Raw genomic sequence first — 133,431 nt, forward strand, 5'->3', positions numbered from 1 at the left:
ATGGGCCTGGGGAAATGTTACCACTCTCAAATTCATAGTCAGAGCTATGGATGCAAGGGCTGACCATCCAGGAAATCAAAATGATAGTTTTAACCATGTTTTGTATTCTTGTTGCAATACGGTGTTTGTTTACATGGAATAAAACAAGCTTATATTTTGGTTTCTGATGGGGTAGGCCCTAATATAGTTGAAGCTCATGAGGCATACATTCTTCGAGAATCAATGGGTCACAGGAGGCTGGTGGCACCTTAATTGGGGAGGACAGACTTTTGGTAATGGCCGAAGCGGAATGAGTGTTTTCCATGTGTCTGATGCCATTCCATTCGCTCTGTTCCGGCCATTATTATGAGCCATCCTCCCCTCAGCAGCCTCCTGTGCAATGGATATATATCATTAATTTAACATTTAAAAAAATGATGTAGCAATTAAGGATTCTAGCTTTAAGCCTAAATATACTGTTACGTTTTAGGTGAATGAATATCATTCATCTGTGTGTTGCATTGTGCATTGGGTTGCAGTCTGCTACACATATTCAATATGGATATTCCTGTTTCATATGTGGCATTATTTTAAACCAAATGACAAACCTTTAAAAAACAAAGGGGCCCAATAGAGAAAAATCACAAACAAGCAACACTTTCAGCTGTAGGCCTATTGATCAAAATAGTTTCATGTCTAATTTTAGTTGGCTACCTTTTTTTTCCAAAGGTTTAGGTTACTGAGTGTTGTATCTATATCAACTTCTATTTACAAATAATAACTTGAATCTACTGTAAAAACAAACAGACATGGTAAAAGTAAATCATTGGCAATACACTGGGCCTCACTCTCAACATGCATTCATAAAGTCGCTCGTGACATCTCGAGCTGTCTATTGAGGAATACGAATTTAGAACAAGGTAGTCTACCAAGTCACGTAGGTCTATCTCTGAATGCATAGACTAGCCTTTACAAAAACAGTCAGTCCTGTTAAGGGCATTTGAGATCAAACAATTACATTTCAGATAAGTAAAATGGAATAACATAGCTTGAGAAGTCATTGGCTTTGTGATGCGCTTCAAACACTCAGCGCTTTTCCCACTTGATGATGGAGGGCTATCTTTTACCATGGCCAAACAAGTATTTACCATCACGTGTAGCCTACATAGCAACCAGTTAAGAGTACTGTTCCTTATTGTATCAATGAAGTTCAATTGATCACGAATGTTTGGTTAAAAATATGATCATTTCAACCAATCTATAAATCCTCGTGGGTTTCGTGATTGTAAGCCACTGGGGTATTTTGTCAGCAAGAGGAGAAATATAAAGCATTACCAAATATTACATTCAGATGTCATATACTCACCAATTGTTTTTAGTCCTGTCAGTTTCCCCTACTCAAGTAGACGACACGATGTTGACAATGTATTGGAAATATCTGATAATCATAGCCAGGAGAAACGCCCCCTCCAACTCTCTCTCTCCCGCTCTCTAGATACTCCATCCCAATGCCTCTCCTTTTTTCAAAAAAAAAGAAGAAGATCCGGGAGGCAGAAGCCACACGCTTACACCATTTTCCCTTCGTTATCTCTTGCATTTCTCTCTCTCTCTCGCTCACTCTGTCTCTCTCTCTCTCGCTCACTCTGTCTCTCTTTCTCTCTCTCTCTCTCTCTCTCTCTCTCTCTCTCTCGCTCACTCTGTCTCTCTCTCTCTCTCTCTGATTCTATCTCGCTTCGAACCTCCCATTGTTGAGATTCAAACGTGGTCAAAGGGGCGCGGCGGAGGCGACTCGAGATTGGGAGAGAAATACATTTACGCTCACACATCATCACGATGCATAGCCTACGGATCAAGATAATGAGGGTTATAAGTACCAAAAAGAGCGGGTGATGACTTCTGTGATTGTGTCATAATAGCCTAATAATAATAATAATCCAGTGAAGTCTAATGCCTACCATTTTATTGTAATCAGCCAACTGCCTTCATTGTATTAATAACCACATTAAACAATGGTGCTAAAAATGCAGGACAATTATTCTAATGTAACCTTCAGAAAAGTTGTCGAATTATGAAACTGCACACCAGGGACACTAATTACACCAGTGCCATGCTGCTAAGAGACCTCCCTCTTTGAGCCGTTTTGCCCTAAACATGACCGTGGAATGCGTTAATTACCTGTAATTTAAAATTACAGATGGTCCTGAATTTAGATTCAGGGCAGACTGATCGACATTTCTGATCGACATTAAATTCATGCCCCACCTCGCCCTTGCACTACAACATGGTTATAAAACAGGGATCATCATTTTTTCCTTGAGCGTATGGTCGGGGCGCCTGAACATAGTTATACATAATTTATGCACTGGAAATTGACCGCAAGAATCAAAAACGGATAAAACAGTATTTGACAAAAAAATATATATATATTTCAAAACTTGATTACCTTGGGTGGGATACAATCACAAATGCCTTTCTATTTATGCGTTGGAATACTTGGGAAAATACTTCCTAATTTAAAATCACTTTGAGCTGATTTCCTGGTGATTTTACAATCTAAGTAAGAAATAAAAATAAAAATGTTGTTTGCTCAGAAAACATGGGGTTCAAATCAAATGAAGGCTGCCGGAACATTGTCACCTAGATGCTGGGTACACTATACTTTAAAACATATACATCAAATTATAGGACTAATAAAGAATATTTAAATATATCTTAATAAAGACCAAATGTAAAAAAATGTTATTCAACTTTTATTTAACTAGGCAAGCCAGTTAGGAACAAATTCTTATTTACAATGACGGCCTATCCCGGACAAACCCAGAAGACGCTGGGCCAATTGTGCACTGCCTTATGGGACTCCCAATAATTTTTTAATAAAGGATAACATACAAAACATATGAGGCTATGATGGGTATATCATTGCAATTAGTGCATATGTCTTGCTAGTGCATGCAGAGTCCCATGCAGTGGTCACTCCATGTTGCCTGAGGAACACAGTAGGCTATGTGGTGAGTGACAGTGATATCTCAGAAATGGGTTGTATCCACTCTAATCTAATCTCACGGGATTTCCAGGTGTGGCATTTAACCACAGACAGCTTCAATTCTATGATCTCTGCTTACCAAATCTCCCCAAACCATCCTCATCCTCTGGGGGATAACACAGGTCTGCACCATGGATAGCCTGCTCTCTATGCATCTGGCTATTTCACAGCTCCCCATTGGCCTGTAGATCTGCCATTAAAAAAATATAGCAATGGATTTAGTCTGTCAATCAATTGATATTGTGTATTTTGTCACAATTTATTAGAGATACAAATGAGTATTTCTGAAGTGAAACTGTCAGAGGCTCAAATAAATCTGCCTATACAATGGAAGGCAAAAAATATTTTTTTTTTCCTTTTTTGTGAAGAGAATTTCCACTTCTCTTATCTGCTACCCAAGAGACTAAATATGCATAGGCAATGGCATTGTGGTGTGTGCAGTTCCAAATGGCCTGGCGAGCACAGCGGAGTACTGAACAGGAGTCCTGTATGCCTCTAACCGCCCGCCCGTCCTGTTGTGTTCTGTCTGACTCTCCCCCTCTCCCCTCTCTTTCCTCCTTTGCAGTCTCCTCAGATCCCTGTTGGAATGAGCACATTTCTCATTCCTTCTATCCTTCTCTCCCGCTCCCTCGCTCCCTCCAGATTGCTGCTTTATTAAACAGACTCTCCCTATCTTTCATTTGTCAATCTGCTTCCCATTCCCTCCTCTCTCCTTCACTCTATTTTTCTCTTTCACTCACGCACGCGCACGTCCCTGCACACACACACAGAGCTGGATACATCAGTACAGCACATCAGTCATTGCTCCATGTAGTTTCTGCTCTTGCTCTTTCCTCCATATTCTAGTTCAGGGAGAGAAGAGAGAGAAAGAGAGAAAGAGAAAGAGAGCAACGAGCAGCAGCCCCACAGAGAGCTCCACGCTGTTCTCTGTCTCCTCCTCTCCACTCCTCTCCTCCTCTCTTCCCTGTGCTCCGTCTCTCCCAGAACCGGCCAGGGCAGCTATATTTAGAGCCAGGTTAACTGCTCCTGTCAAAGGTCTGATTTGTATTCCTTGCATGTCTGTCTGACTCAGGACTGGGAGCAACACAAACAAAAGAGCTAGTTTGAATATGCACTGAGCCACTGGCTTAGAAATCAAAGCCCCTTTTGCCTCATTGCCAGTGGCGCCACCTGCTCTGGGGGGAACTCAAAGTCAAGCCCATTCACTCTGAACACAATCAGCAGAGAGGACTGAACTCAAAGCAACACTTCAGTTTGCTCTATCACATAGTCAAATGTAGGATGGTTAGATTGAAGAGGGATAAGGCAGCCTATTGGCCGTTTACCATTCCCCTGAAATGTCTTCAGAGGGCCCATACAGGAACATCTTACTTGGAGTATTTCCTGACATTTACCCTCAGCTGAAATGACAGAGGAAATTGTATTGAAAGACATACACACACACACACACAGGTGCAAAGATGTGTAATGTTCAGTTGAGAATGAGGTGTGATGCTTGCTGTTGCTCACCTCCTCCTCTCTTCCTCTCATTGGCTCTGACTACAACTGTGGAGCAGGCTCCCCACAGGAGCCTCCCCACTACTCCCAGCCAGACTTGAGCTCCAGCCCCTGGGGAGACAGACTCACTCCGCGCCCACTGCAGGCCAGGCTTCCAGCACCACTACTTGGTTCCAGATGCCCAGACTCTAGATGGGAAGTGGATCCCGTAGAGACCCTGACAGTCTGTCTGGCCCGTGATCGGCTAGAGGTACTGCATGAGGTATGGACTCACATTGCAAGTTTATTGCTGTCTCTTGACATGGAAATATCAACCAATCCATGTTAACACCGGTCCAACTGCATTGGATCAGAGATGACTTCAAGGAAGAGAGAAAGGGAGGTAAGGAACTCAGGCCTCTGTCCTGAGTTCACTTCCTGACTGGCTGGCAGCCTGACAAGGGACGTTCCTATGAAGAGCCCCAGCTGGGTCTGTGGTTGGTTGGTTGATGCTTCTGATGCTTCCTCCTGCATTCAGAGTTCAGACAACAGACACTGTTTGTCGTCAGTAAGGCAGAGTCACAAGGGCACCTTTGTTCCCACCTGTCATCCCATCAAACACTGTTGCTTTTCACCAAATACATAAGACTGTATCCTTTTCTCTTTCCTGTTCTGTAACAGTATTGCAGTGATAGTACCAATGTGGTGGGCTTTCACCTTAACAATCTCTAGTCCTTAGTGGATGCATGTTCAGTTTAGGACATAACTAATCACACCCAGAAGATTCCTCTGACAGCATGTGCTCATGGGCCATTACCTTACCTTCCCTCTCCCTCTCTCTCTCTCTCTCTGTGTGTGTGTGTGTGTGTGTGTGTGTGTGTGTGTGTGTGTGTAAGTGATGAGGTCCTGATCCTGCCATCAGTCAGATTAACAGCAGGCAGAGAGAGGCATCTCATTCCCTCAGGTCACCGTCTCTTCCACAGGCTCTGATGGTGGCTCACGCTGATGATGTCATGGTATAGATCAGCAGGGCGTCTGCTGTGGGGTTGGGTGTCAGCGCTGGCTGGGATAGAGGAGGGAGGGAGAGATGGAGGAGTGGGGGGTAGGGACAGCAGAGTGCCTCACTGGCTGAGAGTGACTCAAGCCTTTTAGCCAACTTCCAGAGACACTGGGGAAATGTGAGGAGGATGAATCCACACATTACTTCCAGCTACTGCTCATTCTCATCCATGGGTGGGTCAATATGTGAATTGTAAAACTGTTGTGTTTCCATCACACAGACAGTGAGTGGGGTGAAGTGAGTGCAGCATCATGCCCTCCAGGGTGGTGTGGGACAGAACAGGGACACCGTCTCTAAGGGCTGCTGGGCTCTTGACTGTAGCACCGCCTGCTACAGAAAACGATCCTTCCTTCCTCCTCCTCTTCCTCGCTTTGCAGTTTCAATTCCACTCTCTGTTCCCACTTCTTGGAACCAGCCCATGCAATTGGATTTGGTCTCTGTCCGTCGGTGTGTCTGGCTTGTCTCAACATCCTCTTCACTCACTATGGCTCTCCATTCTCCCCTGCCCTGCCTTTTATCGCTCTCGTAACTGGCCACATGACTGTGCAACAACAACAGCAGAGATCCGTATGTACTTGTGCTGATGCTGTGTACTGAGCCGCGGTACGCCTGCTGCTGCCTCTAGGAGCCTTTGTGAGATGTTTGATGCGTGCTCTGGTGTTACACTGGCTGTTTGTGTTTAGATAGCTAGGAATCGGTTGGGGTGGGGTGGAGAGATAGACAGTTCATTGTTTACATTCATCGATTGCCAGGGAGCCTCTCTCTCTCGCTCTCTCTACCCGTCATTTCCACCAAAACCACTTTATCAGTACACCCAGTACCCTGCTCCCTAAGCAGCTGCAGGCCAGGGGTTTGGTTAGATCAGGGTAATGGGTGTAGAAACAGGCTAATAACATTACTGACACTGTAGGACGAGGGGGGGGGGGGGGGGGGGGGGGGTCAGAGTGGGCTGATGGGAGGAAGGGGTAGGGAGGGAAGCTCGGAAGGGGGGGGGGGTCAGAGTGGGCTGATTGGAGGAAGGGGTAGGGAGGGAAGCTCGGAAGGGGGGGGTCAGAGTGGGCTGATTGGAGGAAGGGGTAGGGAGGGAAGCTCGGAAGGGGGGGGGGGGTCAGAGTGGGCTGATGGGAGAAACGGGTGGAGAGGGATGCTGGGAAGGAGGAGGGGCAGGTGCATCACTAATAGCTTTATAAAAAGGTTACAGCATGTCGCTCCCTCTTTATAATGGGCCCTAGCTGTGCTGGAAATGCAATTTCCGGGAAAGATAATGCGCGAGTGAGAGGGGGGAAGTGTGTACCTTGTGCTTGTGCTTGAGAAGGGGAGGGAGAGAGAGGGGATGGTGAGAGAGAAAGACATATAGAAAACAATAGAGGGAGAGAGAGAGAAAGGCGGGTGGTGAGTAGAGGTGTAGCGAGTGCACTCTGTTTATCACTGCAGTGTAAAGGGTGGCGGTGTAAATGTAGAAATACTTAATGTGAGCATTATCCGTGGACACTACACTGTCATGTATCTGAACAAACATGATTCCTGAGCTTCCTGCATGTCTGATTCAGCCATGTACACTAATTAACCTTGTGCCTCCACTGGATAGGAGTTTAAACATAGCCTGATTACGTGCGCATGCTTTTCCAAGGGTAAATGTAATTGCTAGTCATGTTCCGGAGACAAATTCATTGCACACTGCCTATAAGGATACTCTTCCAATTTCTTTCTCACTCTCTGCATTTTACATGTAGGTACAGAATTGATTACATTTATCATTTCTATTTCATTGTATCGAGAATGGGGAGTGTAAGGCTGTTGATATGTCAAACTGAACAATTATAATCAATATTGACCTTCAGTTGGCGTGTGTGTGTGTGTGTGTAGAGAGAGAGTGAGAGAGCACTGAAGAACAAGTCACAGAACATTGCCTGGGTTTCTCTCATCAATCAGCTTCCCTCCATCTCTTTCTATACCCCTATCACCTAATCTATCAACCACGGAACATCCGGGACGGTCTGTCACTCTCTCTCCTTCCTCTCTGTAGAGTGTTATACACCATCTCTCTCTCTCTCTCTCTTTCCCCATCATGACTCATCCTGCCTGCCTCGCCTTCTTCAGTTAATGATGATGATGACACGTGTGACTTCCTCAATGGAACGACTCAGCTGATCGCACATAACTTCCTATTTGACAAGGGAATCTGCTGCTGCCTCAAGTCACTGCACCTGGTGAGACTTTAGGGTTGAGCAGTATGGTTCTGGGGTTGTATTCGGAATGTGTAACATTAAACGTAATAAATATTAATCTGACCTGTTTTACAACTTCTATGTATGCTAAGGGTCAGGAATTTAGCATTGTTTAGAAATAAGAAAAATCAATAACAGAATATACACATGGAATTACATTCTCAACTGATATTCAGAACATTGTTCACACTTTAGAGCGCTCAATCCAGGTTTAAATCATCCTGAATAAACCCCAGAGGAAGTGCAGATGGAGTCCGGCTGTGAGGGGAACATTTCTCCCCATAGAGTCTTTCAACCTCTCTACATGGAGTCTTTGGTTCTTTATATTAATTCACCCAGGTTTAGAAATTGCAGGTGCAATTCTAAAAGGTCTTGAAGCTTCTGGAATCATTGTGAGTCAAAGGTTTATTTTCTAGGATATCTATATAAACCTAAGTTTGTAGTAAATGAGGTGAGCCTAAGAGCCAATGCTACTGTGTTATTGGAATACCTTAAAATATTGGAACATCACCTACAAGAAACAGGAATGACAACCTCGTAATCAGTGATGCACTCTGATAAGTGCTTACCTTGCATTATTAACACAGGTACGTTGCCCTCTCTGAATAACACAGTGATAGCACCAGTGGAAATATCTGATATAGGTCGCCATCTTGTGGCCTTCTACTGTCACTGCATAGTCAACGGACGTAATCAATAAAGCCTAGTCATTGCTATTACAATTTGTAGTGTCTTTGCGATTACTGTCAAATGCTAGCTTGCACATAATTCATATATTCTACATTTTCTCCCAACATATATTTACCATTTGTGGAATCGTTAGGCTAAGAACATAAAATACAGTGTTTCCTTGTTCAGTAACTTGCATGTCTGCTAGTTTTTAGACATTACTGGGAGTAATTAACATTGTACTGAGGTAATAAGGACATTTTAAAACGTCTTAGGGCTAGGCCCCTTTTTTCTCAATTTCTGCCTGAATGATGTGCCCAAAGTAAACTGCCTGTAGCTCAGGCCCTGAAGCCAGGATATGCATAGAATTTATACAATTGGAAACACTTTGAAGTTTGTAGAAATGCTAAAATAATGTAGGACAATATAACACAATAGATATGGTAGGAGAAAACCCAAAGAAAAACCAACCAGAATTTTTTTTTGAGAGGCCATCCTCTTAGAAATGCAAGAGAATGGTCATATTGTAAAATAGCTCTCTGGATGCAATTCCTATGGCTTTCATGGGATGTCAGCAGTCTATGTTCAAGACTTCAGGCTCATGAATAAGAAATAGCAGTTTTTGTAAGAGGACAGTCTTGGAAATCCGTGTTTTTGCGAGCCATGACGAAGTTGCGCACCTCCTAAAATTGGTTTCCTATTGAACATACTTCTTTCCAAAATAAATATTATAGTTTGATTACATTTTAGGGTGTCTGAGGAGTAAATAGAAATGTATTTTGACTTGTTGAAACAAAGTTTAGGGGTAGATTTTCAGATTCCTTTTCTGCAAGTTGAATGAGTGGATTACTCAAATCGATGGCGCCAAATAAACAGACTTTTTGGGATATAAAAAATGATTTTATCTAACAAAACGACACTACGTGTTATAGCTGGGACCCTTTGGATGACAAATCAGAGGAAGATTTTCAAAAGGTAAGTGAATATTTAATCTTCCCAAACAACTTGTATATTCACAGAGGTTAGAGAGTTATCAACTCAGACTTTGCAGCTCTGCATTGACTAATAATAAAAATTATTTACATGTAATGCGTATCTCTCACTAGCAGGTGGCAGTAACCCTACTATTATGTTCTTCTCAAACCTTTAGAGATTGTTGCTGAGGCAGAAGTGCATATTATGTCCAATAGAGAAAATAAAACGAGAACATTGATTAAAAAGTACAAGACATTCCTGTTGGCTATGATCCACACCCTGGGCCACGTTTGAGCAACAATCAGCATTGTGATTGGTCAAAGGATAAAATCAATGACAGTAAAACAGAATGTGTCCTGCCCTCATAAAAGGCAAGAGCGAACACTCAACATCCTTTTTATTGCAATATCCATTTATTGTTCTCATCAGACAAATCCTTACAAAACAGAAGGTACGTTGTAACAAGATGAAATGAAGTGTTAAAACTCAGAACACTTTTCTTTTGTTACTGCATTATTTATCGTCTTATTATTTTAAAATATAACTAAATCAAACTGCAGATGTATTGTATTGTATGTGCACCAAGGAACACACATTCTGACCAAAAGCATAATCAAGCCATCTGTGTAGTATTTTGTAGCTGCTGTCATTTTTGGCCTAGCAGTTAAGAGCGCTGGGCCAGTAACTGAAAGGTCACTGGTTCGAATCCCAGAGATGACAAGGTGCCCTTGAGCAAGGCACTTAACCACAATTGCTTCTGTAAGTCGCTCTGGATAAAAGCGTCTGCTAAATGACTAAAATGTAAAAGCAACAGACCCCGTCAAGATTGTGATAGTAGTATACAGTGCACTTTGTCCTAATTCACTGACTTTGGTGTATAGGGAATGGGGGACACCTAGTCAGCTGTACTGCTGAATGCATTCACAGGGGGACACCTAGTCAGCTGTACTGCTGAATGCATTCACAGGGGGACACCTAGTCAGCTGTACTGCTGAATGCATTCACAGGGGGACACCTAGTCAGCTGTACTGCTGAATGCATTCACAGGGGGACACCTAGTCAGCTGTACTGCTGAATGCATTCACAGGGGGATACCTAGTCAGCTGTACTGCTGAATGCATTCACAGGGGGACACCTAGTCATCTGTACTGCTGAATGCATTCACAGGGGGACACCTAGTCAGCTGTACTGCCGAATGCATTCACAGGGGGACACCTAGTCAGCTGTACTGCCGAATGCATTCACAGGGGGACACCTAGTCATCTGTACTGCTGAATGCATTCACAGGGGGACACCTAGTCAGCTGTACTGCCGAATGCATTCACAGGGGGACACCTAGTCAGCTGTACTGCCGAATGCATTCACAGGGGGATACCTAGTCAGCTGTACTGCTGAATGCATTCACAGGGGGACACCTAGTCAGCTGTACTGCCGAATGCATTCACAGGGGGACACCTAGTCAGCTGTACTGCCGAATGCATTCACAGGGGGATACCTAGTCAGCTGTACTGCCGAATGCATTCACAGGGGGATACCTAGTCAGCTGTACTGCTGAATGCATTCACAGGGGGACACCTAGTCAGCTGTACTGCCGAATGCATTCACAGGGGGACACCTAGTCATCTGTACTGCTGAATGCATTCAACCCAAACCCTCTGAATCAGAGAGGCACGGGGGGGCTGCCTTAATCGATGTCATCGTTGCCCGAGGAAGAGTGGGTTAACTGCCTTGCTCAGGGGCAGAACCACAGATTTTTACTTTGTCAGCTCGGGGATTCAATTCAGCAACATTTTGGTTACTGGCCCAATATGGGCTGGCAGGTGAACTATTACAAGAGAAACTAAACCATGAGAGGATTCTATTGTTAGCATAAAACCACGAGTCATCTTTGGTTGACTCCAACCTTGGTCCGGGAGGACACCTGGTTTGATGCAGAATGGCTGCCAGTTTGGGACGAGGAGAGGTCCAATCCAGGCCTGATTTAGAGTGGACCAGAACCTTTACATACACTCTTGTCTTCAGTAATAAAGTTGATACAATTAAATGTTCCCATTTCTCCATAACAACTTAATGTAAGGAGAGCAGTGGGGTGTCTGTGTAAAAATCACATTCTCATTACAAAAAATTACTATTTACAAAACCATACAAATAGGTTTAAGTGTAAGAAAGTGGAAAAGAGGGGAGGTATAGCCTAGAGATTAGGAGAGGTAAGTGAGTGTGTGTGTTTGTTTGTTTCGTTGGGTGAGTATGTGTATGTACATCCAAAAGTGTGTGTATTTTGGTAAGTTTGTCAATATTAAATGTATGTTTTCTTATGAGCGTTTTCGTGTGTGTGTGTGATGTCCAGCAGAGGGAAACATTACACAGCACAGTGACGGTATAGTCAGGATACAACACAAAGAAGAGAACCAAACAGTGGTAGAAAACCATATGCCAGTGGGAGGGAGTGGGGAGTGGAGGGTGAGATATGAGCATACTTGAGTAAAAGTAAAGATACCTTAACAGAAAATGACTCAAGTAAAAATGAAAGTCACACAGTAAAATACTACTTGAGTAAGTCTAAAAGTATTTGGTTTTAAATATACTTAAGTATCAAAAGTAAATGTAATTGCTAAAATATACTTAGTTAAACGTAAAAGTATAAATCATTTCAAATTCCTTATATTAAGCAAATCTTTTTAATTTATGGATAGCCAAGGGCACACTACAACACTCACATAATTTACAAACAAAGCATTTGTGTTTCGTGACTCCTCCAGATCAGAGGCAGTAGGGATGACCAGGGATGTTCTCTTGATTAGTGCATGAATTTGACCATTTTCCTGTCCTACTAAGCATAAAAAATGATTTGGGTGTCAGGGAAAGTGGATGGAGTAAAAAGTACATAATTTTCTTCAGGAATGTAGTCAAGTAAAAGTAGGCAAAATATAAATAGTAAAGTACAGTACAGATACCCCAAAAAACTACTTACAGTGGGGCAAAAAACTATTTAGTCAGCCACCAATTGTGAAAGTTCTCCCACTTAAAAAGATGAGAGAGGCCTGTAATTTTCATCATAGGTACACTTCAACTATGACAGACAAAATGAGAAAAAAAATCCAGAAAATCACATTGTAGGATTTTTAATGAATTTATTTGCAAATTATGGTGGAAAATAAGTATTTGGTCACCTACAAACGAGCAAGATTTCTGGCTCTCACAGACCTGTAACTTCTTTAAGAGGCTCCTCTGTCCTCCACTCGTTACCTGTATTAATGGCACCTGTTTGAACTTGTTATCAGTATAAAATACACCTGTCCACAACCTCAAACAGTCACACTCCAAACTCCACTATGGCCAAGACCAAAGAGCTGTCAAAGGACAACAGAAACAAAATTGTAGACCTGCACCAGGCTGGGAAGACTGAATCTGCAATAGGTAAGCAGCTTGGTTTGAAGAAATCAACTGTGGGAGCAATTATTAGGAAATGGAAGACATTCAAGACCACTGATAATCTCCCTCGATCTGGGGCTCCACGCAAGATCACACCCCGTGGGGTCAAAATGATCACAAGAACAGTGACCAAAAATCCCAGAACCACACGGGGGGACCTAGTGAATGACCTGCAGAGAGCTGGGACCAAAGTAACAAAGCCTACCATCAGTAACACACTACGCCGCTAGGGACTCAAATCCTGCAGTGCCAGACGTGTCCCCCTGCTTAAGCCAGTACATGTCCAGGCCCGTCTGAAGTTTGCTAGAGAGCATTTGGATGATCCAGAAGAAGATTGGGAGAATGTCATATGGTCAGATGAAACCAAAATAAAACTTTTTGGTAAAAACTCAACTCGTCGTGTTTGGAGGACAAAGAATGCTGAGTTGCATCCAAAGAACACCATACCTACTGTGAAGCATGGGGGTGGAAACATCATGCTTTGGGGCTGTTCTTCTGCAAAGGGACCAGGACAACTGATCCGTGTAAAGGAAAGAATGAATGGGGCCATGTATCGTGAGATTTTGAGTGAAAACCTCATTCCATCAGCATTGAAGATGAAACGTGGCTAGGTCTTTCAGCATGACAATGATCCCAAACACACCACCCGGGCAACGAAGGAGTGGCTTCGTAAGAAGCATTTCACGGTCCTGGATTGGCCTAGCCAGTCTCCAGATCTCAACCCCATAGAAAATCTTTGGAGGGAGTTGAAAGTCTGTGTTGCCCAGCAACAGCCCCAAATCACTGCTCTAGAGGAGATCTGCATGGAGGAATGGGCCAAAATACCAGCAACAGTGTGTGAAAACCTTGTGAAGACTTACAGAAAACGTTTGACTTCTGTCATTGCCAACAAAGGGTATATAACAAAGTATTGAGATAAACTTTTGTTATTGACCAAATACTTATTTTCCACCATAATTTGCAAATAAATTAATTAAAAGTCCTACAATGTGATTTTCTGGATTTTCTTTTCTTCATTTTGTCTGTCATAGTTGAAGTGTACCTATGATGAAAATTACAGGCCTCTCTCATCTTTTTAAGTGGGAGAACTTGCACAATTGGTGGCTGAATAAATACTTTTTTGCCCCACTGTAAGTAGTACTTTAAAGTATTTTTTACTTAAGTACTTTACACCACTGGATATGAGTGAGGGCTGTGCAAATCAAAATGAAACTGTTTGTGGCAACCACACCATATATACACATCAAATAAATACATCTACGATCAATCTCCTCATAAATAAATCACATTATCACATGAATAGGCAAAGTCCAATAATATCTCTCTACAGCCCAGAGACAGGGAACCTTGGTTTTCCAGTGTGGCGTTCCGTTCCATGCCGGTGTGATCTGTTCCATGCCGATGTGATCCGTTCCATTCCAAGCAAAAGGGGTGTGTAAGTAAACAAGTATTTTAGTGACATCACAATGACAAAGCTTTGGTAACCAAGGTTCCCTGTCCAGATACATTTGAGTGTAAAATAAAATGTTTTGTACTGTACAAAGCTCATGTCCTGTCACTTGTGATGTATTTCAAAATGTGTCTCATCCGGTCTTACCAAATCTGTATCTATTTCACGCTGACTTGCGGCAGCTGCAAACAATCGAAAGCGGAGAAAAATAAACTGTCTGCAGTTTCATCCTGTTTGTTCTTGTATCGTCTTCTCCTCAGTGATATGAACAGAATCCTTTGATCTGGGTAATGTCGTGCAGAGCTGAAGAGAGGTCTGATCTGTGTGTGTTGTCTCTATGCTGTATTTGGATGGTACAGTAATTAAGTACCACAGTTGCTACAGAAGGTGATTGGTCCGTAAACATTTTGAGTTTGTTGACTCTTGCAGATATTTGATGATTGGCTCATTCTAGGATACTGAAAAGGAGCCCTAAAGCCAGCGGAGAGCGTTCATTGAGCGGTTGTTTGGATTCATCTTACAATTGCACAGAGACACAAATGACTGAAGTGTTTCAGGATGACTGGCTGCATTGCCTGTGAGGACACCTCCGACAGACAGTTGAAAACACAAAACAACACAGTTCTCAAATGGATTCTGACAGTTTCCAAGCACGAAGATGATGAAACATCACCTTGTGATGTCAGTGAAATGTGTACTTCACACAATGAAGCACATTCCCAAAAAAAAGTCTGCAAAACAAAAAAGAAGCCTCTGAAAACAACTAAATGAAAGAGGCATACCTGTACCTGACACTGTACTGAATGTTCAGCTGGACAGCTGTTAAGTCTTTGTGAGTCTCACTTTATGAGCTCACCTTTCGGTTCCCCCAGGGGTTTGGGCTTGGACAAGGTTAGGGGGAGGTTCGTAGAGGTCTGAGTATGCTGTGTGTGTTGTGTTTGTGTGCGTGTGTTTTGAAAGTCTAGACCTGCGTGGAGTAGGATCTGTAGAGGGTGGAGTAGCGGCCTGCCGGATGGGCGGCGCAGTGGTGTTCGTGTGAGTGTTCATGTTCGTGTGGCTGGTCTAGACTTCGCTGGAAATGGAGCGAGACGGAATGAGGACATCTGGGGTGGCGGGGAACCGATACGGCTGATGGTCATGTGATCTCTGTGAAAGGAGACCCCCTCGGAGTCTGCAGGGGAGAGAGAGGAGTGAAAAAGAGAGAGGGAGGGACAGAAGAGAAGAGAGGGAGGAAGAAGGAGAGAGAGAGGGAATGAAAGAGACAGAGAAAGATGGGGTGGAAAGAGTGATGAAAAAAAGAAAAACGAGTGAGGAGCAAGAGAAAAAGATCCAAAGTTGGTCAAAATGGGTGGTGAACGTAGGGATTGTAGGGAGGGCAGGAGGAGGAGAGTGCAGGATGCTGGTGACATAGATAGAAGGATAGAGATCAAGTGAGGGATAAGGGAAAAGAGCAAGGTGGGAGACAGGGGAGAGGAGGTCAGGTGAGGGTTAGTGTAGGTGACAGACAAGAGGAGACACAAGCAATCTCAAAGCTGCTCCCTTGAATCACACTTCCAACAGGTTGTCCTTCTCTAGTGCCTTCTGCTCTCCCTTATCTAAAGAGCTCACAGTGCACCTCTCATTCACTTCAAAGTTCTAAGAGGCCTTCAAAGCTTAAACCACTGAGGGATGGTGAATGAATGCTGAGGAAGAGACTACTGCAAATGGCTCCCTCTAAAGACAAGGTTTGGTGTTCTTGTGCTTTGGTTGGGGTTGAGGGTTAAGGGGTGGTGCTGGGGCATGCACTGTGAGGGGACATCTACTTTTGGGATTGGGGGGACGACAGAAGGGGAGAGAAGGGGTGCATGTCTGCCCCCCCCCACTGTGTGTGCAGCCCTGCCGCTCACCCACCCCCACCCCTTACCTGAGTTCCACTTAACTTTTCGAGTGGACTCTCCACACAGGGCAGAGCCACCATGGGCATGCCTAGCACCGACTCAGGGCGCTGGGGTCGCGGGGGAAGGGGAGGGGGCCTCGTCTGCTGGAAGTTGTTGATCACACACGTCACCTGGAGAGAGAAGAGTGAGTGAGTGAGTGAGTGAGTGAGTGAGAGTGAGTGAGTGAGTGAGTGAGTGAGTGAGTGAGTGAGAGTGAGGGGGAAAAACTGAGTTAATAAGAAAATAAAAGGTAATGCCAAAATGATTGGGACAGTGATAATTGTGTTGTTTTTTGACTCTGTACCGCAGAACTTTGGATTTGAAATGATACAATGGCTATGAGTGTAGACTGTCAGCTTTAATTTGGGGGTATTTTCAACAATGAACGATGAACCATTTAGAAATTACAGAACATATTGTATATAGTCCCACCATTTTAGGGGACCAAAAGTATTGGGGCAAATTCACTTATCAAATCAAATTGTATTGGTCAGATGTGCCGAATACAACAGGTGTAGACTTTACAGTGAAATGCTTACTTAAGAGCCCATTCCCAACATTGCAGAGTTAAAAAGTAAGACAAATATTTGCGCAAAAAAACTAAATAGTAAGACAATAAAAACAATAACATGGATACAGTTGAAGTCAGAAGTTTACATACACCTTAGCCAAATACATTTAAACGCAGCTTTTCACAATTCCTGACATTTAATCCTAGTAAATATTCCATATTAGCTCAGTTAGGATCACCAATTTATTTTAAGAATGTGAAATGTCAGAATAATAGTAGAGAACGATTTATTTCAGATTTTATTTCTTTCATCACATTCCCAGTGGGTCAGAAGTTTACATACACTCAATTAGATTTTTGGTAGAATTGCCTTTTAAATTGTTTAATTTGGGTCAAACTTTTCGTGTAGCCTTCCACAAGCTTCCCACAATAAGTTGGGTGAATTTTGGCCCATTCCTCCTGACAGAGCTGGTGTAACTGAGTCAGGTTTGTAGGCCTCCTTGATCGCACACGCTTTTTCTGTTCTTCCCACAAATGTTCTATAGGATTGAGGTCAGGGCTTTGTGATGGCCACTCCAATTTCTTGACTTTGTTGTCCTTAAGCCATTTTGCCACAACTTTGGAAGTATGCTTGTGGTAATTGTCAATTTGAAAGACCCATTTGCGACCAAGCTTGAACTGATGACTTGAGATGTTGCTTCAATGTATCCACATCATTTTCCATCCTCATGATGCCATCTATTTTGTGATGTGCACCAGTCCCTACTGCAGCAAAGCACCCCCACAACATGATGCTGCCACCCCCATGCTTCACGGTTGGGATGGTGTTTTTCGGCTTGCAAGCCGTCTTCTTTTTCCTTCTAACATAATGACGGTCATTAAGGCCAAATTTTTATTTTTGTTTAATCAGACCAGAGGACATTTCTCCAAAAAAATGATCTTGGTCCCCGTGTGCAGTCGCAAACCGTAGTCTGGCTTTTTTATGGCGGTTTTGGAGCAGTGGCTTCTTCCTTGCTGAGTGGCCTTTCAGGTTATGTCGATATAGGACTCATTTTACTGTGGATATAGATACTTTTGTACCGGGTTCCTCCAGCATCTTCAAAAGGTTGTTTGCTGTTGTTCTGGGATTGATTTGCACTTTTCACACCAAAGTACGTTCATCTCTAGGAGACAGAACGCGTCTCCTTCCTGAGCGGTATGATGGCTGCGTGGTCCCATGGTGTTTATACTTGCATACTATTGTAAATACGTGGTACCTTCAGCCGTTTGGAAATTGCTCCCAAGGATGAACCAGACTTGTGGAGGTCTACAATGTTTTTTTTCTGAGGTCTTGGCTGATTTCTTTTGATTTCCCCATGATGTCAAGCAAATAGGTACTGAGTTTGAAGGTAGGCCTTGAAATACATCCACAGGTACACCTCCAAATGACTCAAATTATGTCAATTAGTCCAAATTAGTATAATTTACGAATGGTAAATAATGTATTGTGTCATTTTGGGTGAATTTTGGCCCATTTCCTCCTGACAGAGCTGGTGTAACTGAGTAATTGTAAATAAGAATAGAATATCTTCTAAACACATCTACATTAATGTGGATGCTAACATGATTAAAGATAAAATGAATCACGAATAACCTCTTACCACTACAATAACAGGGAAGGTTAGCAGGGGGGGGGGGTATGAAATTCCAGCCTCTAAATTTCTCACTCCTCAATATTATACTTTTGGGGCTCACTGTAAGTGAAATGAGAGTGACATTTCTCATCCCATGGCGAGAAGTACCAGGATTAACAGCCCCTGTGCTTATGAACTTAAATATCAACGGAAAATGTCAGCAATATACATCACTGTTACATTCTATCACCCTCATCTCCCTGAATAATGACTTCCCTAACCACCATCTTCTCCCTCAGCTCCCTCCATCCTCCCCTCCCCTCCCCTCCCCTCCCCCTCACCAGAAACACAGCGATGGCTCCTCCAGTGAAGAAGCCGGCCAGGACGTCGGCCCAGTGGTTGCGGTACTCTGCCACCTTGACCACTCCCACCAGCATGGCCAGGCATAGCAGGGTCAGGCTGACCGTAGGCTTGGTCAGCCGAGTGCCTTTGGTCCGGAATACCAGCGTCACATACATCTGAGACAGACAGAGGTAGGGGGAGGAGACCAGGAGGACTGTCAAGAATTGTAATACTGTAGGCTGGGTATCAACTCTATACTATAGGGTGGTATACCAAAACATGTGTATCAAACTGTCCAAACTCCTACTCCCCAGACCAGAACCTACCACAGTGTAGACTGCAGAGTAGACACTGAGGGCTGCGTCCTTGGAGGGGAAGGATTTGCGTGCGGATGCCACTACCAGGGGGTTTCCAGTGCAGGCACGGGGCTGGGTGATGTACTGCATGTTGGATGTGCACCCCAGGGCCGTGTAGTTAGGCCGGCAGGCAGACAGGAAGTGAGGCGTCTGGTTTCCTGTCACCACCTGACCCGCGTTGGCAAAGATGGTGGTGGTGAACAGGCCGAAGGAGAACACCCCTGAGGGAGAGAGAGAAAGAGAGAGAACGAGAGAGAGCAATGACAGCCAACTAAAATAGGAGGAGTTTAGTTATCCCCAGCCTCCCTCGGATCCCCTGTTATCAGCTGAGGTGTGAAATTGCAAAAGCCTTCATGATCACCTGAAGTGATGAACGTGCAAATCTGTCTGAAATTCTTCACACCAGTTTTAGCCATCATCATCATCACAAACTGCTGAGACATGTCTCTTCCTGTTTCATTGTTGTGTTACTTGCATTCTCGTGTTTCTTCAAATGTAGCAAGTTCAACCAGGAAGGCTGGTCTGAATGCTTGTTTAACTTCATCAAGCCGCAAAGCATAATTCACTCTGTTTCCTATTATACAGGCATAGTGGGAATGAATAGAAACTTTCATCATCATAGCGTCTAGTTCTTATCCTCTATCTTATTAGTCATGTGCAGAATGTCATTCACCTATTTACCTTTAGCCTATAAGCGCGGCACAATAATGCACATTCTGCAGACTTACTGTTAAACCTATCCCTTTCCTCTCTTTCAACCAATGGGTGTCAATCTTGGGATGTATTTCTATGTCAACTTACCCATGTTCTCTCACTTGCTGTTTTTCAGCAGATGTTTTGGACAACCATCTACCTTCCCACAACCAGCAGCTATAATAACCTTAAGGCCTGTCATTATATTATTATTTATATTATTATTATTATTATTATTATTATCTATATGATCTATATTATGATAAAATATTATCAATTATTATTATTATTATTATCTATATTATTATTTATATCTATATTATTTTCTATATTATTAAGATCTATATTATTATTTTCTATATTATTATTTATATAATTATTATCATCATCATCTATATTATTTACATTACTATTATTATCATCTATATTATGATTAATATTTATCTTCAATATTATTTATATTATTATTTTCTATATTATCTATATTATATCTATAATATTATTTATATTGTTAGTTATTATTATCAATTGTTTATATTATTATTATTTTCTATATTATTATTTTCTATATTATTATCTATATTATTATTTATAGCTATATTATTATTATTTATAACTATATTATTATTATAATAAATATTACACATATTATTATTATTATCTATATTATTATTATTTATATCTATAGTATTATGATTATTATTTATATCTATTAATATTATCTATATTATTATTATGATCATTATTATCTATATTATTATCATCTATATTATTATTAATATTGTAATTATTAATATTATTATCTATTATTATTATTATTTATATCTATAATATTATGATTATTATTTATATTTATTATTATTATCTATATGATTATTATTATTATTATTATTATTATTATTATCATCATCATCTACATTCTTATTTATATCTATATATACCTATATTATTATTATTGTTATCATTATTATCTATATTATTTATACTATTATCATCTATATTATTATTAATATTTTAATTATTCATATTATTATCTGTACTATTATTATTATAATCTATATTATTATTATCTGTACTATTATTATTATTTATACTATTATTATTATTACTGCATTGTTGGGAAAGAGCTCTCACTGTATTGTTTTATACCAGTTATATCCTGTGCACAGTGACACATACAATCAACATCTACATTTTCCTTTAAAAATACATCAAATGTAGGTACCCTTTTGTAGATATTTCCAATTCCAGGTGTGTTTATATCATGTTGTTGGACACACTAATCATTCAAGACTAGTTCAGGCAGGGCTGGGTGGTGTTGGCCTAAACTCTAGAGGCTGTAGTGGTTACCTAGGAAACGGACGATGCGTCGCAGCAGGGGGTTGAAGTAGCAGCAGTCTGCTGTCACTATGGTCTTCTCTTGCGTCCCCTCAGCCTTCAGAAAGAACGCCATCAGCTCCCCTACCAGGATCTGTAGAGAGAGAGAGACAGACACAGAGAGAGAGAGAGAGACAGAGAGAGAGACACACACAGAGAGAGACAGAGAGAGAGAGAGACGAAGAAGAGACAGAGAGAGAGAAAGAGAGAGAGACAGAGAGCGAGAGGGAGGCAGAGAGAGAGACAGACACAGAGAGAGACACAGAGACAGAGAGAGAGAAACAGAGACAGAGAGAGAGAAACAGAGAGAGAGAAACAGACACAGAGAAACAGAGAGAGAGAGACACACACAGAGAGAGACACACAGAGAGAGAGAGAGACACACACAGAGAGAGAGAGAGACACACAGAGAGAGAGAGACACAGAGCGAGAGAGAGAGAGAGACAGAGAGAGAGAGACAGCAAGAGAGAAACAGAGAGAGAGAAACGGAGAGAGAGAGAAACAGAGAGAGAGAGAGAGACCGTGAGAGATCCAGTTAGCTTTATTGAGGGCCCCGAACTGAGCGAGAGAGCACGTCTTGAAAACGACAAGGTATTTGATTTAATTTAGGCTATGCACACATTCTCAGAAAGCCACTTGCCCACACAGACCTCAACTCTCTCACACAACACGTGGCTTAATGTCAGCGCGTGGCTAGTGATCCCCATGTTCACACCCACACAGTTTCATTTGAAACCCTCATCATCAACATCACATTCGCAGGAGTCCAGCCATTCATTTGTGTTACAAAAAACACCCACCATTGGAGTGAGGAACGTGCCAGGCTCGTGACAGCTGCAGAAACCAGATAACTGTAGCTACATTTCACACCCACTGAGTGCATGTTGCTTTATTGAGGGCCCTGAACTGTGAAACTCACTCTTTTATGCATGGTACTCAGACAACATCAACTATTTCCCATTTCCGAAGCGACTCGCCTCAACAAAACATTTGCTTGTTCTTCTGTAGAAAACCATGTGTTTATTACTCCAACAGCAAGGACTTAAGCTAATAGCCACCCTAACACTAAAGCATAACTGAATCCAAGTTATGTTTTCATGAAATATAAATGTAAAATGCACTCGGGATCCACAATACAGCGGAATAGCAGAGAATAACATGTTACCTTCCCTTATTTATAGAAATGAGAGAGAAAGAAAAGTCTCAGGTCTAAGAAAAATTAAGACCGGAGAGTTTGAATGAGCTAACAGCCTCTGAAGCAGAGACTCTGTGTTGCTATGTGCGTGCCCAATAGCACTCCCCCTCCATTAGGGAAACATAGATCATAGCGACTAATGGTTCCATAGCAACATTAAACTAACTCTAATATGAACTATGACATTAAATTGGAAGGAGATGATCAACATAAACTAGAGGTTGCTGAGTGACTGACCGCTGTCTGACAAACATATCCATGCAGGAGTGGGATGGGATGAAGCCCAATAACTCACTTCCCTAACACATGCTAACAGCATGGATCAGTACTCTGAAACACTGATTCTCAGTCTGCTAAAAGCCGTTCAGCAGTAGGGTGGTGATCCTGTTCAGAAGCATATCACATAGTCAATACTGTACAACCATCCCTCTTTCACCACTGTTAATAGCTACATCCTCCAGAATTGGAGCAGATGAAAACACTTTGGAGATACAATCAGTAAAGAGAGGGAGATAGAAGAGCGTGTCGAGATGGAGAGGGAGCGAGTGAAGGGAGAGGGACACAGAAAGAGAGGGAGATAGAAGAGAGAGAGCAAACTGTAGCAATGAATTATTCACGGATGTGCCTGGACCCTGTCTGCATGGTGAATCATGTTGCACATTATTTCAACCGACGTCTTTTAAATTATCCCCCTCCATCATGCTGCTGCGTGTCTCTATTCTTACTGCTCTCTTAAGGAGTCACGGTAACATTGCTGGAGTGTTTGTGTTGTAGACAGGACATTGGCTGCTGTACTTAACTTCCTTGACATTAAAACACAATCACGTAACATTTCTGTTTCCACACAGCACCAGTTGACTGATGTGAAGCAGAAGGGTACTCTACAGTAAGTGTTTGTTCCCAGTGTTATTAGACCCACTCCACCACACCTCTGAGGAGGAAAGGAGAGAGAGAGTGGAAAACACACAGGAGAGTTGGTTTCAATTACATTTCAATCCCAGTCAATTCAGGAAGTCAACCAAATTCTAATTCCAATTCCAAACTTCCCTCATTGAAAAGCATTGAGTTGGAATTGAAATGTGAATTTCAGTATACTTCCTGAATTGACTGGAATTAAACTAAATGTTTAACACCAACCTTGGCAGACAGGCAGTAGCCCCTCAACAGACTAAGAATAGTATCTGACCAATCACGTGTCTGGGCTGTGACATCAGTCTAATATCCGTTGTGTGGAGACACAGAGTGGACAGGAAGAAGAGAAGAGAACATGTCCTGCACTTCACCCTCGTCTGCCGCTGAATCAGAGAAAAGCTCTGACCAGTGGGATGAACTGGGCCCTGACACTGTTGGGGTGTGTGTGTGTGTATGTGTGTGTGTGTGTGTGTGCGTTTTAATGTGTGCATGTGCCTGTGTGTGTAAACATTCCTGCCAGAGTTAGAGCAAGTTGGAGGAGTCAGTTTGTGTTTGTGTGTAAGCAACTGGGTAAATATCTTTACTGTGCATATCAAAATATGTGTCTTCTCCAAAACAAGTTGGGAATCAGTTCTAATCACGTGGGAAAGAGGGGGAAGGAGATATGCAGACAGGGAGAAGAGGCAGAAAGAAGATAAGGAGGAGAAGAGGCAGGGAGATAACAGCCCTAGGTAATCATCTGAGGCTAATTCCAAGAGGCCTGTTAGATCCCAGATAAACACAGACAATAAAACCGAGAGTGACAAGAACAGCAGCAGCCTCCTGACAACAACACAGCACTGGAGCAGAACCATTGTTCCTCATACACACACACACACACACACACACACACACACACACACACACACACACACACACACACACACACACACACACACACACACACACACACACACACACACACACACACACACACACACACACACACACACACACACACACACACACACACACACACACACACACACACACGGCTACGGATGCTCAGCGAACCGACACACACCGCTCTGGTCCAACAGCTGACTCTGTCAAGATGAGTGTGTAGGGAAATGGAAGGCTGATGATTCCAATCCCATAAGCAGATGCATTATGGGACATGGTATATCACCTCTACTGTAATTATTTGTTTGTATCGGTCATCACCTACAGTGGAATCTGACCTGAATCACCTCAACATACACTGGGCTTTAGATAGGTCTACCATGTAGGGTACATGTCACAGCGGATTGAGTTGATTATCCTCTGGTGCTGAGAGAATAAGCTACAGCCTACAACACTATGAATGGTACATAAAGGAAGTGTTAAGGGCCTTGGCGATTTGGAGTTAGATCCCATCTAGTACATACAGTAGTGGCTGGGATTGTATAGTGTATACAGTATCATGTGAATATGAAGAGGATCCAGGCTGTACCACATCTCCACGGAGGGTTGGAACAGCTGGCCAGGCTGGGGATTGTTAAAACCATTTGTTCAACATGAACTGTTACAAGAGGGAACAAGCACTATCGCGGTTGAATGAAATCTGTAAACGCGTGTGCACGCACAAACGCACGCACGCACGCACACACACGCCAATTAACTAATGTGTGAATAACCTTCATGGACATTGATATAGCTCTCTGATTTGAAGGGAAATAACTGTTTTCAACACACTTATTTCAGTGTAAACAGCTAAACATTTACTGTTTCTATGGTTAATTATTCTGGTTGTTTTCGGTTTACTATGTTCTAATGCTGTGATTTCTATAGTCTTTACCAACCATAACCCTTTAGTCTTGTGTTATATCACTCTTCTCTTACCCACTCCTTCCTCCCTCATGTCTTTTTCTATATCAGTCAACCTTTATAGATGTTTCCTCCCAGTCCCCAACAGGGAAAGTAGGTTAGGATTTCTCTCTCCCTTTGTCCTTCCCTTCCATTCTTGAACTCTTTCATTTCATGCTCTCTTTTCCCAAAATCTCCTCTGTTAAATCCCTCTAAATTCCCTGTCGCCAGCCAAACAGCTAAGCCACAGCTGCAGATGAGGAACAGAGTCTGTCTTTAGTGTGAAAAGCACAGAGATGCAGGAAGAGAGGCAAAAGAGAGGAGCAGAAGCTGAAGAGAGTGAGAATGAGTGAGTAAAACAGAATTGGATGATGCTGGTAACTGGTCTCTGGGGTGCTGAGTGAAGCATGTCCCTCTGCCAGGACCACTGAGGTGTCTCTGCTTTCTGCCTGAGCGTAAAGGGATCAGTCATCCGTGCTGTGGAGCTGTGACTGACGAGTTCACTCTAATCACATTGCACAAGCGGGTGTATGTCTTCAGCTGTCACATACAGTACAACTAGATACTGGAACATAATCTGCTTATATTATACACATATGTACATTATACACACATACAGTATTACTTTACATGCAGGTATATGTAGGCTATCCATGGCCAATCAGGTCAGTAAAGAAACCTTCTCAGGAGAACCAGGCTAATGCTACATGGAGCTGATAGCAGCAAAGCTCTGCCATAAACTATACCATAAACTATACCATAAACTATACTATAAACTATACCATAAACTATACCATAAACTATACCATAAACTATACAAGAAACTATACCATAAACTGTACCATAAACTATACCATAAACTATACCATAAACTATACTATAAACTATACCATAAACTATACCATAAACTATACCATAAACTATACAAGAAACTATACCATAAACTGTACCATAAACTATACAAGAAACTATACCATAAACTATACCATAAACTATACCATAAACTATAAACTATACCATAAACTGCACAAGAAACGATACATAAACTATACCATGAACCAAGCTATACAATAAAATATACCATAAACAATACCATAAACTGTACCATAAACTATACAAACTATTCAAACTATACCATGAGCCAAGATATACAATAAAAGATACCATAAACTAAGATATACAATAAAAGATACCATAAACTAAGATATACAATAAAAGATACCATAAACTAAGATATACAATAAAATATACCATAAACTAAGCTATACCACAAACTATATATAAACTATACCATAAACTATACCATAAACGAAGCTATACCATAAACTATACACAAACTATACCATAAACTAAGCTATACCATAAACTAAGCTATACCATAAACTATATATGAACTATAACATAAGCTATACCATAAACTAAGCTATACCATAAACTATATATGAACTATAACATAAGCTATACCATAAACTAAGCTATACCATAAACTAAGCTATACCATAAACTATACACAAGCTACTCCATAAACTATACCGTAAACTAAGCTATACCATAAACTATACCATAAACTAAGCTATACCATACACTATACCATAAACTAAGCTATACCATAAACTATATATGAACTATAACATAAGCTATACCATAAACTAAGCTATACCATAAACTAAGCTATACCATAAACTAAGCTATACCATAAACTATATATGAACTATAACATAAGCTATACCATAAACTAAGCTATACCATAAACTAAGCTATACCATAAACTATACACAAGCTACTCCATAAACTATACCGTAAACTAAGCTATACCATAAACTATACCATAAACTAAGCTATACCATACACTATACCATAAACTAAGCTATACCATAAACTATACCATAAACTAAGCTATACCCTAAACTATAAACTAAGCTATACCATAAACTATATCTAAACTATCAACTATACCATAAACTAAGCTATACCATAAACTATACCATAAACTAAGCTATACCATAGACTATACCATAAACTAAGCTAAACCCTAAACTATAAACTAAGCTATACCATAAACTATATCTAAACTATAAACTATACCATAAACTAAGCTATACCATAAACTATACCATAAACTAAGCTATACCCTAAACTATAAACTAAGCTATACCATAAACTATATCTAAACTATCAACTATACCATAAACTAAGCTATACCATAAACTATACCATAAACTAAGCTATACCATAGACTATACCATAAACTAAGCTATACCCTAAACTATAAACTAAGCTATACCATAAACTATATCTAAACTATAAACTATACCATAAACTATATCTAAACTATAAACTATACCATAAACTAAGCTATACCATAAACTATACCATAAACTAAGCTATAACCTATACTATAACTATACCATAAACTATATATAATACCATGAACTATACATAAACTAAACCATAAACTATACCTATACATAAACTATACACAAACTATACCATAAACTAAGCTATACTATAAACTAAGCTATACCATAAACTAAGCTATACCATAAACTATATATGAACTATAACATAAGCTATACCATAAACTAAGCTATACCATAAACTAAGCTATACCATAAACTAAGCTATACCATAAACTAAGCTATACCATAAACTAAGCTATACCATAAACTAAGCTATACCATAGACTATACCATAAACTAAGCTATACCCTAAACTATAAACTAAGCTATACCATAAACTATATCTAAACTATAAACTATACCATAAACTATATCTAAACTATAAACTATACCATAAACTAAGCTATACCATAAACTATACCATAAACTAAGCTATAACCTATACTATAACTATACCATAAACTATATATAATACCATGAACTATACATAAACTAAACCATAAACTATACCTATACATAAACTATACACAAACTATACCATAAACTAAGCTATACCATAAACTAAGCTATACCATAAACTAAGCTATACCATAAACTAAGCTATACCATAAACTAAGCTATACCATAAACTATACGTAAACTACACAAACTAAGCTATACCATGAACTATACATAAACTAAACCATAAACTATACCTATACATAAACTATACACAAACTATACCATAAAGTAAACATAAGCTATATACAAACTATACCATAAACTATACATAAATTATACCCTAAACTATACCACAAACTATACCCACTCTCAGAGAGTTTTATTTTGCAAATAAAAAGAGCAACAGAGCAAAAGAGAGAGAAACAGTAGAGAAATGAGAAAGCAAGTGAACCAGATCAGAAAAGAGATAGATAGAAGCGATAAAGGGAGGGAGTGAATCGTTTGATGGTGCGATCAGTGTATCGGCTCTGATCGAGCTCAGCAAAGTGATTATCATTGCGGTCAGTCAGAAAATCCTTGTGATTGTGTTGAGGACTGTGAAGCTGCCTGTAAATTGCCCTGCTGCACGGATACCAAACAGCACCACTTCACAGTGGCTAAATTAGACACTGTCATTCTCCTTACAATAATAGGCGACAACCTCTCTTTTTCTTAATGGTGTGTACTATGTACCTTCACTTCAACCCCTCTCTACTAGATCTATTGTGTTTTTCTCGTAGGGAGATAAAGGAAACTCCTACTCTCCCACCATCTCTTTCTGTGCCTCCACAAACAATCTTTCTCTATCCACTCCCAGTATTTCATCATCTAGTACTCTTCTCACCTTTATCAATTTGTCATTTCACCCTTGGCACTACTCCTTTACCCCCTCCCCCTTCCCCTCTGCACCCCTCCCTTACCTCCTCCTCCTCTGCACCCCTCCCTTACCTCCTCCTCCTCCTCTGCACCCCTCCCTTTACCACCTCCTTCTCCGCACCCCTCCCTTACCACCTCCTCCTCTGCACCCCTCCCTTACCTCCTACTCTTCTGCACCCCTCCCTTACCTCCTACTCTTCTGCACCCCTCCCTTACCTCCTACTCTTCTGCACCCCTCCCTTACCACCTCCTCCTCCTCCTCTGCACCCCCCCTTACCTCCTACTCTTCTGCACCCCTCCCTTACCTCCTACTCTTCTGCACCCCTCCCTTACCTCCTCCTCCTCTGCACCCCTCCCTTACCTCCTACTCTTCTGCACCCCTCCCTTACCTCCTACTCTTCTGCACCCCTCCCTTACCTCCTACTCCTCTGCACCCCTCCCTTACCTCCTACTCCTCTGCACCCCTCCCTTACCTTCTCCTCCTCTGCACCCCTCCCTTACCTCCTACTCTTCTGCACCCCTCCCTTACCTCCTACTCTTCTGCACCCCTCCCTTACCTCCTACTCCTCTGCACCCCTCCCTTACCTCCTACTCCTCTGCACCCCTCCCTTACCTTCTCCTCCTCTGCACCCCTCCCTTACCTCCTCCTCCTCTGCACCCCTCCCTTACCACCTCCTCCTCCTCCTCCTCCTCTGCACCCCTCCCTTACCTCCTACTCTTCTGCACCCCTCCCTTACCTCCTACTCTTCTGCACCCCTCCCTTACCTCCTACTCTTCTGCACCCCTCCCTTACCTCCTACTCCTCTGCACCCCTCCCTTACCTCCTACTCCTCTGCACCCCTCCCTTACCTTCTCCTCCTCTGCACCCCTCCCTTACCTCCTACTCTTCTGCACCCCTCCCTTACCTCCTACTCTTCTGCACCCCTCCCTTACCTCCTACTCCTCTGCACCCCTCCCTTACCTCCTACTCCTCTGCACCCCTCCCTTACCTTCTCCTCCTCTGCACCCCTCCCTTAACTCCTACTCTTCTGCACCACTCCCTTACCTCCTACTCTTCTGCACCCCTCCCTTACCTCCTACTCTTCTGCACCACTCCCTTACCTCCTACTCTTCTGCACCCCTCCCTTAACTCCTACTCTTCTGCACCCCTCCCTTACCTCCTACTCCTCTGCACCCCTCCCTTACCTTCTCCTCCTCTGCACCCCTCCCTTAACTCCTACTCTTCTGCACCACTCCCTTACCTCCTACTCTTCTGCACCCCTCCCTTACCTCCTACTCTTCTGCACCCCTCCCTTACCTCCTACTCTTCTGCACCACTCCCTTACCTCCTACTCTTCTGCACCCCTCCCTTAACTCCTACTCTTCTGCACCCCTCCCTTAACTCCTACTCTTCTGCACCCCTCCCTTACCTCCTACTCTTCTGCACCACTCCCTTACCTCCTACTCCTCTGCACCCCTCCCTTAACTCCTACTCTTCTGCACCACTCCCTTACCTTCTACTCTTCTGCACCCCTCCCTTACCTCCTACTCTTCTGCACCCCTCCCTTACCTCCTACTCTTCTGCACCCCTCCCTTACCTCCTACTCTTCTGCACCCCTCCCTTAACTCCTACTCTTCTGCACCCCTCCCTTAACTCCTACTCTTCTGCACCACTCCCTTACCTCCTACTCCTCTGCACCCCTCCCTTACCTTCTCCTCCTCTGCACCCCTCCCTTACCTTCTCCTCCTCTGCACCACTCCCTTACCTCCTACTCTTCTGCACCCCTCCCTTACCTCCTACTCTTCTGCACCCCTCCCTTACCTCCTACTCTTCTGCACCCCTCCCTTACCTTCTCCTCCTCTGCACCCCTCCCTTACCTCCTACTCCTCTGCACCCCTCCCTTACCTCCTACTCTTCTGCACCACTCCCTTACCTCCTACTCTTCTGCACCCCTCCCTTACCTCCTACTCTTCTGCACCACTCCCTTACCTCCTACTCTTCTGCACCCCTCCCTTACCTCCTACTCTTCTGCACCACTCCCTTACCTCCTACTCATCTGCACCCCTCCCTTACCTTCTCCTCCTCTGCACCCCTCCCTTAACTCCTACTCTTCTGCACCACTCCCTTACCTTCTACTCTTCTGCACCCCTCCCTTACCTCCTACTCTTCTGCACCCCTCCCTTACCTCCTACTCTTCTGCACCACTCCCTTACCTCCTACTCTTCTGCACCCCTCCCTTACCTTCTCCTCCTCTGCACCCCTCCTTCACCCTGTCCTTCCCTGAAGCAGTCCACAGCGGCAACAGTGACTCTTTCTAGACACTTATGGTCCTATGGCAGAGAAGAGACAACACGTCCCCCTGGAGCCCACCCTGCCATCTGCATCAGTGTGTGTGTGTGTGTGTGTGTGTGCGCTCATTTGCACTCCAGATGTCCTTCATTTGATCCTTCCTTCCATCTTACCTTCTGGACCCAAATTCTAATTTCAGTATGTATCCCTATGATTAAAAAAGGTAGTCAAAAGTTCTTATAGAATTACTCTTATAGAATTTCCACATTGGTGAGGATATTGGACATTTTATTAACATTTTATTGGATAACACCTTGTTTTTAACCAGGACAGAATAATGTATAACTTACTTTTTCTGACATAATATAGGCACAGCAGATCCCCTTAATCTATGGGACACTTAAATGTGCATTTAGAGGTCATGTAATTCAATACTAATCTTTAAAACAAAAGCAATTTAGGTCAAAATAACTCATATTACCAAAGGAAATAGAGGGACAAACAGTACAGATAGTAATAAAAACTGTACCATAGAGGCACAGAATATGTTAAGAGGAAAAACTTAAATAAATGGAGGAACTTATTCAAGAAAGATCAAGTGTAATATATGACAAAAAATAAAGTGAACTGGATGGAATATGGGAGAAAATACACTACATTATTTTTTCATCTTCAACCTAATTTATTGAAACTTACAAATGACGGAGTCCCCCATGATTCACCAAACAATATTTTGGAAGAGAGAGCAAAGTTGTCATGCCTGCTCCCGCTCTCCCTCTCTGGCACTCAAGGGCGCCAGGCTGCGCACACCTTCATTACGCACACCGGTCACCATCATTACGTGCATCAGCGCTCATTGGACTCACCTGGACTCCTTCACTTTGTTGATTGCCTTCCCTATTTTTGTCTGCACAGCGTCGTCTGGGTTGGGGAGGGTTTGTCCGGCAGGGATATCCTTGTCTCATTGCGCACTAGCGACTCCTGTGTCACGCCTGTTGCAGTGCACGCTGACCAGGTCTCCAGGTGTACGGTGTTTCCTCCGACACATTGGTGCGGCTGGCTTCCGGGTTGGATGTGTATTGTGTCAAGAAGCAGTGTGGCTTGGTTGGGTTGTGTTTCGGAGGACGCATGGCTCTCGACCTTTGCCACTTCCGAGTCCGTATGGGAGTTGCAGTGATGAGACAAGACTGTAACTACTACCAATTGGGGAGAAAAAAGGGGTAAAATAAATAAATAAAAATAATTATGAAGTTGTTGGATGTTATTCTTATTATGAAGTTGTTGGTATTCATAACTGACTTTAAAAAGTATTTTGATAAAGTACGCCTGGAATATTTACATTTTGTTAAATCTCTTATACACTGGGTTCAAGTTATGTATAGTAAGTCTAGGTGTAAAATAGTAAATAATGGCTACTTTTCAGAAAGTATTAAACTGTCAAGAGTAAAACAAGGTTGTACACTATTGGCATATCTATTTATTATGGCCATAGAAATGTTATCTATTCAAATCTGATCCAACAATAATATCAAGGGCTTAGAAATCCAGGGTTTAAAAAGCTACAGGGGGTACCCAGACTTTGAACTACTCCCCTCTGGGCGCAGGTATAGGGCACCCCTCAGCAGGAAAAACACAACTAGACAATGATTTGTGCCAGGTGTGATATCCCTCCTAAATAGCTCGGGCTAATGTTCCTATTGACTCAGTAAGGCCAGCAGGCTAGTCTTTTTCCCCCAAAAAAGGTATTGGTATGTAACGGTTATGAAAGTTGTATTGTCAATTTTGTTTAGTATTTAAACGGCACTTTAAACAGGCACATGACATTGCAACAAAATGTCCCCATGTGGTCAATAAAGTCAGTAAGTATTGTACGGTGATGATTCATGTTCTTTTAAATCCACTATTTGGATCCCTCCACAGCCTCATAGATGATCTAGATCAGTGGTCACAAGCGTTTTCTGAGTCAAGATCACTTTCGCAGTCAAAAGGCAAGCTGAGATCTACTGCTCAGATTATTATTTTACATTAACCCACACAAACAGTTGTAGGAATGATGTTTGGGCAGTAGGCCTAATACAGATCACATAATACTGGCTATATGATTGGCCTGCCAATATTGTTAATTAGACCATATTATATTTCAAAACTCGAGCTTTGATAACAAAATAGATCAGTTGGTTTAGCACGTGTGAGGCACTGTGGAGCATGAATTGAAATAATTTGCTTTTTTATTTTACTGGACTGATGGTACCTGCATCTGACGGTCAACGAGGTCAAATCACGACGTGAGTGATCTTCAGGTCGAAAAGTCGGAGCTCTAGAAAGATGCCGAGTTTCTGACGTGGAATTCCGAGTTGGATGACCGTTCAAAACGATCCTTCCTTTCCTCCGGTGAGACTGACCAGAGAGAGGAGACACTGTCTTCCACTGGATGGCGAACCTCGAGTCGCACCACATCTGCCTCATGCACAAATTCATGTTGTCCCTATGACCAGAGAAAGTTAAATATTCTTTAATATTAAAATCGACACGACAAGCTGCTAATAATAAAATGCAGGGCTATCGATACTTGGCCACTCATTCATTGCAGCTGCAGCCCGAGCGGAAGTACGGAGAAGCACGTTTTGTAATAGTGTTGAATATAAACTTAAACATGAACTCACTCAAAAACTGCAGATCTTTGCTGTATTCGTTGACAGGTCTCTCTATGGTCATGGTTTTAAAGGTTATTAAATCTTACGTAGGTTAGTAGCCTTTAAACTTGGCTGTGGCCAGGGTCATGGAAGCTCTGTAGCCACGGTGATTTGAGCTATCCGATTGGGCAGCGCAGTAGATGCACTTGATTTAGTCACAGATTTGCCGGTCCGCCGGGTAGGCGGAGTTTGTTTCATGGGAACATTTCGCTTTCCCGGTGCGCAGGACTTTTGAATCAAGTGATGAATTGCAATATTTACCTGGAGCCAACTCTGCAAATAGCTGCTGGGTGATTTAAAAGTCATAGTCAGTCGATCAATATAGTAATTCTCTCAGCAAAAATGTTTATCTTTAATGTACTATCTGTAGAAACTATGAGATTAGATAGGTTCAGAACTTTGTGAAACAGCCAGTGGAAAAATATGTGGAAAATAAAACTGTATGGTTTTCAGAGATAGATGGAGGGATAGCTGAAGGATGGGACTAAAAACGAACAAAAGACAACTATTGTAAAATATACTGTGTCTGTAAAATGCATATACAGTGCCTTCCGAAAGTTCAGACCCCTTCACCTTTCCACATTTTGTTACGTACCAGCTTTATTCTAAAATTGATCAAAATGCTTGATACCCCATTATCACAAAGCAAAAGCAGGTTTTTAGACATTTTTGTTAACATATGATTATTATTATTATTTTTAAATCACATAAGTATTCAGACCCTTTACTCAGTACTTTGTTGAAACACCTTTGGCAGTGATTACAGCATCAAGTCTTCTATGGTATGACTCTACAAGCTTGGTACACCTGTATGTGGGGAGTTTCTCCCATTCTTCTCTGCAGATCCTCTCAAGCTCTGTCAGGTTAGATGGGGAGAGTTGCTGCACAGCTATTTTCAGGACTCTCCAGAGATGTTCGATCGGGTTCAAGTCCGGGGTCTAGCTGGGCCACTCAAGGACATTCAGAGACTTGTCCCGAAGCCACTCCTGCATTGTCTTGGCTGTGTGCTTAGGGTCGTTGTCCTGTTGGAAGGTGAACCTTCGCCCCAGTCTGAGATCCTATGCGCTCTGAAGCAGGTTTTCATCAAGGATCACTCTGTACTTTGCTCTGTTCCTCTTTGCCTCGATCCTGACTAGTCTCCTAGTCCCTGCCGTTGAAAAACATCCCCACAGCATGATGCTGCAACCATCATGCTTCACCTGTTGGAAAACTCCAAGCGGGCTGTCATGTGTATTTTACTGCGGAGTGGCTTCCGTCCGGCCACTCTACCATAAAGGCCTAATTGGTGGAGTGCTGCAGAGATGGGAGAACCTTCCAGAAGGATAACCATCTCCACTGAGGGACTATAGAGCTCTGTCAGATTGACCATCAGGTTCTTGGTCACCTCCCTGACCAAGGTCCTTCTCCCCGATTGCTCAGTTTGGCCAGGCGCCAACTCTAGGAAGAGATGGTGGTTCTACATTTCTTCCATTTAAGAATGATGGAGGCCACTGTGTTCTTGGGGACCTTCAATGCTGCAGACATTTTTTGGTATTCTTCCCCGGATCTGTGCTTCGACACAATCCTGTCTCGGCGCTCTACGGACAATACCTTCGACCTCAGGGCTTGGTTTTGGCTCTGACATGAACTGTCAACTGTGTGCCTTTCCAAATCATGCCCAATCAATTGAATTTACCACAGGTGGACTCCAATGAAGTTGTAGAAACATCTCAAGGATGATCAATGCAACCAGGATGCACCTGAGCTCTGAGCTCAATTTCGAGCTGTCTTTTGCGTTCAATACATTTGGAAAATGTTCTAAAAATCTAATTTGTCATTATGGGGTATTGTGTGTAGATTGTTGAGGATATTTAAAATTTAATCCATTTTAGAATAAGGCTATAACGAAACACAATTTGGAAAAACACCAGTCTCAACGTCAACAGCGACGTTGTTGCGGCTACTATTTAATGAAGCTGCCAGTTGAAGACTTGTGAGGTGTCTGTTTCTCAAACTAGACACTCTAATGTACTTGTCCTTTCGCTCAGTTATGCATTGGGGCCTCCCACTCCTCTTTCTATTCTGGTTAGGGCCAGTTTGCGCTGTTCTGTGAAGGGAGTAGTACACAGCATTGTACGAGATCTTCAGTCTCTTGGCAATTTCTCACATGGAATAGCCTTCATTTCTCAGAACAAGAATAGACTGACGAGTTTCAGAAGAAAGTTATTTGTTTCTGGCCATTTTGAGCCTGTAATCAAACCCTCAAATGCTGATGCTTCAGGTACTTAACTAGTCTAAAGAAGGCCAGTTGTATTGCTTCTTTAATCAGAACAACAGATTTCAGCTGTGCTAACATAATTGCAAAAGGGTTTTCTAATGAACAATTAGTCTTTTAAAATGATAAACTTGGATTAGCTACCACAACGTGCCATTGGAACACAGGAGTGATGGTTGCTGATAATGGGCCTCTATACACCTATGTAGATATTCCATAATACAATCAGCGGTTTCCAGCTACAATAGTCATTTACAACATTAACAATGGCTACACTGTATTTCTGATCAATTTGATGTTATTTTAATGGACAAAAAAAAAGTGCTTTTCTTTCAAAAACAAGGACATTTCTAAGTGACCCCAAACTTTTTAACGGTAGTGTATATATTTACAAAAAAATATATATGGGGGATTGGAAATTATGCAGACAATTCCATTGATGAAAGCCACAATCTGTCTGCAATATTAAAGTTGATCTAACCCCCCACCCCACAGCCTCTGAGCAGCAGGGAGACACAGGAGAGAAAACATCTTCTCTGGGTTAAATTGCCATCATCTGCATGGTAATTAGAATGTAAGCTAACGAGCAAAGATTCTCGGTCAGCTCCGAGACGAAAGGTGCTAATTGGGAGGCGAGACATGAAGGGTGAGGAGGGGTGAGGAAGGGTGAGGAGAGCAAAGTCAGCTGATAGGGTATGGGACACCTAAAACGTTTCTGTCTGCCAGTTGGATCATGTGCATGAGATCTCACTTCGACTTGGCCTGATGGAACTGTACTGAACAAGCAGTTCTAGAGCTCACCCATAGAGCTAGCATCTAACCCCATTTCTAAAGGCTAACTGTTAAGAGAAGCTAATCTTAAATGACATCTTACTTACACAATCCCTTATTACTTTGATGTCACTAAAGTAAGAAATAAGAAATGACATGGTAATGGTAACTGGCAACTCTTATCCAGGTTTCCCCAACTGGCAAGCCTGTGCGAATTTGGCCAATTTTCTGAGTAAAAAAAGTATGTTTTTTTAATTAAATGTGTATTATTTATCATTTGTTGTTGGACATATAATACTGTATAAACACTAGGAAATCAGCTCCAAGTGATTTTAATTTCAGAAATCTCTTCCAAGCATTCCCAAGCAGAGGCACGTGATCGTATACAAATGTAAGCAAGGTTTGAAATGATGTTTTAGTCAAATATTAATTCTGTTTGGGCTTCTTGCAGTTAATTTGCAAATTATTTGTTATTATGTTCCGACCCCACGACCATCCACTCAAGAAAAAAACATTGCCCATGGCTGAATTTAGTTGACGATCCCTGTTCTAGTCTATTTTAAACACAGACGGAGGAGTCAAAAGACTCTTGTTTCTCTTCCATTAGGGCTACCTGTCATCCCCATTACCTTTTCCTGATATGAAGAGACTGGATGGGCAGACGTGCTATGGTATGAGCCTATTTGCTAGCAAAACCAAGGACTGCTAGTGTGAATTCCTCAGGTTCCTGTTAGATTCAGCCTCTCCTCAATGAGACACACATAATGGGCACTAAGCACATCGTTTCCATCTGTTCTGTCCTCTCAGATAACTGTTGGAGTAGAAGAGGATGATTTGCCACGGTAGAGTATTGGGATTCACCTCAGATTCAGTATTTGTCTCATAGGCCTACAATACAGTATATGCCACAAAAGTATTCTCTGGTGAGCAGGTTTGGTAGGCCAAGTGGTAGTCCATTAAGACTGAAGTGAGAGGGCCGTCCAGAGGATCCATCTCTTTATCTAGGCAGAGATTTTGATGGGGGGAACTAATAAAGGAATCTTGGGATGATGCGTCAGATCTCACTACATCTCTGCATGACAATGTAGACACACACATACACACACTCATCAACTGCCAGATAGAATCTACTATGAGACATGTTCTCTCAGATCAGCCCGCTCTTCCGCACACGCCACTGGCTTCCAGTCGAAACTCGCATCCCCTACAAGACCATGGTGCTTACCTATGGACTAGCAAGAGGAACTGCCCCTCCCTACCTTCAGGCTATGCTCAAACCCTACACCCCAACACAAGCACTTCTGCCACCTCAGGTTTCTTGGTCCTCCCACCCGCTCAGCCCAGTCCAAGCTCTTCTCTGTCCTGGCACCCCAATGGTGGAACCAGCTTCCCCATGAAGCTAAGACAGCAGAGTCCCTGCCCATCTTTCGAAAACATTCGAAACCCTACCTCTTCAAACATTATCTTAAATAATCATCCTCCTCACCTCGACCCCCCCCCCCCCCAATTTAAAAAATAAATAAATAAACATATCCAGCACTTGACCCCCCCTCCCTTTCTAGCTCTGACTCTACTGATAGCTACGTTATTGAGAAAAATGTTTATTTTTATGCCTGTGATATGTGTCCCACCTATCTATCTTAAGATGAATGCACTAACTGTAAGTTGCTAAATGACTAAAATGTGAAATGTAATTAAGCCTCAGACCTACTTCTAAGATGTCCTACAATGAACCAAACTCAAGTGTGTGTGCACGCGCTTGCTTGCATGTGTGTGACGATCTGCGTGTGGACCAGGGGCCACAGCAACTGCAAATGCAGAAACAGCCTTGGGGTAAAAGCCCACAGTATCCTACTGGATGGAATGTATTAATAAATAAATAAATGCAGCTGTCTTTTTAAAGTTCACTTGTTTTTCTGGAATAATCCAGTTGACGTGCGTGCACACACACACACACACACACACACACACACACACACACACACACACACACACACACACACACACACACACACACACACACGTGTTTTTGAGATAACATTAAATCAAAAGCCAGCTTCAGAATGACGTCACTACAGCTGATTGTGAACTCCATGGGGTCTGGCTCCCTGCAGGGAATCAGCTCTGCTTCTGTGTAAAGCAGAGTTTTCCAACCCTGATCCTCTGGTACCCCCAACAGTACACATTTCTATTGTAACCCTGGACAAGCACACCTGATTCAACTTGTCAACTAATCATCAAGCCCAAGATGAATTGAATGAGATGTGTTTGTCCAAGGGCTACAGCAAAAGGGTGTACTGTTGGAGTTGGAAAACACTGGTGTAGCGGATACTGTCATCCTGAGTGGCGCAGTGGTCTAAGGCACTGCACCTCAGTGCTAGAGGCGTCACTACAGACCCTGGTTCGGTCTCGGGCTGTATCACAACTGGCCGTGATCGGGAATCCCATAGGACGGCGCACAATTGGCCCAGTGTCGTCCGGGTTAGAGGATGGTTTGGCGAGGGTAGGCCGTCATTGTAAAATAAGAATTTGTTCTTAACTGACTTGCCTAGTTTAATAAAAAAATGCCTCAGTGTGATAACACTGGTGTAGAGGATCCTGTCATTACCTCAGTGTGATAACACTGGTGTAGAGGATCCTGTCATTACCTCAGTGTGACAACACTGGTATAGAGGATCCTGTCGTTACCTCAGTGTGATAACACTGGTGTAGAGGATCCTGTCGTTACCTCAGTGTGATAACACTGGTGTAGAGGATCCTGTCGTTACCTCAGTGTGATAACACTGGTGTAGAGGATCCTGTCGTTACCTCAGTGTGACAACACTGGTATAGAGGATCCTGTCATTACCTCAGCGTGATAACACTGGTGTAGAGGATCCTGTCGTTACCTCAGCGTGATAACACTGGTGTAGAGGATCCTGTCATTACCTCAGCGTGATAACACTGGTGTAGAGGATCCTGTCGTTACCTCAGTGTGATAACACTGGTGTAGAGGATCCTGTCGTTACCTCAGTGTGATAACACTGGTGTAGAGGATCCTGTCGTTACCTCAGTGTGATAACACTGGTGTAGAGGATCCTGTCGTTACCTCAGTGTGATAACACTGGTGTAGAGGATCCTGTCGTTACCTCAGTGTGACAACACTGGTATAGAGGATCCTGTCATTACCTCAGCGTGATAACACTGGTGTAGAGGATCCTGTCGTTACCTCAGCGTGATAACACTGGTGTAGAGGATCCTGTCATTACCACAGCGTGATAACACTGGTGTAGAGAATCCTGTCATTACCACAGTGTGATAACACTGGTGTAGAGGATCCTGTCGTTACCTCAGCGTGATAACACTGGTGTAGAGGATCCTGTCATTACCACAGCGTGATAACACTGGTGTAGAGAATCCTGTCATTACCACAGTGTGATAACACTGGTGTAGAGGATCCTGTCATTACCTCAGCGTGATAACACTGGTGTAGAGGATCCTGTCATTACCTCAGTGTGATAACACTGGTGTAGAGGATCCTGTCATTACCTCAGCGTGATAACACTGGTGTAGAGGATCCTGTCGTTACCTCAGCGTGATAACGCTGGTGTAGAGGATCCTGTCGTTACCTCAGCGTGATAACACTGGTGTAGAGGATCCTGTCATTACCTCAGCGTGATAACACTGGTGTAGAGGATCCTGTCGTTACCTCAGCGTGATAACACTGGTGTAGAGGATCCTGTCGTTACCTCAGCGTGATAACACTGGTGTAGAGGATCCTGTCGTTACCTCAGCGTGATATCAACTGCTGCCCATTCATCATCCACCCTCACAATTTTTTTTTACCACCGTTTTTTCTAGATCACTTACAAACCCTTTCTAGTAGAGCCCACTGGATACTGACACTACATCATCACAATGTCATTTCTACAAATACTAGGTCTAACCACTGGACTGGTGACCACCACAGACACTCGGGACAAAGTTCCAACATGGTGTTGTACATAAAACAGCTATGAGATCTGTGACGGTATCAGTGTACTGTAAATGCTGCTGTCACAGCAGAGACCCACAGGGTCATCATACAGTAGTACTTCATACATAATGCAGCATTCTAAGAAAAGGGGTCAATCATCAACAAGCACCAACTGAAAAATCACAGACGAGGCGTGAAAGTGGCCAAACAAAGTTCCCTCTTTGGTCTGTGTGGATACTGTTGGCCTCTAAGCAGGGGACTGGCTCCTAATGCAGAGAGCTGAGACGTCAAAGGATGACTGACTACTTTAATTAGGAAAGAGGGGACCCCTGGGAAGATGAGTGAGGAGGATAGTGCCAACTAGTAGCCCTGGAGGACTGGCTCTGACCCAAATACACTGGCCAACAAGCAAAGGTAAAGGACTGACTGGTGCACTGTACTGTAGCTGTTGGGAAAAGGGATCAAATGCCTCTAGACTAGAGTCAACAACAAAATGACAGAGGTACTATAGGCGGGAGGTGTTATGAATATGCCTGCCCACTGGTTACGTGTTTGGCCCCTGTCAGTTAAGGTTAGGTCAGGTTTTGGCTGTGCTCTGATGCAGTGAAATGAGGCTTGACCCAGGTCAAATCTTGGTTAATGCACTTTAAAGCTGTTGTGGTCTTTTATTGTGTAGATTGAGGTGGTTTTCAGCTAAGGCCGCTATTGTCTGTTGTCTGAAACAAGGAAGCAGGTTTGGCTTGTGTTGTTCAGTGCCAGGTGCTCCATGTTTTACGCCCACTGAATCTCTCACACTGACAGCTCCACAACATTGGTACCCTTCCATCCACATTATTATCTCTTTTCTATCCACCATCTCTGTGGTTCTTTGTCTCTCTTTATTGTCTCTCATCTTCATTCAATTGGCCTTTCTGTCTATTTCAAATGAAACCCACTGACCTTATCACCCTCACAGCCTCTAAAACGTTGCTGTTTCCATGTTCTGTTTTCTCACTCTCTTGCCAATCGTTTCTCCGACTCTGTTTGTTTCCATTACATCTTTACTCAATCTCTATTTACGTCTGTCCATACACAGCTTTCTCCACAAGCCTGAGCTCTCCTCCCTGGCTGACCACACACACACACACACACACACACACACACACACACACACACACACACACACACACACACACACACACACACACACACACACCACACACACACACACACACACACACACACACAACCTTTCTGTGACAGGCTCTGAAATGGAGGGAGGGCGCTCCACATGTGGCTCACCAATCTGTTCATCATGTCTGTCATAAAGCAGAGACACATTGGAGATGCTTTGACTCACCAACATTCAGACAAATTATGAATGGTAATATACAGATCCAGAGCCGAGCCGAGCCCCCCCCCACCCCCCACACACACACACACACACACACAGGATTAACCACATGGTCTTACCGTGAAGCAGGGGATGCCTGTAACCAGTGAGTAGACCAGCAGTGGGGGTATCTTGCTGGTGTCATCCGGGCCGGGGTAGGGCTTGGAGAACGTCTTGTCGTAGCAGAAGAAGCCCTGGATGTGCACGGGGAACGTGTCTGTGTACTCAAAGTAGTACGCCAGGAGAACCGTCCCTGCCATGATCACCAGCTGGAAATAGAACATGATCCCCGCGTTAGGCAAGAAGAGGAGGAGGAGGTGGCGGAGGAGAGGAAGGAGGGAGAGTCAAGTCCCGGTTCCCCTCATCCACGGAGAGAGGCATAGGAGTGATGGGAGCGAGAGAGAGGTCCGGTGAAGAGATCAATAGAGGGAGAGAGCACCTACTGTAAGCCTGACCAGTGCAGCGGGAGACAGAGGAGTGTGTGTGAGAGAGAGAGAGAGAGAGAGAGAGAGAGCGAGAGAGAGAGAGAGAGAGAAGGGAGCATCTACAGGGGAGAGGAGGAAGATGGAATAAAGATAGAATTCTACTGCAACATGAAGAGAGAAAACAAAGAATATCAGAGAGCGAAAGAGAGACTGGGAGTGAGGAGGGTGAAAAGAGTGTGAGATACAGAGGGAACTGCTTGCATTGGTATCGGTGAGTCTGAGTCTACTACGGAGGAGCAGTGGGTGTATTTTTGGATGCTGTGTGTGAAGAGTAGTGTGAATGTGATCATAAGCATCCTCCAAACCAGTTATATGAGCTGACATCCCCTGTGACTGATTGATGTCTGACTCCAGGGTTTTTCTTATATAGGCAGGTCCATGGATATCAGAGATACACTACTGAAATATCAACTCAAATGCAAGTCGTCTTACAGTTAAAAAAAAAAATATGAAAATGGTGTCTACATGTAATATTTTCCCCCATATTGAATAGACCAAAATATACTTTTCCATTACTTTTTGTATCTCATGGAATGTACACTGTACAGTAGTATGGTGGAATGGAGCTGCATCTGACTTAACTCAAATACACAAAACAAATCCTAGCTGTATGGCCTCGTTTATCATGGAAGTGAAGGGATAGTAATAGCCCCTTTCCTGGGTGAGGGGACATGTTGAGGGGACACTCCCTTAGGATATTATCTGTGCTCCATTGCCCTATGACCATAGACACTGCAACACACACACACACACACACACACACACACACACACACACACACACACACACACACACACACACACACACCAGGGTACTCAGATATTTTTTAAATTTGTTCAGAATCCTCTTCACTCTCTCTACCCTCCCTTGAGAGAGAGACATGTTATGCCATGTGCGGTTGTCATGGTGAAGAATGTAACGGTAGAGACGAGTTCACAATATTGTGTAATTTCATTTCCTCTCAACAGGATTTATGATTGCATAAAGTGTGAAAGTATAGTATATTTAGGTTAGCGTGATCTTGTCCTCCTTCAGAATGATTCAAGGGAGAACATTGTAATGAAGACCAGCAGCATCACTGAAAGATACATAAGAACTCAACATAAACTCATATACTTTATAAATGGCGTTATATTAAATTATACTGTTTATTAACTGTATGTTCTATACTAACAATGAGTATGCGGAGTAGGTTTATGTTTAAGTAACACATCTGCAATAGTGTAGCCTATTCCAGATACAACATTATCTTATCAACAATGATACCCAAAGCCCCAGATTTATCACATCCCAAGCCAATGTTATTCTCTCATTGTGTATCTTTATCCCCAACAGCCTGGAGAGAAACAGAGATGTTTTGAAGTAGGAGTGAGTCATATCATTTCCCCGTACCATTATTTTACATATGATCTGGGAGGGATCTGGGTTGGATTTGAATCATTACATTCTGAGAACTGTTCATCTCACAGTAATGCATTTTAAAGACATATGAGATAATGTATGGCATTGTGTTATTAGCAGTACATTGTTCAATAAGACACAGTAACAGTAGTGAGGACATTATGCCCATTCAGGTGGCCTCTTGTCCAAATCCAGTTGTGGGTTTGTTGTTTTTTGTGCCAGTCTCACTTTCATCTGACTCGTTGGACTGGTGATGTTCAGACACATTATGTACACCCTGACACCTCCTCAACCTCCCTCTGCTGCTCTCTCTCTCTCTCTCTCTCTCTGTCTCTCTCTTCCTCCCTCTCTCACACTCAATCACTGTCTACAGTATCTCTCTCTCTCACACACACCAATCTGCTTGTATCTGACTGGTCCAGCTGTGCTGCTGTCAGAGCTCATGTCAACCAATCCCTGGTCAGTCATAATTCGTAACCTGTGATTGGATGGTCACAATGTGAAACATGGCAGTACTGTTTACAATGTGGGCCGGTCCCATTTAATATTAGCCAGTATGAAAAAAATCCCTTAAAAAGGGGTAGAATAGTTAAAAAAATATAGATATTTTTTCCACTTTCTAAGGTCAAAATAAAACTCTGAAATTGTGAAAATGATAATGCACTTACTGTGTAAGAGCTGTTGAAAAAAAATCATGGAATTTCAGCCTGTTCAGTTGGGATGGTGTTGTTTTTATCAGGAAATGATGGTTCCGTTAGCCTGGAGGAAGAATTTGCACACTGCAGAGTGACAGGCACCTCTTCTCCTCTATTCTAAGATCATTAAGTGTTAATTGACGTGGACCTAGCAGAGGACCACCCGCAGAGCGCAGCGCCCAAATAGAAAGCCCTTCCTTTATTCTTAGTCACACACTTCTGGGTCGTGGCCAGAGACTATCTAATGTGATGATGAATGTTAGAACAGTGTGTCCTCTTCATTAAGCATGCTTCAGAAGACTGAATATTTTAAAATCAATACATTTGAAACTATTCTGTTTCCGAGCCTAAGCAAGTGGACATTCGCTCAGGCATCCTGACTGTGGTTATACAGTTATACAACTATGTTCTCCTGATCAGGTGTTTTGTAGGGAGCTATTGTGCTAGCTAGTCCCACTTTAGTGTTGTTCTAGCGCTGTTATGTGTTGTTTGTGGTGGAATCGTTTCAAAATTACCTGCATCCCTCACAGAGAGATACTTTTCTTGCTTGGGATCTTGCATTGTTAGCACTCAAACACAGGGGGACATAATTGTCATTACCTTCAATGACCACAGTTTGAGTAGCAGTCGTGACACCCACACTGCTGAACACAGTTACCCTGTCGTTAACCTTTTCAACAAAGGCTGACCTGTCATGCACATCCTCACAGCACCAGTATTCAAAATGACACAGACAGGAAGCCATTTTGCCTTTTTCGTAAAATACTGTTCCACCTTGCTTAAGTATGAAGTTATGAATTTCACATTGTGTGTATATATTTTCCTTTCAACATGTCCCGTGTCCCTGTCTTTCTTCATCTTCCTCAAATCTTAACCTTTTACTTTCCCCTCTCTCAACCCCCTGATTCACCTCCTAAAATGATCTTTCTCCCCTCAGTCTCCCCTCAGGTTTCACTGTTCTCCACGTCTCCTCCCCTCGTATTTTCCCAGCTGTTCTCTAGCATAGAATGCTTTAACTGTGGTGAATATTTCATAGCTGTACATCTGTGTTCAGGACAGACCAGAAAGACATAAAGTTCTTGAAGACACCATTTAGACTACGCCAATAAACTCAGGGAATACTCCATCACTCTCACCCCAAGCTTCCAGATAAAACATGTATCATAATCCTAACTCCACATCCTAATCCTAATCCTTGGGTGTAATCCCAAATCTTTTCTTTTGTCCATTTCACTAAAAAAAATATTCAAAGGCACTTAAATATTTTGTCTTGCCAATTCACCCTTTGAATGACACACATACACAATCCATGTCTCAAGGCTTAAAACTCCTTCTTTAGCCTGTCTCCTCCCCTTCATCTAAACTGATTTAAAGTGGGTTTAACAAGTGGCATCGATAAGGGATCATAGCTTTCACCTGGATTAACCTGGTCAGTCTACAGTGTGTCATGGAAAGAACACGTGTTCCAAATGTTTTGTACACTCAGTGTATCTCCCTAAAGAGTACATAATATACTATTCCTGACCTGTGTGCCTGCCATTCATGTGTAAGCAGGCCTGTAAACAACCTATGTATGTTATATGATGTTTTATGAATGTTATGGGGGATTACAGATGTAGGATCTTAATTTGAGCCAGTTTTCTGCAGCAGGAAAATAATCCTGCAGCAACAGAAAATGTGAATCATTATGTGGACATTTTTGTAGGGGTTGATACATTTTTTCATTAGAGAAAATCAATTCTGACATTTTTAAGTGGAAATGACACACTTTAGAAGCCTTTTTAAGACTCAAATACACTTTGCAAGTTTGCATTTCCTGCTGGGCAGAAAAATTATCGGTATCAAAAGATTGAGGAAATTAAGATCCTACATCTGTAGAGATGCCGTTTGCTTTTCAAAGTGCTTTTCTCTGCCTCCATGTATGATGCATTCTCACCCTCCATTTTACAGTACATGGTCTAACCTTACTCCATGGCTCCAAGCTCTGCTGACAGACCTCACCCCCCACTGAGAGGACAACTTTACAGAGGGACTCCCATGCTGAGTGGACAAGACTGTGTAGCGTGATGCTCACTACCACTGACCACCATACTCTAACACAGGGTCAGCTGAAATATTTGTACATAGTTTTGTCTCAACGTACAGTATATTTTTCTCAGGAGGAACAGCCATGTCCCTTGGTGCTGCTAAAGCAGTGTGCTCTGAAAGAGCAGTTTTGTGTTTTGCTGGGTGGGGTGGGCGGGTTCAGATGGAGAGCTGGGCACAAGGGCCCACGTCAAACACATGCTGTCCATTAAGAGCCCCCAACAGCCTTCCACTCTACTGCCATCACACACGCTACACTGAACCGCCCAGACATGACAGGAGACATGGGGAGAGAGGAGGGGGAATGCAGGGAACAGGTGCAGGACTAGGGGTGGTGGTGGTAGCAGCAGAAGTCCCCTCTCTCCCCCTCTACAGTCACAAAAATAGCATTCACTAAGGACCAGGTCCAACAGTGAGGGTAGAGGGCACAATAACAGATGATTGTATGATTCACTAAGTGTGTAGATTAAAGAAAATTCCCTTCAACTTGCTTACCTTACCCTATGTGCATACAAGTGTTTGTGTGTGTGTTGGTGTGTGCTGAATCGCATGTTGAGCTGGGAGGCTCCTCTGTAACTGACTGTAAAGTGGGCTGGGAGGGGGGCTCAAATGGACGTTGTGTAACCTTTATAAACACACACCCCTCTCCAGGGTACTGACCAATGCATGTGGAGAAGAGAGATCACTCCTGCCCTCCACACTATAAGACACGATGCAACAACACAGAGACGGTTGTCACTGGCATCCTCAGTCTAAGGAGTTGGTGTTGCCCTCATTACATACAACTTAATATACTCTTATTGTGTGTCAACAACCAAATCTCTCCTAGGTAGATGTTCCCATCCATGCAGCTGACAGCAGGTCAGTGTTAATTATAGCTCAACTACAGACTACAGTAGAGTTGGCAGGACTGTGGTCTAATCCTGATCTCAGGCCTGTGCCAGACAAACAGGTGAGCTGAATGGGAGATGAGTGAGGCTGGAATGGAGATATTTTTCTTCAATCAATCTATACTCTTAATTTTCTTCAATCCTTTCTCTTCATTTCTTTCATAAGATCCATCTCAACATCTATCAGACCCACATGTTGAATAGCTAGCAACATTAGAGATAGTACTTTTTGCTCATTCTGCCAGCCAGCAGCTGATCATGTGACTATTTGACAGAGCAGATACTAGTCAATAGAAACGTGTGAGTGTGAGAGAGTGTGAGTGTGAGAGAGTGTGAGTGTGAGAGAGTGTGAGTGTGTGAGAGAGAGAGACAGACAGAGAGAGAAACAGACAGAGAGAGAAACAGAGACAGAGACAGAGACAGAGAGAAAGAGAGAGACGGAGAGAGAGACAGAGGGAGACAGAAAGAGAAAGAGCATGAAAGCATGAGAGAGCAAAATAACGGAGATGGAGGAGGAAAAATAGATGGACAAGGAGGGATGGGAGATTAAATTAACAGGAAGTATGTCTCACTGTGCATTGTTGGGTCTGTACAGATCCCAGTGGTGGGAGGAAGAAAGGAAAGCAGAGGAAGAGGAGGTGTACAAGGATGGAGGGAGGAAAGAGAGGACGGGATGGCGGGGGAGTGGAAGGGACAGGAAAAGAGAAAGGTTGAGAGGGGGTGAGTGAAGAGAGATGGAGGAGAGTGAAAATGGCATATGAGAGGTACTGTAGCATGGAGAGGTTGGTAGTTTGGCATGCTTTCAGGGCTGTGTGTGTGTGAGAAACGGGAGAGAGAGAGAGATAGAGAGATAGAGGGAGAACGAGTAAGTGCGAGAGAGGAAGAGAGAAAGAGGAAGAGAGAGATGACCGATCTGTGTGAAAGAGTGGAGGAGGGGGAGAGTAGAATGGGTACAAAAGAGAGATGTGAGCTGAGCTTAGATCGTCCTCCAGAAAACATCTCTAGGGCTCCTTCTTGAAATATCTCTTTCTCTCTGTTTCTGCTTTTCAATCTTCACTCCCTCTCCCAACCACTCTTTCTTTTCCATGTAACTTCTCCGCTATGCAACTCTCCTCTGATTTCCCCCTCTTGTCATGAAATCCCTCTCGCCCTATTTTCAGTACAGCTCTTCTTTTGTCCCAGTGATGCCTCTGTCGTACACTATGTGAGGATGGGTGGGGCTGTAAACTGGGTTATAATGGCTGGTAAACAGACCCACAGACCAACACACAGGGGGGCCTGAATCACTGGGTGTAAATATTTAGTCAGATCCATACCCCTTCATAGTGTGGGACCAGGGAGGAGACCCTGTACTCACATTACACTGATTACATTGCAAAAACACATACATTAATGCTACAGCACATATCACAGTTCCTGCTTCTTACGAGTGTAGACACACTCACCTGAAAATGATGTGAATGAAGGCTTATAAAATCTTTACATTGCAGGTCCTTTATAAATATGGAATTACACAGGAATAGCAGTAAAAGCTGCGGTGTTGGGTTCTAAATTGAAATATTGAAATATCCTTAGACATGTAACCATATTAGAACTGGGTGTATGGAAATCTAGAGTGAGAAAGGGGAGTGCAGAAAGTTATCCAGCCAACTGCTTAAGGTGTTTCCACATATTCTATGTTTTGAAACACATTTAATCCCAAATGAGGGATTATAAATGAAACACTAAAAGGATGGGGAACTTTGACAAAGTGATACTAAGAGACCACATTCACAGAAGATTGATTGACAGCTGGCTACAGCGACAACAATCACCCACTTCTCTTTCATATTGTCTGCGATCGCTAAAGATTGGAAAGCTGCCGTGTTCATCCCTCTCTTCAAACGGGGAGACACTCTAGACCCAAACTGTTACAGACCTACATCCATCCTGCCCTGCCTTTCTAAAGTCTTCGAAAGCCAAGTTAACAAAACAGAACACCGACCATATCGAATCCCACTGTACCTTCTTCGCTATGCAATCTGGTTTCCGAGCTTGTCATGGGTGCACCTCAGCCACGCTCAAGGTACTAAACGATATAATAACTGCCATCGATAAAATACATTACTGTGCAGCTGTCTTCATTGACCTGGCCAAGGCTTTCGACTGTCAATCACCTCATTCTTATCGGCATACTCAACAGCCTTGGTTTCTCAAATGACTGCCTTGCCTGGTTCACCAACTACTTCTCAGATACAGTTCAGTGCGTCAAATCGGAGGGCCTGTTGTCCGGACCTCTGGCAGTCTCTATGGGGGTGCCACAGGGTTCAATTCTCGGGCCGACTCTTTTCTCTGTATGTATCAATGATGTCGCTCTTGCTGCTGGTGATTCTCTGATCCACCTCTACGCTGACGACACCATTCTGTATACCTCTGGCCCCTCTGTGGACACTGTGTAACAAACCTCCAAACGAGCTTCAATGCCATACAACACTCCTTCGTGGCCTCCAACTACTCTTAAATGCTAGTAAAACTAAATGCATGCTCTTCAATCGATCATTGCCCACACCCGCCCGCCCGACTAGCATCACTACTCTGGACGGTTCTGACTTAGAATATGTGGACAACTACAAATGCCTAGGTGTCTGGTTAGACTGTAAACTCTCCTTCCAGACTCACATTAAGCGTTTCCAATCCAAAATTACATCTAGAATCGGCTTCCTATTTCGCAACAAAGCCTCCTTCACTCTGCCAAACATACCCTCGTAAAACTGACTATCCTACCGATCCTCGACTTCGGCGATGTTATTTACAAAATAGCCTCCAACACTCTACTCAGCAAATTTGATGTAGTCTATCACAGTGCCATCTGTTTTGTTACCAAAGCCCCATTTACTACCCACCACTGCGACCTGTATGCTCTCGTTGGCTGGCCCTCGCTTCATACCCGTCACCAAACCCACTGGCTCTAGGTCATCTATAAGTCTTTGCTAGATAAAGCCCTGCCTTATCTCAGCTCACTGGTCACCATTGCAGCACCCACCCGTAGCACGCGCTCCAGCAGGTATATTTCACTGGTCATCCCCAAAGCCAACTCCTACTTTGGCCGCCTTTCCTTTCAGTTCTCTGCTGCCAATGACTGGAACGAATTGCAAAAAAATCACTGAAGCTGGAGACTTAGATCTCCCTCACTAACTTTAAGCATCAGCTGTCAGAGCAGCTCACAGATCACTGCACCTGTACATAGCCCATCTGAAAATAGCCCACCCAACTACCTCATCCCCATACTGTTATTTATTTTTGCTTTTTTGCACCCCAGTATCTCTACTTGCACATTCATCTTCTGCACATCTATCACTACAGTGTTTAATTGCTATATTGTAATTATTTTGCCACTATGGCCTATTTATTGCCTTACCTCACTAATCTTACTTCATTTGCACACGCTGTATATAGATTTTTCTATTGTGTTATTGACTGTACGTTTGTTTATCCCATGTGAAACTCTGTGTTGTTGTTTATGTCGCACTGCTTTGCTTTATCTTGGCCAGGTCGCAGTTGTAAATGAGAACTCATTCTCAACTGGCCTACCTGGTTAAATAAAGGTGAAATAAAAAAATGAACAAAAAAAAACTTATTGAATGCAAAATGGTGGAATGCTTCAATCAGGAATGTTTTAGAGCCTCTTAGAATGACTGAGTGGATGTGCAGGGGTACGAGGTAATTGAGGTAGATATATACATATAACTAGTAACTAAGTGATGTGATGATAGATAAAAGTAGCAGCAGTGTATGAGATGAGTCAAAAACAGTTTGTGCAAAAAGGGTTGATGCAGATAGTTAAATAGTTAACCATATAGCTAGCCAGACTAACTAGTTATACTTGGTGCATCGCTACTGCTAGCCATGCGATAGCAGAGAGAACAGTCTATGACTTGGGTGACTGGAGTCTTTGACATTATTTAGGGCCTTCCTCTGAAACTGACTTGTATAGAGGTCCTGGTTGGCAGGGAGCCCGGCCCCAGTGATGTACTGGGCCGTACACACTCTGTTGCGCCTTGCCGTCGCATACCAAGCAGTTGCCATACCAAGCGGTGATGCAGCTCGTCAACATGCTCTCAATTTAAATCTCTCTTTAAGAAATGTCTCCCACACTAGCTCCAGAGGTAGTGTGGAAGAAATCTACATCACATACCGCCCTCTGAATGGTACAGTGTAAAGACAACAGCTCTCCCACACCACATGTCCATGCAAGAATTACCTTAATTACACCAATACCAGTAGGCAGCATTTTTGCTTTGTTAGCCAAATTTGTGAATCATTGCGTTAATCAAGCCTGCAACACTATGTGCAATATGGTTTAGATGAGAAGCTCCTGTATAGTTTGAATTGCTATCCTCATTTTGTTTGTCCATATACAATGACATTAACAGTATGCTAATAGCTACACTCCCACATGAAGCAGGAATGTGGCTTTGGCCACACCACATCAAAGGCTTGTGTAAATAGAAAAGTTGCTAATCTGATAGATCTCACTAGACATATTTTACTCATGTAAATCCACCTTTAATATACACTCCCCTATGTATTTATTAATATTATTTGGACAGTGAAGCTAGAAAGTTTCATTTGGCTCTATGCTCCAGCATTTTGTATTTGAAATAAAATGTTTAATACAAGGCAACAGTACAGAATGTCACCTTTACTAAGAATTCAAGGCACACCTAACCAGCATGGCTACCACAGCATTCTGCAGTGATATGCCATACCATCTGGTTTGTGCTTAGTGGGTCTATAATTTTTTATCAACAGGACAATGACCGAAAACACACCTCCAGGGTGTGTAAGGACTATTTGACCAAGAAGGAGAGTGATGGAGTGCTGCATCAGATGATCTGGCCTCCACAATCACCAGACCTCAACCCAATTGAGATGGTTTGGATGTGAAGGAAGGAAGTGAAGGAAGTGAAGGAAAAGCAGCAAAGTGTTCAGCATATGTGGGAACTCCTTCAAGACTGTTGGAAAAGCATTCCAGGTGACTACCTAATGAAGCTGGTTGAGAGAATGCCAAGAGTGTGCAAATCTGTCATCAAGGCAAAGGGTGGTTACTTTGAAGAATCTAAAATATATTTGCATCTGTTTAACACCTTTTTGGTTACTACATGATTCTATATGTGTTATTTCACAGTTTTGATGTCTTCACTATAATTCTACAATGTAGAAAATAGTAAAAATAAAGCTAAACATAAAGTAGGTGTCACGATTCTTCAAAATCGAACCAAGAAGCAGACCAGGACAAGGAGAGTAGGAAGAAGGTGAGTATTTATTTACAAGTGAAAGTGAATGGTTAGATATATCCAGGTGGCGTAGCGGGCAGCGGTGGTGAGTTGATGGGAGTAAATAGGTGTATCCAATGGGGAAGCGGAATCCTCCGACGACCAGGCGGGAATGGGGTAAATGATCCGGGTGAGTAACTGAAGACAAAACAAACGGAGGTAAGTTTAAGGCAAGCAATACGTAACAAACAACAAAACAAATTCTATCCAACTTGAGGCAGATACTCTGGCACAACATACTGTTCATGGCTAACGATCCGGCAGGGAATGGATGTCAGGTCCGGGCTTATGAAGAGGAGAGATGATGATCAGGACCAGGTGTGCAGATAGCTGATGGGATACAGGTGCGGGTAATCAGAAAACCCCAACTGGCTACATTGCCCGGCAACCAGATAGGGTGCCTTCCAGGACGCCGGAAAAAACACTCCAGGACAGAACACAGGCAAAAACAGACTCAGGAAACGGGATTCGTGACAGTAGGTGTCCAAACTTTTGACTGGTACTGTTTTACCATTTAGAAATAAAAGCACTTCATGCATCAACTCTCCCACCACACCCAAGTAGCGCAGCGGTCTAAGGCACTGCATCTCAGTGCAAGAGAATCACTACAGTTCCTAGTTCAAATCCAGGCTGTATCACATCTGGCTGTGATTAGGAGTCCCATAGGGTGGCGCACAATTGGCCCAGCGTAGTCTGGGGTAGGCTGTCATTGTCAATAAGAATTTGTTCTTAACTGACTTGTCTAGTAAAATAAATATTTCAAAGTGTCATAAGTATTTTGTCAAATTCTCTTACAGTGCTTTCGGAAAGTATTTATGACCCCTTGACTTTTTCCAAATTGTTACGTTACAGCCTAATTCTAAAATTGATTAAATACTTTTTTCACCCTCATCAATCTACACACAATACCTCATAATGAAAGCAAAAACAAATTTATTAGAAATAAAAAACTGAAATATGACAGGCACAAAGACCACACCCCCAATACATACTTTTTGGAGGGTATGATATTTATGCCTCTGTAACTTTCTCACTCATCATTATTCAGAATTAATTCCATGAAACATTCACTTCTATTGGGTACAACATAATCTGAAACAAAAGCAAAACAAACAATGAATTTGTCCAAATACTTCTGAAATAGGGACCTCCGAATCACAGTCTTTCACCAGTCATTCATGCTTCTCTCATTGTTTTACTTGAACTACTACTTTCCCTTCCACAGTGCAGAGCTGCTGAAAACACTGTGCTGTGGCTACCTCAAGCTGGGCTGGCTGAGTGCTGAGTGCTGAGTGCATTCTCCCTGCTTTGATTCAGAGGCCAAAACATAAAGCAGGGGCAGCTCTTTAATGGACATTTACCAGATGGCAACCAAAGGAAAAGTCTGTTTTTCTTTGTGTCTTAGCGCTCCAGCTGATCACAGCACTCTAAAAAAAATATGTGTGTGTGTGTTCTTTGTGCACTTCACTTGAAAGACTCTCTCCGACAGGTGTTACCCACCATCACACACTGGGGTTATCTTTAGAGACGGAGGAAGCAAAAGAGAAGGAAAGGTGTTTTTTCACCTATTTAAAGTGTTAATGAGACTGTGTGTGTGTGTGTGTGTGTGTGTGTTCTTCTGAACAATAATTAAAATTCTATGAAAATGAAGGCAACTCGTTTTCAAATGGACAGATGTGGAATATTCATTACCGTAAATTGTCACCATTACCATTCCTTGTCCTTACTGTGAATAAACTAACACAACAAAACGGAGCTTCATTGGCTAAATAAAACATTAGCAGGATATAAAGACAAATTGACTCTGGTTGGACACACAAAACCACGACGAAACAGTATTACTGAGCTTCCAAAAGCAGCTCTGAAAGCCCTAACAGTACATCAACAGTGCCCTCTGGTGGGTATAGAGTCCTATAGAGTCCTCCCATGGAACGCCGAGGGGAATGGTCCATCACACTGCATGTGGTGAGAGATAGATGATGCCCACACACAAACACAAATGAGTACTGCTCATTATGAGTACTGCTCATGCCAAAGACATTAAACACCCCTGCAGTCACGGACATCTCCAACGTGATTCTGACTCATAACCATTCAGTCCAGAACAGTGGCTGAGAAACGTGGGACATGTTTGATAAGAGGGGAAAGCACACCATGTAGAACAGAACGGGTCATTTAGCGTCCAAATAAAACATTTGAAACATTGAGAGTAAATCAGTTATCGTTGCTTTTTAAAATGTTAGAGTAGAGTGTGTGTAGAGCATATTACTTGACTACTTCTTTATGGTTTAAGTTTTGGTTCATTGAAGTTGATGTTTCCAACTATTCGGCTAGGTTATTCCTGCTTCCATATTGCAGCTGCAGCCATTATACAAAACACATTCCCACACTTCATAAACTGAATCTGTGACCACCCATACATGGTGCTGTGTGGACAGGACACATCAATATTAGGTTACAAGACGCACCACACACCCCAATCACATGATACCGGCTGTCCAATAGCAGTACATCCAAAGATATCAGAGGGGCATGGAGGGGGACTTTGTATTTCCTCCTCCATTGGTCTGGATAACTGTTTATGTTAATGTGGCCTTTACAACCCAAAAGCTGAGTTCTCTGCTACACCTGATTAATTATACACACACAGTGGATTATTTCCTAAAAGCATGTCTGTGTTCTGACAATGGCATTTCCATGCATCTTTTGTATCAACCCAGTGCTGAGAGAAAGTGATCCGTATAAGCGCTATTGATGTTGAAATTCACATTCAGATAGAAGAGACAGAAGGAGATATCTATATCTAATAAATGTCTATGACTTTCAGGGAGGGAGGGAGGGAGAGAGAGAGAGAGAGAGAGAGAGAGAGAGGCTAAAGCCTGCATAAGAGGGTAGGTAGTGGATGAAAGGAGGTAGAAGAGAGAGACAGACAGAACATTTATCCAGCTGATTGGTTTCCATGGAAACGTGCTGATGAGGTGTGAGTCTAAATAAAAGAGCAGGTCCTGGTTCAGTCTAAATCACTGTCTGTCTGTGACACACCGCTGGGGAGGGGAGGGGGACAGGGAGAGGGACAGGGGAGAGGGGAGCTAAAATGGTTGGGTCTCAGTCAGACCACACTGTCACATCTTCTGCACTCACTCACTGCTACCTCACATATTGCACATTATGATTCCACAAATCCCACATATCACTACAACTGTACTGAATACCACAAGGTATGTAGCACTTCATTCCTCTTACAATTCTTTTCACCTTACATGTCATACATCACACCTCATATGACACAGAACACCTTGTACCTCAAATATCACCTATTCCACCTCACATTAAATATGTATGAGGGATGGCACAGTGGACTAAGGGAGTGCCTTTATTGTGGACCATAAACTAACAGCATTGAGACCTTCAATACCCTCTGAGTAATGTAGCTCCCACAGCAATACGGGACACGCCTACGGGAGAGACCCTGTCCTTTGTGTGCGTGTGTGTGTGCGCCTGTGATCTGTATGTGAGTGTGTGTGTGTGTGTGTGTGTGTGCGTGCGTGCGTGCACGTGTGTGTGCATGTGCCTGACAGTGTGTGCAGAGCATCCAGTACCTATCCAAAACACAGTTAGCTGTGATATCACTAAATTCTTCAATGGATCAGATGCAAAGACTCATATAAACAGGAAGCAGAGATCACATATTGTAGCAGTGTGAAGACAGGAAGCTCCATCTGAAGAGATTACATACTATAACAACTATTTTATACCCACTTGTTCCATGTTACTCAGTCTCAGCCATGGCAGAGAGACCGTGGCAGAGAGACCGTGGCAGAGAGACCGTGGCAGAGAGACCGTGGCAGTGAGGTGGATGTGTGTTGAGCTGACAATATTTACAACATTTTCCACTGAAGCTAAATATGAGAAAGTGTTCCCTGGCTGCTGGACAGCAGACAACAGCCAATTGAGGTCAAGTAGTAGAATGAATGGAGCTCATTGAGCTCTGAGCGGAGCGGAGGGGGGTGAGAAACTGAATATGGGGAAGGTTAAGGGATACGGAAATTCCCCATAAAGAGATATCATCAACCAGCATGAAGAGGCCCTACTGGACCCATGAGGAGCCAGAGGGTCCATCAGCTCCTCCCAGTAGTGTCATTTTAGCCAATCAGGAAAAGAAAGACTTGGCAACTCACCTCAACAAACAAGAAGCAGGGAACTATGGAGCTGCTGCTCTTCAAACCCGGCTTCTCCTCCTCCGCCGCCATCATTCTCTCGTTCTCTCTCTCCTGTCCTCTCTCCAGCACTCTCTCTCTCCTCACACCTGTGAAGGAAAGAGCGTTCCAGGTCAGTAAGAGTTGTCTTGATCTAAAGGCAGCTTGAGGCCAAGCTCAAAGTATAACATTTAAGTTTTATCCCATGACAAGAATGTAGCGTTGGATGGAACAATGGGTCTTGATGTTCTTATACAGAATGACAATTTTGTTTACATGTTACCTCTGTGGCCATGAGACAAAGTGCAAAGACCCTACCCCCCCACCCACACACTCCCTCCCACTCTCCTCAACAAACACAAAGAAACAACTAAATAGTATAAAATAGGCCTATCAGTGTGCAGTAATGAGCCTCTCCCTCAGTCCTGATGAGTCAGTGCTGAAATGAAAATACAGATTGTGTCTAACACTGAATGCCACTATAATGAATGGAACCTTTATGAGTTAGAATAAACATAAATCCAGCCAATACACAACACAACATGGAAATAGCATATTGTAATGATGCAAAGTAGTCTTAGATTAGAAATATGCTCTTGACATTTGCATAATCACATTTATGTTCTCATCTATACTGAATTAGACTATATTCCAACCAAGGCACAACCCTCTGTCTGCATGTCTCATTCAATGTCATGTCTACACGCTTTACACCACAGGTAAGGGTGCTCTCGAGCGGCTAGATGTTCTTTACCGTTCGGGCCATCAGATTTGCCTGCCAACAATGCTCCTTATAGGGCACATCACTGCACTCTATACTCCTCTGTAAACTGGTCATCTCTGTATACCAGTCGCAAGACCCACTGGTTGATGCTCATTTATAAAACCCTGTTAGGCCTCACTCCCCCCATCTGAGATATCTACTGTAGCCCTCATCCTCCACATACAACACCCGTTCTGCCAGTCACATTCTGTTAAAGGTCCCCAAAGCACACACATCCCTGGGTAGTTCCTCTTTTCAGTTCACTGCACCTAGCGACTGGAACGAGCTGCAACAAACACTCAAACTGGACAGTTTTATCTCTTCATTCAAAGACTCAATCATGGACACTCTTACTGACAGTTGTGGCTGCTTTGCGTGATGTATTGCTGTCTCTACCTTCTTGCCCTGTGTGCTGTTGTCTGTGCCCGATAATGTTTTCACCATGTTTTGTGCTGCTACCATGATGTGTTGCTACCATGTTCTTGTCATGTTGTGTTGCTACCATGGTGTGTTGTCATGTGTTGCTGCCTTGCTATGTTATTGTCTTAGGTATCGCTTTATGTAGTGTTGTGTCTCTTGTCTTTATGTGTGTTTTGTCCTATAGTAATATATATATATATAAAAAAAATATCCCACCCCCGTCCCTGCAGGAGGCCTTTTGCCTTTTGGTAGAATAACAATTTGTTCTTAACTGACTTGCCTAGTTAAATAAAGGTGAAGTAAAATAAAAATACACTGTATCCCCAGCAGAATTACCTTGAGGGGAAGAATACAACAAGCTAGCCTTGTCGGTTCAAGGCAAGGCTAAGGGACAGACAGGAACAATGCAAACTGGACATGGTGCTCAGTCAGTGAGGAGTCTCCTGAGCTGGGACCTGAGGTTTTCCCTGACTACAGGAACAACTACAGGCCCTAGTCATAGGCTATTGCGAGTCAGGTGGTCAGGTGAAACGCAGGGACCTTCTTACGACCATCCAACCTCTGTGTACCAGAACTCCTCCTGAAAAGATCCTATAGCTTGGATCAGGTCTGTGAGAGTTCCCATTTCCTGGGCGTTGTCAGATCGACCTCTATTCGGAGGAAATTAGTGTTGTGTGCCTCCCCCCACTGACAGTCAGTCTGGCAGGATGTCAGAGAATAGGCTGTGAGGATGAATAAGGAATGACACTGGGCTCTTAGCAGCAGAGAGAACGAAGAGAAGCAGGGCTGCTTTTAGAAATATCTCTCTCTCAAACATCGTGTAGCTGTGACTGAACAAGCTGAGGCACCAGGTAAGGGAAAATCACACAGGATATTTTGGTGATCCTGCTCTACTGATCCCAGCAGCTGATGGGCAGTGTAATGCAGCCTGGGGGGGACGGCCAGGTGTCTAACGTCCCTAAGATCAGGATGCCAGGAGGAGGGATGAGAGAAAGTCAGAACACAGGTGTTGCTATTTGAGATGGAACAGTGTCTGTCAAAGAGAAAGCCTCTGTGTCCACATGTGCTGCATACCGAATAGAAAATATGTAGCATTTTGTAGAAACCTTTTGGGTGGGCAGGGAGGAGAGGGAGGAGAGAGAGATTTGTTGAGGAAGATAAAAGTAGGACACCAAGGGCAATTTTACCCAGAGATAGGAGAGAGAGTGTTGTTTGTTAGCATATGCCTGCCTGCGCATGCGTGTGCGTGTGTGTGAGTCCAGCTGGATTTGATCTGAAAGGGAGGCAGGGTGACAGGAGTCCTGATCTTGTTGGCTTGCCATCCGTCAGAGAGCCCAGCCAGCCTGTCATCACTGAGACACTGCAGCCCACAGACACACACACAAACACAAAAGTGAGAGAAATTGAGGGAAGAGAGGAAAATACCAGGGAAAGCGAGAGGGAGGAAAAAGAATGAGAGATGGGGGTTAGGAGGAAAGGACATGTGAAGTGAATGAAAGGATGAGGATGAGGTTGTTAATATGAATAGACTAGTGACTAGTTAGCTGACACAGAGGAGGAGGAGAACTATACAATATCCTGCTGATCTGAATTTACAGTCATAGGAGAGGAGCCCAGGAAACCATATGTCCACTCTCCTCCCTCAGACACACACACGAACATGCACGCGTGCGACACACACGCACAGGCACATGTACAGACACACACCGCCTGGGGACACAAAGGCTAATTGGACACTACAATCTGGATCACGGCTGCCTTCACGTCCAGCTATTTCTACCACATACTGAGAGATACTACACACAGATATATTACAACTGCACATATATATATTGTAATATTCTATATGAACATACAAGAGCAAAGTACAATGTACAGTGCCTTCAGAAAGTATTCATATCCCTGAACTTATTCCACATTGTTGTTACAGCCTGAATTCAAAATGGATTCAATATTTTTTTCTTACCCATATATACAATATCCCATAATGACAAAGTGAAAACATTTTAGCAAATTTACTGAAAAATCTCATTTACATCAGTATTCACACCCCTGAGTCAATACATTTTATAATCACCTTTTGGCAGCGATTATAGCGGTGAGTCTTTCTGGGTAAGTCTAAGAGCTTTGCATACCTGGATTGTACAATATTTGCACATTACTCTTTTTTAAATTCCTCAAGCTCTGTCAAGTTGGTTGTTGTTCATTGCTAGACAGCCCTTTTCAAGTCTTGTCATAGACTTTCAAGCCTATTTAAGTCAAAACTGTAACTAGACCACTCAGGAACATTCAATGTGGTCTTGGTAAGCAACTCCAGTGAATATTTGGCCTTGTGTTTTAGGTTATTGTCCAGCTGAAAGGTGAATTTGTCTCCCATTGTCTAAGTAGTCTATCAGCAGACGGAACCAGGTTTTCCTCTAGGATCTATTCCATTACTTTTTTATCCTAAAATACTCCCTAGTTCTTGCCGTTGACAAGCATACCCATAATATGATGCAGTCACCACCATGCTTGAAAATATGAAGTGAACTGTTGTGCTGAATTTGCCCCAAGCATAACGCTTCATATTCAAACAGGATGCATGTTTTGGAATATTTTTTATTCTGTACAGGCATTCTTCTTTTCACTCTATCATTTAGGTTAGTATTGTGGAGTAACTACAATCTTGTTGATCCATCCTCAGTTTACTCCTATCACAGCCTTTAAACTCTGTTTTAAAGTCACCATTTGACTCATGGTGAAATTCCTGAATGGTTTCCTTCCTCTCCAGCTACTGAGTTAGGATGGATGCCTGTATCCTTTGTAGTGACTGGGTGTATTGATACACCATCCAAAGTGTAATTAATAACTTCACCATGCTCAAAGGGATATTCAACGTCTGCTTCCCCCCCCCCCCCCCCCCCCCCCCCCCCATCTACCAATATGTGACCTTCTTTGAGGCATTGGAAAACCTCCCTTGTCTTTGTAGTTGAATCTGCGTTTTAAATTCACTGCTAGACTGAGGGACCTTACAGATAATTGTATATGTGGGGTACAGAGATGAGGTGGTCATTAAATCATAATGTTAAACAATATTATTGCGCACAGAGTAAGTCCATGCAACTTATTATGTGACTTGTTGAGCAAATGCATACTCCTGAACTTATTTAGGCTTGCCATAACAAAGGGGTTGAATACTTATTGACTCAAGATATTTCAGCTTTTCATTTTTTATTAAATGGTAAAACGTATTTCCTCTTCGACATTATGGGGTATTGTGTGTAGGCCAGTGACAAAACAATCTTCATTTAATCTATTTTAAATTCAGACTGTAACATAACAAAATGTGGAAAAGGTCAAGGGGTGTGAATGCTTTGTGAAGGGCACTGTATATGGCAGTCTGGTTGATCCTTCCATCCTTGAATGTAGCCATCCCCCTGACACAGTACTACTCAGAGAGGTACAAGGTAGTATATTCAATGTGTTTGTACAGCCCAATGCAGCATTTACATGGCACTGTCTGCTTCTTTCTTTCACCCTTTGTGTGGCTATCCTGTGCTGCTGAATACTCTCCTATAACCAATCACGTTCAAAGAGATCAGTCCAAGTCCCTTTAATCACTGCACTGTTGTCTTGGTGCATTACCAAGGTATGTGTAGTTAGCATGCAGGATGGTAGTATGTTGAGTGCGTGTGCCTTGCTCTTGACAGACATGTTTCACTCAAACCAGACCACATGCTGAATCTGCAGATATCATGTGTGCAGAATACATGAACACACACACCTTCACTTACATGCATACACCCCCCCCCCCCCCCCCCCCCCCCCCCCCCCCCCCTCCCACTTCACGCTATTAATAGGGCGGTGTAGGTAGGGGGGGACCCTAATAGGATTTCAGAACGCTAGGTTATTAGAGCTTCCCTTTGGGGAATACCATGGTGTAACATTCCTCACCGCCACATAAACACCAAAACACTCTCACTGCCTCTGCATCAGACCACAATCTGAACCATTGACATACAGCGCAATGTTAGCATGCTAATGCTCCTCATACTGCAACCCATGCAGACAGAGGAGAGGAAAACAGACGGAGGAGAGGAAAACCCATCACCCTCCTCTTACCTTAGACACCTCGCTGCTGCCTAGCTCCTCTGTTGCCGTGGCACCAGATTCCTACGCGGAGGCCATATCAGATGAGGGAAAGTGTAGTGAAAATCTCCCCACCCAGCTGCCTCTCTATCTCTTCTCTTCTTCTTCTCTCCTCCTCCTGATGCTCCAGAGTGAAGCGTGGTACTGGAGCTCCTCAGACAGACACACGCGCACGGAGATAAAGAGCGCTAGCGACTCCCCAGCCCTCCTCACACACTCGACACACTCCCCCTCTAATTAGCCACTTCAAATAAGCAGCCTGGGCTAATCAATTAAGTGTCGGGAATTACTGCATGTGCTGCGCTGTCTTCCAATACAGACCGAGAGGCAGCGTGTGTGGAAGATTGTGTATTCGTGTGTGAGTAAGAGAGAGAGAGGGATGTGTGGTATCTGTGCCACTAGAGAGAAGCTCATTTGTATTCAAAACTTGTTTCCTTCCATCCCTCTCTCTCTCTGTCCTCCCTCTCTCTCGCAGTGAATGAGGGAGGGAGGGAGGGGATGTAAACCCCAAACAGAGTGGTGTGTGTGTGTGAGAGAGAGAGAGAGAGAGAAGGATTGAGGGATGGGGGGGAGCTCAGGTGTGCCTCTTTGTCGGGCTGCAGCCTGTCTGCCTCAGGGCACACAATCCAATAAATACATGGCTATTGATCTAGGGCTGGTGTGGGTTTAATACTGCAGGTCAGGACTGATAAGAGATAGGGGCTGGCTGCCTGCCTGCCACTGTTAAACAGGACAGGGTCAACAGCCAGAGGGGAACTGTTATAGTGGAAGGGAGAATCAGAGTGTGTGTAGAGAGTGAGAGAGAGAGAGAAAGAGCAACACAATTAGACCCAACCAAATCATGAGGAAACAAAAAGAGAATTACTTGACACATTGGAAACTAAGCTGCACTTCCTGCCTTCCTGCCAAATGTATGACCATATTAGAGACCCATATTTCCCTCAGATTACACAGATCCACAAAGAACTCGAAAACAAACCACATTTTGATAAACTCCCATATCTATTGGGTGAAATTCCACAGTGTGCCATCACAGCAGCAAGATATGTGACCTGTTGCCACATGAAAAGGGCAACCAGTGAAGAACAAACACCATTGTAAATACAACCCATATTTATGTTTATTTATTTTCCCTTTTGTACTTTAACTATTTGCACACAATGCCATTTGAAATGTCTTTATTATTTTTGAACTTTTGTGAGTGTAATGTCTACTGTTAATCTTTATTGTTTATTTCACTTTTGTTTATTTTCAACTTCCCTTGCTTTGGCAATATTAACATATGTTTCCCATGCCAATAAAGCCCCTTAAATTGAGGGGGGTTGACATACATGTTCTTGCCAAGGCTTATCATATTAACAATATCAATGACATGCTCTGATATTCTTGATGGGGGCAGTCTGGCCTATTATTAATGTGTTTGTAACATTCCACTTCCAGGGGAAGGGACTGTGGGCTCAGGCTGTTGATGAAAGTACGCGTCAAACTTTGCTATGTGATCATACTGCGAAGATCTGAGGCTTACAGTTTCACCGCATGAAGAATGTCCTCATTCAGTAGCCAGCGGGGTTTTAATGCAGCCGCATTCAGCTCACATCTGAATCATAGTACACATGTCTTCAAAATAGACCCAACTATACCAAGGTAGCTATGCCCAACCGGTTCTGTCTCGTCTCAAAACCTCAGCTTCTCACACATGCTCAGTAGCACATTTTAACATTGATTGGACAGAATTATTTTTTATTTAACTGGGCAAGTCAGTTAAGAACAAGTTCAATTTACAATGGTGGCCTGGTCTGTAGTGACGCCTCTGGCACTCAGATGCAGTGCCTTAGACCACTACGCCACTCGGGAGCCAGAATGCCTTGTGGCCAGAAAAGCTCTTGAGTTTTAGTGGGAGTGTTTATATGAGGACCTCTAAGTGCTCCCCATTCCACCCTGAGGTGTTAAATGAATCAGCAGGTCAACCACGGGTAACTCCACAATGACTCACTCACCTTCATTAATATAGCATTTCCACTGGGAGGCTGATAGGCATTAGCCACATTAGCTAACACACAGTGCTCTCTTTATAGTATCTGACCTATACACATACATTATATAAATATGTATCTACAGCATAAATCAACACAGCCACTGGGGGTAACCCCTCTAGGCAAGCATAAAGCAATGCAAGACTGTTTATTTGTAGTTGTGCACGGCCTGTATACTAAAAATTATGATAATTGTGTTAACATTTTTCTTTTTATTATTGTTTTTAAACTCTGCATCGTTAGGAAGGGCTTGTAAGCATGTGATAAATATAATCACATTTGATTTAATCCTAGCCATAGTAGGTCAGTCAATGGTTAAATATAAATGGGGACTATTATGTGGAAGCTAAGGCTGTACTAAAAGAGTAGTTGCCCAGCTCTATAGCCCCCGCCCTATCCCAAGCACCAGACACAGCTCCCCCCTCACTACCACTCAGGCGCTGAGCATGCATTGCTGTTCTGGCTCGGTGGGATTGTCAGAGTGGGGATGAGATATGGCTACGGCATTGTGGAAATGAGGAATCTGCCCATTATTAGGCCGTTATGGTTTACAGCACATTGGATGTCTGTCCCATGGGTCTCCTCTCCTCCCCTTCCCTCCCCTGCCCTCTCCTGCCCTCTCCTCCCCTCCCCCCACCTGCCTGGTGAGAATATAACTGCGCTGCCTTACTGACTGATCAATACAGACAGAGGAGGAATGGAACTCTACGCTGCACACCGAGACACAAAAAGACAAACCCAACATGGGTGGACTTTATGGGATGTACACATACATTTACACGTGCATGCACTTTGCATGAACATACACCAAATTAATAGAATATTCATATATGCTGTACATGTATGTGAATACGTAAGCACATCCGGTCTGGTTTTACTGCCTATAACACCTGCATACTGACCCGTTTGAATTATTTAGGTGATTGATTTTGTGAGAGTCTTACATTTGATGGGCATCCATGCAATATAAAGAATGTGATGATCCTGTAGTATTGGGCAGTCAGTCTGATGGGCAGTCAGAGAACTGAACAAATAGCAGTACAAATCCAGAGGTTTGGATTTAATTGCAAAAATGACTGCTTATTTACTTTAACAATGTACTTCCATAACACATTTCCTACATGGACACCCTCCACCCTGGAAGATCAGTCTGCAGAAAGACTGGAAAATAGGACACATGTGCATGCCTACGCATACACACATATGTGCACACACACAATGCCAAGCCAAGGCTCCAGCTGTGGTGCATAGGGGCAACTCATTAATCAGACACACAACAATAGACAACAGATGTCGGATCTTAATTTGATCAGTCTTTTGTTGCTGAGAATCTTCCTGACCGCAGGAAATGCAGATAAGCTTTATGATTTATATAAATTCACTGAAAATGCACAATAACACACAGTTATATTAACAGTAATGCACTTTTCATGTAGCCTACTTTTGGCCAGCTAATAGCCTAACCACCAATCAAGCAACATTATGGACTAAACGTTCAAATCCTGTTGCTGCATGATTATTTTTTCTGTGTCAATATAGGTCAAATGAAAATCCTACATCTGTACATTCCTCTGCTTGGTCTGCTGTCTAAACAGCCTCATACTGTTGGCCTTGGTCTGCTGTCTAAACATTCTCATACTGTTGGCCTTGGTCTGGTGTCTAAACAGCCTCATACTGTTGGCCTTGGTCTGCTGTCTAAACAGCCTCATACTGTTGGCCTTGGTCTGCTGTCTAAACAGCTTCATACTGTTGGCCTTGGTCTGCCTTGTTCGGGTCACTGAGAAACAAAACAATGATCAGTTAGCGTTAACCCTAACCCTAACCAAATGATCAGTTCGAGTTAACCCTAACCCTAACCAAATGATCAGTTAGAGTTAACCCTAACCCTAACCAAATGATCAGTTAGAGTTAACCCTAACCCTAACCCAATGATCAGTTAGAGTTAACCCTAACCCTAACCAAATGATCAGTTAGTTAACCCTAACCCTAACCCAATGATCAGTTAGAGTTAACCCTAACCCTAACCAAATGATCAGTTAGAGTTAACCCTAACCCTAACCCAATGATCAGTTAGAGTTAACCCTAACCCTAACCAAATGATTAGTTAGAGTTAACCCTAACCCTAACCCAATGATCAGTTAGAGTTAACCCTAACCCTAACCAAATGATCAGTTAGAGTTAACCCTAACCCTAACCCAATGATCAGTTAGAGTTAACCCTAACCCTAACCCAATGATCAGTTAAGAGTTAACCCTAACCCAATGATCAGTTAAGAGTTAACCCTAACCCTAACCAAATGAGCCGTTAGGTAACACAGATGTGAGAGCAGAGGGTGCTCAAAGCGACACAAGGTGTGACACAAATGCCTGACTGACCTTTCTAACCGTATGTAAATGTCTGCTAGAGTGGTCTCCATGCTTGCGCTCCCGCAGTGCTGGAGCTGTACTGTAGTCTATGCTTTGTGTTGGGCTACTGCGGGTTGGTGTCATAAATATGGACTGAATGGATACAGTGAGTGTGCTGGCCATGTGAGCGACAGGGAATAGGTGAGATGCTTTGATGCTGATTAGAAAATGAAATAATGTGTTTTGTTTTACGCGCTTCCGTTATTTTTACAGGTTCTGAAGGAGCATCTTGTTCATGTAAGAGAGACTGCAGAAAAGCCTTCAGGCATGGGAGAAATTATGCATGGGATTGTGAACACACCAGATGGGGTCCCGAGGCAGAGTACACTGAGGTTTAGGGTGTTAATGAGCTGGAAATGTAGGTAGCAATGTAGGTAGCACAGGGCTCATTTTAATGGATGACGCTGCAAGGTTACTCAGGTTGGAGCAGGCTGGCATCCCACATGACAGGTAGAAAACCTGCATGCAGAAAATATCCCATTTGTCAAATTTGGCTGGGGACACAAGCTCATTATAATGACAAGAAGTGCACCTCCTACAGAGCTGATTATTAATCACTGTCTCATGTGTACACTATCAAAGGAGCACTCCCATAATGACTCCACTCTGCCTTGGTGATAGACCATGCAGTCAGCCAAGCAGACACTATTAGTGGATTAAATGGTTTCCTTCTCCTGAATTATCAAGTAATAATCCATGGGTTTTCAATGGTGTAAATATAAAAAAATATATAGGTTTGCTTATACATATCGAGGCCTTTTCCAGACATGTGACAATGACGTTTACAATCGAGTGCATACCATGGAAGGGTCCCTATCTACTGTGTGGTATATGGCCCATACTGTATCTGGTATCTGGCCATAGGCTTCACCTAGTTATCTTAACTTAACCGACCCCTAAGAAAACCGAGATAACCAAGGAGCAGCCGACCTCAAGTTAACGTTTCACTTTCTTTCTTTTTTCGCTACCTATCCTGGCAGCAAGACATATTCTAAAACTGTTTTTAGAAAGTAAAACGCCAAGACTATTGCGGTAGTTACCGGTCTCGATCATTCTTCTGGAGCATGCTATTCTTCTTCCCTGGTACCTTCCCTGAACGAGAGGCGCGCCGAAGTGTTCATTATGGACTGGGCTACTCTAGCCTCCTATTACGTCTCGCTGAACTTTGTGGTCACTCCCACAAACGAATTCGTGTTTTCTTACTAACTTCCCAGCAGTTTTCATACCAAACGTTACACATCGTAGAAGTGGAAAATACAGTCAAATCTGATTGAAGAGTTCATAACTTTTTCAACCTGAGTCCTTGAACCATATCTTTCTGTGCGCTTGTACTACATTCCAACAGCGAGTGAAAGTTACGCAAGGTAAGGCTATTTACCTATATGTTCAAATGCTTTACACGTCATTTCAGTTGTATGTAAACTATTGTGGTTCATCATCTCTTTTAAAAGTCCACTCTGCGGGTCAACTTCGTATTACCATATCCAATGAAGCTGTACCATGTGGATCCCACATGTTTTGTTTTGCAACATTGCTTATTATAATGTTATAACTGGGCTGGTTCAATATAATTACACATTTTTATGAATAGCATGTGAAATTAATCTGTTCAGCTTTCATTGTATTCCTGTTCAAAGTGTAAAAACCAAGTACCTGGCCTCATTTCACAATAGACTGCCTGATGTTAAATAGTAAATGGTCCTCTTTGGGCATTCCTGAACTGAAGAACTTTGTCACCTCACTCTATTGACAAAGTTTAAGACACAAATCCCTGATTTTGGTATAGGAGAGATGACTGTGACTTGGTGCATTTAAAATAGCTGCTTTTGTGGACCACTCAATACTTATAAACAACCTGTCAGTCACAGACGACTGACACATCTCTAACAGTGAGCGCTTCATTAACTAACCTACCCCATGGCAACATCCCCTAAAATGGCTTCAATGCTTAAGGAGACAAATTGCTTAGAGATTCTCAGCCAGGACACAATAATGAAATTGAGTCTAATTGGAATGAAGTGCTACTATATTCCAGCCACACCGCAGCCTCCCAACACCACCACTCCAGCTCTGGCCTCTATGCTGCAGTACAGAGACAGTCCCTCATTCCTCTTGTGACGTCTTCTGCAACAGAGCTTAAACACATATCAGCATCAGGCTGAGGATCTTCATAGGAGATAACTAGTCTAGAATTGACACAGGCTCCACCTACCAAATATAGAGCTTGTTGTCAGGCAAAGTATCACCCATTACCATAATGATAGTCATGTGAATAAGGATATTCATGTGAATATGAATATCAAAGCAAAGTCTTGTAATGAACGAGTAAATGGGTAACGATCATAAAGAACATTAGCAGTGATTAGGGCTCTAATGTTCATATTGATTTCACATCATCAGAGGTAGTGTTGGTGCTAGGGTGGACGGAGTCTGAAGCCATCGCTCTGCACTCTGTAAGGGAGGGAAATATGCAGCGAATAGAGTATCTGCCAGTGTTATGAGCATCCAGATTGGGCCTGAGGCGGGTGAGACTCACTTAAAGACACCCACATGCTCCAGCAAAGTGCTTCATTAGGTAGAACACAGAGGGAGGAACACCGGGGGAGGGGGGAGGAGGGAGATGAAGGGATGGTTCTCGTGGCTCCATCTGGTCAGAATCTTGAACAACATTACGCTCCTGTGGAGTCAAGCCTTTACAGCCGGTTCGCCGCCTGACTTCTTGTCGATGTGTAAAATCTCAAGCACTAAGGTCAAAACAGCCAACTAAAATTCCCGTTGAAGAGATTATGAGAAACCATAAGATAGTGCCAAAAGGTTGTGCCCCCTTAAACATTCAGAGTATTGGTTGTTTGGTTGGAACTAATCTTTCGTGGACAGACTACATAAACATAACCAAATTATGTGAGATTTTAGTTCTGGGTTAACCGAGATTAGGTTGGAACTAGGGCTTTGCACCTGTCCAGAGCCAACCATTTTCAGTGGTGGGGTGCGCTTGCGTTTGGAAAGGCAGGTGAATTTTGCTCTCTTGAATATTTGATGTTTCCCATCACGTCAGGTAAGAGACTTACTTCAGAAGCTCTTGGTACATGGCTAACTTATTGTCAATCATCTCAAAGAGAAGCAGTGCTGTTTCCTGAAAATATGGCTGAGTGGTTCAGGTTCTTCCGAGCCATTACAGTTAAATGTCAGAGCTTCAGTCACAGGGAGGAAAATGGATTCCAGAGAGAGGAACATTAACCATGCAGTTTGATACTGAATATCTGCTGCTCCGTAACCTCAGGCAGTTCTGGTCTTGATCAGAACTGAGAAATTAGCTTACTGTGCAAAATACTTTTGTACTGTGGTTTGTATGATTGTTACTGTAGATTGAATGGATGTGGAAATGTACAGTACTGTTCCTTAGATGAGGCCAAACTAAAATCCTGCCCGTGGATTTGGAAATCGAGTGTCAACTCAATTAATACATTTGAGCACTGCTCTCCGTGATATCTCCTTGGTGATATCAGCAGCACAGTCTCTCACACAATTAGATTGATGGAGAGCTTTGAGCTGTTTGCATTCAGCCATGCCCGCTCTTCTTCTCCCCACAAAATCTCCATCCTGTCATCAGCTTAATGTAGCCCGTGGATACACAAACTGACAGCTTGAGAAAACCCTGAGGATTCTGGGTTCCGGGAGGAGACAATGGGCTGTCACTCCAGAGTCGTGAATCAGCCTTACACCTTGATGAAAAGACACCATTAGACACAAAACCTCAACGGATTTGCCTGACAAAGCTGGGCCTACAAATGTGATTACAGACAAAGGATTATGGCCGCTGCGGCTAACACCGCCTTGCTTTCCCTTCTCTATTATTTATGGGGTTGCTCTGTCCTGTTCCACAGCCCCCATTACTTTCACATGTGACCCACTTTTAAAGAGGATGGATGCCACTGCAGGGGAAATGACTGGTAGGGGACCATAAATCAACATTTATTGGAACATTTACCATCCAACTCTGACATGACGTGGGCTGTCCTATGTTGGGTGGTTATCTGTTGAAAGGAACTTCCACGAAGCAATACTTCAGATTTTGAATACGTCTTTATACTGTACACAAATTCATTCAGTAGTACGCCCAAGGGATATGAGGTCAGATGTGTAGGATTTGGATTGACATTTGGAGGCTCATCAGACAATGGCTGTTCATTCTGCCTCAATCGAATCTATTTTTAGTTTTTATTTAACCTTTATTTAACTAGGCAAGTCAAATAAGAACAAATTGTTATTTACAATGGCAGCCTAACAAGAGGCAAAAGGCCTCCTGCGGGGACGGAGGCTGGGATATACTTTTTTTTAGGACAACACACACATCATGACAAGAGAGACAACACTACATAAAGAGAGGCCTAAGACAACAAAGGCATAGTAGCATGGCATGGTAGCAACACAACAACAACAAGGTAACAATATGGCAGCAGCACAACATGGTAGCAGCACAAACACGGTACAAACATTGTTAGGCACAGACAACAGCACAAAGGGCAAAAAGGTAGAGACAACAATACATCACGCAAAGTATCCACAAGTGTCAGTAACAGTGTCCATGATTGAATCTTTGAATGTAGAGAGGGAGATAACATGGATCTAATTACCCTTCAATAAGACTATAGTTGGGCCCATTTCCCTCTAGTGCTGCCTCATAAATAACTTACTATTCCAACAATGCGGTTAAAATATAAGCCTGGCAAGTGAGGCAAAGTGCTTGATGAATGCTCTTTCCCGTTATGGAGCCATGAACTCATTAGACTTGCACTGTACATTGACAAGGCCCATTTTATTTGTTAAAGTGCTTACATTGTAACCTCTACCAAGAGACATTGAGCTATTTCAGGAAGCTGCATTTAGAATGCTCTGGAAACATCTAAAATTGGTTTGAAATGCTTTTGCTCCATTGCCGTTTTTATGCTGAATTTGAATCAGTGAAAGTACTTGTCAAGTGAGGTGTAGAAGAAAAATATATGAATTGTGCATTGAATACCCTTTTCCAAAGAGTAAATTGAGTGTAATGTACTTGTGACAGGCTGAATGCACTCTTTTCCAAAGCGTTTACACATTTGAATGGACAATCTGTCTTTCATAATCCAAGCTGAAGGAACCACGGTTGACATCACATGACAAAGCCATGCATACCTTAACGCTGAAGTCAACAACATGACCTCATCTGTAATCTGACTTGAAAAGACATCACCATACATATATTACGCATATTCCACCCAAATGATGTAACCGTCCCTCCCTAACGTTAATGCAGAGGAGAGAGAGGCTGCAGGGTCGATGGCTAAAAAACAATGTAGCTAGGGTACAACAACAGCTTATGTCTTCTGTTTGTTTCTCCAACTGGATCAGGGTGCTGTGGAGGAGCACACGGTGTGATGAACTGGACGCCATGATTTATCAGATGTGCGTGAGCCTTAGCCTACACAGAATAAACAAGGATTAAGTGGAATATGATGTGCATAGATAGCATGAGATACGATTTACAGACTGTTGGGGAGGACAGAATGAGGACATACTAGTGGTGCATAATGTATGTGTATATGTGGATCCTCATATGTGTATAGTTCTGCATTTGAGTTCTGGACTATGTGCATGACAGCAGGCCATGTCCTTATGTAGTTGTGTGCATGGTTGAGCGCATTTCTGCTATCATGTACAGGATGTCTGGGTTCGGGTCAGGTTCACATGTGTAAATGATTGCATGCATTTGTTTACATGTAGTGTTTAGACTGGTCTATGTTCAGTTCATACACTATGTGCACAAAAGTATGTGGACACCCCTTCAAATTAGTGCATTCGGCTATTTCAGCCATGGCCGTTTACTGACAGGTGTATAATATTGAGCACATAGCTATGCAATCTCCATAGACAAACATTGGCAGAACTGGAGAGCTCAGTGACTTTCATTGTGGAACCGTCATAGGATGCCACTTTTCCAACAATTCGTCAATTTTCTGCCCTGCTAGAGTTGCCCCGGTCAACTATAAGTGCTGTTATTGTGAAGTGGAAACGTCTAGGAGCAGCAACGGCTCAGCCGCGAAGTGGTAGGCCACACAAGCTCACCGAATGGGACTGCTGAAGCGTGTAGCATGGAAAAATAATATATCCTATGTTGCAACACTCAATAACGAATTCCAAACTGCCAGGAGAACGCTACCTGCCCGAATGCTTAGTGTCAACTGTAAAGTTTGGTGGAGGATGAATAATGGTCTGGGGCTGTTTTTCATGGTTCGGGCTGTATGCTACAGCATACAATGACTTTCAAGACGATTTTGTGCTTCCAACTTTGTGGCAACAATTTGGGTAAGGCCCTTTCCTGTTTCAGCATGACAATGCCCCCATGCACAAAAGCAGGTCCATACAGAAATGGTTTGTCGAGATCGGTGTGGAAGAACTTGCCTGGCCTGCACAGAACCCTGACCTCAACTCCGTCGAACACCTTTGAGGTTAATTGGAATGCAGACTGCAAGCCAAGCCTAATCGCCCAACATCAGTGCCCGACCTCACTAATGTTCTTGTGGCTGAATGGAAGCAAGTCCCCGCAGCAATGTTCCAACATCTAGTGGAAAGCCTTCCCAGAATAGTGGAGGCTGTTATAGCAGCAAAGTGGGTACCAACTCCATATTAATGCCCATGATTTTGGAATGTTCAACGAGCAGCCTGTTTCTATGAAGGAGGTGGAAATCCTACAGAGAATGACAGCAAGACATCATGTGACTTTACTAGACTAGGAGATTACAGGACATTGCATTGTGTACACTGCTCTCTGCAGCCTTCTTACTGTCTCTGTGTGTACAGTAAATGTGATCTCATTGCCTGGAATGTGTGAAGACGAGACGTGAGCAGGCTTTTCAATGACCTTCGTCTTGAAAGTGTCAGAGTTCAGCGCTGCTTTCAGCTGAACGAAACTACCAGTCAGAACAGTGAACTATTAACTAGTGTTCGCGTACATAGGTGATCTGAGTGTCTATGGGACTGAATATCAACTTGTCTGCAAAAAGGCTCATATTTAGGATGATAATTATTTATCAAAAAATGTTTTAGATGAAATATCCTTGGAAAGGGCCTCCCAAGTGGTGCAGCAGTCTAAGGCACTGCAGTGCTAGAGGCATCACTACAGCCTGCTAGGCCTGCTAGCTACCTAGAGCTACTTGGAACCCTACTAACTCCATGACTGGTCTATCGACGTCACCGCACGAAGAGGCAAAAACAGACTTACCCATATCGCGACGCCCCCCAAAGGCTAACTTGCTAGCCCCGGTCTACTAACTGCTAGCTTGCCTGCCACGGTCTGCTAACTGCTAACTCCAGCTAACTGCTTGCTTGCTAACCCGGTCTGCTAACTGCTGGCTTATTTAGCCCCGGCCTACTAACTGTTAGCGTGTTAGCATCGGCCTGCTAACTGTCTGAATCGCCGTGTTCCCAGTCAGCCCAACCACTCACTGGACCCATATGTTCACATGGCTACGCATGCCTCTCTCTAATATCAATATGCCTCGTCCATCACTGTCCTGGTTAGTGATTACTGTCTTATTTCACTGTAGAGCCTCTAGCCCTGCTCAATATGCCTTAACCAACCATGTTGTTCCACCTCCTACATAGGCGATGACATCACCTGGTTTAAACGTCTCTAGAGACTATATCTCTCTCATCATTACTCAATGCCTAGGTTTACCTCCAATGTACTCACATCCTACCTTACCTTTGTCTGTACACTATGCCTTGAATCTATGCTATCGTGCCCAGAAACCTGCTCCTTTTACTCTCTGTTCCGAACGTGCTTGACGGCCAGTTCGTATAGCATTTAGCCGTACCCTTATCCTACTTCTCCTCTGTTCCTCTGGTGATGTAGAGGTTAATCCAGGTCCTGCAGTGCCTAGCTCCACTCCCCAGGTGCTCTCATTTGTTGACTTCTGTAACCATAAAAGCCTTGGTTTCATGCATGTTAACATTAGAAGCCTACTCCCTAAATTTGTTTTACTCACTGTTTTAGCACACTCTGCCAACCTCAGTCTTAGTCGTGTCTGAATCCTGGCTTAGGAAAACCACCAAAAACCTTGAAATCTCCATCACTAACTATAACATTTTCCGCCAAGATAGAACTGCCAAAGGGGGCGGTGTTGCAATCTACTGCAAAGATAGCCTGCAGAGTTCTGTATTGCTATCCAAGTCTGTACCCAAACAATTCTAAAAATTCACCTTTCCAGAAACAAGTCTCTCACTGTTGCCGCTTGCTATAGACCTCCCTCTGCCCCCAGCTGTGTCCTCGATACCATATGTGAATTGATTGCCCCCCATATATCTTCTGAGCTCGTGCTACTAGATGACCTAAACTGGGACATGCTTAACACCCCGGCCATCCTACAATCCAAGCTTGATGCCCTCAATCTCACACAAATGATCAATGAACCTACCAGGTACAACTCCAAATCTGTAAACATGGGCACCCTCATAGATGTCATCCTAACTAACTCACCCTTCAAATACACCTCTGCTGTTTTCAAACAAGATCTCAGCGATCACTGCCATATTGCTTGCATCCGTAATGGGTCTGCGACCAAACGACCACCCCTCATCACTGTCAAACACTCCCTAAAACACTTCTGTGAGCATTCCTTTCTTATTGACCGGTGTATCCTGGAATGACATTGACCTCATCCCGTCAGTAGATGATGCCTGGCTATTCTTTAAAAGTGCCTTCCTCACCACCTTAAACAAGCATGCACCATTCAATTTTTTTTTAACTAGGAATAGATACACTCGTTGGTTCACTCCAGACCTGTCTGCCCTTGACCAGTACAAAAACATCCTGTGGCGTTCTGCATTAGCATTGAATAGCCCCCGTGATATGCACATTTTCAGGGAAGTTAGGAACAAATATACACAGGCAGTTAGGAAAGCTAAGGCTAGCTTTTTCAAACAGAAATTTGCATCATGTAGTACTAACTCAAAAATGTATTTGACACTGTAAAGTCCATGGAGAATAAGAGTACCTCCTCCCAGCTGCCCACTGCTCTGAGGCTAGGAAACACGTTCACCACCAATAAATCCACTATAATTGAGAATTTCAATAAGCATTTCTCTACTGCTGGCCATGCTTTCCACTTGGCTACCCCTACCCCGGTCAACTGCCCGGCACCCTCCACAGCAATCCGCCAAAGCCCCCACAATTTCTCCTTTACCCAAATCCAGTCAGCTGATGTTCTGAAAGATCTGCAAAATCTGGACCCCTACAAATAAGCCGGGCTAGACAATCTGGACCCTCTCTTTCTAAAATGATCTACCGAAATTGTTGCAACCCCTATTACTAGCCTGTTCAACCTCTCTTTCGTATCGTCTGAGATTCCCAAAGATTGGAAAGCTGCCGCGGTCATCCCCCTCTTCAAAGGGGGTGACACTCTAGACCCAAACTGCTACGGATCTATATATATCCTACCCTGTCTTTCTAAGGTCTTCGAAAGCCAAGTTAACAAACAGATTACCGACCATTTAGAATCCCATCGTACCTTCTCTGCTATGCAATCTGGTTTCAGAGCTGGTCATGGGTGCACCTCAGCCACGCTCAAGGTCCTTAATGACATCTTAATCGCCATCCATAAGAGACATTACTGTGCAGCCGTATTCATCAACCTGGCCAATGATGTTGCTCTTGCTGCTGGTGATTCTCTGGTACACCTTTACGCAGACCACACCATTCTGTATACTTCTGGCCCCTCTTTGGACACTGTGTTAACTAACCTCCAGACGAGCTTCAATGCCATACAACTCTCCTTCCGTGGCCTCCAACTGCTCTTAAATGCAAGTAAAACTAAATGCATGCTATTCAACCGATCACTGCCCGCACCTGCTCGCCCGTCCAGCATCACTACTCTGGACGGCTCTGACTTAGAATACATGGACAAATAAAATTCCTAGGTGTCTGGTTAGACTGTAGACTCTCCTTCCAGACTCACATCAAGCATCTCCAATCCAAAATTACATCTAGAATTGGCTTCCTATATTGCAACAAAGCATCCTTCACTCATGCTGCCAAATATACCCTTGTAAAACTGACCATCCTACCGATCCTCGACTTCGGTGATGTCATCTTTAAAATAGCCTCCAACTCTACTCAACAAACTGAATGCAGTCTATCACAGTACCATCCGTTTTGTCACCAAAGCCCCATACACTACCCACCATTGCGACCTGTACGCTCTCGTTGGTTGGCCCTCGCTTCATACTCGTCGCCAAACCCACTGGCTACAGGTTATCTACAACCTATCTCTGCTAGGTAAAGCCCTGCCTTATCTCAGCTCATTGGTCACTATAGCAGCACCCACTCGTAGCAAACGCTCCAGCAGGTATATCTCACTGGTCACCCTCAAAGCCAATTCCTCCTTTGGTCGTCTTTCCTTCCAGTTCTCTGCTGCCAATGACTGGAACGAACTGCAAAAATCTCTGAAGCTGGAGACTCATATCTCCCTCACTAGCTTTAAGCACCAGCTGTCAGAGCAGCTCACAGATCACTGCACCTGTACATAGCCCATCTGTAAACAGCCAATTTATCTACCTACCTCATCCCCATACAGTATTTATTTATTTATCTTGCTCCTTTACACCCCAGTATCTCTACTTGCACATTCATCTTCTGCACATCTACCATTCCAGTGTTTAATTGCTATATTGTAATTACTTCGCCACCATGGCCTATTTATTGCCTTAACTCCCTTATCTTCCATCATTTGCACTCCCTGCATATAGACTTTTTTTTTTTTTTGTTCTACTGTTATTGACTGTATGTTTGTTTATTCCATGTGTAACTCTGTGTTGTTGTATGTGTCGAATTGCTAGGCTTTTTCTTGGCCAGGTCGCAGTTGCAAATGATAACTTGTTCTCTACTAGCCTACCTGGTTAAATAAAGGTGAAATAAACAAAAATTAAAATGTAAAAAAGTGTTAAGAAGTGCGGTTTGGCGGGTCATTTTTCGGAGGAATCATGGCTCGACCAATGAGTCTGCAGCAATGAGTCTGTTTTTATGATGTTCGTTAACGTCTATGGAATAGTCTACCGACATCATAGAAACTGTCTTATTTAATTCTTATAACATTAAGGGAATGTCCTGTGCAACCTAACTTAAAAATGGTATGAATTTCATCACAACCATGCATATTTTGTGTTTTGGGAACCTATCTCTTGTAATGCACCCACACTGTTCCCAAAACCTAATTACATTTTCTGGGAACCTTTAAAGAACTTAGAAAGGCTGTTCTGTCAACATTCTTGCAACATTAAAGGAATGTTTTGTGCACCCGGATACAAACATTATCTGAATGTCAGCACAAATGGACAGTTTTTGTCTTTTAGGAACCTATTTCTTGTCATATCCCTACAATGTTCCCACAACCTAAAGAAATGTTTTAGGAACTTTTAAAGAAACAAAATAATTGTCCTGGGAATAATCATCACAAGTGGACAGTTTTTGTGTTTTGGGAACTCTTATAATCTCTTATAGTGTCCACACAATGTTCCCACAACATCATGAAACAGATTAAATGTGTACTAGGAACATCAAGTAAGTGTTTTATACAAACATTCTATAATCATCACAACTAGACAGTTTTTGTGTTAAGAGAAAATCTGCCACAACCTAACAAATGTGCTGGAAACCTTTACAGAACCAATTTTGGTTTGCTCCACACAAACCTAAACCTGAACCCACAACGCTGGCATTGCAAATGGCATGCTCTACCAACTGATCCACACAGGACCCCAGCCTCAGCTCAAAAGTGTGACTTAGCTGTCATTTCAGTGTGACCTAGCAGTAAATGAAAGGTCAGTAGTTATATTGCTCATTACTTATATTGCTAGAGTGTTTATTACTGAATGAGGATTAGGCCTTTTAAATTTGATGTTGCCGGCCAGACAGTAATTGCTGTAATGCCGTAATGTTGATTGGTCATTGTGGGTAGTTTCATTCTGATCATGGACGAAAACGTCTGAATCACTGAAAGTAACGTAGGGTTCACCAGCTTTAACTCATTGTGCTATGGCTTTTCTCTCCATAGTGATAACAACTCTGCTGTTAATGGAACTGTATAACGTGATGATAATGGTCAACAGTGTAAAGGATGAGGTGTTGTGTGTGTTGGGTAGAGGTAGAGAGAAGTCTATGTGAGCAGAGCAGGTTCTCAAAGTTAACCAGGCATGCTTATAGGCCACATTCTACAGACCAGAGCCATAGCTATTGAGTGCTAGGCTGCCCAGAAAAGCACGTTTCCACCTCCCTGAATGCATATTTTGTAGACCGCCGAACAAGTTGACCAATTCTTTTAAAAGCCCAGCTTTTTAACTATTTATGAGATGAGATTTTCCTGGGTCAACACTGTGTATTCTCGGCCCTCATTGTGCAGAATATTCCATTCACACAATGTGCTGTTGCAGACTACAGTAACACTTCATGCAATCTAGAGAACATTGTTCCTGCCTGCTTGTTTATGCAGCCAAGTGTCCATGTGTATCCATGTGTATGGACAGTATGTCAGTGGTGGATTGGGGTGGGGTGGAAGCGTTGGCTGCATCTGATCATTTTGTACACTGGTCTGTTCCCATTAACTATAGCTAGGCTCAGTCACCTCCTCGTGGCATTGCTTTGATTTGGCACAGTAGGTACCGCAGGGAAGAGGATGCAGCCTGACATACTGTACATACACAGCAGTTGGGACAGCGTTTCCTAAACTAGGGGTCGCCTGGTCTGAAAATGAGTTCGGGAGAGAAAGTTGGTTCATGGAACTGGGGTTATGCCAGTACCCTCCAGTAGCCACTAGATACAGTTGTAATTAACAGAGCGGTTTCAGTTTTCTTCCTACAAATGTGGCTCCATCGTTTGAACGGTTTAAGCTACAAAATATTATGACCCCTTCACTGAAAGGTAACACTCTAAGAAACATGTATGTGTCTTCTGTTTCCTTCTACCATGCCCACAAGCCACGCAGGACTCATTAAAACAGAGTAGACAAGACCAGGCCCTGATCTTCTGAACTTCCCAATACCTTTCTGATGCATTTCATTTACAGACTGATTTGTAATAAACTGTCATAGCCCCAATAATAAAAAAGTATACAATGGCTGTTGATTGCATTACTTTTTTTACATGGTGGGGTCACAAAACATTTTTTACATCAAAATGGGGTCACGGGCCAAAAAGTTTTGGGAACACCTGAGTTTGGATCACGTATTAACTGAATACTTGAACAGTTTATGCTCAACACAACCACACTTTCACGTCTCATGGTCCCACCCTATTTTATCCATTGACAATAGGACAGGCATTTATACTGAACAAAAACATAAAAACAACATGCAACAATTTCAAAGATTTTATCGACTTACAGTTCATATAAGGAAATCAGTCAATTGAAATAAAATCATTAGGCCCTCATCTATGAATTTCACCTGACAGGGAATACAGATATGCATCTGTTGGTCACAAATACTTTTTAAAAAATTGGGTTGTGGATCAGAAAAAGTCAGTATTGGGTGTGATCACCATTTGCCTCATGCAGGGTGACACAGAGTTGATAGAGTTGATCAGGCTGTTGATTGTGGCTTGTGGAATGTTGTCCCACAACTCTAAAATGGCTGTGTGAAGTTACAAAATATTGACGGGAACTGGAACACGCTGTCGTACACGTCGATCCAGAGCATCCCACACATGCTCAATGGGTGACATGTCTGGTATGCAGGCCATGAAAGAACTGGGAAATGTTCAGCTTCCAGGAATTGTGTACAGATCCTTGCAACATGGGGCTGTGCATTACGCATTATCATGGTGAAACATGAGTTGATGGTGGAGGATGAATGGCATGACAATGGGCCTCGGGATCTTGTCACGGTATCTCTGTGCATTCAAATTGCCATCGATAAAATGCAATTGTGTTCGTTGTCAGTAGCTTATACCTGCCCATACCATAACCCCACCGCCAATGGAGCACTCTGTTCGCAAAGTCGACATCAGCAAATCACTCGCCCACACGAAGCCATACACATGGTCTGCGGTTATATATACTGCCAAATTCTCTGAAATAACTTTGGACTTGGCTTGTGGTAGAGAAACTAACATTCAATTATCTGGCAACTGCTCTGGTGGACATTTCTGCAGTCAGCATGCCAATTGCACACTCCCTCAAACCTTGAGACATCTGTGGAAGGTTCACCTGTGTAATGATTATGCTGTTTAATCAGCTTTTTGATATGCCACACCTGTCAGGTGGATAGATTATCATGGCAAGGGATATAAACAAATTTGTGCACACAATTTGAGAGAAATAAGCTTTTTGTGCGTATGGAAAATATTTTATTTCAGCTCATGAAACATGGGACCAACACTTTACAAGTTGCGTTTATATTTTTCTTCAGTATAAACGGCACACAGTTCAGTACTCTTTCTAGGAAAACTGTTAACCTCTGCGCACTGTACCCGTTAGCGGGATGAAATTCGACAACATACTGTTATCGCTACATAAATAGTCATATTAAACATTCATGAAAATACAAGTGTCTCACATGTTTCGAAAGCCTAGAATCTTGCTAATCCAACTGCGTTGTCAGATTTAAAAAAGGATTTACTGCGAAAGAATACCTTTAGCGATCTTCCTCTGTTTGCAATCCCAATGCTTATTGTTACACAATGAATGGTCTTTTGTTTGATAAAATACATTTTTATAGCCTAACACGAAACATTTTGTGAACCGCTTGTGTCGTGAATTCCGTCTAATTCTATTTTTGACGACACATTCGATGTAAAAACACACAGTAAACGTAACTTTTCCAGTTATGTTTGGTTTCATTGCAATCAACTGGTTTGTTTGTAACACAACCAAACCTGATGGGTCATTTCGCGGGACGTATTGACTGAAAGAAACCGATTTGAAGACAACAAGTAATGACATCATTGTGCACCAATGACCGCTGTTTCGTTGATTGACTGTATTTGAACCCAATGACCACTGATCGTCTTGAACTCTAGCTGAGTAGTAAGCCAATGAGCTGAGGTAAATGGCAATATGTCATGTTTATGTGTTGGAAGACCAACCCATGTAGTAAACTCCGGAGTAAAGAGGGTCATTCGCCATTGAAGTTTCATACCGGAAGGAGCAACGCATGTAACGCACAGCGTTGTTTTGGTAAAGCGCATCTTCAGCTGTTTATATATCAATCAGTATGGCGACTAAGTCAGGGAAATCTAAATCTAAGTCTAGATATACAGATGTACACAAAATTTGAGAAGAAATTGATCGGGAAAGTGAGACAGAGATTTTTGGAGGACGATTCATTTAGCGATTCCCAAATGGAGGAATATTTTTTGAACGGAGAGGACATCGTTTTGGACTGGTAAGTTCTTCTCATGCTAATGCTGTTGTTTGAAATTAATAATATAAAATATTATTTGTGATTTTTAAACATTTTAGTAGCAATATATAAAAATGTAATGTAATGAAATGGGAGATGCGTGCGTGTGTCTGCCGCCCCACCCCACCCCCACATGAAATAGCCTATTTGAGGCTGTTGAGGGGAGGGCAGGCCCACAACAATGGCCAAAGTGAAATGGAGACAGTAGATACAGCTGGTCTGTTTTAATATAATAAAGACAGTAGATCTAGCTGGTCTGTCATAATATAATAGAGACAGTAGATCTAGCAGAAATGTCATAATATAAAATAGACAGTAGATCTAGCTGGTCTGTCATAATATAAATGAGACAGTAGATCTAGCAGGTCTATAATAATATATTCAACCTTATGTTCCCTGTACTCTATATATATCTGTTTATTATACCTGTTGATACAGGGCTCATATGTGAAACTATTCTAACTGAACATTTTCTTTCACAGTGACACTGACTCCGAATGGGAGCCCCCAGTGGCAAGGTGTCCATCCCCCACTGAAGCTGGTTCATCCAGCTCCTGCCACAAGTGGTGTTCATCTGCCCAACTGTATTTCTGCAGGCATAGATGTGCCTCAGGGCCAAAAGGGCACAGCATGGAGGCGTCGCTGTGTTTTTTGCAAAATGAAGTCCCCCATCACCTGCACCACATGCTTGGTGACCCTCTCCTTTACATCAGAAAGAGACTGCTATGGCACCTGGCATCAGCAGGACAAGACTGAGGGTCTTCCAAATATTGAAAGTGTTATTTTGTAAATGTATATATATTTTTTCATGTTTTTTCATGTTTTTTCTCCATTTTTTTTTTTTTTGGGGGGGGGTGTGTGTTAGAATACCATTTTGGTAATTTGTATATAGTTATTCCATTCAAAATGTATAACTATAACACCAATTTGGCCACTTGGGTACATTTGGGCTACTTGTGTGGGACACCTGGGTGACTTCATGATAAATGTCATGTAGCACACTCATTTTCAAAGTTATCATTTTGAAGCCTTGCACAAGTACTGTTGCCCTCTTATGTTTTTCACTGAAATGTCCCCATCATCCTATCTGAATGTTTGTTTTGTCTTGTTCATTTTAAAGATGATGATACAACAATAAAAATGCTTTTTTATTTACGTTTTTTTCATTGTATTATCTAAACCAGATCTATTGTGTTATATTTTCCTACATTAAATTCACATTTACTCAAACATCAGAGTGTTTTCTTTCAAATTAAATCAAGAATATGCATATCCTTGGTTCTGAGCCTGAGCTACAGGCAGTCAGATTTGGGTATGTCTTCAGGCGGAAATTGAAAAAAGTAGGGGGGTAGCTCTAAGAGTCTAAGAAGTGAGAGAGCATTTCCATCCAAGTGTGTTTGCCAGGGAAAGTTGGTGAAGTGTGTGTGTTAGTAAGTGTGGGTGTGTGTTCGTGCGCATGCGCGTTTGAACGTGTTTGAACACATGCACGTGATAGGCGGAGCTCCTGTGTGAGCTCTTGTGAAGTTAAATGGAGTGTATTGCTACATCTTACTTCCTGTTGGGAAGCAGCATACTGTTTCTCCTTATTCTAATTAGAGACGTTGACAGAGAGGCTCAGACAAACAAACAGAGCACACATGAGCCATCTGTGCCACCAAGCACAGCTCTGATGGTAATTGAACCCAATGATGAAGTAATCCACATTGACAATGCAAATGCTTGGTAGGCAACAGACACATGTCCTGCAATCTGGGCCTCAACATGGCAGGAGCTTCATTGTGGTGTGTGTGTGTGTGTGTGTGTGTGTGTGTGTGTGTGTGTGTGTGTGTGTGTGTGTGTGTGTGTGTGTGTGTGTGTGTGTGTGTGTGTGTGTGTGACGTGTGTGTGTGTGCGTGCGTGCGTGCGTGCGTGCGTGCGTGTGTGATGTGTGTGTGTGTGTGTGCGCGCGGCCCAGGTGGAAGTCCCTGACAGAGAGTCCATTAATGTGAGTCAGTCTCCCCTGCTAAGCTGTGTGCTATCAGCTGAGTACCGGCATGGAAGTCCTGGCTCCTAGCAGCCCATCCTGTGCCAGGCTGAGGAGTGTTGGGGCTCTCCTGTCCTGAGCCTAGTACAGTTCCACAGTCTACAGTATGTCTGGACAACAGTGATTCCGATGGAATGTGCTGTATTCTCTAGTTGACTTCATTGTACTGGAATGTTAGCTGCACCTCTGTCCCTGGAAATGGTGGTGTTGGTTACAGAGTTCAAGACATCCCATAGTTACTGGTGTATGAATATTGTCGCTGGGTGAACACCTCTGCTAAGGCCAATTATCTCCCTGATCCCTGCCTTACATCCCATTTAGAGATGTTTTGGACATGAATAAAATATTTAGCTAGTATAACTACAGCTGTGTACTGGCTTACCAGGAGAGATGTGTGGCTTCCTGATAACCTCCAGAATCTCACTGGGAGCTTATACCGTTGTCACATCTCCAGAGTTCCCACCGTCACATCAGTCACAGAGCTGTGAGCTTCCTCCTCCAGACCTGCTTTTGATTTTGGGGAAGAATGTTCTGTGAGTCATACTTCTGTGGCATTCAAATCAAATATTTCTGATTCCACTCATATTCTGTCACTTTTACGGCTCCCTATACTTTCAGCACTCAATCTACCAAACACACGTACACAGATTCACACAAACAAACAAATGCATGCAGACATGCACACCCACAACGACTTAAAGCACTTGCACTTTATTAAAAACCAAAAGTATAAACAATTGAATCCATGCCTTCAGCAACGGGAAGTAGAGGAGGACTTGGAAAACAACACAGAAAGTAACTTTAAAAACCGAGTCGATTCCGAGGGACATATAGAATGCCTTCCTAGTGCTGAATTATACATTAGAGAGCGGAGCAGTGCAACTTTTGTACATGACTGGTTTCTGGGACAGAGAATCGCTTTCTCTCTGGACTGGCTGACTCTCACCCCCATGTAGAATATGGCTAAGTGGCAGGGTCTGAGTTTGTCTCACTCTGTGGACTGGATGTGCCATGAAGACCAGTGGCCAGACCAGATTGGCCATTTCTTGTTTTTACACTAACGATTGCGATTACGATGCATTTAGGGCCAGGAGTTTTTCCCAGATCATGGGACCTGGCCAGAAAAAAATCTGAGCCCTAGTTATAGTCACAACTAAGGCCAAGTCTTTTCCTGGGTAGATCACACAGTCAGGAAAAACTCCTGGCACTCAACTTAATGTATACCAGAAATCCTGGAGACCAATTGACCCCCATCCCGGGGCTGGTCTGGTCTCCCCCACAGTGAGTCCATGGGGAGCTCCAGGGAGATCCATTCCAGCCCCGTCCACATAGTTAGGATTCCAGGGTGAGGTTATCCTGATCCTCCACACAGTGATAAACTGGGTTCCCTATGGAGGAGTAACATTTGCATGTTACACTTTCCCCTATGTTTCCACCCACCATTCCAAACATATGGGCAGTGCTCTTCTTGAGTATTGTTCGTACAGCATAGTGATTACAGTAATACTGAATGTGTAAAGCCTTTAAACAATTTCTGTATGCATCAGTAATGCATACTGTACTGTATGGTGTCAGGCTACAGAATGTGCCTCCTGCTGTGCTACTGGTGTAAATATCTCCCAGTGTTCCTCCCCCCTCCAGTCTCACAGTCACATTCAGTGAGCCGTGCCTTAAGCGGAAAACACAGGGGAGATTTCCAACCCCCTTGGAGAACATAAGGCGCTGACTGTCAGACGTCTTGCAGTTGTTTGTGGCTGAGAAACACGGGTCAGATCTATCTATCTCTCTCCTACACACACATCACCCACCCATTTACATCCCCCACCTTTCTGTACATACTATCTGTGTTCCCATGTGAGACACTCAATGTGGCACACACAACACACTCACTCTGTCCCTGGATCTCACCCACAGCTGGAGAGAAATCAGTTCAGCCTGAGTGGGCACTCCATGTTCCGTGAGCACTCCTCTCTCTGCTGACGAGAGAGAGAGAGACAGAGAGCTCAGTGACAGAGAGCTCAGTGACAGAGAGCTCAGTGACAGAGTGGGGACAGGTGAGGGACACCCACACACCAGCCTCAGTGTCTGTTCTCAGTGTCTGTGATGGCTGGCGGTTGGCAGTGTGTAAGGCGTCCATCATCTGGACAAAGAGAGTCCCCTGGGTTGGCAGCGCCCTCGTGCTTCTTCTAATGAACCTCTGCCTGTGGCACTCCATCGCCGTGACAGTGCCCACTAATGACCCCCGTGTTGGGTGTGAGACGTCACAGCCCCTCCCTCTCCATCACAGCCCTGCCGTCAATACAACACCCCCTCTACCAACACCCCCTCTAGAGCCGTCCGTCACCCTCACTACAATGCCCACCTGGGACTAACAATAGCCCTGTGTGGCTGATTATGGCTATATCACACTGTAGCTGTGCAGCCCTCAGACACCAAACAACCATCCTCAATCTCTTACCACTTATGCTATATAGTATCTGTTATGGTGAGTGAATGAGGACCCAAAAGCGAACTAACTTAAACAGAGCTTCTTTAATAACCAAACATAGGTAGGCTCAGATAGACCGGCAGATTCCGACAGGACAGGACAAGGTTACAGCAAACATGACGATAGTCTGGCTCAGGCATGAAACACAACAAACAAGAATCCGACAAGGACAGGAACAGAAACAGAGAGAGATATAGGGACCTAATCAGAGGGAAAAAGGGAACAGGTGGGAAACGGGGTGAATGGGTAGTCAGAGGAGACAAGGAACAGCTGGGGGAAAGCGGGGGAGAAAAGGTAACCTAACAACGACCAGCAGAGGGAGACAGGGTGAAGGGAAAGGACAGAGACAAGACACAACATGACAGTACATGACAGTACCCCCCCACTCACCGAGCGCCTCCTGGCGCACTCGAGGAGGAAACCTGGCGGCAACGGAGGAAATCCTCGATCAGCGCACGGTCCAGCACGTCCCGAGAGGGAACCCAACTCCTCTCCTCAGGACCGTACCCCTCCCAATCTACGAGGTACTGGTGACCACGGCCCCGAGGACGCATGTCCAAAATTCTACGGACCCTGTAGATGGGTGCGCCCTCGACAAGGATGGGGGGGGGGGGGGGGGGAAGACGAGCGGGGGCGCGAAGGACGGGCTTGATGCAGGAGACATGGAAGACCGGGTGGACGCGACGAAGGTATCGCGGAAGAAGAAGTCGAACTGCGACAGGATTAATGACCCGAGAAATACGGAACGGACCAATGAACCGCGGGGTCAACTTGCGAGAAGCCGTCTTAAGGGGAAGGTTCTGAGTGGAGAGCCAAACTCTCTGACCGCGACAATATCTAGGACTCTTAGTTCTACGCTTATTAGCAGCCCTCACAGTCTGCGTCCTATAACGGCAAAGTGCAGACCTGACCCTCTTCCAGGTGCGCTCGCAACGTTGGACAAAAGCCTGAGCGGAGGGGACGCTGGACTCGGCGAACTGAGATGAGAACAGCGGAGGCTGGTACCCGAGGCTACTCTGAAAAGGAGATAGCCCGGTCGCAGACGAAGGAAGCGAGTTGTGGGCGTATTCTGCCCAGGGGAGCTGTTCTGACCAAGACGCAGGGTTACGAAAAGAAAGACTGCGTAAGATGCGACCAATAGTCTGATTGGCCCGTTCTGCTTGACCGTTAGACTGGGGGTGAAAGCCGGAAGAGAGACTGACGGAAGCCCCAATCAAACGGCAAAACTCCCTCCAAAATTGAGACGTGAATTGCGGACCTCTGTCCGAAACGACGTCTGACGGAAGGCCATGAATTCTGAAAACATTCTCGATGATGATTTGTGCCGTCTCTTTAGCAGAAGGAAGCTTAGCAAGGGGAATGAAATGAGCCGCCTTAGAGAACCTATCGACAACCGTAAGAATAACAGTCCTCCCCGCTGACGAAGGCAGTCCGGTGACAAAATCTAAGGCGATGTGAGACCACGGTCGAGAGGGAATAGGAAGCGGCCTGAGACGGCCGGCAGGAGGAGAGTTACCGGACTTAGTCTGCGCGCAGACCGAACAAGCAGCCACGAAACGACGCGTGTCATGCTCCCGGGTGGGCCACCAAAAACGCTGGCGAATGGAAGCAAGCGTACCCCGAACGCCAGGGTGGCCGGCTAACTTGGCAGAGTGAGCCCACTGAAGAACGGCCAGACGAGTAGGAACGGGAACGAAAAGAAGGTTCCTAGGACAAGCGCGCGGCGACGGAGTGTGAGTGAGCGCTTGTTTTACCTGCCTCTCAATTCCCCAGACAGTCAACCCGACAACACGCCCCTCAGGGAGAATCCCCTCGGGGTCAGTGGAGGCTACTGAAGAACTGAAGAGACGAGACAAAGCATCAGGCTTGGTGTTCTTAGAGCCCGGACGATAAGAAATCACGAACTCGAAACGAGCGAAAAACAGCGCCCAACGCGCCTGACGCGCATTAAGTCGTTTGGCAGAACGGATGTACTCAAGGTTCCTATGGTCAGTCCAAACGACAAAAGGAACGGTCGCCCCCTCCAACCACTGTCGCCATTCGCCTAGGGCTAACCGGATGGCGAGCAGTTCGCGGTTACCCACATCATAGTTACGTTCCGACGGCGACAGGCGATGAGAAAAATACGCGCATGGGTGGACCTTGTCGTCAGAGAGGGAGCGCTGAGAAAGGATGGCTCCCACGCCCACCTCTGACGCGTCAACCTCGACAACGAACTGTCTAGAGACGTCAGGTGTAACAAGGATAGGAGCGGATGTAAAACGATTCTTGAGGAGATCAAAAGCTCCCTGGGCGGAAACGGACCACTTAAAGCACGTCTTGACAGAAGTAAGGGCTGTGAGAGGAGCTGCCACCTGACCGAAATTACGGATGAAACGACGATAGAAGTTCGCGAAGCCGAGAAAGCGCTGCAGCTCGACGCGTGACTTAGGGACGGGCCAATCAATGACAGCTTGGACCTTAGCGGGATCCATCTTAATGCCTTCAGCGGAAATAACAGAACCGAGAAATGTGACGGAGGAGGCATGAAAAGTGCACTTCTCAGCCTTCACAAAAAGACAATTCTCTAAAAGGCGCTGGAGGACACGTCGAACGTGCTGAACATGAATCTGGAGTGACGGTGAAAAAATCAGGATATCGTCAAGGTAAACGAAAACAAAGATGTTCAGCATGTCTCTCAGGACATCATTGACTAATGCCTGAAAGACAGCTGGAGCGTTAGCGAGGCCGAAAGGAAGAACCCGGTATTCAAAGTGCCCTAACGGAGTGTTAAACGCCGTCTTCCACTCGTCCCCCTCCCTGATGCGCACGAGATGGTAAGCGTTACGAAGGTCCAACTTAGTGAAAAACCTGGCTCCCTGCAGGATCTCGAAGGCTGAAGACATAAGAGGAAGCGGATAACGATTCTTCACTGTTATGTCATTCAGCCCTCGATAATCTATGCAGGGGCGCAGAGACCCGTCCTTCTTCTTGACAAAAAAAACCCCCGCTCCGGCGGGAGAGGAGGAGGGGACTATGGTACCGGCGTCAAGAGCTACAGACAAATAATCTTCGAGGGCCTTACGTTCGGGAGCCGACAGAGAGTATAGTCTACCCCGGGGGGGGGGTGGTTCCCGGAAGGAGATCAATACTACAATCATACGACCGGTGTGGAGGAAGAGAGGTGGCCCTGGACCGACTGAACACCGTGCGCAGATCGTGATATTCCTCCGGCACCCCTGTCAAATCACCAGGCTCCTCCTGTGAAGAAGAGACAGAGGAAACAGGAGGGATAGCAGACATTAAACATTTCACATGACAAGAGACGTTCCAGGAGAGGATAGAATTACTAGACCAATTAATGGAAGGATTATGACAAACTAGCCAGGGATGGCCCAAAACAACAGGTGTAAAAGGTGAACGAAAAATTAAAAAAGAAATGGTTTCACTATGATTACCAGAAACAGTGAGGGTTAAAGGTAGCGTCTCACGCTGAATCCTGGGGAGAGGACTACCATCCAGGGCGAACAAGGCCGTGGGCTCCTTTAACTGTCTGAGAGGAATGTCATGTTCCCGAGCCCAGGTCTCGTCCATAAAACAGCCCTCCGCCCCAGAGTCTATTAAGGCACTGCAGGAAGCTGACGAACCGGTCCAGTGTAGATGGACCGACAAGGTAGTGCAGGATCTTGAAGGAGAGACAGGAGTAGTAGCGCTCACCAGTAGCCCTCCGCTTACTGACGAGCTCTGGCCTTTTACTGGACATGAAGTGACAAAATGACCAGCGGAACCGCAATAGAGACAGAGGCGGTTGGTGATTCTCCGTTCCCTCTCCTTAGTCGAGATGCGGATACCTCCCAGCTGCATGGGCTCAGCACCCGAGCCGGCAGAGGAAGATGTTAGTGATGCGGAGAGGGAGGCGACGGAGAGCGCGAGCTCCTTTCCACGAGCTCGGTGACGAAGATCAACCCGTCGCTCAATGCGAATAGCGAGTTCAATCAAGGAATCCACGCTGGAAGGAACCTCCCGGGAGAGAATCTCATCCTTTACCTCTGCGCGGAAACCCTCCAGAAGACGAGCGAGCAAGGCCGGCTCGTTCCAGCCACTGGAGACAGCAAGAGTGCGAAACTCAATAGAGTAGTCTGTTATGGATCGATTGCCTTGACATAGGGAAGACAGGGCCCTGGAAGCCTCCTCCCCAAAAACAGATCGATCAAAAACCCGTATCATCTCCTCCTTAAAGTCCTGATACTGGTTAGTACACTCAGCCCTTGCCTCCCAGATTGCCGTGCCCCACTCACGAGCCCGTCCAATAAGGAGAGATATGACGTAGGCGACACGAGCAGTGCTCCTGGAGTAAGTGTTGGGCTGGAGAGAAAACACAATATCACACTGGGTGAGGAACGAGCGGCATTCAGTGGGCTCCCCAGAGTAACACGGCGGGTTATTGATTCTGGGCTCCGGAGATTCGAAAGCCCTGGAAGTGGCCGGTGGATCGAGGCGGAGATGGTGAACCTGTTCTGTGAGGTTGGAGACTTGGGTGGCCAGGGTCTCAACGGCATGTCGAGCAGCAGACACTTCCTGCTCGTGTCTGCCTAGCATCGCTCCCTGGATCCCGACGGCTGAGTGGAGAGGATCCGAAGTCGCTGGGTCCATTCTTGGTCGGATTCTTCTGTTATGGTGAGTGAATGAGGACCCAAAAGCGAACTAACTTAAACAGAGCTTCTTTAATAACCAAACATAGGTAGGCTCAGATAGACCGGCAGATTCCGACAGGACAGGACAAGGTTACAGCAAACATGACGATAGTCTGGCTCAGGCATGAAACACAACAAACAAGAATCCGACAAGGACAGGAACAGAAACAGAGAGAGATATAGGGACCTAATCAGAGGGAAAAAGGGAACAGGTGGGAAACGGGGTGAATGGGTAGTCAGAGGAGACAAGGAACAGCTGGGGGAAAGCGGGGGAGAAAAGGTAACCTAACAACGACCAGCAGAGGGAGACAGGGTGAAGGGAAAGGACAGAGACAAGACACAACATGACAGTACATGACAGTATCAATCTGAGTTGGACAGAACAGTACTTAAAATATAGTCACCCGTGCCTCTTGAGTACCATTCTCCATGGAAGGCTAGTTATACCAATCATGTACAGTGCCTTGCGAAAGTATTCGGCCCCCTTGAACTTTGCGACCTTTTGCCACATTTCAGGCTTCAAACATAAAGATATAAAACTGTATTTTTTTGTGAAGAATCAACAACAAGTGGGACATAATCATGAAGTGGAACGACATTTATTGGATATTTCAAACTTTTTTAACAAATCAAAAACTGAAAAATTGTGCGTGCAAAATTATTCAGCCCCCTTAAGTTAATACTTTGTAGCGTCACCAGACCGTCCCAGTCTCAGGTCTTTTGCAGACTCCATCAGGTTTTCTTCCAGAATGGTCCTGTATTTGGCTCCATCCATCTTCCCATCAATTTTAACCATCTTCCGTGTCCCTGCTGAAGAAAAGCAGGCCCAAACCATGATGCTGCCACCACCATGTTTGACAGTGGGTATGGTGTGTTCAGGGTGATGAGCTGTGTTGCTTTTACGCCAAACATAACGTTTTGCATTGTTGCCAAAAAGTTCAATTTTGGTTTCATCTGACCAGAGCACCTACTTCCACATGTTTGGTGTGTCTCCCAGGTGGCTTGTGGCAAACTTTAAACAACACTTTTTATGGATATCTTTAAGAAATGGCTTTCTTCTTGCCACTCTTCCATAAAGGCCAGATTTGTGCAATATACGACTGATTGTTGTCCTATAGACAGAGTCTCCCACCTCAGCTGTAGATCTCTGCAGTTCATCCAGAGTGATCATGGGCCTCTTGGCTGCATCTCTGATCAGTCTTCTCCTTGTATGAGCTGAAATTTTAGTGGGACGGCCAGGTCTTGGTAGATTTGCAGTGGTCTGATACTCCTTCCATTTCAATATTATCGCTTGCACAGTGCTCCTTGGGATGTTTAAAGCTTGGGAAATCTTTTTGTATCCAAATCCGGCTTTAAACTTCTTCGCAACAGTATCTCGGACCTGCCTGGTGTGTTCCTTGTTCTTCATGATGCTCTCTGCGCTTTTAACGGACCTCTGAGCCTATCACAGTGCAGGTGCATTTATACGGAGACTTGATTACACACAGGTGGATTTTATTTATCATCATTAGTCATTTAGGTCAACATTGGATCATTCAGAGATCCTCACTGAACTTCTGGAGAGAGTTTGCTGCACTGAAAGTAAAGGGGCTGAATAATTTTGCACGCCCAATTTTTCAGTTTTTGATTTGTTAAAAAAGTTTAAAATATCCAATAAATGTCGTTCCACTTCATGATTGTGTCCCACTTGTTGTTGATTCTTCACAAAAAAATACAGTTTTATATCTTTATGTTTGAAGCCTGAAATGTGGCAAAAGGTCGCAAAGTTCAAGGGGGCCGAATACTTTCGCAAGGCACTGTATCTCATGTGTATAGAATATTTGTTCATTGACAGATATAAGGTAAATATCTGAGGTTGAATTATAACCTGTATAATACAATATATACAATACAATAATAATATATATAATACAATACAATAATGTGTGTGTGTGTGTGTGTGTGTGTGTGTGTGTGTGTGTGTGTGTGTGTGTGTGTGTGTGTGTGTGTCTGTGTGTGTGTGTGTGTAGCCATTCTGACAGTTGTTGGAGTTTGACTCAAGGGGCTCTTCCAGCTCTTCTTATTATACTGTAGTACACTCTGTGGTAATACTCTCAAGTGTAGTACACTCTGTAGTAATACTCTGTAGTGTAGTACACCCTGTAGTACACTCTGTAGTAATACGCTGTAGTGCAGTACACTCTGTTGTAATACTCTGTAGTGTAGTACACTCTGTAGTAATATTCTGTAGTGTAGTACACTCTGTAGTGTAGTACACTCTGTAGTAATACTATGTAGTGTAGAACACTCTGTAGTAATACGCTGTAGTGCAGTACACTCTGTAGTAATACTCTGTAGTGTAGTACACTCTGTAGTAATATTCTGTAGTGTAGTATACTCCCTAGTACACTCTTTAGTAATTCTCTATAGTGTAGAACACTCTGTAGTAATACTCTGTAGTGTAGTACACTCTGTAGTAATACTCTGTAGTGTAGTACACTCTGTAGTAATACTCTGTAGTGTAGTACACTCTGTAGTGTAGTACACTCTGTAGTGTAGTACACTCTGTAGTAATACTCTGTAGTGTAGTACGCTCTGTAGTACACTCTGTAGTAATACTCTGTAGTGTAGTACACTCTGTAATACACTATGTAGTGTAGTACACTCTGTAGTAATACTCTGTAGTAATACTCTGTACTGTAGTGCACTCTGTAGTACACTATGTACTGTGGTACACTCTGTAGTAATACTCTGTAGTGTAGTACACTATGTGGTATACTCTGTACTGTAGTACACTATTGTGTAGTACACGCTGTACTGTAGTACACAGTGTACTGTAGTACACAGTGTACTGTAGACTAGTGCACTATGTAATACACTCTGTAGAGTAGTACACTCTGTAGTACACTCTGTACTGGAGCACACTCTGTAGTACACTTTTTTAGTTGTCATGTCAGTGATGATCAAAGCTGTGACAGGTTGGTGTACAGCGTTTTATTTACAGTTGATGATAACGTATGACTGGAGTGAAAACAGAGGGGGAAAGGCAGTGTGAACCGAATACATCTTCTGAGAGCAGCTCTCCCCTCCCACTCTTACTGTAAGTCAAACTGATCCATAGTCCTCTCCTCAGCTTCTGTGTTTCTCCCTCTTCTCATACACTTTATGTGTGTGTGAGGTTGCTGCTCCAGGAATCAATCGTTCCTTTCATTTCAATCAGCCTTATTACTGTTGGGAGCTCAGCAACTCAGCATCAAAGGCTGCTATGTGCTCTCCCTTCTCCCAGTTCCTCTCTGCTCTCTCACTTAGGGTTTTAGAAAATAATTATATAAGAATTATGTAGTAATCATCTCAAGTGCAGATTTGCTAACAGGCAGTTTTCCAGTCACCTCTGTGGAAAGTGTATAATAATATGAGCATGTAGTTGGTGGTTTGAAGGATGACAGGACAACACCCAAAGGACCCAGTACATGACAGAATACAGTAGTGTAGCAGTCTCTCCATGATAAGCCTCTGCACTGCTTTGATATATGACTGATCTAGGATCAGGCGTCACATCATCACACTCTCTCATCCACTGTCCCACAGCGAGGGGAATTGAAAATCAGTTCTGCGCTTTCGCTAAATATGTGTGGAACAACTTTAAATAATTGAGTTTCATTTAAATGATGAACAATTTTCTGGACTGCTACAGTAGGATAAAGTAACTATAACTCTCCTCTGTGTTCTTGTGTTGTAGACCCAACATGGACGAGGCAGAGAAGTACCAGCAGAGAGTGCAGGCTATAGAGGTGAGTCTCAGGGTTTTAGTTCCACCTTACAAATGTATTTGAACTTGTGCATTGATAAAGACGCACAACAACGGTCAGGGCTGAGAGGCTTTTACTCTGCATCAAAGCAGTGATCTGTAAATAGTTACCCTTTTTAACCTCACATTCTGCAGAAGTCAACACAATTAAAGACATTCTAACATTAGGCACACAACCCACACAGAGCACATTGACATGTACTATACATTATGCTTATATGATGGATATTTCCACCAGCAATGTACATCTACATCACATACCTGCTCTCCCCCAGCCATGTACATCTACATCACATACCTGCTCTCCCTCAGCCATGTACATCTACATCACATACCTGCTCTCCCCCAGCCATGTACATCCACACCACATACCTGCTCTCCCCCAGCCGTGTACATCCACATCACATACCTGCTCTCCCTCAGCCATGTACATCTACATCACATACCTGCTCTCCCTCAGCCATGTACATCCACACCACATACCTGCTCTCCCTCAGCCATGTACATCTACATCACATACCTGCTCTCCCCCAGCCATGTACATCCACACCACATACCTGCTCTCCCTCAGCCATGTACATCTACATCACATACCTGCTCTCCCTCAGCCATGTACATCCACATCACATGTCTGCTCTCCCTCAGCCATGTACATCTACATCACATACCTGCTCTCCCTTAGCCATGCACATCTACATCACATACCTGCTCTCCCTCAGCCATGTACAGCCACATCACATACCTGCTCTCCCTCAGCCATGTACATCTACATCACATGTCTGCTCTCCCTCAGCCATGTACATCTACATCACATACCTGCTCTCCCTTAGCCATGTACATCTACATCACATACCTGCTCTCCCTCAGCCATGTACAGCCACATCACATACATGCTCTCCCTCAGCCATGTACATCTACATCACATACCTGCTCTCCCTCAGCCATGTACAGCCACATCACATACCTGCTCTCCCCCAGGTCTGTCCATGTTTGAATAATTCAATTGGGTTGCATGGGGTTTGCTTCAGGGCCACTACTGACCTCATCAGCAGGGTTAAACACTACAGGGACCTTGAGCATTAAGACACAGTAGAAATACACACACACACACACACACACACACACACACACACACACACACACACACACACACAATGCTCATGCCTTCCCTCCATGCTTTATCCTGTCTTTCTTTGATGCAGTGGGGTCTAGCCAACTCCCACATGTTATGCCACAACACAGTTGTTATTGAATTAGGTTAGACCAAAATCATTCATTAAAGTCTGATCTAAATTAGCCCTTCTGTTTAGCGTAATCTAACTGCAGTTGCTTTTGAAAGGAGGGATGTTGGGGAAACTATGAGAGGTCCGAAGGGAGAGCAGTCTCAGGCCTGGATTGGTGCTAATGTATGGGAGTGAACCGCTCCTCCTGACAGAACATGAATGTGCAGTATGTGTGATATATGTGTGTTACTGTTCAGACTAGCTGATGACGATGGAGTGCTGGCATGCCCACGTACTCCTAGCCTTGCCCCTTCATCTCCGTTTCTCTGCACTTTGACCTTAAAGAACCAGCTGTTCCACCGGTCAACAGCATATATGTCTATGGGGCTTGTCACTCTAATCTACTTTCACAGCCTTTCACTTATACTGTAGTATGATATACAGTACTGTAGTTGTGCTGTTATCTTCTCCTTCACTAGCATCATTCAAATGACAACTATGACTATCTCAGTAGAGCTTGAAAGCAGTGTGAGCTGTGGGACTCTGTCTCTGTGGTGACACACGTCTGAGATGCTTAATTACAGGAAGTGCTCCTCATTAGGTTCAGAAACATAATTATATATCTAAATCCACTCAACCCTAAATCTCTCTTTTTTTGTTGTTCTCTTTCTATTCTTCTCCCATCACCAGGACAAGCGACGTAAGCAGCAGGACGACGAGAATGCAAGGAGAGAGATGGAGGAGGAGTGGCTGACGCAGGCCCAGCGCAAGGTCTGTCTGTCTGTCCTTCCCTGTTGTCCTGTTGCAGGGAGCCACATGGCTGGCAGCTGGTTCACATGCCCAGGGTGGAGCCCTCCTGTGTGATGATAAACTCAATTAGCTCCATAACACCAGACAACATCCCCAACACCATGAGGTGTCCTGAGGCATTCTCTATTCCTCTGTATAACAGTATTTTTCTCCCTCCTTCCTGATCAACTCTCTTCTGCTCATCATCTTACCATGATCTCTGCTACCATGACCTCTGTAACGGAGAGAGAAATCACATGAAAGAGAGGAACTGAAAGGATGAGGTGGTTGTAGAGAAAGAGGCAGGGAGTGAGTCAGAGTGAGAGTGAGAGAGAGAGCTGTGCATTGTGTTGATCTTTGTCAGTAACTCTCTCCTCCACTGGGACCACCAGCACTGATCCCTGTTGGACCCCATTAACTCCTTCACGTCAGATCAGTGGTGGAGTGGCTAGAACCGCTCCATCAACACATATCACTCAGGCAGCCGCCCACACAAATAGTCTACTCTACATTACTGGGTTTGCCTGAGGATGTGTGCTGTGCTGGCGTCACTAGCTTTACACATGGCAGAGGAAAGAGAGTTGTCTGAAGCCACAGGGCTTCCTTCTTGCTCAGTGTGAAGTGTGAGAACAGTCTCTTGTTCCCAGTCAGCCCAGAAGTTAGAGCATCTCTGTAAGCACAGCTCACTTCCCCTCCTGTCTTACATTTATTTTCTGACTCTGAGCACAGTAAGAGACTGGTCCACATGGAGTGGTCACATACTTTCCATCCAAAATGTTGTCTTGGCAAATAGTTGTGAACTAGGCCAACTTAGTGTCACCCCCACTCCAATATAATGTTGTGTCATTGTCACCACTGTCTGTCTGTTGTTGTGGCTTGGCTTCCTCTCATACTCCCCAAATCGTCGTATGACTAATTGATGAGGCTTGGAGCCAGGTAGGACTATGTTCCCCCCTCGGCTTGGTGTTGTCATACCTGAGTTAGAATGAAAGGAGGACCCCTCCTTTACTGTACCTCTGGGCTCTGGAAGGTTTCTGCTTCAAAAGTTGAAAGGGAACTAACTGAGTCGCAGCCAATGCAGGTTGGTCCATTTACAAACACTCTCAAAATTAACATGGTCAGGTTTATTATTGTCAGTCTCAATCAAACCCCTTGTGATCAAGCCTACACCCGGGTTTGGGGACAGTTTGGGGGCATTCTCCCTCACAGACAGATAAAACCAGGCTCTTGGCCTCACTCATCCTGCTGGAGATCCAAAATGGCAGCCAGAGCTCTGTGTCTAGGGGCTGTTTGTTTTGGTTACTGCATACTGGATAACCGTTTCAGTATTCATAGAGACAGAAGGCTTTTGTTTTTGTTAGCTTCTTTTGCTATGGGGAATTTGAGAGAATAGGCTTGTTTTGGAAGGATGAGCTGGCAGTTGGGGGAGCTGCATGCTGAGAGAGAAGGCTCAGAGCATAGGCCGTTTCATGTATATGCTAACTGCACAGGACATAGCAGACCCTAGTCATAGTCACCAACCCTCTTTCTCTCTCCATCCCTCTCTCCCTCTCTCTCTCTCTCCATCCCTCTCTCTCTCTCTCCAAATCTCTCCTCACAGCGGAAGTCCTTGAGGGACCAGTGGCTGAGCGAGAACCCCCAGCCTGTCCCTGGGCGCAGCGCTGAGAATTACACAGAGGAGTGAGACACCCACGGCACACACACACACACAATCTATCACTCCCCATGCCTGTTGGCTGAGGGAGTTGATATGCTCAGATGTTTTTATATCTCTTACATAAAGCACTTGATACTGACCCTCCCCTGAACTGTATTGATGCCTCTGCATGTATGTATTGTATGTGTGAATGGGTTTGTATGTTAATGTGTTGGTTTCACATGTTATGTGGTGTTACGGTCATCATCGTGTGAATGTATGTGTATTAGGTTGCCAACTGAAGAGGATATAGTGGAGGTCATTGAATCCACAAGCTACACAGTCACCAATGCCCAGAACCACAGCCAGGCAAGTGGAGAAAGCAGAGACATTCCGAGAACCTGAGTTTCAATATGATTTATAATATACTTAATCAATTAGAATACCTCTGTGCCATATTAAATATCTTATCAGATTTTCCCCATTATATACTGAACAAAAATATAAATGCAACATGGAAAGTGAGCATTTCTCCTTTGCCAAGATAATCCATCCACCTGACAGGTGTGGCATATCAAAAAGCTGATTAAACTACATGATCACTACACAGGTGCACCTTGTGCTTGGGACAAGAAAAGGCCACTAAAATGTGCAGTTTTGTCACACAACACAATGCCACAGATGTCTCAACTTTTGAGAAAGCATGTAATTGGCATGCTGACTGCAGGAATGGCCACCAGAGATGTTACCTTAAGCCGCCTTCAAAGTCGTTTTAGAGAATTTGGCAGTACATCCAACAGGCCTCACAACCGCAGACCACACGTAACCATGCCAGTCCAGGACCTCCACATCGCCTTCTTGACCTGCGGGATCGTCTGAGGAGTATTTAGGTCTGTAATAAAGCCCTTTTGTGAGGAAAACCTCATTCTGATTGGCTGGACCTGGCTCCCCAGTGGGTGGACCTGGCTCCGAAGTGGGTGGGCCTATGCCCTCGCAGGCCCATGCATGGCTGAACCCCAGCCCAGTCATGTGAAATCCATAGATTAGAGCCTAATGAATTTATTTCAATTGACGGATTTCCTTCTATGAACTGTAACTCAGTAAAAACGTTGAAATTGTTGCATGTTGCGTTTATATTTTTGTTCCGTATACTTTTTTTTACCCCAATGGTCTGTTTTACTCAATATTCTCAATGTTTTTACATCAATAACAGCCGATTCAGTTTGGAACTGTGTAATATAAATAGCTACGATATTTCACAACTACAGCAGTTGAAGATCTTTTCCCTCACTAAGCCTGTGATCCTACAGATTGATGTTCAGCAGAAACCACTCCTCTCTATAGTAAAGTTTCCCGTTGTTCATGCAGTTATGACCTTTTCAACAGATTGGTTTTTGCCTCCCTTTGTAAATCAAACCACAGTACATTGCAAAGTGCCGATCCCCTGTTCTAAAGTAGGAGTGTATGTATGCTACCCTATGGAAAACTGACTCTGACATTTTGTGACGTTATAGCCCTACACATTGGGGGAGCCCTAAAGGGTGTCTGGCTATTGACTGACAGGACTTTGACCCCGTACCAATTGTGAACTCTACAGGGGAACATATACTGAGTGTGTAAAACATTAGGAACACCTTCCTAATATTGAGTTGCACCCCCTTTTCCCCTCAGAACAGTCTCAATTCGTCGGGGCATGGACAAGGTGTCGAAAGCATTCCACCAGTAGTGGTGCGTGGGTAAAATCACCGGGGAAGCCAAGCCAGAAAAAAAGTGATAATTGTTGTTGTTTGCTCTATAATCTGTTAGTTCATATGCCTTGCCACTGTGATATATAGGCCTAAGGCAGAGACAATAATAAGACACAGTGGCAGAAAAATCAAACACACCTTTGTTTCATCACAAAACCAGAGAGCAACATCTGTCCGGTAAAGTCCACAAAACATATTGAATGTAACAAAAAGCTACATGACCTGCAGCATGGTCAAGCAAGTTAATGTTTTCAACATTTTCAGACTACTAAACGACTATTGATTTAGAACCACGTAGAGTTCCCGCAAGTCACAAAGAAAAACAGGAGCTGCCTCCACTATTCCAGCACCATTTCAACTTCAACATTTCAACACCATGAAATCACCTCTACTTAGTCTAATACAGTGACAACTAAAAGATACAAAAACATTTTTTTGTCCAATCAACATACGCCAAACATGATGGTGGCTGTCCATGGTACTCATGTGTGTGTGTGTGTGTGTGTGTGTGTGTGTGTGTGTGTGTGTGTGTGTGTGTGTGTGTGTGTGTGTGTGTGTGTGTGTGTGTGTGTGTGTGTGTGTGTGTGTGTGTGTGTGCGCGCGCACACACACACAGTTTATAGTTTTTGTTGCCCTGCGCTACCTGGCTAAAATTCTTGCTCGCTAGCCCAACTTCCTTTCATGGGCAACGTTAGCTAGTTAACAGCCTACTACGTCTAGCTACATATTGAACTTCCATCCTCTCAGTTCAGGGGCACAACAATGTATGAATTTATGGTTGGATCAGAATCGCCGTTTTATCATTGTCTAGTATGGAGAATTAAGTAGAACCAGTCCAAATCCTTATCTCCATCCATGGCTAATATAGGAAAGGTGACATCAATAAGGGATCATAACTTTTACCTGGATTCACCTAGTCAGTCTATGTCATGGAAAAAGCAGGTGTGTTTTGCACACTCAGTGTATATAATATACTGGCCATTACTTGAACTTTTACATTCCGGTTTGTGTCTGGTCCATCTTTAGCTCACACTAACACTTGGTAAGGAAGTTCAGTGTGTATTCATCTCTAACACTCTAACACGAAGCTGAGCCCAGCGCCACACTGCTCTAATGGTTACTGTGACATATTTATGGCAGTGCGTAGGGCCTGGGAGAGATAAGGGAAGAAGAGGAAAGTGTTTGGGGGAGACAGTGACTGTAGGACTGTTAGGACCAGGGGTTCCACTTAAAATTGTCTCCTCTGTTTCCCCATAGGCTGACATTGAAGAGGGTGGGATACAAGGTAAGCTTCACCTGCATGGTCCTTTAGCTCTAGTTCTGGACATCTTGTTCATTCTCACTTTCTCTTAGACCATCCTGCATGTGACTGTTCTTTCATCTCTTTCTGACTGACACTAATGTAATCAGGGTGACAGAATGAAGCCACAGCTGTGATTGTTTTATAGTTGATATGATATAACTCAAATGCATGATTGTCACGCAGCACATTAGAATTTGTATATGGAAAGTACAATGGTTTTGTATTAGCTGTATCTTTATCTTTTAGACATCATCAGAGCTGCTGGGGGTCAGCTCCCTGGGCCAGTAATGGAGAGGGTTCTCCATGAGAATGGACTGGAAGGTCGATCAGGTATTGTCTGGGGAGGATTCCTACCACAGAAATGTGATAGTGCTCATCATCATCCACACCATTGATTTGGGACGGGCCCAGCCACAGTGAAAATCTAAACATACCTTCACTATGAGGGAAACCGTATTTCTCTCCATATTTTTCTCAATATCTGTTCCTGTGGCTGGGTTTTGCCTCCAGGGTACGGCTTAACGATGTGGCTGGCTGGGTTGAAGGGCTGGAGCAGAATGCAGGCGATAGTTATATTTAGGCCACTTTGTTTCTCTTGGTACATTTCTTATGCATGCTGGGGGCTATGGAGAGTGGAAAGGGTACTGGGTTGTGCACTGTGAGCCTGCACATTGACCTTGTGCTGTTTACTCATGTTGTGCAGGCTGACATTAGCAAAGAGGGCTCTGACATATGCCACAAAAATGTGCCCTCTCGTCCTGCACCTACTGGTAATGTAGGCCTTGCTTTTAGGGGAAAGGCTATATTGATAGTATTTGAGTAGTGGTATGGGTAGAATATAACATTCATATTTTATGTTTCTACTGTATATCCCAGGTAATCCATGCTCTGACCATGATTCCAAATATAGTGACTTGACTGTTATATTGCCCAGTATAATTTCTCCCTCTGTGTTGCAGTGCTGGGGATGGTTACAGTGCAGGTGGAGAGGGATTCAAAGACAGGGGTCACCAAGATCAGGTCTGTGGTGCCCGTGTCTGGAGCACCCAGGTCCTTGGGGGAGACGGTGTTCAATGACAGCAGGAAGAGCGTCCACCACGTCGGCGGGGCAGAGGGGCAGCCTTCTGCTGAGGAGCTGGGACAGCTCCTTAGTGTCATCAACGATGTCGGGATGCAAGTGCTGCTGGATGAGATCCCAGTTGTACCCCAACAGAAGGCAGAGGAGAAGATAGAGGTTGGTGGTGGGATGGAAGAGGAGGTGGACAATGTGGAGGACCCTGCCGCACCTACAACCCTGGGCTACACTGAGGAAGAGGTTGAGGTTGTGGGGCATGAGGATGATGAGATGGACGAGGAGATAGAAATAGGAGTGGTGGAAATTGTGGAGGGCCCTATCCGACCAACCGACCTGGGCTACACTGAGGAAAAGGTTGAGGATCTGGGCTATGAGGATGATGAGATTGACAAGGAGACAGGAGTAGGTCAGGTAGACCTTGTGGAGGGCACTGTCACACTGACCTTCCTGGGCTACACTGAGGTAAAGTCAGAGAGCGAGGGTCTGGGCCATGAGGATGATAGAGAGTTGGTGGAGGTGGAGAGGGTGATCATTTCTGACGCAGGTGAGGAGGAGATTGTTCTTCAGTCTCCGGTTCTTGGGTCTGAGACTGAACCCTTCCTGGGCTACACTGAGCAAGAGGTTGAGGCTGTGGTGCTTGAGGATGATGAGGAGGACGTGAGTGGATTGGTTGTCTTCGTGGAGGGCCCTGTCCCACCTGTCATCCTGGGCTACACTCAGGAAGAGGTTGAGGATCTGGGACATGAGGATGATCCCCCCAGACCAACCCCACGCTATAGAGCCGAGGAAACAGGAAAGAGGTCATCCAAACACAATACCAAGTGCTGCTCTATCATGTGATTCTGCACATGATGGAGCATGACCCCCCCCCCCCCCCCCCCCCATTCCTCTAAGCTGTGCCACTCATGATGAATGGTCTGTATGTGTGGCCTAAATCTACAACATTGCCTAAATTGCACAGGATGTGCTCCAGAGAAGCGTGTCTTTGCTCCTCATCTAAAATGTCACTGGTATCCTCTGAGACTACAGTCCCACATGGCTTGTGTCAAGGAGTGTTTACTGTTATCCTCCTCTCTTCAAACAGCTCTGTGAACAGACTCCAGTGTGACTGTTACAAAGCCCTTCTGCCTCCTGCTGGACACAGTTCAGTAATGCGACTAGGTTTTACTGCCAGAATCCCAGCAGCACTCATCTCACACTGCTCTGGATTGGTTGTATCAGCCCAAAAAACGCACTCAGCACTATGTCCTCTAGGAATGAAGACTATGAAGAATAGATGAAGAATACAACAACCACTGATCTGTTTCTTTTTGGAAATAGACTTTTAAATATTAATCTCAGAAATGCCCGATGTGCCTTTTTCAATGGCACCTCTTTTGTTCTGTACTTTTAGAGTGCCCGCATCAGTAATACAAATGTTATGGTTATGAATATGATATTGTATTCCGTCAGTGACCAAAACAGTCTGTTAAAGAAGGGTTGGTTGCCATTACATCTATTCAGTGCGATTTGTATGTGTAAGTGTGTTTGGTAGTTGAATTTTGATTTAACCATGTCTGTTAATAAATTAAGGTGGATTAAAAAAAAACTGGAATGTGTGTGATTATCAAAACACAATATATTTCATATTCTTGAAATGTTTGTTTGTCTCGTTCTTTCCTTTTGATCAGCAGTAGCAACGTTCCTGTCAGGACGTTCATGTATAGGACTCTTTATTGCAAATGAGCTTTGACATACCATTAAAGACACGCTATGGAACTTTGGCGACTATTAAGTTGTTTTTTTACCTCTCGCTTTGGGCTGGATATGCCAATGTGTAGTTCATACATACTTAATATATGAGCAGAATTACTGTTTTACCACAATTAGCCATGAAATCCCTAGTATAAAAGAGATACTATTTTTCTGGAAGATGTGCTATGCCATTTTCCCTAAAATGTTCCCCACGTGGGCCAGCCCTGTAGCAATTCGAGTTGTAGTCAATGAGCTTCAGCCCCTTCGTTGTTTGAGTGACAGGCAGTCTCACCTCTCACGTGTCTCAGCAGCAGCCTAGCAGCATCATTCAGACAGAAGCCTGGACACAGCCACGACACTGCAAACAGGTGGGTCTCTTTCTTATTATTCATTTTACAGTACCTTGCCGTATTCTGATATTATACTGTTAGTTACCAACGTTTTGTCATTAATAGCACTCACAGATGCACATGATTCATTTACATTTCATTTCCATAACCCATTTAGTTTTCATAAACAAATAATATGTATGGCTGTTATTATTGATCACAAAGTAACAACTCTTGAAAGAAGCGTCTAGCTTTACTTTCATATAGATATATACAGCCTACAGTTTATTGCCACAAAAAGGCTTTAAATATTCCAGATTTCAGGATATTTGATATGTCATGAGGTGATATGTATAATTAATTGTGGTTTTCAAGGAAGAGCTTGTATTTGTATCACTGAGAAATGTTTGGTTGACTTCCCCTTAATGGAGGAGATAAGCTCATTAAATATCATTAATATTTTGCGTTGCGATGCAATCACTTCATACATAGTGTGGCTGGCTTTTTGATAATCCAGGGCAGGAGTATGGCTATAAGCCTGAGGGTAAATATAGACATATAAATCTCACCTGCCCCTGAGGTGACTACAGATGTAGGAATTTAATTTAATCATTCTTTTGTTGCTAAGAATGTTCCTGCACAGCAGAAAACACAAACTTGTAGTGTTTTTAAAAGGCTTCTAAAGTTTGTAATTTCCACTTTGAAATTTCAGACTTGATTTACGAAAATGGCTATTCCACACAATAATTCACATGTCCTGATGCTGCAGGATTATTTTCTTGCTGTAGCAAACTGTCTTAAAATTAAGATCCTGCATCTGTAGATGACATGGGAGCATTTGTAATTAGACACGATGACAAACAGAACTGCACAACCTCATTGGCAATGACCGTTCTGATCAGTTTGCCATTGTGCATAGTAAAAAATCTGGTGTCATCTTAACAGGTGTGGTGTCTGGAGACATTCATGCAAATGACATACCGTAAACATGAATTTTCATTATGTGGTTTACTGGTTCTCACAGAGAGAGCTCTCTAATGTGGCTGGAGTTTAAATTAGTATGTTGTCATGAAATCAATGTTTTGAGCTTAAGGCTGAAAGTGATATGGCTCTGGAGGAGAAATCTGTGAAGGAGGCTCCTGTAGCAGATGCATAGTGGATGTGCCAGACAGTGAAAAGCTGATTACTCATCCCCCTAGTAAGCAGAACTCTGCTCAGGTCATTTGCATCACCATTGTAGTGTCAGCTAGTAAATATGTCAGGTGAGAGAGAACAGAATGCACTACAACTTTCAGATCATGTCCTTCATTTTAAAGCTTAAAAGGTGAAGTTGCAATTTGTGAGTATATATTTACAAAATCCAAGTTCCATGTTTTAGTGATGTGAAACTCTCATACGGTAATCAATTCCCATAAAGTCACATTATGCCAGGCCAAAGCTGGCATAATGACAGTCAACCTTTCTTTCAACTGATCTGACAGCAGTCCTCAAAAGAAACTTGGGCAACAGCAGATTCACAAACGTTTACTCTATTGTCCTATTTCTGCTGGTAATACCTGACATCTACAACATTGCTATAAAAATAGACATTTTTAGTACACACTTGAAAGACCAACACATTTCGTAACTATTTGGTTTACTGAATGGTAGAACATCTAAGCCTTGTGGTGTATGTTTTTTGAAGGGGCTCAAATAACATGCCTCTAATTGCAAAGTCATTAACATATATTTCAGATTGTGACACTGAAACCAAAGACAGTGAAAGGAGAAAAATAAAATATTAACAGGTGTGAAGTTATACCCCATCACTATGGAAACAGAGCCCATGGTCAGCCCCCGATCTCCTAAGAGTCCAGTCTCCCAGGAGGATTGTGGTCTCTGGATGGAGGTTGGCTGTAAACCGGCAGAGGACACAGATATGGCCAAAGACAACTCCTCCCTGACTTCTGGGGAAAAGCCCTGTGAGGCCTGGCAGGCTGTCATACCACCTCCCCCTTTGGTCAGCACAGGTCACCCCGATAGGATGGAGGAGGATGAGTACGTCTTCATCCTTCCCCCACCATGCAAAGACCCTTCTTGTCCAGAAGAGGGCAGCACTATGGAGCCCAATGTTGGGGCCATAAGCGTCACAGAGGCTAAAGAAAATCCCAGGAGCTTAGATGGAGTTCAATCTGAGCAGCCTAGCAGCACTCCAGTCATGGACAAGGCTACAGTAACAGTGGAAGAGGAGCAGCAGACTGAACTGAAGAAGGGAGGATCTGAGGATATCCCAGTGCTGACTGAAAGACCTGGCTCTGCCACGCCACCACCAACAGACGGATATAAAGCAGTGGGTGCCAGTAGCCCTGAGCAGCCACATCCGAACATGGAAGCCAGCATTCTGAAAGAGACAGATTCTGTCCCATCATCACAGACAAGGGAGTCTGAGCCAGAGCACAGCCTTGACAACAATAGTCATCCAACCCATGAAGGGACCATCATAGAGCCAGAACATTCAGACAAGAGTAACAATGATGTTGAGGACATGGTCGATGGTAGATCACTAGACTACGACATGACCAAAGATGAGTGGGTCAGGAGAGACAGTGCTAGCAGTGACGTCCAGTGCCTCCAGCCTCACCTATCTATTTCAAGACGCTTATCCAGAGAACAGGTATCAGTGCCCTCGCCTCAGTCACCTCCTGCTGAGCAGCAGGAGCAGCAGGAGGCTGGCAGCCTGACAGTAGCTGAAGACATCCAGCAGGGGGAGCAGCTGCTGCATCGCCTGCATCTGGTGCAACAGAGACAGGACGGACAACACGTGCCACAGGAGCCTCCGCCCTCTCACCAGGTAGCCATGAAGACAACCAATCAGGATACAGGCTACCAGGAGGGAGAGAGAATCGAGTGTAGGAAGGAAGAGGAAGAAGAAGAGGAAGGAGGGAGTGAGGGAAGCGGTGAAGAGAGAGAGCAGGGAGAGAGAGTACAGACTGTTGAGGTGGAAGAGAGAGAGCAGGGAGAGAGAGTACAGACTGTCGAGGTGGAAGAGAGAGAGCAGGGAGAGAGAGTACAGACTGTCGAGGTGGAAGAGAGAGAGAAGGGAGAGAGAGTACAGACTGTCGAGGTGGAAGAGAGAGAGCAGGGAGAGAGAGTACAGACTGTCGAGGTGGAAGAGAGAGAGCAGGGAGAGAGAGTACAGACTGTCGAGGTGGAAGAGAGAGAGCAGGGAGAGAGAGTACAGACTGTCGAGGTGGAAGAGAGAGAGCAGGGAGAGAGAGTACAGACTGTCGAGGTGGAAGAGAGAGAGCAGAGAGAGAGAGTACAGACTGTCGAGGTGGAAGAGAGAGAGCAGGGAGAGAGAGTACAGACTGTCGAGGTGGAAGAGAGAGAGCAGGGAGAGGGAGTACAGACTGTCGAGGTGGAAGAGAGGGAGCAGGGAGAGAGAGTACAGACTGTCGAGGTGGAAGAGAGAGAGCAGGGAGAGAGAGTACAGACTGTCGAGGTGGAAGAGAGGGCAGCGGTAAGTGAGGAAGACACAGAGATTCCAGAGAAAGAACATATTGAAACAGTGGCAGGAGAGAAAGCGGAGGAGGTCCAGTCTCGTCCTTCTGCCCAGCTCAGTGTCCAACCTATGGTCAGGATTGAGATGGAATGCAGTGACGATGACCAGAGTGACAGTGGGGTGTCCACTGACTTCTCCCCTGTCGGCACACACGAGATCCACACGACCACAGCCCCCATCATAGACAACAAGGCTCCCCCACCCCAGAAAGAGACTCCCATCGAGAGGGAGACCCGGCGATCTGCTGAAAGGGAGCAGAGCCTGCCGCGGTCCAGGTGCATGTCAAACACCCAGGAAGGTCAGGAGGTGGTAGACATCCCCCTGATGAAGACTCCCCTACTGGCTAAGACACTGTCCTCTAAGGCAGGGCCGGGGCAGGGCGCTGACTGGCAGTTCTCAGAGAAGAAGATGCAGAAGGAGATCAGCCAGGAGATCCAGAGGGAGCTTGTCCTGGTGAACATGGGGAAGATCCCTGGAGTCTACAGCAAGGGAACAGTACACCAGATGAGGGAGAGGAAGCTGCTGTTTGAAGCCTTCCAACAAGGCAATGCAGAAGGACCCACCAGGCACAGGAGACCCCTCACCACAGCAGGCCTGGGGATGAGAGGTCATGTCTACCCCTCTGTGCTGGAGAGGACGCGTAGCATGGAGCTTGTCTCTTTTAAAGGCTGCCCTCTCTCAAGAGCCCACTCCCACCAGCTGTTTGACTTAAAGGACCAAAAGGAGGCTAGCTCAGGCCAAAACCCAAGTGCAGAGAACCAACCTGCCGGTAAAGGAGCAGCAAGGAAGGTGGTTATTTTGGAAAGTGACGACACAATCATAGCCCACTATCCAAACCGAGACATAGGAGCCCAGCGCCTCTACAGAAGCCTAGACTGCCTAAGTATAGGGGGCACTGTCTCTACAGAGGAGGAGCACACGGATGAGGTGAGGGGAGAACAGCCAGGGAATGAGGATGAGGGCTCTGACATCCTTAGGGAGAACCCCTTCTTTAAGCTGCGTCCCTCACTGGCCATGAAGCCGGAGGTGGAGAAGGACATCCGGGAAGCCAGGGAGAGGGAGGAGGAGCTGCGCAGGCAGAGGTGTAGTCTGTACGGAGAGGCAGGAGTCAGTGAGGCCAGCCCAGACTCACCTACCACAGTCATTCCCTCATTCACCTCCTCTTTCACAGCATCAGGTCAGTGGACATGTCCTTTATTACATGTAGAATTCCTTTGTGTTTGAATTGGGGCAAAGTGAGGGGGAGTCACATGTTCAAATTTTTGAAAAAAGTATTTGTTTGTACCATCGTGATATGGTGTTGCGTATGATAAACACACCTAGCTGAGGAAAAGTGGATAAGGCAGTTATAGCCTCATTCATTCCACAGCACACATTCATCTCAGTGCAAGCACTGTAATGTCTGCCTATTTGCATTAGCATCAGATAATGTTATTATGGGCACAGTATTGTCGTCAACTTATCAAGGGCAAGATCACTCTGGCTGAACAGTTATCTGAATCAGCAGCACATGCCACAGGGGGACTTTGTAGGATGTAACCAAAGTTACCACAGCAGTACAATGGCCAGGAAGTTCAGATCAAGGGTGTTCTGGGCATCTGCATGTTTGAGATGGCAGATATGTCTTAGGGGGCAGCAAGGGGTTCTGTGAGCACAGTGCAGTCACAGCTTATTCCTGAATCATATGAGTATGTATATTCTAGATTGATAAACTTGTGGACATTGGGATGTATATATATATATATATATATATATATATATATATATATATATATATATATATATATATATATATGGCTTTGACCTGTGACCATTGATATTAGGGGTCTGGGGGGACAGACGGGAGAAGATCATTTCCTTGACTTCTAGCATGATTCAAATAAAATGAACTAGTTCCAAAGATAGCCATCGGAGGAATTACAATATGAATTATAGTAACTGCAATGGATACATTTTCAAATGGTACGGAGTCTAGAAGGAGTTTGTATTTTTACTTAGCAGTGTTTTGGAGCCTGCTAGATCAGTCTGTAAATCCTTTCCTTATCCTATTTTCTTATTCCTTATCCTGCCTCTCTGCAGTTGATGGCCGACAATCCAAGGGGAAGTTGGATCGGACATGGCCTCCTCCCAATCCTAAGAGTGCTAGGGAGAACCCTGGACAAACACAGGTACAGCTCTACTTTCCAAGAAGTATCCTCCCTGTGACAGGAACACAACATGTCATTCACTCACAAGCTTTGATTGCAATTATACTGTAAGTCTGTCTCTGCTAGCAATGTAACAGTAGTTCCAGTAGTAGTTGAGAAGTGGTGTATTTACACTGGCAAATCTGACCTCAACATTTATTTTCAGAAGTAACTGGCCTATAATGTTTGACATCTGACAAGGGATGTGTTTATATTCAAGTTCTGTGTGTGGCTAAATGGAGATTGACTGACATGTAAGAAAGCCTAACCTGCTAATCAGACTAGCTAAATCCATTTCCTGTGTCCTGCATTATCTCTCCAGGAGCCCAAGGTTTACAAGGCAGGCGGCCAGAAAACTCCTCTGTGGCAGCGTTGGGAGGCAGGTATGGTGAACGGGCCACTGCCACGGGAACAGGACTGATACTGGAGGTCACCAATACCAGGACTTCTATAACATTAACATGTCAAATGTATCACCAAGGAACTGGGATGGTAGAACTGCATAATTCACTACGATGGCAGAAACTTGAATTAGTATTAGCTTGAACATTCCATGCTTTGTAAGACTAGCATCTGTTTTGTACATAACATTGCAATTTCATTACAAATATTCACAATGTACAAAAGACGTCCTCTCTCATTTAACTGCTCTGCTTGTAAAGGTTTAACTCCTGTTCAGTGTTCGATCGAAATGACAAATGTCATCCACAATACAGAGAAATGTCATTATCAAGAATTGCATAAATGTGAAGGTAAACAAAACTACTATAAATGTTTCAGTAAACGCACAAATGCCGCAATCATATCTCAGTTTTGTCCCATCAGGCTTTGCTTATCAGTATTGTACAGTTTGTTAATACAATCCAGTAAGGAGGAAGGAAGTGCATACATTAAATATCCTTTTCAAATCAACTCTGTCTAATTTATCTTGCTACAGGAAGGTTCCTGTCCTTCATGTTATAGTCACGACTGACAGTGAACAAACAACAACCTAAAGTAATTGGCATTTACATTTTTTTTTGTTATATGCTTGGACCCAGATGCATTTTGAACACCAGATGACTGTTATCCTGGGTGCAACCATGTTTGACTCAGCAAGCATAGTTAGCTGACCATAACCCACCCAGTCTACTTCAACATGAGCTCGGGCCTCTGTGGCTAAAGCTAAGGTTTCACTGTGGGTCTCTCTATCTGCCATAAGTCACAAGTTAGAGGTGAGACAGACAGCTTTCTGGCCTCTCAATGATTGGATGGAGTATGACATAATGACATGGAGTAACCAAAGTTCAGTCCATCAACATATAAAACACTGTCATGATATGACTCAGATGAATAGTGGAAACAGGGTTCTGTTTTAACACCAGAAATGTTTGAGTCAAACACTCAAACACCAGAAATGTTTGAGGCATAGGCAGGATGCAGTAGATGGTATAGAGTACAGTATATATATATTTTTTTTTCACCTTTATCTAACCAGGTAGGCAAGTTGAGAATAAGTTCTCATTTACAATTGCGACCTGGCCAAGATAAAGCAAAGCAGTTCGACACATACAACAACGCAGAGTTACACATGGAATAAACAAACATACAGTCAATTATACAGTAGAAAAATATGTCTATATACAATGTGAGCAAATGAGGTGAGATAAGGGAGGTAAAAGCAAAAAAGGCAATGGTGGCAAAGTAAATACAATATAACAATATAGTAAAACACTGGAATGGTAGATTTGCAGTGGAAGAATGTGTAAAGTAGAAATATAAATAATGGGGTGCAAAGGAACTAAATAAATAAATACAGTAGGGGAAGGGGTAGTTGTTTGGGCTAAATTATAGATGGGCTATGTGCAGGTGCAGTAATCTGTGAGCTGCTCTGACAGCTGGTACTTAAAGCTAGTGAGGGAGATAAGTGTTTCCAGTTTCAGAGATTTTTGTAGTTAATTCCAGTCATTGGCAGCAGAGAACTGGAAGGAGAGGTGGCCAAAGGAGGAATTGGCTTTGGGGGTGACCAGAGAGATATACCTGCTGGAGCGTGTGCTACAGGTGGGTGCTGCTATGGTGACCAGCGAGCTGAGATAAGGGGGGACTTTACCTAGCAGGGCCTGTAGATGACCTGGAGCCAGTGGGTTTGGCGACGAGTATGAAGCGAGGGCCAGCCAACGAGAGCGTACAGGTCACAGTGGTGGGTAGTATATGGGGCTTTGGTGAGAAAACGGATGGCACTGTGATAGACTGCATCTAATTTGTTGAGTAGGGTATTGGAGGCTATTTTGTAAATGACATCGCCGAAGTCGAGGATCGGTAGGATGGTCAGTTTTACGAGGGTATGTTTGGCAGTATGAGTGAAGGATGCTTTGTTGCGAAATAGGAAGCCAATTCTAGATTTAACTTTGGATTGGAGATGTTTGATGTGAGTCTGGAAGGAGAGTTTACAGTCTAACCAGACACCTAGGTATTTGTAGTTGTCCACATATTCTAAGTCAGAACCGGAGGAGTGATGCTGGACGGGCGGGCAGGTGGAGGCAGCGATCGGTTGAAGAGCATGCATTTAGTTTTACTTGTATTTAAGAGCAGTTGGAGGCCATGGAAGGAGAGTTGTATGGCATTGAAGCTCGTCTGGAGGTTAGTTAACACAGTGTCCAAAGAAGGGCCAGAAGTATACAGAATGGTGTCGTCTGCGTCGAGGTGTATCAGAGACTCACCAGCAGCAAGAGCGACATAATTGATGTATACAGAGAAGAGAATCGGCCCAAGAATTGAACCCTGTGGCACCCCTATAGAGACTGCCAGAGGCCCGGACAACAGGCTCTCCGATTGGACACACATGAACTCTATCAGAGAAGTAATTTGTGAACCAGGCGAGGCAATCATTTGAGAAACCAAGGCTATTGAGTCTGCCGATGAGGATGTGGTGATTGACAGAGTCGAAAGCCTTGGCCAGGTCAATGAATACGGCTGCACAGTATTGCTTCTTATCGATGGCGGTTAAGATGTCGTTTAGGACCTTGAGCGTGGCTGAGGTGCACCCATGACCAGCTCTGAAACCAGATTGCATTGCGGAGAAGGTGCGGTGGGATTCAAAATGGTCAGTAATCTGTTAGTTGACTTGGCTTTCGAAGAACTTAGAAAGGCAGGGTAGGATACATATACAGTAGGTCTGTAGCAGTTTGGGTCAAGAGTGTCCCCCCCTTTGAAGAGGGGGATGACCGCAGCTGCTTTCCAATCTTTGGGAATCTCAGACGACACGAAAGTAATAGGGGTTGCAACAATTTCGGCAGATGATTTTAGAAAGAAAGGGTCCAGATTGTCTAGCCCAGCTGATTTGTAGGGGTCCAGATTTTGCCGCTTTTTCAGAACATCAGCTGACTGGATTTGGGAGAATGAGAAATGGGGAAGGGTTGGGCGAGTTGCTGTGGGGGGTGCAGTGCTGTTGACCGGGGTAGGGGTAGCCAGGTGGAAAGCATGGCCAGCCGTAGAAAAATGCTTATTGAAATTCTCAATTATAGTGGATTTATCGATGCTGACAGAGTTTCCTATCATCAGTGCAGTGGGCACCTGGGAGGAGATGCTCTTATTCTTCATGGACTTTACAGTGTCCCAGAACTTTTTTGAGTTTGTGTTGCAGGAAGCAAATTTCTATAGATAGCCTTGGCTTTTCTAACTGCCTGTGTATATTGGTTTCTAACTTCCCTGAAAAGTTGCATATCACGGGGGCTGTTCGATGCTAATGCAGAATGCCACAGGATGTTTTTGTGTTGGTTAAGGGCAGTCAGGACTGGAGAGAACCAAGGGCTATATCTGTTCCTGGTTCAAAATTTCTTGAATGGGGCATGCTTATTTAAGATGGTGAGGAAGGCATTTAAATAAAAAAAACAGACATTCTCTACTGACGGGATGAGGTCAATATCCTTCCAGGATACCCGGGCCAGGTCGATTAGAAAGGCCTGCTCGCTGAAGTGTTTCAGGGAGCGTTTGACAGTGATGAGTGTAGGTCGTTTGACCGCTGACCCATTACGGATGCAGGCAATGAGGCAGTGATCACTGAGATCTTGGTTGAAAACAGCAGAGGTGTATTTAGAGGGCAAGTTGGTTAGGAAGATATCTATGAGGGTGCCCGTGTTTACGGCTTTGGGGTGGTACCTGATGGGTTCATTGATCATTTGTGTGAGATTGAGGGCATCAAGCTTAGATTGTAGGATGGCTGTAGGACTATATATGACTATATACAAATGAGATGAGTAATGTAGGGTATGTAATCATTTTATAAAGTGGCATTGTTTAAAGTGCCAAGTGATACATTTATTGCATCCCATTTTTAATTACTAAAATGGCTAGAGATTTGAGTCAGTATGTTGGCAGCAGTCACTCAATGTTAGTGATGGCTGTTTAACAGTCTGATGGCCTTGAGATAGAAGCTGTTTTTCAGTCTCTCGGTCCCAGCTTTGATGCAGCTGTACTGACCTTGCCTTCTGGATGATAGCGGGGTGAACAGGCAGTGGCTAAGGTGGTTGTTGTCCTTGATGATCTTTTTGGCCTTCCTGTGACATCGGGTGCTGTAGGTGTCCTGGAGGGCAGGTAGTTTGCCCCCGGTGATGCGTTGTGCAGCACCTCTGGAGAGCCTTATGGTTGTGGGCGGAGCCGTTTAGGCCAAAGTCTGGAACTACAATAACTTTCACATTACATTATTTTTAAGTTATATCTTATTAAAATGTAGAAGAAAGAACCCAGGAGACTACCTGCTATGTCTGAGTTGCAATTTAGAAAGCAATAGCAATGTTTGAAGGATCAAAGGCTAGCAGCACCCTCTTATGGCACTGGAAGGCCTGGGTGTAAGTCCATAAACACTGTAAAATGTAATCTAGTAATGTGCAGTGTCTTTATTAATGCAGATACATATTTGATACATACTGTAGCTCGGTCATGTGTTTACCAAAGATATATCAGTCTCAAAAAGCTGATCATTAAAACAGGACTTTCTCCTACTAGGACTTTCTCCGGTCTGTGATCAGTGGAGAGTGTCTCATCTGTGAGGTCACAGACATGACCACTGAGTTTAGCCTTGCTTAGCACCATCTGTCAGTCCCACTGCCAGGGCGGAAGGACTCCAGTCACAGTGTTAATTGTCTGACTGTTATCACCATTCAACGTAGGCCAAAAGCCTGGGCATAGCCTACAGTAGATGGGACAACAGTTAAGAATGACCCTCTAAAGATCCCAGATATAGATGTGTGAGCTTGATTTGTTTGAGAAAGCTTTCTGTACTCTAATGCCAAAGTTGATAGACTCTGTAAAATAAAAATGATACCCCTACACACACGCACAAACAGCACACCTACAGTATGTCACTCCTCACTCCTCACTTTATTTGCAGGACACAATGATCCTCCCACAAAGCCTAAAGCTGAGTGGCTGCTGCATCTCTACAGTATGTGAGAGTGCTGCTGTTGATGGTGCTGGTGGCGATGGAGCCTGTGGAGGTGGGGTTGGCGAGTCTCAGGCCGCTCTGCCTTTCTGCCAACAAACCAGGCCAGGTGGAGGAGCAGGAAGGTGACCGCCCCTCTCAGGCTCAGCAGCGACAGCTGCAGCAGGAGGAAGGCTCTGAGCATTTCCCACCCAGTATAACTCAGGAAGAGAAGCCTGAACTCCAGAGAGGACCACAGCAGGAGGGAGTTGAGCAGGACAGCCAGGGCCTCAAAGCCACAGAAGACCCGCTGCCACAAAACGTTACCCCCAGGGGATGTTCTGGGGAAGGGGCGGCGTGCGCCTGAACACAGGTGCCACAAGTCCATGCAGGATTTAGCTATGATGGTCAACAGGCACCAGAGGGCACACTGGGGGTAGATGCCTGAGAAGAACATGACGTGGCAGTAGGAGATGAGGAGCTCCAGGTAGCTCCAGGTCTGGGTGTCACACGGTGGTCTGTTGCTCTGCTCTGTGATCTGTCTAAGAACGTGAGACTGATGTTCCTGGTGGGCGCGGCCAGGGGGCATCCTCATCCTCCTCAGGCGGCGCAATAGCGTGGCGGACAGCAGCTTAATGCCCAGGTGGGTGGCCAGCTGCACAGATAGGTGAAAGCGCACCATGGTGAGGTCATTCAGGACCAGAGCCCTGTAGAGGTGGATAGAAAAGTGGTTGAAGAGGCAGGAGAGGATAACCTCAGGGAGCAGGGGCTGTTGCCTTGGTGACTGATGCCCTGGCGGCTCGGGATCAAGGCTGAGGCCTTGGGACAGTTGGAATGCAACACAGTCCATCCCTGCCATGGCAACCGTGAGGGCGATTTTGGGGAGGTAGACAAGGATGTTGTGAAAGAGGAAACTGAGCTCTTCTCTCAGGAGGAAGTCCCCCACTAGTCCATCTAGGTGTAAATACATCAGGATTGGGATGGAGGAGAGGCAGAGGGTGCAGGTTAGGAAGGCAAAGGAGTGTTGCAGTCTCCTCAAGCTCATCTTTCCAAAAGGGTGGGCATCGATCTGGGACTGTGGTGGTGCTGTGCCCTGTGCCACCCTGGGCACCGCTGCTGCTGTTGATGAGTGACTGTGTGACGGATGAGTGACCACAGTCCCCCAGTCCCTCTGCAGGGCTTTGCTCTTCTCCCTCCAGCCCTGCAGGAACAGCTCTGACCACACCACACTGGAAAGGGTGAAAAAGACCAGGTTGTTCCCCAGCCTGAGGGGGTAGAAGGAGAGAAACATGGACAATGTGGATTTCAGGAGGAGAGCATTGACCAGCGAACCCTCAAACCCAAAGTAGAGGGCCACCGCCTCCCCGAAATAAGCCCTGATATCTTCCAGCAGCTGCCAATGCTCTCTCTGGCTGAAGGGTTTGAGGCCACACCAGCCAGCCCACCACCTCCCCTGGAGGCTCTGAAGCAGCGGGGCTTCATGTAGGGGGTAGATGCTAGTTAGGACTCTTAAGCGGGACAGACTGGCCATCACTGGTTCTCCTGGAAGGAGGGGAATCCGCTGGAGCACCTGAATTTCCTCCCCCTCCCCCACTCTCAGCCTGTCTAGGATCCTCTGCACCAGGGTCACACACTCAGCCGATGACAGCATCCCATACACCCCCTCTGTGGGGCGCGTCCCCCCCAGGTCCCCCACCTCCCGTGCCTGACCTCCTATAGGGCAGCAGGGCTTGTGTCTGAACAGAAGGTCCTCGTCAGCCTCCAGGAGCAGCCGCTCTGGCGTGGCCCCCACCACCATGATGGCACCCCCGGCCCTGGTCTGGCTGATCACTCTGGCCAAGAGGTCTAGTCCCCCCAGGGGCTCGGGTGTAAGGATCTTCCCCAGGAGCCAGTCCACAGTGTCAGCCTCCACCTCAGGGTGGAACTCCAGCAGAATCAGAGAGGTGATCTCATTGAGGTGCTGCACGGGGAGCATGAAGGCTGCCATGGTGATGTTGGTGAGTTCTTTCCTCCGTGTGTTCCCTCCTCCTAATAACATGCTGTCCCGAAGAGCGGTCATGGTTCCTTCTTACTGGTGTTGACAGGGGGTTCTGCGTAGGTTTCGCCAGCCCCCTGCTTCCTCTCTTCTCTTCACAGGGTACAAGGACAGGGCTTCGATGGACAAGATCGTCTCAGCACACAGTGCCACAGGGATGTATGATGACACTAGCTGTAGCTGTGAGAATGTCTGACAGTGGGGCAGCACAGTGCAGTTACATTGTGACATCAGCACAATGTCATAGAATATTTTTTTGTCACTAGTTAGCACAGCCACAAAGTCAAAATTAGCTTTTTGGTTTTAATTTAGGGTTAGGGTTAGGCATAAGGTTAGCAATGTGGTTAGGGATAAGGTTAGGTACAAAAAAAATATTTTAAGAAGATAAATTGTAGAAATAGGTGGGGTTTAGCCATAATTTCGACTTTGTGGCTGTGGTAACTAGTGACAACCTAGAAGAATGTCCTGTTTTCTCATACACTGAGCTGTAAAGAAATTAGCATTCGTCTCATTCTGGGCACTGAGGTGGTGGCATTGAGACTGCTGGAAAACATTTTGCAGACCTTTTTATAAAACTTTTTTAAAAAGTCTACACCCTTGGGTTTCTTCACATTTTATTGTGTTACAAAGTGGAATTAAAATGGATTTTATTGTCTTTTTTCCCCAACAATCTACACAAAATACTCTGTTATGTCATAATGGAAGAAAATGTAAAAAAATACAAAATAAAACATTAATATACCTTGATTAGATTCAACCCTCTGATTCAATACATGTTAGAAAACCTTTGGCAGTTATTGCAAATGTGAGTCTTCTTGGGTAAGTCTCTAAGAGTTTTGCACACCTGTATTGTGCAATATTGGCTCATTATTCTTATCAAAATTCTTCAAGCTCTGTCAAGGTGTAGGGAATCATGGCTCGAGAGCCATTTTCAAATCTTAGATTTTCAAGCAGATTTAAGTCAAAACTGTAACCTGACTGTCTTCTTAGTAAGCAACTCCAGTGTAGATTTGGGTTTTTGTTGAAGGTTATTGTCCTGCTGAAAGATCAATTGCTGTGGTTTTCCTCTATGAATTTGGCTGTGAATCTTTGCCATTGTCAAGCATTTTTCATTTATTTTATTTAACTAGGCAAGTCAGTTAAGAGCAAATTATTATTTACAATGACAGCCTAAAGGGGAAGAGTGGGTTAACTGCCTTGTTCAGGGGAAGAACAACAGATTTTGACCTTGTCAGCTCAGGGATTCAATCCAGCAACCTTTTGGTTACTGGCCCGACGCTCTAATCACTAGGCTACCCACATACCATGATGCAGCAGCCACCATGCTTGAAAATAAGAAGGCAGCTATTCAGTGATGTGTTGTGTTAGACATTCCCTAAACATAAGGCTTTGCATTCAGGCCAAAAAGAGTATTCCTTTGCCATGTTTTTTTTTTTTCACTATTACTTTGCATACACATGCATGTTAAAACAAAACAAAAAAAACATTTTCATATTTTTATTTTTCTTATCACTCTGTCATGTAAGTAATTATTGTGGAGTCACTACAATGTTGCTGATCCCTCCTCAGTTTTCTCGCGTCACAGCCATTGAACTGTGTCGCCCAATGGCCTCATGGTGACATCCCTAAGCAGTTTCCTTCCTTTCCTGCAGCTCAGTTCAGAAGGACGACTGCATCTTTGATGTGTCTGGGTGGTTTAGTACATCATCCACAGCATAATTATTAACTTGACCATGCTTAAAGATATATACAATTCCTGATGTGTTATTGTTAACCATCTACCAATTACTGCCCTTCTTTAAGAGGCTTTCGAAAAACTCCCTGGTCTTTGTAGTTGAATCTGTGCTTGAAATTCAACACTTGCCTGAGGGAACTTACAGATGTTGTATGTACCGTATGGGGGTCATAGGAAAGGTCGGTCCTTTAAAAATCATGTCAACCCCTATTATTTCACACAGAGTCCATATAACTTATTATGTGATTTGTTAAGCAAACATTTTACTTCAGAAATAATGTAGTCTTGCCTAAACAAAGGGGGTGAATACTTATGCCTTCGACTATATTTTAGTTATAGATGTTTCATTAAGTTGTAAAAATGTGTCAAATTTTCTTTTCACTTTGACATTATGGAGTATTTTGCGTCTAATTAATGGCAAAAAAAAACGTACAATCTATTTCAATCCCACTTCGTAACACAACAAAATGTGAAAAAAGGTTCAAGGGGGTGTAAGCTTTCTATAGGCAATGTAGCGTTCATACTCTCATAATCAAAACATACAATATCATTCATTTACTAACCTGAAAATGATTTCATTTCCTCTTCAAAATGTAAAAAATAGTTGATCCAATTAACAGTAATATGTAGGTCTATTAAATTAGCACAGCAAGGAGACTGTGGGTGGATTCAGACATGTGACACCATCTTTTACCAGAAGATGGTGATATCACCCTTACAAATAGGAGAAAGCATTTCCTATGCAGTACGGTAGCTCCAAAGTCACCACAAGGGTAATATGAATCAGGGTGTTGCTGACGACTGAAAATAATTTATGCAACTTGTGTGACTAATCCAGCTATGAGTCACTAATATCCTACTTAGTGATAGAACACTGCTACCTGTGATGTGCACCAGTTAACACCAAGCAAAAATAACACCTCAACAACACCTCCTGCTAAACTGATTCGTTTTTCTATTTCTGAAATACCATTGAAATATGAGTCTCTGACTCATAGGCTTGTATACAAAGCCTGCAGTGTAGTGTTTATTATGCAATTGATACAGTTGAGTCTAACAAAAGCCATTGGAGCGATGCCAAGCCTCACACAGCGTTCCAGCATTTCTTGGAAACCAATTGGCTGACTTTCGTAATTTCTTCTGGGAAAATGAATATGCATGCCTCCAGCCAGAAAACAGCAGAGAAAACAGGGAGTGGGGAAGGAAGAGGGTGAGAGAGAGGAGGGTAAGATGCAGGAGTGAACGAGAGAGACAGTACGGCCCATTCATTCCAGTCTCACTCTCGTCAATATTCGTCAATAAGAAGAGCAGTCTGTGTGGCCTCAGGCAGAGTGTAGCTGTGACATCACCACTCCTTCAAATACCCTGAGATGAGATGGGGCCCAACAAACTGCCAGCAGAGACAAGCCTAGAGGATGACTCACGCACCTCACCCCCATCATACAGAGTCCATCAGAAAGCTCACAAGTGGCTCTGCCCGTCTGCCAGATAGATGTGTACACGTTTTCTTCCACGGAACAGATATACATCAATGAATACTTCATGACCACTAAAAGCCTGTTTTCTTCTTTCAATCTAATGTAACTGACATCTATGAGGTCCTTTGAGGTGGATAAAAAGAAGAAAGGTTGATGAGGGAATAAATCACTTTTTGCGTAGGTAATGAATGAGTGCAAGGTTTATGTTTGGGAAACAGTTTGAGTGCATTTGCATCTCAAAGAAGAAAATATTCTGTAAAACTTTAAATGTAAATTAATGGAAGCACAAATATTTGACCTTACTTCCAGGAGGGCAGACTGTTTTGGTTCTACACATAAGATATATATAACATCCGTTTTACAGGAGATTCTGACTTGCCTGTTCTGCCATCCGAATAAATTAATTGAAATTAATAAACCAACATTGGAAGAGGGTCCATGGTGTAATAACAACCAACAGTCCTCAAATGGCCCAACTATGGTATGCCATTGTCCTCACTATACCCTGCTCTCTCCCTTTCTCCTTCTTTACCCCCCCCCCCCCCCCCCCCCCCCTTCAAAAAATTGTTTTTGTCTAATTCAATAAGACAACATTACAAGGGCCAACAACAAAGACAAGGTTGTCACAATTAGATGATGAATAGTTGGACTCTAGCCTTGCTGTCACAACTCCTACCAAAGGTGGCTCCCCTTCCTGTTTGGGTGGTGCTCGGCGGTCTCGTCACCGGCCTACTAGCTGCCACCGATCATTTTTTCCCTTTTCTGTTGGTTTGGTCTGATTTGTTTCACCTGTTTCTTGTTTAGACTTTTAATTTGACTATTTAAGTCGGTAGGCCCGCCTGCTCTTCGTGCGGGCTTGTTTATTCCGACTTTGTATGTGTGGTAGTGCGATCTTGGTTCGGTTCGGTTCCTGTTTTGGGCATTTGTTTTATGACGCTCAGTTTCGTTGTATATACTATTTTGCCCGGTGCTGAATAAAGCACTATTCAGAACTTTCTGCCTCCTGCACCTGACTCCTCACCCACTACGCCTAAGATTGTCACACTTGCGAGCCGCCTGATCCCACAAGCTTGCATGAGGGTAGTTCCACCTCAAAAGGGCAAGAAAGAGGAATTCGACACCCACCATCTCAGATTGTTCTGAAATTGTTTCTGTTGTTAGAAACAGATAATGTTACAGCATTCCTGCAACATTATTTTGTTGAAATATAATTTAATCTCTAAAAAATGTACCTAATTAATTGCACCCAAATTTGCCATTTTAATTTATAGGATTCATATAATATAGAATAAATATAGTAGCTAAAATCCGATTCTAACAATGAGTTAGACTTGAGTAATTAAAGAAATGGTCAAAAACAATCCACGGACCCCCCACATCCCACGGACCCCCCACATCCCATGGACCCCCCACATCCCACAACCCCCCACATCCCACGGACCCCCCACATCGTGAGCATTCCAAACTTGCTCAATTGGTGACATGTCTAGTAAGTATGCAGGCCATGGAAGAACTGGGACATTTTCAGCTTCCAGGAGTTGTGTACAGATCCTTGCGACATGGGGCCGTGAATTATCATGCTGAAACATGAGGTGATGGTGGTGGATGAATGGCACAACAATGGGCCTCAGGATCCCGTCACGATATCTCTGTGCATTCAAATTGCCATCAATAAAATGCAGTTGTGTTCGTTGTCCGTAGCTTATGCCTGCCAATACCATAACCCCAACATGGATCACTCTGTTCACAATGTTGACCTCAGCAAACCGCTCACCCACACAACACCATAAGGTGGTCAGCTGTTGTGAGGCCGGTTGAATGTACTGCCAAATTCTCTAAAATTACGTAGGAGGCGGCTTATGGTAGAGATATGAACATTACATTTTCTAGCAACAGCTTTGGTGGACAACCCTGCAACCAGCATGCCAATTGCACACTCCCTCAAAACTTGAGACATCTGTGGCATTGTGTTGTGTGACAAAACTGCACATTTTAGAGTGGCCTTTTATTGTCCCCAGCACAAGATGCACCTGTGTAATGATCATGCTGTTTAATCAGCTTCTTGATATGCCACACCTGTCAGGTTGATGGATTATCTTGGCAAATGAGAAATGCAGGGATGTAACCAAATTTGTGCACAACATTTGAGAGAAATAAGCTTTTTGTGCGTATGGACATTTCTGGGATCTTTTATTTCAGCTCATGAAACCAACACTGTAGATGTTGAGTTTATATTTTTGTTCAGTGTAGTATGTTCAGAGAAATTTGTCATTGAATTTGTTGGGTGTATGTCTAATTCTGACCACTAGATCATGGGGAAAAGAGGGGGGTACACACCAAATTTACTGAGAATACATTACATAGGATGAAGATTCAAAACTCTGAGCCACAGCTCCATACTACTTGTCAATCATAGAGAACTGACACTATATACTTGTTGTTGGGGTGGGATTGGCGTGGGGTTTGACTAATTATTTGGATTCCTCATGTCTTACTCATTGTTAGAAAAAAGTTTGGTCCAAAGTGCAATCAATCAGCTTAATTCCTCAGAGATCAAATTATATTTTAACACAATAATGCTTATGGAATGCTTATCTTATCTGCTTCTTCCTACAGAAATTATTTCAGAACAATCTGAGATGGTGGTTGTCATGGCTTGCTGAAATGACATGGAACGACCCATGACTGGTTCGCTACAGCGGTAAATCAGTCTGGTATATACCAGGCTAGTTAGACTCCACCAGCTGGGAATCTTTTCTCTGTGGTGATTCAACACCAGTATGCATTATTGTACACTTCCACAATAAATCCTTTATCAATTGTCAAAGTAGCAGCATGGAGCAATTGAAAAACCCCAGGGTTTCTCAATCCAGGAAAGGAATGATAGCAAGTGAGGCTCAGCCCAACCTATTGTCCCCATGTCACAATTACATAGCCTATATTTGATGACAGTAGATGACAGTTCCCATCACTGGCCAATCATAATGTGTTATTAGCCTTGGCGGCTAGCTCTGGCATGGGGTTTATTCAGAGGATCAGGGGCTGAAGTAACTTTGGGTTAAGCTCTTACAGCCAACTGTTCAAAGCCTTTTTTCACTGTTCTTCCTCTGTACTGCCATTACTCTATTTATGGAGTTAGTGGAAAGACCGTACTTGCAGTACCTTTACTTGAGAAAGCCTTTGGATCTTTTTCTGGAACACCAATAGACATGACATAAACCTCAACATCACGGGCAAAACATTAGTCCAACAAGGAGTACCCATCACTGAAGCTGTGAATACTAATTCTGCTAACTAACTCTGAAAATGAATGGGTGTAATTACAGTGATGGAAAGACCCCTGTCTATCTGAGCATGTGCCTGGCAGTGTTGGTCCAACATGTTACATTAGAGGGTGTTATGAAGTGTACTTAGTTGTCTCTGGCAACAGAATAAGTGAGTATGATGGAGGAAGTCCTCTCTGATAACAACACTAACCTAGTTCCTTTGTTTGAGTGGATTCACTCTGACACTACAGCACTAATCTGGATAGTACAACATGTTTCAACTTCAAATTAATGAGAGGGAGGCGGTTATCTGAGGATGATGCAACAACTATTTTGAACATAGGCCAACTGATATTGATTGACAGGTCATTTAACGGTTTCGCAATACACAGAGTTACACTGAGCCAGGCTGTGCTGATATGGTCATGTTAGCAGTGGGAAAAAAAGGGAGTTTTGATTTAGCTTTGGTAGTGTGGTGGAATCAGTATTGGAACTGGTCATTAGCTCAGCAATGTTGGTGGAAGAGCAGAGGTGACACGAGTAGAGGGACATTCCAAAATGTCTGGAGCATGGCATACTGGAAGAGTCTGTAGCTGTGAAAGTATAAATAGAGTAATGGCAGGGTGGCTCTTGCATGCACACTTGGAAAATAATCTGTTTGACATGGCTCAGGGCCTTGCGGTGTGTTAGGCCTTCATGTGTCATGTCATGTCTAAAGGTTCTCAACTACAGGAGGGATTAGCAAACCAAAAAAGTATGTCTATCAGCCTCACACCAAAACATCTGTGGCCATATTTGTCTCAACATTTTTATTGCAAATGCATTTTTTGTCTTCCTTAGACACATATCACTATATCTGAAATAAAAAATCTGAAAAACTATACATATGCTGAACAATCCCAAGCCTTTTCCCTCTGCAGCCAGCAGTGAAATTAATGTTCAGGACACTGTGCCACTGGTATGCTGGCAGGCACAAGGTGGAAACTAGGCCATATATATCTGTCCTTGAGGCTGATTATGAATGTATTATGTAAGTGCACAGCATGGGTTACATAACCCTAGTCATGCACTCACTCTCTACCCCCACCCCTCTGTGCTATAGATTGTTCAACAACACCAACCCACCAGTAAGAATAATACAACTAAAACCCCCCTCCCACACACAACTCCCTCCGTCACAAGCTCTGAGGAATGATATCTTATTTCATGACAACTTAACAATGCGTTTGACTTCATGACAGATGTCATAGTAGAGTAGTTGCACAACAAATATACAGTGGGGCAAAAAAGTATTTAGTCAGCCACCAATTGTGAAAGTTCTCCCACTTAAAAAGATGAGAGAGGCCTGTAATTTTCATCATAGGTACACTTCAATTATGACAGACAAAATGAGGGAAAAAAAATCCAGAAAATCACATTGTAGAATTTTTAATGAATTCATTTGCAAATTATGGTGGAAAATAAGTATTTGGTCAATAACAAAAGTTTCTCAATACTTTGTTATATACCCTTTGTTGGCAGTGACAGAGGTCAAACGTTTGTCTTCACAAGGTTTTCACACACTGTTGCTGGTATTTTGGCCCATTCCTCCATGCAGATCTCCTCTAGAGCAGTGATGTTTTGGGGCTGTTGCTGGGCAACACGGACTTTCAACTCCCTCCAAAGATTTTCTATGGGGTTGAGATCTGGAGACTGGTTTGGCCACTCGAGGACCTTGAAATGCTTCTTACGAAGCCACTCCTTCGTTGCCCGAGCGGTGTGTTTGGGATCATTGTCATGCTGAAAGAACCAGCCACGTTTCATCTTCAATGCCCTTGCTGATGGAAGGAGGTTTTCACTCAAAATCTCACGATACATGGCCCCATTCATTCTTTCCTTTACACGGATCAGTCGTCCTGGTCCCTTTGCAGAAAAACAGCCCCAAAGCATGATGTTTCCACTCCCATGCTTCACAGTAGGTATGGTGTTCTTTGGATGCAACTCAGCATTCTTTGTCCTCCAAACATGACAAAAAAGTTATATTTTGGTTTCATCTGACTATATGACATTCTCCCAATCTTCTTCTGGATCATCCAAATGCTCTCTAGCAAACTTCAGACGGGTCTGGACATGTACTGGCTTAAGCAGGGGGACACGTCTGGCCCTGCAGGATTTGAGTCCCTGGCGGCGTAGTGTGTTACTGATGGTAGGCTTTGTTACTTTGGTCCCAGCTCTCTGCAGGTCACTCACTAGGTCCCCCTGTGTGGTTCTGGGATTTTTGCTCACCGTTCTTGTGATCATTTTGACCCCACGGGGTGAGATCTTGCGTGGAGCCCCAGATCGAGGGAGATTATCAGTGGTCTTGTATGTCTTCCATTTCCTAATAATTGCTCCCACAGTTGATTTCTTCAAACCAAGCTGCTTACCTATTGCAGATTCAGTCTTCCCAGCCTGGTGCAGGTCTACAATTTTGTTTCTGGTGTCCTTTGACATCTCTTTGGTCTTGGCCATAGTGGATTTTGGAGTGTGACTGTTTGAGGTTGTGGACAGGTGTCTTTTATACTGATAACAAGTTCAAACAGGTGCCATTAATACAGGTAACGAGTGGAGGACAGAGGAGCCTCTTAAAGAAGAAGTTACAGGTCTGTGAGAGCCAGAAATCTTGCTTGTTTGTAGGTGACCAAATACTTATTTTCCACCATAATTTGCAAATAAATTCATTAAAAATCCTACAATGTGATTTTCTGGATTTTTTCCCTCATTTTGTCTGTCATAGTTGAAGTGTACCTATGATGAAAATTACAGGCCTCTCTCATCTTTAAGTGGGAGAACTTGCACAATTGGTAGCTGACAAAATACTTTTTTTGCCCCACTGTAAATACATTCAGTTCCTTGTTAATTTGTATTTCAATAGAGTGTAAGAAGGCAATATCATCTTGTATTGCATAATAGGCTATATTCCATATGCTTTAATGCTATTTGAAACCAATACAAGTGTTTATCAGAGGCTATGTTCAAAGAAAAAAGGACTACTTTCAATGAGCACTGCCTCTTACAATTACACACTAGACGGCTGTCACATCCGCTCTGCAGCTAGCCAGGATTGTAGGTCAAAGTGTGCCCATTGAACAACACATGGATTGGTGACACATTGAGTCACATAATGGCATTAGGTGACAAGGTCATTACCTCCCAGTTACAGGAAATAATGCAGATTGGGCTCCTTCCTGGAGCCAACCTGGCACTGAGCTAGAGAACTGCTTACAGAGCTCAACCTAAAATAAGAACGGCTAGACATGGCTTTCATACTCTGTCTGCACATGCATCATTAACATTTGTGCTTTTCAACATATTGTGAAGAAAATAACTTTAGGCTGAAAGTATTTTTCTGGTTTATTGATCTGATCTGGATGTGAAAACATGATTTTCTATTTGTTACCTGCCCATTTTATGATTATTTCATCACATCCCCTCCTCTCTGCAACCAGCAGTGGTTGCTGTGGCAACTGTGTGACGTATTTTAGAATCCAGGAATAGAAGCATGTGGAAGGAAGGGCTCTGAGGTCTTGTGTTCCTCGTCACAATGCTCTGTTATTCTCATGTTTTTCTCATGTGTGTGTCAGAGGTTAATACTGAAACGCATGTGGTTTTGCCCCAAGGCAAAATGTTAACACAGAGTAAGTTCCGTGTGTTCATTGAGTGTTCATTGTGAGTTAGTGCATGTGCTTTGGATTTAGTAGATGGAGAGTGATAGACACAGTGTAGAGTTAAAGGGGCAATCTGCGGTTCAAACTATAACAACGCTGCTGCTGTTCTGGTAAACAGCTGAGGGATGGGGCTGGGGAAATGTAACTCACTCTAAAATTCATAGACAGAGCTATGGATGCAAGGACTGACCATCCATGATGTCAAAATTATAGTTTTAACCATGTTTTGAGGCTATACAGTGTTAGTTTACAATTGCAGTGTTTACAAACAATGGAGTAAAATAAGCTTATATTTATGGTTCTGATGGGGCATGGCAGTTAAAATATGCTCATAAGGCATTTATAAGAATCCATGGGTATATATAATTAATTTGTAAAAAAAAATTATGTAGCAATAGCATATTGCCCATTTAAGAAGGGGGGGGGGGGATAAGTCCCCCTGTTATGAAACAGACCCCCAAGTTACACAAAATGAGTCATGTTCTATTTTTAGGAGCCGCAATACAACTCATATGATTATGATTAAGAAGCAGTGGTGTGGCTGTGTGTATAGATGATTCGATGGGAGTTACATGAATGTGTTTCTGTGTGGAACTCTCAGAGGAGCATTGATTCAGAGCTTGAAGTTAATTCTAAATCCAGGAAAACTAAATGTTGCAAGATTGTGGAAATATTCTATATAGAATTAAACTTGCATTTTACAGCACAGTGCACGTGTGACTCTGTATGGAGGGGATAGTGGAGGGATAGATGGTGCTGAGCCTATAAAGGAGGGTCAAATGTGGACATGACAGTTTTATTTCAGGTTGGGGTGTCTTCAACGGCAATAACTGATATGCTGTAGTTTTACTAGACACTACAGCGTGTCAATGAGTGCAGGGCAGATAAGTGATGCAACGTGTCAACGTGTTGCAGCCCATTATCTAAACTGAGACACAATAAACAGCTTCTGGAATGAGGCTGTGATATGATCCAAGACAGGCCAACAGGGTTGAAAGAGTTTGACGAGAGATAGAGACTGTGAGGGGGGGGGGCACAACGAAGAGAGACAAAGAAAGAAAGAAAGAAAGAAAGAAAGAAAGAAAGAAAGAAAGAAAGAAAGAAAGAAAGAAAGAAAGAAAGAAAGAAAGAAAGAAAGAAAGAAAGAAACTTGGACAAGGTGTGGTCCAGGTGAGCAGGAAGTGTTGTGAAATCTTTTCCTGCAGTAATCCAGCCTGGTCTCATAGACTAGACATAGCATAGTAAATTTAAATCTGGTATTAGTATGAAATGTTATGTTTTGTATGGTTACATAAGATAGATGGTTACTAAGGCTAAGGTGGTTGGTTGTAGTGGATGAGTGGGCGTACAACGCGAACATCTAGGTTTCGAGTTTGAATCTCATCACGGACAACTATAGCTATATTTAAGCTAATTAGCAACTTTTCAACTACTTAACGTAACCTAGGTAATATTAGCCAGCTAGCTAACGTTAGCCACCTAACTAGAATTCCTAACATATTGTAAGTTTTGCAAATTCGTAACATATTGTACGATTTGCAAATTCATAACATACAATACAAATTGTAATTCGTAATATATCATACGAAATGGGTGATGGACATCCACAAATGAATACATACCATACGAAACGTAGAATATCATACTAAATGGAGTGTCCCGGATTTACATACAGAATCATATGAAATGCTCTGAGACCAGGTTACAGCAATCATTCATGTGTGTCAATAGAACAGAATGTACAGTACAGTATAGTATAGAGATCATGGCCTTTGTTCTCCTCAGTGGACTCCTCATGTTGGTATTTTAGGCACGATCCCAGTGTGTCCCAGAGGACGTTATACAACATCACTGTACCACCATCTTTCACTAAAACCTCCCTGTCCTTTCCTAGTGGTCAATTCTGTCGATCAGTCTTGCTGGGATTAACAGCCTGAACTGTGAGTCCCTCTGTGCCACTGTGTACCACCCACTTGGCAGGTAGGACAGAGATATTTTTATTTATAGAGATCACTATATGATGCGAGTGTATAATTCCACGAGTGAATGTGTATTTCAGGCAAATAAGGCAAAAAAAGCAGGCTGTGTTACAGTGTAGTTACAGTTACATCAAAGTGTTCCTTTAACTCAATTGAAGACACTGATATTGAGTACCATTATATGAATTGGAGTATGACCTGTTCAATTACGTCTGTGAATACATGCATGCATCCCAGCTATCTCCCACCTACCCCACCCCAGCTTGCAGTAATATAGATAGATATACTAGTGCCTGGCCCCATGATGTTTGATCTCCTTTGGCCTGTGATAGCCATGGCAAACACAGTGAGGAGGACAGTGACCTCACCATGTACATTGAGTTCTGTACAGAAGAACACCGGAGAAAATGGGTTATCCAACTAATCCCTGACCCCATACGGGTTGGGAAGGTTACTTTCTAAATGTAATCCGTTAAGTTACTAGTTACCTGTCCAAAGTAACATACATTTTGGATTACCCAAACTCAGTAATGTAATCTAATTACATTCAGTTACTTTTAGATTACTTTACCATTAAGAGACATTAGAAGAAGACAAAAATGTATGTTACCAATTGAACAACTTCTATTGCAGGATAAATCAATGTTAAAGTTTACATAGCTGGCCGCATATGGATATTACATTTTACTTCATCTAACCTGTTTCTGTCTACTACATATACAATTAAATTATATCCTTATATTACTATAAATAATTTATAAGTCCAAAATGGATGTAGCAACTACAAACTGCCCATTTAAGTCTATCAAAAGGGTGTGAGTTTGAACATGTGTCCATTAGGCCTATGGATTTTTTTATCTGCATGAATTAGATAAATGCCCCACTTTTATTCCATATCCTGTTGCAAGAGCGCATTTTTCACTGACTGTCCACTGATTTCAAGAACAATGATTGATTTACAACTTAAACTTCTTGAATTCAACCATTATTGGGTTCAAATACTCATTTCAATTTGTGGACAGCCATCCACAACAACCACAATCCGCACGGCGCAAATAGCTAAATGAGAGAGCAGCAGTGTGACACATCAATGCGCTATGTAGATATCAATAATAAGTGGATGTATATATCGCCATAGACTACACCACTGCTGTCATCCTGACCTCCAAGCGTTTATTCAAGTTGTATAATCTTTATATGCCGACAGCAGTTGTACCATTGAAAGACATACAGTAGCTGGGACTATAGCCTACAAAACACTATTCCTGCTCTTTTCCCGCGATCCATCGAACACATTTGATGTGTCATCATAGTGGTGGTCTCTGATTTGTGGTCAGACTCGCTCAGATTAAACAATCTTCAACTCGTGCGTTTTTTGAAATTCGGATTTGAAAGTCATTGAGAAAAGAGAGAAGTGTCAAAAAAATGTTTTTCGCAAATATTCTTTCTGAATTTAAAAGTAACCCTCGAAGTAATCAGTTTTTGAAAAGTATCTCTAATCTGAATACAATATTTTTGCCGGTAATGTAACGGATTACAGTTACATGTTTGTAATCCCGTACATGTAACGGATTACATGTAATCCATTACTCCTCAACCCTGCCCCCATAGAATTAGAACCTTCACAGCACAGTGTAGTACAGTTTAAAGGAGCAAAATCCTGATGTAACTTTGTAATGTGTTAGTTAATGAGAGCCCTGCATTTTGTAACTATTACAACCTAATAGAAAATACATTGAGAAGAGACTAGTTTGTACTGCATCCCAAACAGAGGCTACTGCATGCACACCAGTAGTATTACTGATTGTGCTCTCCCTGCAAAAAACAGGACTTTGTGCCATTTGCTGGACCAGATGGGCTGGAATTCATCCTGACCCAGAACAACCACCTCATTAGCTACTAATGACACACTGGCGGTTTAGTAACGTCAGAGGAGAGGGCCTCAGACCACCTCCACTAAAGAAGGATTCACGTGATCTTTTGTTTGTTTATATCTTTGCTTTGCATCAAACACAAATGATCAATTCTGCAACCAAGACCCACGCAAACAGCAAGCACTCACGCAGGCTTTGTTGAAGGGATTGTTGAGTGGGAGAGGACCAGCTGTGGTGGGTGCGTAGTGGTTGCATAGTTAGTGGAGAGGGCCGGAGGAATGCCTGTGGTCATACCAAATGGACAGAGAGGGTGATAATTGGGAAATGACATCACTAGCACCTTGCAGCGCCTGGCTATTGTAGGCCGAGTGGTCAATGGACATCACACTGTATAAACAGATGAACATCAAAAGTACATGATGAGTTAATATTAATTGAATCATTGTAATTAATTTCATCTTGTTTTGCCTAAGAACAGATATGACCAGATCCATGTGGCAGGGTAGCCTGGTGGTTAGAGCGTTGGACTAGTAACCGTTTTGTCAAGAACTGCAACGCTGCTGGATTTTTCATGCTCAACAGTTTTCTGTGTGTATCAAGAATGGTCCACCACCCAAAGGACATCTGGACAATTTGACACAACTATGGGAAGCATTGGAGTCAACATGGGCCAGCATCCCTGTGGAACACTTTCCACACCTTCTATACTCCTTGCCCGATGAATTGAGGTTGTTCTGAGGGCAAAAGGGAGGGGTGCAACTAAATACTAAGAAGATTTTCCTAATGTTTGGTATACTCCGTGTATGTGTGCAGTTTAACCAATTTAGATTTGAAAAATGTGTCTATCTATTTCCAGATAAAATTCCATAGATGGAAGAAAATGGTTTAAAAATCTATTAATCCTATAGGAACACGACTGACAGCGGGGGAAAGAATATCCTAAAGTCTCAAGCTGTTGCTTATGGTCTGGATTTGAAACTAATTCAAGAGAGTCTTTTTTAAACCCAGGATTTATTTTCATAAGATGCTTGGTGGTCATTCGACTGATGCATACAGTATGTTCCACTCTAAAAGCTCATG

At 43.7% G+C, this 133,431-nt stretch overlaps 4 protein-coding genes and 1 long non-coding RNA gene across 7 annotated transcripts; 2 read left to right on the plus strand and 3 right to left on the minus strand.

Moving 5' to 3' along the window:
* Positions 1-9,824: 9,824 nt before the first annotated feature.
* LOC110486490 lies at positions 9,825-12,028 on the minus strand. Its single transcript, XR_005035560.1, has 2 exons — positions 11,046-12,028; positions 9,825-10,925 (listed from the first exon to the last, which is right to left on the minus strand). It is a non-coding gene; the product is annotated as an uncharacterized LOC110486490 (long non-coding RNA).
* A 3,111-nt stretch (positions 12,029-15,139) lies between these two features.
* Positions 15,140-62,935, minus strand: LOC110486489 (phospholipid phosphatase-related protein type 5). Of its 3 annotated transcripts, none has more exons than XM_036941203.1 (8): positions 62,472-62,935; positions 57,170-57,297; positions 42,201-42,389; positions 21,094-21,214; positions 19,021-19,271; positions 18,694-18,870; positions 16,216-16,359; positions 15,140-15,483 (listed from the first exon to the last, which is right to left on the minus strand). In XM_036941203.1, exons 2-8 carry the CDS (start codon positions 57,242-57,244, stop codon positions 15,448-15,450), a joined length of 993 nt encoding a protein of 330 aa, XP_036797098.1. In that variant the 5' UTR covers positions 57,245-57,297; positions 62,472-62,935; the 3' UTR covers positions 15,140-15,447. The 3 variants fall into 3 exon arrangements, with proteins under 3 accessions (XP_036797098.1, XP_036797097.1, XP_036797096.1); XM_036941202.1 differs by having other exon boundaries at positions 15,140-15,711; XM_036941201.1 differs by having other exon boundaries at positions 16,232-16,359; positions 62,472-62,933.
* Positions 62,936-67,834: 4,899 nt separating this feature from the next.
* On the plus strand, positions 67,835-104,868 carry LOC110486491 (paralemmin-1). Its single transcript, XM_021558120.2, has 8 exons — positions 67,835-68,300; positions 95,268-95,319; positions 97,250-97,330; positions 98,949-99,028; positions 99,275-99,353; positions 101,990-102,017; positions 102,282-102,365; positions 102,995-104,868. The coding sequence occupies exons 2-8, from the start codon at positions 95,275-95,277 to the stop codon at positions 103,948-103,950; spliced, it is 1,353 nt and encodes a 450-aa protein (XP_021413795.2). The 5' UTR covers positions 67,835-68,300; positions 95,268-95,274; the 3' UTR covers positions 103,951-104,868.
* A 2,115-nt stretch (positions 104,869-106,983) lies between these two features.
* On the plus strand, positions 106,984-111,783 carry LOC110486493. The gene is made up of 4 exons (XM_021558121.2): positions 106,984-108,003; positions 108,547-109,891; positions 110,794-110,882; positions 111,223-111,783. Exons 1-4 carry the CDS (start codon positions 106,984-106,986, stop codon positions 111,319-111,321), a joined length of 2,553 nt encoding a protein of 850 aa, XP_021413796.2. The 3' UTR covers positions 111,322-111,783.
* A 4,534-nt stretch (positions 111,784-116,317) lies between these two features.
* On the minus strand, positions 116,318-118,357 carry LOC110485183 (anoctamin-10-like). The gene has a single exon (XM_021556249.2). It carries the CDS (start codon positions 118,355-118,357, stop codon positions 116,318-116,320), a length of 2,040 nt encoding a protein of 679 aa, XP_021411924.2.
* Between the last annotated feature and the right edge of the window lie 15,074 nt (positions 118,358-133,431).

Source organism: Oncorhynchus mykiss, chromosome 13 (assembly GCF_013265735.2).
Source record: "Oncorhynchus mykiss isolate Arlee chromosome 13, USDA_OmykA_1.1, whole genome shotgun sequence".
Taxonomy (NCBI): Eukaryota; Metazoa; Chordata; class Actinopteri; order Salmoniformes; family Salmonidae; genus Oncorhynchus; species Oncorhynchus mykiss.

What these genes read in the sequence shown, in the direction of transcription:
- LOC110485183 (XM_021556249.2), bottom strand. Translation starts at nt 118,357, where the DNA reads ATGACCGCTCTTCGGGACAGCATGTTATTAGGAGGAGGGAACACACGG.
- LOC110486493 (XM_021558121.2), top strand. Translation starts at nt 106,984, where the DNA reads ATGGAAACAGAGCCCATGGTCAGCCCCCGATCTCCTAAGAGTCCAGTC. An exon ending in AGCCTCCGCCCTCTCACCAG is followed by an intron (nt 108,004 to 108,546) that starts GTAGCCATGAAG and finishes GAGAGAGAGCAG; the next exon opens with GGAGAGGGAGTACAGACTGT. An exon ending in AGAACCCTGGACAAACACAG is followed by an intron (nt 110,883 to 111,222) that starts GTACAGCTCTAC and finishes TTATCTCTCCAG; the next exon opens with GAGCCCAAGGTTTACAAGGC.
- LOC110486489 (XM_036941201.1), bottom strand. Translation starts at nt 57,244, where the DNA reads ATGATGGCGGCGGAGGAGGAGAAGCCGGGTTTGAAGAGCAGCAGCTCC. An exon ending in CCTGCTTCTTGTTTGTTGAG is followed by an intron (nt 42,390 to 57,169) that starts GTGAGTTGCCAA and finishes TTCTATTTCCAG; the next exon opens with CTGGTGATCATGGCAGGGAC. An exon ending in GAGCCATCGCTGTGTTTCTG is followed by an intron (nt 16,360 to 18,693) that starts GTGAGGGGGAGG and finishes TTCTCTCTCCAG; the next exon opens with GTGACGTGTGTGATCAACAA.
- LOC110486491 (XM_021558120.2), top strand. Translation starts at nt 95,275, where the DNA reads ATGGACGAGGCAGAGAAGTACCAGCAGAGAGTGCAGGCTATAGAG. An exon ending in AGAGAGTGCAGGCTATAGAG is followed by an intron (nt 95,320 to 97,249) that starts GTGAGTCTCAGG and finishes TCCCATCACCAG; the next exon opens with GACAAGCGACGTAAGCAGCA. An exon ending in TGGACTGGAAGGTCGATCAG is followed by an intron (nt 102,366 to 102,994) that starts GTATTGTCTGGG and finishes TCTGTGTTGCAG; the next exon opens with TGCTGGGGATGGTTACAGTG.